This window comes from Podarcis cretensis, assembly GCF_951804945.1.
Source record: "Podarcis cretensis genome assembly, chromosome: Z".
Lineage (NCBI taxonomy): Eukaryota > Metazoa > Chordata > Lepidosauria > Squamata > Lacertidae > Podarcis > Podarcis cretensis.
The window spans coordinates 18,166,961-18,286,559 of record NC_137184.1 but is presented as its reverse complement, the minus strand read 5'-3'; the positions used below and the strand labels follow the sequence as shown (position 1 = coordinate 18,286,559).

Genomic DNA, 119,599 nt, shown 5'->3' with positions numbered 1-119,599 from the left:
CCTTTCTCCCAAGGAGCAGGCGTCTTTTAACTTCATTACTGCTGTCACTATCTGCAGTGATCATGGAGCCCAAGAAAGTTAAATCTCTCACTGCCTCCATTTCTTCCCCTTCTATTTGCCAGGAGGTGATGGGACCAGTGCCAATGGTCTTCGTTTTTTTGATGTTGAGCTTCAGACCATATCTTGCGCTCTCCTCTTTCACCCTCATTAAAAGGTTATTTAATTCCTCATCACTTTCTGCCATCAAGGTTGTGTCATCTGCATATCTGAGGTTGTTGATATTTCTTCTGGCGATCTTAATTCCGGCTAGGGATTCATCCAGCCCAGCCTTTCGCATGATGAATTCTGCATATAAGTTAAATAAGCAGGGAGACAATATGCAGCCTTGCCGTACTCCTTTCCCAATTTTGAACCAATCAGTTGTTCCATATCCAGTTCTAACTGTAGGTTCTTGTCCCACATAGAGATTTCTCAGGAGACAGATGAGGTGATCAGGCACTCCCATTTCTTTAAGAACTTGCCATAGTTTGCTGTGGTCGACACAGTCAAAGGCTTTTGCATAGTCAATGAAGCAGAAGTAGATGTCTTTCTGGAACTCTATCTTTCTCCATAATCCATCGCATGTTTGCAATTTGGTCTCTGGTTCCTCTGCCCCTTCGAAATCCAGCTTGCACTTCTGGGAGTTCCTGGTCCACATACTGCTTAAGCCTGCCTTGTAGAATTTTAAGCATAACCTTGCTAGTGTGTGAAATGAGTGCAATTGTGCGGTAGTTGGAGCATTTTTGGCACTTCCCTTCTTTGGGATTGGGATGTAGACTGATCTTCTCCAATCCTCTGGCCACTGCTGAGTTTTCCAAATTTGCTGGCATATTGAGTGTAGCATCTTAACAGCATCATCTTTTAAAATTTTAAATAGTTCAGCTGGAATATCATCACTTCCACTAGCCTTGTTATTAGCAGTGCTTTCTAAGGCCCATTTGACTTCACTCTCCAGGATGTCTGGCTCAAGGTCAGCAACCACACTACCTGGGGTATACGAGACATCCATTTCTTTTTGGTATAGTTCCTCTGTGTATTCTTGCCACCTCTTCTTGATGTCTTCTGCTTCTGTTAGGTCCTTTCCACTTTTGTCTTTTATTATGGAAATCTTTGTACAAAATGTTCCTTTAATATCTCCAATTTTCTTGAACAGATCTCTGGTTTTTCCCATTCTATTGTTTTCCTCTATTTCTTTGCATTGCTCGTTTAAGAAGGCCTTCTTGTCTCTGCTTGCTATTTTTTGGAAATCTGCATTCAGTTTCCTGTATCTTTCACTATTTCCCTCGCATTTTGCTTGCCTTCTCCTCCCCGTTATTTGTAAGGCCTCGTTGGACAGCCACTTTGCTTTCTTGCATTTCCTTTTCATTGGGATTGTTTTAGTTGCTGCCTCTTGTATAATGTTATGAGCCTCCATCCATAGTTCTTCAGGCACTCTGTCCACCAAATCTAAATCCTTAAACCTGTTCCTCACTTCCACTGTGTATTCATAAGGGATTTGACTTAGATTGTATCTTACCGGCCCAGTGGTTTTTCCTACTTTCTTCAGTTTAAGCTTGAATTTGCTATAAGAAGCTGATGATCTGAGCCACAGTCAGCTCCAGGTCTTGTTTTTGCTGACTGTATAGAGCTTCTCCATCTTTGGCTGCAGAGAATATAATCAATCTGATTTTGATGTGCCCATCTGGTGATGTCCATGTGTAGAGTCGTCTCTTGGGTTCTTGGAAAAGAATGTTTGTGATGACCAGCTTGTTCTTTTGGCAGAACTCTATTAGCCTTTGCCCTGCTTCGTTTTGAACTCCAAGGCCAAACTTGCCAGTCGTTCCTTTTATCTCTTGACTCCCTACTTTAGCATTCCAATCCCCTATAATGAGAACATCCTTCTTTGGTGTCATTTCTATAAGGTGTTGTAAGTCTTCATAAAGGTAAAGGTAAAGGTACCCCTGCCCGTACGGGCCAGTCTTGACAGACTCTGGGGTTGTGCGCCCATCTCACTTAAGAGGCCAGGGGCCAGCGCTGTCCGGAGACACTTCCGGGTCACGTGGCCAGTGTGACAAAGCTGCATCTGGCGAGCCAGAGCCACACACGGAAACGCCGTTTACCTTCCCGCTGGTAAGCGGTCCCTATTTATCTACTTGCACCCGGGGGTGCTTTCGAACTGCTAGGTTGGCAGGCGCTGGGACCGAGCAGCGGGAGCGCACCCCGCCGCAGGGATTCGAACCGCCGACCTTTCAATCGGCAAGTCCTAGGCGCTGAGCCTTTAACCCACAGCGCCACCTGTGTCCCTTGTAAGTCTTCATAGAATTGGTCAATTTCAGTTTCTTCAGCACCAGTGGTTGGTGCATAAACTTGGATTACTGTGATGTTGAAAGGTCTGCCTTGGATTCGTATCGAGATCATTCTATCATTTTTGAGATTGCATCCCAGTACAGCTTTTGCCACTCTTTTGTTGACTATGAGGGCCACTCCATTTCATTTACGGGATTCTTGCCCACAGTAGTAGATGTGATGGTCATCCGAACTGAATCCGCCCATTTTAGTTCACTGATGCCCATGATGTCAATATTTATTCTTGCCATCTCATTTTTGACCATATCCAACTTACCAAGGTTCATGGTTCTTACATTCCAGGTTCCTATGCAATATTTTTCTTTACAGCATTGGACTTTCCTTTCGCTTCCAGGCATATCCGCAACTGAGCGTCCTTTCGGCTTTGGCCCAGCCGCTTCATCAGCTCTGAATCTACTTGTACTTGTCCTCCGCTCTTCCTCAGTAGTATGTTGGACGCCTTCCGACCTGAGGGACTCATCTTCCAGCGTCATAACTTTTATATGCCTGTTGTCTTTGTCCATGGAGTTTTCTTGGCAGGGATACTGGAGTGGCTTGCCGGTTCCTGCTCTAGGTGGATCACGTTTGGTCAAAACTCTCCACTATGACCTGTCCATCTTGGGTGGCCCTGCACGGCATAGCTCATAGCTTCTCTGAGTTATTAAAGCCCCTTCGCCACGGCAAGGCAGTGATCCATGAAGGGGCCTGGCCATACCGTGGCCCAAAAACGTGGTTTTGAAGCACGGATCCTCATGGATCCTTACGCTTTTTGCATTGGGCCAACCCAAACTCACCGGCAAATCACACATCATGTCCAGGGGCACTGTCTGCACAACAAAAAACTCTGATCCACGGTTTCCTGGCCGTACCGTGGCCCAAAAACGTGGTTTTGATGCACAGATCCTCATGGATCCTCATGCTTTTTGCATTGGGCCACCCCAAACCCACTGTCAAATGACACATCATAGCCAGGGGCACAGCCTGCACCACAAAATACTAGGATCCATGGCTTCCTGGCCACAACATGGCCCCAAAATGTGGTTTTGAAGCACGGATCATCATGGATCCTCACGCTTTTTGCATTGGGCCACCCCAAACTCACCGTCAAATCACACATCATGTCCAGGGGCACAGCCTGCACCACAAAAAACAGTGAGTTTGGGTTGGCCCAATGCAAAAATTGTGACGATCCATGAGGATCCATGCTTCAAAACCACGTTTTTGGGCCATGATATGACCAGGAAGCCCTGGATCCAAGTTTTTTTGTGCTGCAGGCTGTGCCCCTGGACATGATGTGTGATTTGACAGTGAGTGTGGGATGGCCCAATGCAAAAAGTGTGAGAATCTATGAGGATCCGTGCTTCCAAACCACGTTTTTTGGCCATGGTATGACCAGGAAGCCGTGGATCCGAGTTTTTTGTGGTGCAGGCTGTGCCCCTGGACATGATGTGTGATTTGACTGTGGGTTTAGGGTGGGCTCAATGCAAAAAGCATGAGAATCTATGAGGACCCGTGCTTCAAAACCACGTTTTTGGGCCATGGAGTGGTCAGGAAGCCGTGGATCCGAGTTTTTTGTGGTGCAGGCTGTTCTCCTGGACATGATGTGTGATTTGACAGTGAGTTTGGGGTGACTCATTGCAAAAAGTGTGACGATCCTTGAGGATCCGTGCTTCAAAACCACCTTTTTGGGCCATGTAGTTGCCAGGAAGTCATGGATTTTAGGGTTTTTTTGGTGCAGGCTGTGCCCCTGGACATGATGTGTGATTGCATCTCGAGGCCCCAGACCCACCCCCAAAATAAATGCACATGGACACTTATATTAGTTTAAGTTTGGGGGCAAATTTTGGCCACAACTTTATTGAAATACAATCATGTGAGTGGTATTGACTTAGGCATTGACTCCCCACTATAACTGACTCCACCTCTCAGGGTGATCGTCCAATGGGGTAAACCAAACGAGGGAGCAAGGTTGATGAGGACCAACCTAAGCTCACCCCGGGGTTCCTGTGGTTCTGGCCCCTCAAGCGGACTTCGGACAAGATCCAGGACCCCCAAATTCCTTTAACGGAATACCCAGTTCCTGGAGGGGCAGGTGATGGCTGTACCTCTCCTCCCCACAATCCAACGGATCCAATGCCTAACTGCCACCTTACAAGTTGTGATGATTTGCTAAGAAGTAGGCGAAAACAAAATGGCTAAAGCCAATCTGCCAAATGGAAAAAAATTCCCACCCAGCCCCTGTTCCAAAACAGGCGACCCAAACCAAAGCAAGGCCAAGCAACTTTACCTAAACTAGGGAGGGTGGGCAGGTGTTCAGTTGTGCAAATGCAAGTGCCCCACTTGCATCACACTGCTGTTTTTAAAGCCCCTGGGATCACGCCACCTACTGGCTATTGGCTAAAACTTCATGGCATGATCCCAGGGGAATGGCCAGGACTTCCTGCTCCTCCCCCCCCCCATTTTAATCCTGTCAGGTGAGCTCTTGGTCCCGAGCGCAACCAGGACCCTCTGCTATGAAGATCCCATTTGACAGTGAGTTTGGGTTGGCCCAATGCAAAAAGCGTGAGGATCCATGAGGTACCGTGCTTCAGAACCACATTTTTGGGCCACGGTATGGCCAGGAAGCCGTGCATCCGTGATTTTTGTGGTGCAGGCTGTGCCCATGGCGATGATGTTTGATCTGATGGTGACTTTGGGCTGATCTAGTGCAAAAATCATGAGGATCCACAAGGATCCGTGTTTTTTAACCATGTTTTTGCACCACTGCAGCCCCACGAAACAGTGGATGCATTATTTTTTTGATGCTGCCTACAGAGTAAGAGGGACGCGGGTGGCACTGTGGGTTAAACCACAGAGCCTAGGACTTGTCGATCAGAAGGTCGGCGGTTCAAATCCCTGCGACGGGGTGAGCTCCCATTGCTCAGTCCCTGCTCCTGCCAACCTAGCAGTTCGAAAGCACGTCAAAGTGCAAGTAGATAAATAGGTACCGCTCCGGCAGGAAGGGAAACAGCGTTTCTGTGCGCTGCTCTGGTTCGCCAGAAGCGGCTTAGTCATGCTGGCCACATGACTCGGAAGCTGTACACCGGCTCCCTTGGCCAATAAAGCGAGATGAGCACCAGAGTGGGTCATGACTAATGTTCAGGGGTCCCTTTACCTTTTTTATAGAGTAAGACATGGTCTACAGTATCATTTTGGTTTTATTTAATTTGAATGAAAAAATCAAATGAATTTATGAGAATCTGTTTAAAATCAGCTGTATCTGCCTTTTACCCTTTTCCTTTCCCGGGCATAGGCGGTATTCAGCCCCCTTAAGCAGTGTCTGGGTGGAAATTGCTGAAATGTCATGGCAGCATAGATTTTGGTGATTTTCAGTGAAAACAGCTCAAAAACTCATTGTCTTTTGTTAAGATTTCTTTAAAAAAAATGCTCAAGAACTTTTCTCTCATTGAAATATGGCAACCCTACTTTTGTGGCACCTGTCTGTCCACTGTGAGGACAGGATGCAGGACTGAATGTATCCCCATCAGTGGTGCCCTGTGAAATGCTAAATAAACATGGTGCCCTTGCCAACTCTCGCACTCTGTTCTGCAGCATTGTTGTGGCATCCCCTGCAGCACTGCAGCTACACTGATCGCACTAACCTAAAATTGCCTGTGACCACATTATCCCTGACCCAGCAGCCAGGTTCTTATTATCAATGACCATAGCTTAACTATGGAACTTGCTCCCACAGAAGGCACCAATAGCCACCAACTTGGATGGCTTTAAAGGAGGATTGGACAAATCCACAGCAGAAGAGACTACTGCTGGCTAATAGGCATGATGGCTGTTTACTGCCTCCAATATCAGAGGTGGATCGAATAGTTTGCAAAGGTGAGGGGAGTGCTGTTGTGTTTTCAGGATCCCCTTTGGTTGGTTGCTTTGAGACAGGAGGTTGGACTAGATAGGCCCCTGTGTTGAACTGAAGGTGAACTGTTCTGGAAGATTTGCTAATGCCATCTTGGTAGTCAAGATAAGCCCACAATTAATTGGTAGCTGTTGCAGCAATGAGCTCATATATCACTTGCTTTGATATAAGCTAATTGTCTTGCTTTGATGTTACCCTTATCTGTGAGGTTTGGGGTGCTGGGCTCTGAGCCCAGAAAGGGAAGCCATCTGTAAGACTTGAGTTTTTGCCACCTATGCCCTCATCTGGTTAGGTGAAGTGATGGGCAGTCTGGTGATGTATGCTGCTTTGTGGATAAAGAATGTATGGACATTTGCTTGGGTGTAGACAAGCCATCTCCTTGCTGCAGTGTCCGTCCCACATCTGCAAAGGCTAGGAGAACTGGCAGGCTGCTTTGCTGTAAGTCTACACCTTCTCTAGAACTGGCCATTCGGATGTTTTTGACATCCTTCTTTGGTATTCCTGCACCCAACCACTCCCATGACCTATAAAGACGTAAACAGCTCAGGACCACAATACCTCAAGGGCCACCTCTCCCCATATGAACAACTGCAATCACCATCTGAGGCCCTCCATGAGAGGTCAAGAGGGTGACAACATGAGTGCAAGCCATCTCTGTGGTGGCTCTCCGTTTGTGGGATGCTCTCATGGAAGGCTTCTCTGATGTCTTCATTACATATCTTTAGGCACCAGGCATAAACATTCCTCTTCTCCCAGGAGTCCACCACCTTCTGAGAAAGTCTGTTCCACTATGAAACAGCTCTTACAATCATAAAGTTTTTCTTAATGTTTAGCTGGAATCTCCTTTTATGTCATTTGCTTACACAACAGGACTTCCAGAGGGTGTGGGGACTCTCCAGAACAGATTTTGGGGGAACACTTTGGGTGGAGGGCTATAGGAATGGGGAGAGAAAGGTGAAGTCCTTTTATGCAAGAAGTCTACTTCTGTGGTGTTGGATTCTACCCCATGATTTGTTGAGCCAGATGGTGAGAAACTAGTCGCAAACAGCTTTTACCATCAGAAAGTTATTCCTGATGTTAAGTCAGAATCTCCTTTCTTGTAACTTGAAGCCATTAGTTTAGGTTCTACCCTCCAGAACAGGAGAAAACAAGCTTACTCCACCTTTCATGTGACAGCCTTTTAGACATTGAAGATGCTATCATATCTCCTCTCAACCATTTCTCGTGAGGCTTGGTTTCCAGACACTTGATCATCTTGGTTGCCCTCCTATGCACATGTTCCAGGTTGGCAATATTCATCTTAGATTGTGGTGCCCAGAACTGGATACAGTACTCCAGTTGTAGTCTGATCAAGACAAAATAGAGAAGGACTGTAACTTTCCTTGATTGGGCCACTATATTTCTCTTGATGCAGCCTAGAACTGCATTAGCCTTTTTTGCCACTGCATCACACAGCTGACTCATGTTGAGCTTGAGGTCTACTAAGACCCCTAGATCCTTTTCCCATATACTACTGACAAGCTAGGGATCTTATATTTTCTGCCTGCTTATTATTGTATAAACCTATCTGGCTTAATTTCAATGCATCCACCAACTTACTTGGATACACCCTTAAGTAACTTTAAACCTTACCAGACAAAAAGTGTTTTGCTGCTTGAGGCAATGTACAGTGGCGCCCCAGAAGTTGAACGGAATCCGTTCCAGAAGTCCGTTTGCCTTCCAAAATGTTTGGAAACCATGGTGCAGCCAATCGGAAGCTGGGGAAGCCCTGTCGGACGTCCAGGTTCCAAAGAACGTTTGCAAACCAGAACATTCACTTCCAGGTTTGTGGTGTTTGGTCAGATAAACAGTTCCTTTTGTAGTGATTTGCTGTTTCCCCCCCAGTGGGGATCTGCTGCTGCCTCTCCTTTATTTATAGTGGAAAAGGTCAATAGCAGAGATCTCAGAGTGGCTGAAACATGCAGGCCCCACCTGACAAGGTGGATTTAGCAGCCAGTGTTAAATTTGCAACCTGGCTTCTGTTTTGCAGCAAGGAGGGCTCACCTTTCAGGGTCAGTGCTTAAAAGGGTATTCCTCAAAAGACTCTCATTAAATTGTGGGCGGGGGGGAGGAGTTTCCATGGCAAATGCTCTGCATTTTTTTACATACTGATAAATGAGTATACCTGTAATATCTAGGCAGGATTTTGCTGAATCAGCAAGATGCAAGACTGCTCAAAATTGTTGGCTGCTGGAAGTTAATTTTTACAATGTTTTTTTAAAAAGAAGGGATCACATCCAATGTTGATCATACTCAGAGTAGACCTAGTGAAATGAATACCTATCCATCTTAATTTCAATGCATCCGCCAACTTACTTGGATATACCCTTAAGTAACTCTAAGCCTTTCCAGACAAAAAGTGTTTTGCTGCTTGAAGCAATGTACAGTGGCACCTTGGAAGTTGAACGGAATCAGTTCCAGAAGTCCGTTTCACTTCCAAAATGTTTGGAAACCAAGGTGCGGCTTCCGATTGGCTCCTGCAGCGAATCGGAAGCCGCGGAAGCCCCGTCGGACGTCCAGGTTCCAAAGAACGTTCGCAAACCAGAACATTCACTTCCGGGTTTGCGGTCTTCGGGAGCCAAAACGTTTTGAGTCGCAAGGTGTTTGTCAACCAAGGTACGGCTGTATTTTCTTATGAAGCTCCATTAAAAATAAAAAAAAAACTGTTATAAGAATGTTATAGAGTATGAGAGTTGGGTCACCTTGTTTAGCACCTTTGACTTCAACAGTGGCCAACCAGATGCCCCAATGAGAAGCCAACAACCAAAACCTGAGCACAACAGCAGCAATTCCCCCACCTGTGATTCCCAGCAACAGACGCAGGATTAAGAAGGGAAAAAAACCACATTTCAACTTTCATAGAATTTCTAGATGCCCCGGGGGCATACTTTATTGCAAATCAGTTAACAAAACAAAAACAAAAAACAAAAAAATACATCCTTTTGCAAACTACACATTTTGCTTGAACATTTTTATTATGGAAGGGTGCTTTTTTACCACCCACATCCATCCCATCCCACCCCACCCCCCACACTTAAGAAACTACACTCTAGTTTATAAAACATAAAACAATGAACACCAGAGGGTGTTTAAAAATCGCTTTACTTTAGGGATATCCCAATATCAGCACTTTACCATTCTTCGTAAGAGGTGGGTATTCAAGAGGCTCCCCCACAAGCGGGGTGTGCGTGCGTGCGCGATGCTTGAGTGTGTCAAGGTGAGGTCCAGCTGGACAGAGGACCACTGTAGCACCATAAACGCACAGGATATTGGAATGCCCCCACCCCACCAAAGCCAGCAACTTGGATATGTTAGTACAGTGGTACCTCGGGTTACAGATGCTTTGGGTTACAAACTCCACTAACCAGGAAGGTTAAGCCCAATTAGTGAAAGCACGCCTCAGGTTCAGAACCGTTTCAGCTTAAGAAAGGACCTCTGGAACGAATTAAGTTCTTAACCCGAGGTACCACTGCATAAGGGAAGTGTTTCTGAATCAGGAAGCACCTGCAAAGTCAATGGCATGAGCGCCAAATGAAATGTGTGTCAGATTGAAGTCTTCAAGGGTGGCTCACTTGGCAAATCCTGCCAGTGAAACTAACTCGTTCTCAAAAGAGTGCTGTGGTCACACAAAGGCCTTGTTCAGTTCAGTGACTCTCTCAGTGAACTTTTTGGTGGATTGGGCTCCTTGAGCAATATTTCACCACCTCTAAACCACTTTCACTTTCAACTTAAAACCGTTTTAGATTTTTTAAAACAAAATCCACCCTTTATCTCTCTTTTCTTTAAGTAAAAACAAAACAAAACAAAACAAAAAACTTATTTACAGAACATTAGCTTTGCCATAGGCTTATACTATATATTTATATATATAATAATTTTTTATTTTTTTTTTACAAAGTCGACCCCCTTCCCCATTCTCCTTATTGCCATAAGAGCAAACATCCAACGTGCCATTCCGGAAGACTTTGCAATCTCTCTCTCTCTCCCTCTGTCTTAAAAGCAATGAATTCAGCCCCTTTTTGCTTTCTGGGGGTGTCCTGTGATGACAAGAGTCCAACCCAAGTCGGGCTGTAAAACTCATTTCAAAATCAGGAACACCTAACTGGGGCCTGGCCAGTTTGGCACTGGCATCTCCCAAAGGGCCATCCAAGGCAAATGTTTTGCCAGCCCATCAAGGTCTAGGTATCCCCACCCCCATGCCCCCCGTCACTGCCCTCCTGCATGTGGGGCGGGGCAGAAAGATTGGTGGGGCGGGTTTGGAACTGCTGGCCTAGATTCTGGCAAGCAGGGTTTAATTTCCACCCAGAGTTCCACTCTCCAGCTCCCAATATTCAAGTGGGACAGGAACACAGTGAATTCCACTGAGGACTCTACAGATGAAAGGCGAGAGCCACTCACGAGATGAGGGGGTGGGATTTGCAGTTGCTGCAGGGGGCTACACTGGAAGCAACAGGGGCAGGAAGAAGGTTGAAGCGGCACCCTCTCCAAGACATGTCCCTGAGTGCAGCACCTTTTCACTCTCTTCCATAGAAGTGAATGGGTTGCTAGAATCAACCCCTTCTGGGAAAATTACAGCGCCGTGATATTTATAGGTGAGCCTATTGCCATGTGACTAATGGCCTGTGGCTCATACCCTGAGGTCTCTCTACACTGCACAGACACACCAACCCTCTCTCTGGGTAACCCTAACCTATACAGCTTATGTTTTCACACAGACACATACATCTCCTGCCTGTCATGATCAACAGCATTTTGTTAAGTCTTCTCATAGTAAGAAATGTGGTTCTTAAAATGGCAACACCCCCCAAGGTGATGGGTGCTTTAAAAATAGCACGATTGGGACAATTTAGAGAAAAACCACAAAGCTATCCTGGAGTCAAAGTAAAGTTTCTTCCTCTGCACCAAAAGCCTTTTTGAGCATAAGACTTTTTTGGAGAAGGGAAGTTGGAGGGTGGGCCCCGAAGGAAGCATTGGGATTTCATTTATAGCTTAGAACCCGTGATCCTGATTTTTGATCATAGGCAGTATTTCAAATAAATAAAAAAGAAGTAAAGCTTGCTATCATGCAAAAAAGGACAAGCGAGATAAACTATATAATACTGAAACTTTAAAACAGAAATTCATAGCTGCTGTCTCATAATATTCCCCGACTCTATCCACCCTCATACAAGGGAATATTTTAAAGCACTTGACAAAACAAAACAAAACAAAACAAAAAACAAAACAAAACCCAACAAAAACCATCAACAACCACCCTCCCCCCCGCAAAAAACCATCAACTTAAGTTTAAATTATAATATCCCTTCAAATAGGTAAACTTTTGTTGAAAAAATGTGCCCATCCTCCCTATTTTTCCAGAATTAAAAACAAAAACAGGAAAAGAAATATCTTGTTCAATAAATAAATGTCACTATATAATCATGGGTCTTTGCTTACAGCTTTACAAAAGAAAACCTCTCTGCACAAGAACATCCTTGTGGTATAAAAGTTTTTGTTTTTGTTTAAAGAGGATGTCCTAAAAAAAGAAAAAAAAAGTAGTAAGCAAGAGAGAGCAAAGCAGGCAATCAAACCCCATTAATAAGATTTTAAAATTTGGACCACAGCAAATGCATCCCACTGAGCTCTCAACAAAACTTATAAATAAAAAAGGCAGTGTTTTCATGTAGTACATAAATAAATACGAACGAAGGAAGAAAAATGTTGAAATTTCCCTCTTACATTGTATGTAAAAATACTTTTCTTTTTATATATATATATATAAAACAGAAACTCAAACCAAAGGTTACTCTGGTTCAACCAAAGAAGCGTCTCCCTCCGAAGGAAACTCTCTGGGGTCGCCTGCCCAAGCGGTTCCCCTCCTCTTGCTCTACTTGAACGCCTCTGGGATGTGCCCCATCTGCGACTGCATGCTGGTGGGCGGGCTTGAGATGCCCTCGGACCAATCTGACAGGTTGGAGTGTGGAGATGAGCTCGACCATTGGTCCGGCGACTCCGGGGAAGGTGTCAAGAACGGGTGGTCTGGCACCTGGAGCTGGTGGCTGGGGGTGTTGTCCAAGGGGGAGGAGTAGCTGTGCTGGGAGGGTGGAGTCAGGAACTGGGTGGTGGTCATGGGCTGAGTGAGGGCAGAGGGCAGGGAGGTGGCCAGGACCTGGGTGTCCTGGGGCAGGATGGTGTGGACTGCCAGAGCCCCGCCATTCACTTGCTGCTGCAAGTCAGGCTGGCCCAGATCATTCCCTAGGAAGTTTGCACTCCCGGCATTTGGGGCGGTGTTGTGGGTCTGCTGCTGCTGCTGCATGCTTTGCTGCTGGATCTGCTGCAGCTGCTGTGCCTGCAGGAGATGGGGCTGGGCATTGGCTGGCAGGCGGCCGTTGGGCATGGCCTGGTAGTTCATAATCTGGGACAAGGTGGTGGTGGGCAGCCCGTTGTGGAGGGAGGTCAGAAGACCATGCTGGAGGGCCTGGCCCTGCGGGAGTGCCCCCTGCTGCAGGCCATTCCGCATAGTGTTGTACTGGCCCTGCACCTGAATACCGCTCTGCATCTGACTCAGCCAGCTGCATTGCCCGCTCAGGCCAGGCGCTCCGCTCACGGTGAAATTCATGACAGTGGCGTTGGAGGTGGGCAGGTGGGAGAGCCGCGGGGGCACCGAGTCGAAGGGCTGTTGCATCCGACTGGCACCCAGGCCCAGGTCTTGCTTGCCCACCAGGTTGAGGTGGTTCATGCTCAGGTGGGCATCGGGCATCCCTGGCAGGTGGTTGAGGGGCATGGAGGGCGACAGTTGGAAGGGGGAGGTCATCAAGGGAGGAGATGCCACATCAGACAAGTACCCACGGGGGGACTCTAGGGAGTCGACTGGGGAGAGGACACTGGAGCTGTCCAGCAGGCAGCCTTTGCCCTCCTGCGACTTCTTCCGGCGGGCCTTGAGGTCCTTGGAGGACTCCTTCCCGTTGCAGATCAGTCCCTTGGCGCTAGGCTTCCGCGCCTTTTTGCCCTGCATAGCTGGCTTCAGGCTGCCGATGTAACTGCTAGGCGAGCAGAGGGGCGGGGAGAGGGTAGGTGCCCCCAGGGGCCCGCTGTGCAAAGGGGGGCTGCGCACCAGGTTGTACTCGTCCAGGAGGCGGACGATATCATGGTGCATGCGCTCCTGGGCGATGTCCCGTGGCAGGCGGTCCATGTGGTCTGTGATGTCCCGGTTGGCGAAGTTGTCTAGGAGGACCTTGGCTGTCTCATAGCTCCCTTCTCTGGCCGCCAGGAACAGAGGGGTCTCCTCCTAAGGGCATGGGAGGAAAGGGAAGAAGAAAGCAGACTATTAGAGGCTCTTCTCCAAAATGAACAGGGTTATGCAGCTGAAGTATTATTAGTCATTCCTTACATTTACCAATTTGCTTTACACAATGAAAGGTCTAGCTGCAGCTTAAGAACGTAAGACGAGCTCTGCAGCTGGATCAGGCCAATGGCCTACTTGGTCCAGCATCCTGTCCTCACAGTGGCCAACCAGACACCCCAACTGGAAGCAAAAGAGCCCTCTCCCCTTTTGCAGTTTCCAGCAACTTGTATTCAGAAGTGTTGCAGAGCATAGCCATTATGGCCAGTAGTCACTGATAAACTTCTCTTCCATGAACTTACTCTTGTCCTCTTCTAAAGACATCTAGGTTGGTGGCCATCCCTGCCTCTTGCGGGAGGGAGTTTTATAGTTTAACTATACGCTGCATGAAGGACTTTCTTTTGCCTATCCTGAATCGTCAAACGGATGCAAGTCAAGTTCAATTAAAGCTAATTCCCTGTTTCCCATCCTAAATTGCAGATAAACGATAAACTTCTCCTTCTGCCCAGGGAAGCCCACAAGATGCCAGGGCACCTATTTCGCAGCTTATTCCAGCAAAGCTTCTGACCCTGTCATTGAAGATCCTGGGCTTGCTGGTCCCGTCCTTGGCTGGATGGCCAGTAGCTCTGCCTCGCACTGGCCCAGCCCTGCCCCAGGAAGAAGCCCCCTTCCTTCTCACCTTGTTATTCTGCATGTCTTTATTTGCCCCGTTCTTCAACAGCACAACAGCGGCATCAATATTATTCACGGCAGCAGCCCAGTGCAGCGCTGATTTCCCTATGGACACAAAGGCACAAATGTTAAGGCCATGACCATGAGCCCCTCACCCTTCCCCAGAATGCTTTGGGAATGCCAGGTACCTAGGTCATCAACCGCATTGACATCTGCGTGGCAGCTGATGAGGTCTTCCAGCATGCCCTCCACAGCCAAACGGGCAGCCAGGATGAGAGGGGTTGTTCCATCGTGCATGCGAGCATCCAGGTCGGTGGCCCTGTTCCTGATCAGAATCTGTCCCAGGAAAGAGAGACATCTTAGTTATTTGACATCCTGGCAGGGGTAGACTGGGAAGGCAAGAGAGTGAATGTCCGTTCTACAGCCGCTCAGCTGAAAGCCACATGTAGCTAACCAGAAACTCAAAAGTCCCTGCTTTGCATTGCAGGGGGGTTGGATGAAAAAAGAAAAACCTCACTGGGAAGGCAGAATGGTTGCATCTGAGGAACTTAGGCCCAGAATGAGCATAGCTTTTGCACTAGAGTCACAGAATGATAGGAATCATAGAATTTTAGGGTGGAAAGGGACCTCAAGGGTCATCAAGTTCAATCCTGTCCAACAGGGAGGGAGCTACCCAGCCCTCCTGCACCGCTCCCAAGCTCTGGAAGCACTGGACTCGCCTTACCTGGAAGACCCCCTGAGCGTCGGCCGAGACAGCAGCATGGAGCGGCGTCTTCCCCATGTGGTCCTGGATGTTGGCATCGGCACTGGCTTCCAGCAGTCTCTTGGCTGCGTCTGAGCGTGAGTAGCGGGCGGCCAGGTGGAGGGCTGTCTCCCCAGTGCGGTCTGTTTGGTTGTGCAAGCTGGCCCCCTGGTAGATGAAGTCTGAAATCACGGCTGGGGCATCCTCCTCCTCTTCACTGTTGCCCATCTCCAGCCCACCTCCGCTGCAGGAGGCGATCATCAGTGGCGTGAATCCATCTGCCAAGGCACAAGTGGAGGGAAATCAGTCAGAAGCGCAATGACAGTGCTTGGATGCACTCCCATGATATCAAAGCACCAGGGCCTGAACTAAGCCTGAAGACTGGTGATCAGGATCTAAGAACAAGTGTCTTGTTTCTGGACCAGACCAAAGAGGGCCCATTCAGTCCAGCATCCTGTCCTTACAATGACGAACCACATGCCTCTTCTGGGAAACCTGAAAGCAGAACATGAACCACAAGAGCAACTCTCTCCTCCTGCCATTTCCAGCTACTAATATTTGGAATCATTACTGCTTCCAACTATGGAAACAAGAGTATAGCTATCATAGCTAGTAGCTGTCAATGGAGAAAGAGAAGGCTATCAAATTTGTCTGATCCTCTTTTAAAGAGCTGGGCTACTCCAAAGTCCTGTTCCCCTCCCAAAATCCCACCTGGCCTGTATGCTGTTTGGTTCTTCCCCTGGGCCAGCTCTAATGCCCTCCCTCCTGGCATTGTCCTCCTTTCCCCTGAAAAAATCACAGCAAGGGAGGAAGAAAGAGGCTTTGACACCCACACACCCTCCTTACCTGGTCCTCGCACGTTGACATCCATACAGTCAGCATCAATTTCCCCTTGGGGTGGGGTGGGTGCCATGGAGGAGATGCGCAGGTCAGCTGCATCCAGGTGCTGCTGTGTCCACTGCCTGTGGTCAGCCTGGTCATTCATGTCTGGCAACATGGCCTGTTCTTCCACCTGGGAAGAGAGGCGATTGAGGTTTTAAAGGATCCTTTTGGACATAAAATTCTACTCTTTCTCGCACATTGTGCTGCCGAGTTGAAAACAAGAGTTATCCCCTCTGCCCCCAACTTCAACAAATATAAAATGAACCCTGCCACTACACGATATGGAAAGCTAAATTCTATTATCAGAATAAGAGTTGTTTAATTTTGCATAAGCGGGTTTTCCAGTATTTCCTGAAACTGGAGAGGCAAAGGGGGAGAAGGCAAGGAAGGAAGGAGCAATGTGCTGATCTTCTGCTGAGGACAAGAAACTTGCTTTTTTAAGACAGGACCAAAGATAGGGGCCTCTTGGTGAAATCAGGCAGGGAGATCTACAGATGCCCATAGGGGCCTTGGCTATTGTGGGATAGCAAGGTAAGCCTGGGGGGGACCTGGGGGGTGTCAAAAAGTTCCATTGGGCCAGGGATGAGGGAGGGACTCGCAGCGCATACCAAATGCATCCAAACAGGATGGAAGAGACCTATGAATTAGTGAGTGCCTTTAAGGCTGAAACGGCATAGAAACAGCAGCTCGCTGGCTTACCCTGAACTTCTTGGTGTCTAGTGTCTCCTCATCACCCCACTCATTCTGGTTGTCGTCCATCAGGGTCCCATTGGAAGCATTTTTCAAGGGTCTTCATGGAGAAAAAATAGGAAATTAGATCCACCTCTAGAAAAACCAAACTCTGCATTTTTTCACCAAGGGCTAAATGGAGTAATTAAGGATGGTGATGATTTAAAAAGTTTCCCCTGCCATACTTAGACTTGTCCAAGCTGTATCACACCCTAGGTGCCATTTCAGACATCATTTATCAGAGCTGGGCACTGTACATGGGAACTTGCTTAGAAGCTGGAAAAGAAGTGAAATTAAGGACCAAGCCTCTCCAAAGTCCTTCCACCAGCCTCAGTGTGCTATTTCTGCCTTGTGTGGATGATGCACCAAATCTGCTTTTTATATATGCCATAAAACCTTGGTGCTACACTTGGAGAAAGCAGACAAAAGCAAATGGGCAGGTTGTGCCCAAACCCAAAAGGATCCTTCTTTCCTCCAAGCCAAAGGAGGACTACAGTAATGGATCTAAGTTAGCCATGCTCATCAATTTCAGTGGGTCTACTCTGTGAAGGGCTAAACCCCTTGCTCTGAATTACCCGGCCTTCTGGCTTCCACCACCCTTCCCTGGACACTCCACATGTTCATTTCAATGGCCTGGAAAAACTGACACTTAAATTGGGCTCAGAATATCCCTCCCAAAAACATTTTGACACCAAATTTCCCTTCCTCTCCAGCTTGTCATCCAGAGAGCTGTGGCACAGTAAAAATTAAAACCAACTTTTTTTAAATGTGCAGAGTGAAAAGCTAACATCAAGCCTTTGGCAAAACTTTGTGCCCTCTGGATTTTTGCATTACAACTCCCATCAGACCATGGTGGCTGGGACTGATGGGGGTTGTAGTCCGAAACATCTGGAGGGCACCAGGTTGGTGAATAAAAAGAACTATGGTCCCCAACAACAGCAGCAACCCAGGAAGGAGGCGGGAAAGGGCCTTTCCCTCCCTCCCCACCCAACCAAATGGCAACAAAGGAGACCCAGGAAGAGGTGAAGAGGGGGATTACTCACTTCAGCCCCACAGAATCCTCCCCCAGGGGCTCTCTGCGCTTCTTCTTGCTGGACTCGGTCACTTTGAAGCCCTCAGGGAACCAGAGCTGCCCATGTTCCCTCCGCCGCTTGCGCGATGCCAGAACCCCGAAACCAATGAAGAGGAGGAGGAAGACACCAGGCACCACCATGTACATAGGGTACCACTGGGTGCTCTTTTCGGGGTCAGTACTTTCACCTAGGAGAGAATGAGAGGCAGAGTGTGACGAGAGGACCTCAAGTTAAGATGCATCTCTGAATGGAGGCAGAAGGCAAAATGCAGTGAAATTAAGTTAATAAGCTGCCAGCCTGGCTGTGTCTTGATTCTTCCGCCTGCAACCGAACCCCCACCCCTCCCCACTCACTGCCCCCAAACTCCTCCAAAGCCCCCTGGAAAAAAGAAGGTCATTTTTCTACACTGTTCATCAGAATTGCAAACTGTTTCTGTACCTGCAGAGCTGGAGGGGGAGAGGGTTCCCCCCCTTCCTCCTTTCACGGATAAAGGATTAAGCAAACTTCAAATCATTGCATTCACATTGAGCTGTTAAGTCAAAAGGATTGAAGGGGGATTTGGAAGATGCAAACTTCAACACTCTGCGTGTCACTGATCGATTACAAGGTTTGGGTTGTGGGGTTAACTTTGCGCGCGCTCTCTCTCTCTCTCTCTCTCTCTCTCTCTCTCTCCGCCCCCCCCCCACTCCTTCATCCTCCCCCAGCAGTAATGATTTTGGAATCAGCTATGGATGAGAGAGGGGTGGAACCATCAAGACAGAACTTCGAAGAACTAAAAAAGAGTTAAAGAGATGCCACTTCCTTCTTAAAGAGGAATCAAGTTCTTTTTACGATATTGTTTAAGACAAACATCATACACTGTAACTCTTTTGAATTTATTCCATAAAATTTATATACCATTTGATTGTTGAGGGGGGGAAACACCCAACCCCCCAAAACAACAAAATTACCAGCAAAAAACCCACCATTTAAATCATTCCAAAAATGACTGAAACCAGGAATAGGCTAAAAAGCATATTCTTTTTGGCTCCCACTTAAAATATGTTTGTTGAGGAAAGTCCATCCAGACATACTGAATGATGACAAGTGTTTTAATCTGGTTTTTAGCCTACTGTTGATTTTAATTATTTAATATGCCTTTAAATACGTGCTTTAAACTGTCACTTATCTGTATTTCTTAGTCCTTTAATGTTGTCAGGCTTTTATCTTTTTGGAAAATGCTTAGAGCAATGGCTCCAAAATTCTTCCCACCCTCACAAATAGACCACCTGAAAATTGCTGAGGGTCTCAGTGGACCACTGAATTATTTCTCAGCTTGTTGTAGAAACGGAAATGCACCATGCTAGATGCTGTGTGGTTTTTAGCTGCATTCTTAAATTCCTGCCTGCCAGGCAGAAGGCCTTCTTGGTAGTGGCACCCACCCTGTGGAACGCCCTCCCGTCAGCTGTTAAAGAGATGAGCAATTATATAATTTAGGAAACATCTGAAGGCAGTTCTGTATAGAGAAGCTTTTTAAGGTGTAATGTTTTACTATGTTTTTATATAAGCTGGAAGCCACCCAACATGGCTGGGGCAACCCAGTCAGATGGGTGAGGTATAAATAATTTATTATTATTATTATTTTACTGCTTCCATGGAATTCTAATTGCAATGCAATAAAATACAACAGAATAAATAAAAGGAAGTGATAAAAACACTCCCTTGGCTCTGCTGTGACAGACCAGCCCCATCAGGCCCCTCCTGCCCCTGGATTGTGCAAGCTGGTTGTTAGAGGACCAACTGTTTAGAATCTGGTGCCTGTGTTTTGGTTTTCCTCTTCCCTCCTTGTGCCTTTTCCTTTGTGTATCATGCCTTTTAATTTTTTTTATTTTAAGCCTGTAGGTAGGGACTGCCTTGTTTTGACTGTATGAAAGCTGCTCTGGGAGCCTTTTTGACTGAAGAGCCTGGTACAAATGCTTCAAATAAATAAATGAACAAGAAAGACACAATTAAAAACATTTAATGCAAAGAGTGTGCCATCTCCCATCTCCAACCTCAGATCCACAGGCATGCATGGGTGGACCACCTGATTGAAGCTCATCCGTGGACCACACCCTGGGCAGCCCCGGCTCAAAGCTTTCATTACAATCAAGTGGTATGTAGCTTTTGTAAAAGAAAGTGAAAAACTGCTAGGGGCAAAAGCTGACTGGGGCAGAGGTGGCCCAGTTTCCCGGGATATGCCAGCAGGGCTGCTAACGCATCAGCAGGTGTTTCCTGCACGTGTGGCTGACTTACTCTTAACAGCTTCGATTTTGTATGGGAAATCCAGGCTGCCCCGCGAGGCCAAAGCACCGAGGAAGGCTGCCACATCTGTGGTACTTTGGAAGCACTGAGAGGAGGACTGGACACACTGGCGATTGTCAATCTCCAGGTGAACGATTGATCTGCAGGTTTTGGAAGAAGAAAAGAAAGTGGGAGTAAGAAGCAATAATCTTGGATGGACAGCTTCCTAGGTTCCTATAAAATTCAGTCCCTTTTTTCAGAATGATGAGGACCAGAATCTTTGTTTTTAGGGGAAGAGCCATGGCTCAGCTACAGAGCACCTGCTTTGTATGCAGAAGGCCCCAATGGCATGTCCAAGTTGGGCCAGGTGAGACTCCATGCCAGACATTCTGGAGAGTCACTGCCAGTCAGTGCAGACAACAACCTCTTCCTCCCTGCTCCCAGAGAGCCCCAGCCGAGCCACTCACCCGCAGATGTCCACATGGTCCATCTCCCTCCTGCGTCTGTCAATGATGGTCTCATACAGCCTAGATCTTATCTTGAAGACAGCATCACTCACATCTGGCCAGCTCGCCAACGACCGCTTGATGTGGTGCTTTTTGAGCTCCTCTGGCTTGCCATAGTAGGGGAATATCATGTACTCGCCCTGCTCATCCTTCTTGAAGACCACATTGGTGTGAAGAATGCGGCTGAGCTCCCGCAGAAAGTTCAAGGAGTTGTTCTTTAGGTTCTCTGGGGAGGTCAGCACCACCACCACCAAAGTGCCGTCCGCCAGCTTTTCGGGAACGTTGTTGGCACAGTCGAGACCGTCCCACTCACACTCCGCGTTGTTGCAGCCCTGGTCGCAGTGTCCATCAGAGAAGTGGTCCTTGCAGTACTGGTCGTACAGAGGGCTGTGCAAGCAATGGGGAGAGGAGGAGAAGGAGTTGAAAACAAAACTGCCCGGTATCTATAATGCCATTATACAAGTCTATGGTGTGGCCACATTTGGGATACTGTGCACAATTCTGGTTGCTTCAGCCCCACAGTCACTAGAGCAGGGCCTTTAGTGTGGCTGTCCGTCCTTTGGAGCAGCATGCCCGATGAAATACAATAAGCTCCACCATTTGCGCTTTTTAGAAACAGCTGAAGGGCCATTTTGTCCCCAAAAGGCTTTCTCCACTGTATAAATGAGTATTTGACATGAGTGCCCACTGGTTTGGGTTTCACTTGTGTTTTTACATATATTTGTTGTCATTGTCTTTTAAACTGTTTAAATTATATGTAAATTGCCCTGAGATGATGGTTTAGAAGGTGAATAGTAGCTCAAAAATAAAAATGAGAAGAAGAGGAGGAAGAAGAAGAAGGAGGGGTAGAAGAAAGAAGAAACAACCTTTTGCTTCTGGGCCCTCCCTGCTCTTTCCACATACTCTCATCATAAAAGAGCAAACAGGCACATCCTTTAGCCCCAGAAGCAAATCGTTACTGTTACTACTACTACTACTACAATTTTATTATCTGCCCTTCCACCTAAAGTCCCAGGGTGGGGACTTACAACAATTAAAACATAACTTTGATATCAAAGTGCATCGTGACCCAATGTAAAAAACAGTTTAAACTCCACTCACTTGCACTGCCCCTCCATCTTCTGGCAGTCGAAACCGTCGTACAGGCAGCCGGTGTTGTTGCACTGGGTGTCACAGCGCCCGTTGTTAAAGTAGTCCCAGCACTGGAGGGACTGGGAGCAGTTCTTCCAGGGGTCGTTGAAATTCAGGGAGCAGTCGCCGCCGTCCCAGCCGCAAGCGTGGTTATTGCACTGGGCGTCACAGATCTTGTTGCCGGCGTGGCTGGCGCACACAGGGATCTCACACTTCTCCTCCAAGGGAGGTGGAGTGATGTTCTGGCCAAGGCCACCTGTGAAGTCGTAGTCCAAGATGTGGCAGTTCAGACCGTTGAACCGGGCTGGGCAGTTGCAGCGGTAGTGGGGTGGCTCCTTGGCAGGCTGGCAGGTGCCCCCGTTGTAGCAGGGGCTGGAGTGGCAGGGGCTGCCAGAGGAGAACTGGCAGGCAGCTCCGCTAAAGCCCAGTGGGCAGAGGCACCTGGAGCTCTTCTGGGTGGAGATGCAGGTGCCGCCGTTCAGGCACCGCAACGGTCCGCAGCCGTGGGCGTCGTTCTCACACGTGGCACCGTCCCAGTCCTGCAGAGGGCAAAGAGTGGAACGACTGAGACTACTCCAAAAGCAGTAATCAAATCACAGAAAAGTAAAGTGGGAAGGCCTCCAAGGGGTCATTATTATTATTGTTATTATTATCATTTGTTGCTTGTTACTTGAAGGTCTCCAATTGACTTACAGTAATACACGCACACACACAAATATTCTCCTCCCAAAAGGGAGGAGAAAAGGGGGGGAATCAATATGTTGTCTAACACAGAGCTTTCCCAACTTTTCATGTTTGTGATACACTTTTTAGGCATGCATCACTTTGCGACACCATAATTCACTTTTCCTAGCAAACCAGAGGTTAAACTAACCCCAGGAGGAGCCCGGGGAGTATTCACGTGAGACTCCTACACACTGCAGCCAACACACTAATGTGTCACGATACAGTTTGGAAAGCTCTGGTCTAACACAATACTTATGAAAAGAAAAAAGAAAAAACACACCTGCTATATAAATAACAAACAACATTAACTATTATCGTCAAATAATAAACCAAGAATACACTCACCCACTAATGAGCAGATTTCCTACCCACTAATGAGCAGATTTCACCAACTATTTCTCCAACTTTTAGCTTCACCAACCTGCCCCAAACTCTGTTCTCAGGCCAACTGTTTTATATCAGCAGTGGGTTGGTCAGTGTCCTCCTCCAGGAACTATCCATTATCTCCCTTCAGAGGGGAGCAGCTGCATGGCAAAGCAGGAACGTGGTGGCAAAAGTTTTATCTGCTTTGCCGTTGGTCTGGCTACTGCTTTTGTCCTGCTGGTGGTGGTGGTGGGGGTGCATCTAGCTCAACCCCCTGAATGCTAGAATCCCAGCTAAAGAATGGGCATTACTAACTTAAGTCTGCACATTTTGGTGGGTCCACTCTGAGCAGGACTAGCATTGGTTGCAACCCTAAATTTGCAGTTTATGCTGAAGTCAGTAGAGGTCAGCATACTCTTTACTGATAGCTGCTAATCTCCTAGTGTTCAGATGAGCAGAATCAGTGCCTTTTTTTTCAGAGATCATGTGCTCCCCTGTCCACACTTGCCTGGCAAGGTTGCATATATATACATGGGAACTTCCACATGTGGAGCAGATGCACTACCTGCTGAACTATGGCCCTTCTCCTAAGAACAAAGCAAGGTTCTAGTCCTCAAAGTTATGAATAAGGGGATGAAATAAGCAGAAACATGGGAAGCCGTGTTCTTCCAAGTCAGTGCAATTGATCCATCTAGCTCAGTATTGTCTACACTAACTTTCAGGGGCTCTCCAAGGTTTTAGACTCACTGGATGTGCCCAGCTCTTCCTGGGATTGAACCTAGGATTTTCTGCATGCAACACAGCTGATTTACCACCAAACTACGGCCTTTCCTCATCCAGCAACTCCTAAGAAGCCAAAACAGATGCTGGCTAGGAAGGGGCGCAAATAATCCCACCCAGCCCAAGAGGCTGCTTCCGTCTCTCAACCCCACAGCTCGTCCCCTGAAACCAAAAGCTGACTACACACCGGAGGGCACCTGCAGATGTAGCCGTGCTGTGTGTTGCTGGCCACTGCACAGGTCCCACCGTTCTTGCAGGGCTGGTTCCGGCAGCCGTCTACCACCGTCTCACAGTGACGCCCTGGAAAGGGGATGGAGAAAGCCTCGTCAGGTTGCCCCGCCGTCACCCCCAACATTTCCCCCTGGACCTCTGCAGTAAAACAGCTGCATCTCTCCATCTCTGAAATCTCATGTGCACACTCTTTTACTAGTTAAGGGGGGGGGGGTGGCCCTGATGGATACCTATTGGCTGAAAAGAAGATGTCTATGCCATCAGGGCAGCCCACTCCACCCCATGTATCTTCTCTAGAAAGGGAAAAGTTGAAGATATTAAGAACCTAACAAGAGCCTGCTGGTTCTGGCCAAAGGCACCCCATCTCATCCAGCATTCTGTTCTCACAGTGGCCAACCAGATACCTTTGGGGGGCCTGGGCACAAGGAAACTCTCCCCTCCTTGTGATTTCAAGCAACTGGTACTCAAAAGCATTTCTGCCTCCAGCTGTGGAGGCAAGAGCACTGCCCTCTTGATTAGCAGCAATCTCTCGCCCTCTGTCTAATCTTTTTTTAAAGCAGTCTAGGTTTGTGGCCATCACTGCCTCCTGTGGGAAGGAGTTTAACTATCATCATCATTTTATTTGTATACTGCCTTTGCACAGTTAAAACTATGTAATTACACAATTACAAAATGGCCATGAACAATAAATAAAACACAGGGGGGAAAGCACACAGCAAACCCGAAAAATTTCCACATAAATGAAAATAAGATCTAAAAACAAGCCTGCAAAAAATTAATACCAGGAACAGCAACAACCTCCACTAAGCAATACCCCAGCACAAGAGTCTGTTCAGCAGCCTCATCTTTTGTAGCCGGGAGTCGTCAGGCAGGGCCCTGGCCCTCCCCCACAGGCCAGGTGGGAAAAGGCAGGGAGTAGGACTCCCAGCTAAGATAGTCTATGCACTTGGGAGAATTCAGGGCAAATAAAAACAAAGTACTTTTTTACACAGTGCATAGATAAACTCTAAAGGGGGGGGGGGGCAAAGACATGGAGCAGGATAATGCCTGTGTTCTCCCTCCACTGTCAGAGCAGAATGCCCCTGAATATAAGCTGCTGGAAACCACAGAAGGAGAAAGTGCTGTTGTATTTGGGTACTGCTTGTGGACTTCCCACTGTAGCACCAGGTTTGGTTAATGTGGGAAAAGGATGCTGAGTTGCCCTGATCCAGCTGAAGATCTCTTCTTATATTCTTACTAGATACAGTCCATGGCTTATAATCTTTGGGTATATGAACCACCTATATTAAACTGCATGTTTGCATTAGGACTGGAGAATACCTTTACTGTCAACATCAGCCAGTAATTCTTGGAGAAAAAGCAAGAGGGGGGGAAACACCAAAGACTACGTGTTTTTTGGGGGGAGCCTTGTGATGCTCACCAGAATACCCCAGACGACACTCGCACACGTAGTCGTTGATGCGCTGCACACAGTTCTGGGTTCCTAGCGGGTCACAAGGGTTGGACAGACACTCGTTGACGTCACCCTCACAGCGCTCCCCAACGAAGCCCAGCAGGCAGATGCAGCTGTAGCCCCCTACGCGGTCCACACACCGCCCGTTGTTGAAGCACTTGGGGGCGAAGGTGTTGGGGTCAAAGGGTGGGCTGCAGTCGTCTATGTTGATCTCACAGTGCACTCCTGTGGTGGGGAGAGTGATGGGGAGCAGAAGAAGGTGAGAGCTGGATCCCAAGAGGCCTGCTTACAACTTGGCCTAGCATTGATCCATTTTCTTTACATTTCCTGGAGGCACCCCCCAAAACAAATAAATTGAAAACCTGTATTCCTGTACATACACCAAAACTTTTAATAGTATGCATCTGTAAAACACATTTTAATTAAGTGATCCACAATACTGTGTCCAGTTCTGGGCACCACAGTTTAAGAAGTTTATTGATAAGCTGGAATGTGTGCAGAGAAGGGAGACCAGGATGATGAAGGGTTTGGAAAAGCCTTATGAGGGAGTTGGGTATGTTTAGCCTGGAGAAGAGACAATTGAGAGGAGATACAATAGCCATCCTCAAATATCTAAAGAGCTGTCCTATGGAAGATGGAGCAAGCTTGTTTTCTCCTGCTCTGGAGGGTACGAACCGAACCAAGTGCTTCAAGTTACAAGGAAGGAGATTCCAACTATCAGGAAGAACTTTCTGATGGTAGCATTGGAGAGCTGGAAGGGATCCCAAGAGCCATATACTCTGCAATGCAGGAATATCAACTAAAGCATCCATGATAGATGGCCACTCAACCTCTGCTTAAAACTTCCAATGAAAGAGAGTCCCTCACCTTCCAAGGGAGTCCATTTCACTGTCAATCAGCTCTTAACATCAGAAAATAAGAGCTGTTCCAACTAAAGACAACCAACCAACCCTGCCCCACCAACTTCTCTCACTACCAAGGAAATACAGAAAGTGAATACCATGGTACCTCTGGATACGAACGGGATCTGTTCCGGATACCTGTTCGCATCCTGAAGCGAACGCAACCCGCGTCTGCGCATGCGGCGAAACCCGGAAGTAACGCGTTCCGTTACTTCCGGGTCACCGCAAAGCGCAACCCAAAAGCGCTCAACCTGAAGCATATTTAAAATGAGGTAAGACTGTAGAAAGAGAAACTACTCAGGTGGCACTGCCACAAAAAGCAAATACACTAAGCATACACTAAGCAAAAGAAAGTAAGTTTTACCACCCCATCCCCCTCTCCCCCCTTCTCTTCCCCATCCTTATACTGTATACAACACACTAATGCAGCAGTTCTCAACCTGTGGGTCCCCAGATGTTGTTGGACTACAACTCCCATCATCCCTGAGCTCTGGCCTTGCTAGCTAGGAATGATGGGAGTTGTAGTTCAACAACATCTGGGGCCTACAGGTTGAGAAATGTGGCAAAACCCGGAAGTAACATGTTCCGTTACTTCCGGGTCACCGCGGAGCGCAACCCAAAAGCGCTCAACTTGAAGCATATTTAACCCGAGGTATGACTGTAGAAGGAGAAACTACTCAGGTGGCACTGCCACAAAAAGCAAATACACTAAGCATACACTAAGCAAAAGAAAGTAAGTTTTACCACCCCATCCCCCTCTCTCCCCCATCCTTATACTGTATACAACAGTCTAATGCAGCGGTTCTCAAGCTGTGGGTCCCCAGATGTTGGACTACAACTCCTATCATCCCTGAGCTCTGGCCTTGCTAGCTAGGAATGATGGGAGTTGTAGTTCAACAACATCTGGGACCCACAGGTTGAGAAATGTGGCAAAACCCGGAAGTAACGCGTTCCGTTACTTCCGGGTCACCGCGGAGCGCAACCCAAAAGCACTCAACTTGAAGCATATTTAACCCGAGGTATGACTGTAGAAAGAGAAACTACAGTGGTGCCCCGCAAGATGAATGCCCCGCAAGATGGAAAACCCGCTAGACGAAAGAGTTTTCTGTTTTGGAGGTGCTTCGCAAAACGAATTTCCCATGGGCTTGCTTCGCAAGACGAAAATGTCTTGCGAGTTCCTGCGGTCCCCCCCTTCCCCCCCTTTTTCTAAGCCGCTAAGCCGCTTATCCGCTTATCCGCTAAACCGCTAATAGCGCTAATCCGCTAAGCTGCCAATGGGCTTGCTTCGCAAGACGAAAAAACCGCTAGACGAAGAGAATCGCGGAACGGATTCTTTTCGTCTTGCGAGGCACCACTGTACTCAGGTGGCACTGCCACAAAAAGCAAATACACTAAGCAAAAGAAGGTAAGTTTTACCACCCCATCCCCCTCTCCCCCCCTTCTCTTCCCCATCCTTATACTGTATACAACACACTAATGCAGCGGTTCTCAACCTGTGGGTCCCCAGATGTTGGACTACAAGTCCCATTATCCCTGAGCTCTGGCCTTGCTAGCTAGGGGTGATGGGAGTTGTAGTTCAACAACATCGGGGACCCACAGGTTGTCTCATAACAAATGTGATTGATCAGTAGAAAGCACAACCTGGAAAAAGAGACAATGCACGTACTTTTGTAAACCAAGAAAATCTTCAATAAAAATCATTTTTAAATACGAAAGAAAGTAAAAGCTGGAAAAATGAAAAAATAGTGTGTAGGTTTATCACCCACTCTCTCCCCTCCCCTCTCTCCACCTCCCTCTGGATATTGTCTTACACTGAACATAAACCAAAAGACTTTATCATCTGAACAACAAAAAAGAGACATTGCATGGTTTTTTGTAGTCAATGAAAAACTTTAATAAAAAATATTTTAAAAAGAAAGGAAGTAAGAGCTTTTCAACAGTGGAACTGACTCCAAAGGGTGGTAGATTCTCTTTCCTTGGGAGATTTTCAAGCAAAGTTTGGATGCTTTAGTTGACATTCCTGCATTGCAGGGGGTTGGACTAGATGCCCTTCAGGGTCCCTTCTAACTCTTCTATAATTCTAAGTTAGTATACACCTTTGGGACTAATCATTAGTTTTCTGTGGAATTAGTGAATGAAATGAAGCTCCACCGTTCTCCTGCAGAGGCATATCTATGCTTTGTTCCTCTTGCCAGCCTTAATTTGTGAACCAATTTTTCTTTAAGGGCAATACACTCTTTCAGGTTTGCACATTTTAAGTCCTTCCAGACTGCAGCTATCACCCTGTGTGCAGCTACTAACAGAAATCCAATTAGTGGTTTATTCATCAAGTCCTGATACCCACTTAAACCCACATTCAGTAACGCTGACAACACACCTGAGGGCACCTGCAGATGTAGCAGTGCCATGCCGATGAGTCATTTTACTTATCTCTAATTAAACACTTGTTCTCTAAAAATTTCCACCAGGTACATCCACCAAAAATGCCAACCAATACCCCTGCCTCCACACTCTTGGCAGCACATATGTGAAGCAGCTTTATAAAAACAATTTGTTCCTTCTTTCTCTCAAGACCCTCCCAAATTCATAGCAATGGGCACCATCATGCGTGGATTCAAAGGCATGGAGGTATTTGTCCACATGTGCATCACGGGGTTGTTTTGTGAACTGAGGGGAGAGAACTGCAAAGGTGGCACAGAGTCTTGGAGGAAAGGTGGAATGTTCAACATAGTCATAAATACACAAATAAGACAATCCAGCTGCCAACCCAATGGCATTCCAGTCAGCTTCCTCGAAATAAGGTCCCATGAAAACATCAAAGGGGAACACGAGTGGGGAAAAGCAATGTATTTCACTTTCAATCAAGGCAAGACCCTTCCCCTGCAAAAAGTCTTGATAGAACACTGTGCCCCTTCTCCCGGCAAGTTGCTGAATACCCCTCCCACACCTCCTGAGACGGACACACACACATACACATACAACACCCCTTTGCAAAAGTGTGTGTAGGGGGAAGCTATTCAGTCAGCTCTATATGCAAAGTCTCCCAACCGGCATTCAACCTGCACTTCATGCTCTACCACTTAACCAAAATCTCAATCCTCAGGGTTTTCAATAAATTTGGGGTTTAAATAGGAACATTAGCAAGCTGCCTTGTACTGAATCAGACCATTGGATCCATCTAGCTCAGTACTGTCAACACTGATCAGGAGTAACAATCCAGGATTTCTACCAGGGAAGGAAGGGTCTTTCTCCAGCCCTACCTGGAGATTCTGCTGAGCACTGAACCTGGGACCTTCTGCATTCAAAAGCAGACACCCACTGAACTGATGACTTTTAAGCCAATACAGAACAGACTGATAGAAATACTGGAGCCCTCCCCCCCCCCCAATCAAGTGGGACACCCCTAAAGACTGGGTCTTTCCCTACCTGCCCATGCCCCTGCTTCCACCCAAACCCACATTTACCTTGAGTCCCTCGGGGACAAGAGCACTTGTAGGTGTTGATGAGGTCAATGCAGGTCCCTCCGTTCTGGCAGGGGTGGGAAAGGCACTCGTTGATCTCCTCTGAGCAGTTGATCCCGTGGTAGCCAGCAACACACTACAAGGAAAGGTAGTCCAATATTCCCGAGTTGAAATGAGTTCTAGGGGGGGTAGGAGGATTTCCTCCTTCCCACCTTGGAAGGCAGCCCCTCAAAAGGGAGCCCACAATGGAAAATGCCAAAACCAACTTGTAGTATATTTTTAAAAATGCAACCAGATGAAAAATAGACAAACTGTACCGTCCTCAAATCACCCACCCCACCAAAAATGGCTAGTGCCTGAGCTGCTGTAATGTCACAGGAGCTGCAAGCGTACGAGCCGCTGGAGGGTCAGGTTCGCAAGGACTGGCCAAGACTGAAACTGTGCAATCTTGCCGCGGGAAGTGGAGAAAAAAATTGGGGGCTGAGACTGGGGTGGGGACTTTGGGTGGGCATGGCATGGTGTGCTGGGAATATTTCTGAAGCTCATGGTCAAACAATTATCAAGGCTGCTTAGACATAATAAAAAATACTTGCATTACTTGGCCTTTCATTAAGAAAAGCCGAAAGATGTTTAGGTGAACTCCACTGTGAAGTAGCATTACGATTTCAGCTAGCTTTGAAGTCCGCAAGGGAAGCACCCAAATGTTCTATCATGCAAGAGCTTATGAGGCTGCCTCTGTCCGCTGAAATGCATTACATTGACTGGGAAATGGAGGCTGGCACAAGCAGGGACAAAGGTGCTGCCTTCTACCCAGCCAGACTGCCGAATCACAGGACTGTAGAGTTGGAAGGGACCCCAAGAATCATCTAGTCCAACCCCATGCAGTGCAGGAATCCCAGCTAAAACATCCCTGACAGGTGGCCCTCCAACCTCTGCTTCTAAGCCTCCAATGAAGGACAGCCCTCCATCTTTTAACTAGCTTTTGCCAGACGTGCTGGCAGGGAGTGAACCTGGGATCTTTTGTTGGCATAGGAGATGCTCTGCTACCAAGTTACGATGTACCCCTTTCCCTGGAAACTGTGGCTTCTTTGCAGGGTGGCTGTAAACTACCCAGCAATCTGGAAATATCTATGATGGAGGCATGTCCTCTACTTCATTCTGATGTTCCACCACATCTCAGGACATGTACCCAGCTCCGCTGGCAATGCACAAACCCAGGTAAAGGAGGGTTCACCCTATATCCACTGCCCCCCCCCACGCCACCTCCCTTCTGAGCACCAACCGTACCTCACACGAGTAGCCCCCTAGGTAGTCTGTGCAGGTGGCCCCGTTCTGGCACGGGTTGGGGGAGCACTCATCCACCTGCTCCTCGCAGTAGCTGCCTGTGTAGCCGGCCTGGCACTGGCAAGAGTGGGTGTTGCCCCTGTCCACACAGAGCCCAGAGTTCCTGCATAGGTGCACCACCTCGACGCCTGCAAAGGTATAGGAGGGAGGTCAGGTACAAGTAACAGGTGTGGGTGTGTGGGAGAACGCCTCCTCAGTGATGTCTACTCCCAGACCATGGAACACCCTCCCAAGAGAAGCCAGACCGGCTCCTTCCTTGTCACAATTCCACAGGTGAAGACTGTTTTTATTCCAGGAGGCTTTTAGGAAATAACTGTTTTTTTAAAGGAATGGGTGTTTCTATATGGTGTTCATCCTCATTATCATCATCATCACCTGTCATGTGCTTCTTATTGGGGGTCCCCCCCCCCCGGTTGGGAGTTTAATTTGCTTTTAAACAATTTTTAAAATATGTTTTTAGCTTTTTGTATTTTATCTGTGTTGTTTAAATTTGTGTAAGCTGGTCCCTAAGAGCCAGAAGAAATCTGTTTATGTATGCAACTACAGCAGCTCGGATTTTGTCTGTCTGTGTGTGTGTGTGTGTGTGTGTGTGTGTGTGTGTGACATAGCTGTAATATATATAAAAAATATAAACCAATAAACACCTCACTGCAACAACTATCAAATACTGAACCACTTCAAAACGAAATGCCAAACACCAATCTATGCATCTGGCTGGGGTCAGCCACCCCTCACCGGGTCCTGCCCTGGCCAGAGTCTGCTCCCAGGACAGACCAAAGAGGGAAGACAGAGGAAGGGGAACACAGCAAGCAGGATGGGGCCTTCTTACCTTGCTGCCGTGCAGCCACCTCACAGGAGACATTGGGGACATCGCAGTAGAGTCCAGTCCAGCCACTGGTGCACTCGCAGCGGTACAGGTTGTCTGTCTGCCAGCACTTTCCACCGTTCTTGCAGGGTGAGGAGTCACACCAACGCACCAGGTTCTGGGGGCGAAGAATCAGAAGGTTTGTGGGTGCAACAGCACCAGGGCCAGGGTAGGGTGGTACGGAGAAGGGGCTTTGTGGGTTCAACCCTGCGCAGCTGGTTGAAGGACACGGCCCTGAAGATGCCAGGGTGGAGGGGAGTCAACAGCCCTTCCAAGTGCCATGTGATTCCAACTCCCGGCAGCCAGCATAGCCATGGATGTTGATGACAGGAGTTGTAGTGCAGCAACACGGTTTCCCATGGCTAAGCAATGTTTCGTTGTGTTAGCCATGGTTTGGCTCAGCAAACCACAAATCATCTCACAGACAAGCAAGGCCACAGTTTGTTTCACCATGCTTGGTTTCCCCAGCTGCTCTTGCAATGTGACTTTGGGGTTGTCAAAGAACCAGAGTTAAGGCTGATGGGGAATGCACAGAATGCTGAACTATCCTTAAGCCAGCAGTGTACCTTGGCTTCACATCATGGTTTGTTGCCAGGTGAAATGAAACACTGTTAAGTTTGCCAGGTGGGGTTCAGACAGTCAAACAAACCATTGGCAAGCTAAACAAACCATGAGTTTGTGCTGGGTGCGAACTAGGGCTGCTGCCTCTCTCCTCTGACCTCAACACTTCAGCCATTTGCTCCTCACTCTGTGAGCCCACCCACCCCAAGCCCCCAGTGAAACAACAGAAACAAATGAACCGGGAAAGGCAAGTCCCACTCAAGGTCAGGCTCTGCAGGCAGAACTGGTTCGGCATCCAGTGAGGTCTTGGCCCCCTTACCTGACAACTGAGGCCAGTGTAGCCCTGAGGACAAGTGCACTTGTAGGTGCCGTAGCTATCCTGGCAGGTGCCGCCATTCAGGCAGGGTTTGGAGTCACACTCGTTGATGTCGTGCTCGCAGTAGATTCCCGTGAAGCCAGGTGGACAGACACAGGTGAAGGTGTTGATGCCGTCCACACACGTGCCCCCATTGAAGCAGGAGCTGAGGGGCAGAAGGAAACTGGCTGTGCCATCAAAGCTCTCCATTGGAAGCTGCCTTATAGCAAAAGCCAGAATGCTGGGTCCGTATAGTGCAGTACAGAGTACACTGACCACCACCAGCAATGGCTCTCCAGGGTTTCAAACAGGGAGTTTTACCCAGCCTGACAGAGTTGCCATTGGGGATTTAACTCAAGACTCTTTCCATGCAGAGTGTGTGCTCTACCATTGAGCCCTTCCCCCAAAATGTAAAATAGTATTCTAGATCTCATGATTTTGAATGAAGGGCTGAATTACATAGGAAGCTGCTTATACCTAGTCATACCATTAGGTTCACTTGGCTCAGTAGTGCCTACACTACTGGCAGCAGCAGTAGCTGTCCAGGGTTTCAGACATATCGAGTTTTTAGGGGAGGAGTGAAAAATGGCATTTTGGGTGCTTCTATGCTTAGTTGAGATTCCTGTATTACAGGGGGTTGGACCAGATGACCCTCAGGGTGCCTTCAACTCTACACTTTTATGATTCTACAGCTGCAAAGTTAGTCCACAGCCAATGTCTGCTGAAATCTCAGAAGCCAGAGAGAGCAACAAAGCAAGATCCAGTATGGTGTAGTGCTTAGAGTGTTGGACTCAGACCTGGGAGACCAGGGTTCAAATGCCCGCCCCACTTGGCCATGAAGCTCACTGGGTGATCTTTCTCTCAGCTTTCTCTCAGCTCTAACCTATCTCACAAGGTTGTTGGGAAAGGTAAAATGGGCTGAAGGATTACCACGTACCCCAACTTTAGCTCCTTGGAGGAAAGGTGGGATATAAATGCAGTAAGATAAATGAAAGTAAATTAATGTTAAGGAAGACCTGTGCCATGTTTGTCTTCCTGCAGGAGAACTTGCAAAGCTACACTTGTAGCAAGTGCAAACTGGTTGGCTTGCTGGAAGAGAAGGTACAACAACCTGAGGTCCAAATAGTCAACACTTCGAGGTATAGGGCAAGATGCAGACTTTCGCGATAGAGCTGAGTGGACTGTGACAGAACAGCAACACAGGCGCCCCAAGGGAGGAGGAAGATTGCTCATGGCAAGAGACCAACCCCTGGAGGAACGTGACGCACACAAGTAGGACTGTCAGGAACCATGCTGTGTCATTAGAACTGTGAAATCGGTTCCATGCTCTCACCTAGGACACTGATTCTGGGGCAGAAGAGTTAGGACAGCAGTTACGGAATTAGAATATACTAAGGTAGCTGTGAAAGGTACAGTGCACATGATGATTCCTGTCACCCCCAATAGGAGGAATAGACAGGAGGAGATGGACTTGGGAGGTTTTTTTCCATTCTTGATCTAACCCTTTCAGATCCAAGGCTACTGGTCACGAATGAGTATGCTGATAATCCACCTGCTACCTTCCAAGGAAATGATCTTGGGAGAAAAGGAATTGCATTCTGGAGAAGGAGAGAGGAGGAGGAGGAAGTACTAGAACCATAAGGTTCCTGCCTTTGTAACCTATTCCAGTAATATCCAGATCAGCTCGAAGAGCCGAGAGGGGAAGACTCAAGAACAGCAGCTGCAGACCTTAGAACACTCCAAGGCGATTTTGGAAAGCACAGTGTACAGAACGATTCCTGCCACTCCCCAGAGGAGGAAGAGACTGTTGGTGGTAGTAAGTGGCAAGAGGCAATAGTTTTCGGAGGAAACAGGATGTCCCAAGAGGTGTCTTCCAGGTGCAAAGATTTGCAATGTGACAGAGAACTTGCCAAGTCTTATAAAGCCCACTGACCACAACTTTAACATATAGCAATGGACTATGAGACTGGGCAGGAAGCTGAAGAGCCTTGGGGCACAGGTTGTCTTTTCATCACTTCTTCCTGTTGAAGATCATGGCCCAGGAAAAGAGGAAAATACTGGAAGTAAACCACTGGCTGTACAGGTAGTGTCATCAGGAAGGGTTTGGCTTCTTGGATCACCATCTCTGCTTCTTTGAGGAAGGACTTCTGGGTCGTACCTCACAGCGGCTGGCAAAAATGTGTTTGGTAAGAGTCTAGCATACCTGATCAGGAGAGCTTTCAACTAGATTCTGAGCGGGAGGGCAGACAGCATTACAGGTGGCAGAAGAACACCTGGTACTGGGGATAGTAGCTTCATTGGTGCACAAGAAATTGAGGTAGTGCTTGCCCTGCTAAAGGGCAAAGTACCAGAGGAAGGAAGCAACTGGAGGGAATGATTCATGGTTCCAATTGTCTCTGCACAAATGCAGAGTATGAGAAACAAACAAGACGAATTGGAGCTTTTAATGCAGGATGGCAAATATGACCTGGGAAGCATTACTGAAACCTGGTGGGATGAGACTCATGACTGAAATGCAGGAATTGAGGGGCATAAACTGTTCAAAAGGAATAGACCAAACAGGAAGGGAGGAGGAGTAGCATTATATGTAAAGGATGTCCAAACTTGTGAATAAATCAATGATCTGCAGCACGGAAAGCATATTGAGAAAATACGGGTAAACACTGTAGGAGAGAGAAACAATACTGATCTTACTATGGGGGCTTTCTATAGACCACCAGGTCAGACTGAAGTCTTGGATGGTGCCTTCCTAGAGCAGATTACTAAACATTCAAAAAGGAGAGATAAAGTAGTAATGGGAGACTTCAAGTACCCCATATCTGTTGGAACTCAAACAATGCCAGGAATGTAAGGTCCAACAAATTCCTCCACTGCATTGCTGACAATTTCATTTCCAAGAAGGTGGCAGAAGTAACAAGTGCATCATCTATCTTGGACCTGGTCCTCACCAACAGGGAGGAACTAATCAAAGAAGTGGAAGCGTTTGGAAACTTGAGAGAAAGTTTCATGACACAGAGGCAAGGGAAAGCTGAGTATAGTGAGACATGCACTCTGGACTTTAAGAAGGCTGATTTCAAAAAGCTTAAGGAGCTACTGAGTGAGATCCCATGGTCAGAAATACTCAAAGAGAAGGGAGTCCAAGATGGGTGGGAGTTTATTAAATGAAATATTGAAGCTCCAAATGCAGAAAATTCAAACAAGAAAGAAAAGTTGGAAGTATCTAAAGAAACACTGGTGTGGCTGCATAAGGAGCTTACAGATGAGCTGAGATTTAAGAAGGGCATGTATAAGAAATGGAAGAAAGAGGAAATCACAAAGGAAGAGTGTACACAAGTAGCCAACAGTTGCAGAATGAATGGCAGGTTCTGCACTTAGGCAGGAAGAACTAGCTGCACAAAGAGAAGATAGGGAACACCTGGCTTACTAGTAGTACATGTGAAATGGGTCTATGGGTCTTGGTGGACCACAAGCTTCACTTGAGCCAACACTGTGATGCAGCAGCAAAAAAGCTAATGCTATTCTAGGCTGCATCAACAGAAGTATAGTCTTGAGATCAAGGGAAGTAACAGCCCCGGAAGCCAACCAGGCAGTCACAGAAAAAGACATTGCCTTTTTTTATTCTGCCTTGATGAGACTACATCTGGGATACTGTGTCCAGTTTTGGGTGCCACAATTTAAGAAGAATGTTGACAAGCTGCAGCATGTGCAGAGGAGGGCAACCAAGATTATAAAGGCTCTGCAATCAAAGCCTTATGAGGAACAGTTGAAGTAGCTGGATATGTTTAGCCTGGGAAAGAGGAGACTGAGAGGGGATATGATAGCTATCTTCAAATACATAAATGGCTGTCACATGGAAGATGCAGCAAGCTTGTTTTCTCCTGCTCTGGAGGGCAAGACTTGAACCAATGGCTTCAAGCTACAAGAAAGGAGATTAAGGAAGAACTTACAGTAAGAGCTGTTTGACATTGGAACGGACTCCCTTGGGAGGTTGTGGACTGTCTTTCATTAGAGGTTTTTAAGCAGAGTGTGGATTGCCATCTGTCATGGATGCTTTAGTTGAGATTCCTGCAAAGCAGGGGGGTGGACTAGATGACCCATGGGGTCCCTTCCGACTTTATGATTCTAAGGCCATTTGAGGGTCCAGAGCCCTCTTGCCCATCACCAGAGTAGACTATGCAAAATAAAAATTTGCAAGTGATGGGTGTGATTTATACCAACACTGCGGTGTGCAGAATGTTGGTTCTCTTGGGATGAACCATCCCCACTCACACACAGGAGCATGACTATAGCCAAGCACATTGTTTTTAAAAAATGACTTCCAACGTTATTTCTGGCTCCTGAATTACCTTTCTGTGCAGTCGGGGGTGTTATGCTCGCAGTGGATCCCGCTAAAGCCAGAAGGGCAAGTACAGGTGTAGCTGTTGACACAGTCCGTGCAGTTGGCGCCATTCTTGCAAGGGTTGCTGGCACACTCGTCAATGTCCTCCTCACACTTGGGGCCCCGGAAGCCAGCGAGGCAGTCACAGAAAAAGGCATTGATGCCATCGGAGCAGGACCCGCCGTTGTGGCAAGGATCTAGAGGTAGTGGGGAAAGGGGCAGCGATGGACTCTCATTCCATGGGGCTGATGGTTTTTTTAATTATTTTTTTGAGGCTGCCTTGGCCTCTGCAAAACTTCCCACATTCTTTCCTAAACCTTCTGTGTGAACTGAACGCACAATTCGCCCCAGCCTTTGATAACGCAGTGCCCTGTTATTTGTTTATCTAGTTAATAATAAACAAAATAAATCAAAGATAAAGCTTACAGAAACACTGCTGCAGATGGCTGCAAACTGTACACAGCTGAACATTATCACTGAACAGTCTTCCAAAACATTACAAAAAATGCCCATTTTCCCATGAAACCTGTTTTCCTGGCTTTAGATGTAGCCTTTTGTAGTAAGTTAGCATATCATAGTTACTGCGGAGCAAATGTTCTCAGTTCTTTCAGACATAGCAGGAGATAGGCTTCTCCAACCCCCAACCCAAATTTTGAGCTATTACAATCTTAGTTAAAAGTTAAAAAGTTAAACACTATTTCTTGATCATTTTCCAGAAGAACATCTTTTACATTAACCAAGCAGAAATATTTTATGTTCGAAGGGTATATGATTTCCTCACATAGCAGAGATCTTATTAGCCTCAATGAGTTTCCAGAATATTTATATTTGAGAACAATTCCAATATGTCAATGAATTTTCACAAGACCTCCCTTTCCTCATGTTAAGAACACCAGAAGAGCATGCAGGATCAGGCCAAAAGGCCCATCAAGTCCAGCATCCTGTTCTTTTCTGTTCCAATCAATCCTTCTTCCCAGGGAGCTCTGGGAAATTGTAACTCTGGGAAGGAATAGAGGGGTCCTCTTAACAACTCTCAGCACTCCTTTATAAACTACAGCTCCCTGGATTCTTTGGGGAAAATCTTGACTGTTTAAAGTGATGTGCAGCAGTGCTTTCAATATATGGTGCAGATGGGGTCCAGGTCTCCTAGGGCAACCCACTCCCCAGCCTCCTTGAGGCTCTTACTAGGCTGGCAGTCATCGATGTCCGTCTCGCAGGTGTTGCCTGTGAACCCAGGTTTGCAGACACACCAGTAGCTACCGTTCGTATTCTGACATGCGGCACCATTCCGGCAAGGGCTCTTCACGCACTCATTGATGTCGATCTCACAGGTTTGCCCTGAGAAGGCAATTTGAATGGATATTTATTTTTTACCTATTTCATAAAATTTACAGAGTTTGATTGCTAAAAAAAAGAAAGAATCTCAAATGAGGCTTATGAAGATTAAACAATAAAATTGCCACTAAGAAAAATAGCGATATTTTAAGACATACAAAAATTGAAAACAACAATAGATTAAAAACAGATAAAAACTTGTACCGACTTCCTAAACATCTGGACAGGATGGCCTAAACAAAATGGTTTTGGCAGGTAGTAAAGGAAGGAAAGTGCCTGCCTGACATCAATAGGCAAGGAGTTCCAAAGTGTAGGTGCTGCCATACTGAAAGATGGGAGCTCTTACAAGTTTGGAAAGGGTATTATGTGGCAACTGTAACAGTGCCAGTTCTGCTGACCGAAGCACCATAAACTAAGAAAGAAATCTTTGTCACTCATCACAGTATAGGTGCCTTTCTGAGATACTGAAGGAAGCTTAAGATTAATAGAGTACAAATTTAATAAACAAAACGATCAAGGGGATGGAGCGACTCCTCTATTAAGAAAGCTTGCAGCATGTGGGGCTTTTTAGTTTGCAAAAAAAGGCAAGGAAGAGGTGACATGACAGAAGTTTATCAAATGAAGAAAGTGGGCAGAGAAAAGCTTATCTCCCTTTCTCAGGACACTAGAACTCATGGCTATCCAATGAAGCTGAGTGTTTGAATATTCAGGATGGATAAAAGAAAGCCTTTCTTTGCGCAGTGTATAGTTTAAACTGTGGCACTCACTCAAACAGGAAGCAATAATGGCCACCAACCTAAAATTGCTTTAAAAGAGGATTGAACAAATTCATTGAGAAGGCCATCAATGGCTGCTAGCCACAATGGCTGTGCTCTTCCTCCATAGATGGAGGCAGCAATGCTACTGAATATTAGTTGCTGGAAACTGCAAGTGGGGAGAGTTTGCACCAGGTGTCCTATTGGGAAGACCCAGTTCTCTGAGTGCATGTTCTGGAAGTTGGGCAACAGGGGCAGTACAGGATTTCTAATGGTGTACCGACCTCCCCGCTGCATCAAGGATTCCCTGCCCGAGCTGCTTCAGGTCGTGGCGGACATGCTCCTGGAGACACCTAGCTTGGTTGTCCTGGGGGATTTTAACATCCATGCCGACACGACCTTACAAGGGGCTGCTCGGGACTTCATGGAAAGCATGGCCTCCATGGGACTGTCCCTGAATAAGTCTGGCCCAACTCATAGCCGTGGACATGCCTTAGACTTGGTGTTCACCTCTACGGACGTTGGTGATCTAACACTAACTAAAAGCGAAACAAAAGAAGTGCCATGGTCAGATCACTTCCTGGTGCAACTGGACTTCTCCGCAGCCCTTCCCCTCTGCAGGGAGGTGGGACTGATTCGGATGGTCCACCCCCACCACATAATGGATCCAATTGGCTTCCAGAGAGTGGTAGGGGATGTTTTATCCCAAGTTGATGGCCTTCCAGCTGATTCCCTGGTGGCCCGCTGGAATGCGGAGTTAACCAGGGCTATTAACTGGCTCCGAAGCGCCCTCTCCGATTGCATGGAGCCCGGAGAGCCCCGTGGTTTTCCCCGGAGCTGAGGGCGATGAAACAATCATTGAGACGGCTAGAGCGCCGGTGGCAGAAAACTCATTCTGAATCAGACCGGACACAGGCTAGAGCTCAACGTCGAGCCTACCAAGTGGCAATGGTGATGGTGAAGAGGGCCTTCTTTACCGCTTCTATTGCATCTGTAGAAAACAGCAGCTGGAGACTCTTTCAGGTGGTTCACAATTTAGTGGAACCACCTGCAACATCGGGGCCCAGTACGGGCCACATGATCTCCTGCAATGATTTTGCAAAGTTTTTTGCAGATAAAGTCACTCAGATTTGGGAAGAGGTAGACTCCACCGTTGGAGCATGGCTGGGGCGGGAGAGTGCTAGAGTTCTGTCTAGTCAAGTTGTGTGGGATCAATTCCAATCTGTTACCTCTAAGGATGTAGACAGGCTGCTTGGACCAGTGAAACCAACCACCTGTCTCCTTCATCCTTGCCCATCCTGGCTTATAAAAGCTAGCCGGGAAGGGCTGGGCAATGGGCTTCGCGTGGTGGTGAATGCTTCTCTCTGTGAGGGAGCCTTCCCAGACCTGCTGAAAGAGGCGGTTATCAAACCGCTTATTTAAAAACCATCTTTAGATGCTGCCAATATGGCCAACTATCGCCCATTCTCAAATCTTCCATTATTGGGTAAGGTGATTGAGAGAGTGATTGCTGAACAACTCCAGGCACGCCTGGAAGAAGCGGACCATTTGGATCCCTTCCAGTCGGGATTCAGGCCTTATCATGGGACTGAAACTGCCTTGGTCACACAGGTCGATGATCTCTCTGGCAGGCTAGGGACAAAGGTGAGAGCTGTTTCTTAGTTCTGCTGGATCTCTCAGCGGCTTTTGGCACCAACAACCATAACATCCTTGTGAACCGTCTAGAGGGGCTGGGAGCTGGGGGCACTGTTATACAGTGGTTCTGCTCCTTCCTCCTGGGCCGCGTTCAGAAAGTGGTGGTGGGGAGTGTGTGTTCAGACCCCTGGGCTCTCACTTGTGGGGTGCCTCAGGGTTCTGTCCTCTCCCCAATGCTTTTCAACATCTACATGCAGCCGCTGGGAGAGATCATCAGGGGGCTGGGCTGGGTGTTCATCAGTATGCGGATGATACCCAGCTCTACCTCTCTTTCAAATCAGAACCAGTGAAGGCGGTGAAGGTTCTGTGTGAGTGTATGGAGGTGGTTGGAGGATGGATGGTGGCTAACAGATTGAGGTTGAATCCTGACAAGACAGGATTGAGGGGACAGGAGGCAGGTGGGTGTGGAGGACTCCCTGGTCCTGAATGGGGTAACTGTGCCCCTGAAGGACCAGGTGCGCAGCCTGGGAGTCATTCTGGACTCACAGCTGTCCATGGAGGCGCAGGTCAATTCTGTGTTCAGGGCAGCTGTCTACCAACTCCACCTGGTACGCAGGCTGAGACCCTACCTGCCCGCAGACTGTATCGTCAGAGTGGTGCATGCTCTAGTTATCTCTCGCTTGGACTACTGCAATTTGCTCTATGTGGGGCTACCTTTGAAGGTGACCCGGAAACTACAACTAATCTAGAATGCGGCAGCTAAGACTGGTGACTGGGAGTGGCCGCGAGACCATGTAAAACCGGTTTGAAAGACCTACACTGGCTCCCAGTACGTTTCCGAGCACAATTCAAAGTGTTGGTGCTGACCTTTAAAGCCCTAAACGGCCTTGGTCCAGTATACCTGAAGGAGCGTCTCCACCCCATCGTTCTGCCCGGACACTGAGGTCCAGCACCGAGGGCCTTCTGGCAATTCCCTCACTGTGAGAAGCCAAGTTACAGGGAACCAGGCAGAGGGCCTTCTCGGTAGTGGCACGCGCCCTGTGGAACGCCCTCCCACCAGATGTCAAAGATAAAAACAACTACCAGACTTTTAGAAGACATCTGAAGGCAGCCCTGTTTAGGGAAGCTTTTAATGTTTAATAAGTTATTGTATTTTAATATTCTGTTGGAAACCGCCCAGAGTAGCTGGAGAAACCTAGCCAGATGGGCGGGGTATAAATAATAAATTATTATTATTATTATTATTATTATTATTATTATTATTATTATTCCTGCTGTTGCACTCATGTCCTGCTTGTGGGCTTCCCATTTGACCATCAGGTTGGCCCCTGTGGCAACAGAAAGCTGGGCCAATGGCCTGACCAAACAGGCTCTTCTTATGTTCTTAATATCTGCCTGCTGCAGACATAGCACAGGCTCCCCAATGCTAACCATGGTTTGTGGTGTAATGGTAAACCACGGTTGGAAAAAAATCATTAGAAGAAACAGGTGCTGGAAAGGGGAGAAAGGAAGTGTACCCCTTTAAGACAGACTTTCAGGCTGAGTTTCCTGCCTGTCCTGGGGCTGTCTAGGGATTGCAAATGAATGCCTGTCATTTTGGGATCAGCTCACTGACAACATGCAAAACAATTGAGGCTAGCGCCAAATACAATCATTGATGTCCTTGGAGAAGAGAAGAGAAGAGAAGAGAAGAGAAGAGAAGAGAAGAGAAGAGGAGTGGCTCTTTGTAAATGAGCCCAGAAAGGCACCAGCAACAAGAAAGCAGGAATAGAGAGCAAAGGGAGAAGATTAACAGCGAACCACAGAGCAAGGGGCTGCAGGAAGGCAGGTGCATCCTAGGCAAGCCAAGACCTATATAGCGGTTGTCGCTTCAGGCAATAAATCAAGTAACCTGCCACTAGAGAGAGAGAGAAAGAGTGAGGGAGGTGGGGTTTTTTTTGGGGGGGGGAGCTATCTGGGGCCTGTTCAGGGTATCTTTCTTATTTAAAGCCGAGATGCAATACTCTCTTTTTCTCAGTCTCAGTGTTGAGGGAGTTGGGTGGGGGAGGAGACCTAAGAGACTCTCAAAAAGTTATTTTACCACCTGCACACAGCAGAACATAATTTGCATTGGTCCAAATTTAAAAAATAAAATAAAACCAACGATATATGGTTGCATCTAACAGTAGTCTTACTCAACAGTATATCCCCTAAAGTTAATGAACACAGATGTTATTTTAATCTTATTTATTTATTTCATATATATCCCACCTTTTCCTCCCAAGGAGCTCAAGGTGGTGTACATGGTTTTCCTCCTACCCCGTTTCATCCTCAGAACAGCCCTGTGAGGTAGGCTAGGCTAAAAGGCAGTGACAGGCCCGAGATCATGACTAACATAGGTCCACTGATTTCAGCACGTCTACTCTGAGGACTTACTTGGATACAACCAATAGTTTATAAGAAATAGAAGGCTCAGTCTATTAAGTCTGACTGTTCTGGCTGCTGCATCCTGCCAAAGTCCAGCCTCCTGTTCTCACAGTGGCCAACCAGATGTCAATCATGAAAAACCCACCAGCAGGATTCGAGCACAACAGCAACCCCTACTACCTCTGGTTTCCAGTTTCTGGTGTCCAGAATCATTGCTGCCTCCAACCACTGAGGCAGAGCATAGCCATTGGGGCTAGCAGCCTTCAATAGTCTTCTCCTCCACTGATTTGTCTAATCCACATTTAAAGCCATTCACAAGAGATCTGCCGGATTGGGCCAAAAGGGACCCATCTAGCTCAGCATCCTGTCCTCACAGCTGCTAACCAAATGCCCCAATGAGAAGCCCACAAACAGCACCTGAGTGCCACAGCAGCAACTCTCCCCACTTGTGATTCCCAACAACTTCGGGGGCATTTACTTCTTCCAACAGTGGAGGCAGTTACATAGCCATTGTGACTGGCAGTCATTGGCATCCTGCTCCTCCTCCATGAATTCACTGAACCCCTTTCTAAAGTTGTCTGAACTGGAGGTCATCCCTGTATTCTGTTGCAGTGAATGAAGCAGGCACCACCACCACCACCACTACATATGTGCATGCGGGCACCTCTGGAGACCATGGAATGGGAACCAAACCCTTACCTTGCCACCCTGGAGGGCAGGCACAAGAGAAGCTCTCAAAATCTTCAGATTCTCTGCACTTGCCACCATTCTTGCAGGGACCGTCTGCACATGGAGCCAGGACATCCCGACAGGTCGGCCCTGGAGTGTAAATACATCAAAGTTGAGGAGAGTCCACACATTTGGTCAGGGGAACAGCCATAGCAGCTCAACAGGCTTTGCATGCAGGAGGTCCCAGTTTCATTTCCTGCCAGCGTCGCCAGGTAGGCTGGGAATGTTCCCCACCTGAAACCCTATAGTATCACTGCTGCCAGTCAAGTAGACAATCCTGAGCTAGACAGACCAACGACTCAGCATAAGGCACTTTCCTATGTCCCTACTTGTGCTGAGGCTGCTGCTGCCAGCCAGTGTAGACAATCCTGAGCTAGACAGACCAATTGTCTTTGCTCAGTAGAAGGAAGCTCCTTACATTCTCTTGGTCCAGTACCCGCCCTGAAAATCTCATGGACATGCTATGGTTTTCTCATGCTGCCCAATAAGACTTGGGCTGATCTGTGTCTGCATGGAGAAGCAACATGCTGTGCAAAATTTTCGTGTGTGTGAGAGAGAGACAGATTAACACACATTCCTACAAACTTTTCTGTGCCCTTTGGCCTGTGGGTCTTCAGGGTCTTGCTGGGAGCCTTGAGAGATTTTCCAAGAGATTCTCTTCTCGGGAAAGAAACATACAGTGGTACTTCAGGTTACAGACGCTTCAGGTTATAGACTCCGCTAACCCAGAAATAGTACCTCGGGTTAAGAACTTTGCTTCAGGATGAGAACAGAAATTGTGCAGTGGCAGCGGGAAGCCCCATTAGCTGAAGTGGTACCTCAGGTTAAGAACAGTTTCAGGTTAAGAACGGACCTCCTGAACGAATTAAGTTCTTAACCCGAGATACCACTGTATTTCTTATCCCTTGTTAAGGGGTGCTTTGGAAAGGTACGTTCCCAAATTTCACATGCTTCTGCATGCTGTCAGGGCGACCCCAATAAGGGAACACTATTTGTGTGGGGTGTGTGAGTTCAACTTAACTCATATTTTCTCTCTTCCCCACCTCTGTCCCATTGTCTTCCTGTTTACGAAGCCAATATTCCCCACATTTTACGTTATCTCCCTTGTCAGGCCCTTACCATCCAAGGACCCTTTTGCTGTTTTCCAGAAGGGGGCCTTTGACTCCCCCATTTTTCTCTGGATTGTTTCCACAGCAACTGGCCAAGGCAGGAAAGGAGTCATGGCTTCCTCTAATTGTGTGCAGGATGCTGCTGTTTTGTGAAGCAGGAAACGGGGCAGAGGACGACTCAACTCAGCAGAAAATCCCTGCCCTTACAAAGCTGATGGACCTGCCTATGCAGGTGATGCGAGAGAGGCCTCCATCATTCCAAAAGAAAGCATCCAAGGGCATGAGCGAAAAGTCTTTTTGCAGTATTTTTTTTTAAAGTGAAAAATGGACTCATTGAAGAAAAGCTGGTTCATATAAGAAGGCTTTCTCACAGAACAAGGTGCTGCAAAATGTGAGTGTGGGAAAGGAGTCCCTCCTGTTCCAGCAAACCAAAAGATGACCTCCCCCCTCCCCACTCAGGAGCATGTGAAAATGATAAGCGGGAGGAAGCATCCTATGTTTAGAAAACTCTTCCAGCTGGTTTTGATTTCAGGGCAGAAAACAGGAGCAAGCAGCCCTTCAGACAACCTTGACGTAGGTGCTTCTGCTGGCCTGAGTTCCGGATTTGCACAAAAGCTAAGATCACACCTGCCCCCATGTTTAAAGCAGCACCATGCCACTTTAAACAGTTATGACACCTCCCCCCCCCAAAAAAAAAAGCATGCTGGGAACTGTAGCTTGTTAAGGGTGTTGGGAACTGTAGCTTTGTGTGCAGTAAATTACAGGGTTCTTGGAGGAAAGACATGCCTGTAAGATACATTTAAAGCAGTACCACACCACTTTTAACAGTCACGGCTTCCCACAAAGAATCCTGGAAACAGCAGTATGCTAAGGGGTCCGAGAGACCTCTATTTGCTCACACACACACACACGCACCAGAGCTACAATTCCCAGAGCGGTTTAATAATCAATCCCTCTTCCCAGAAAACTATGGGAAACTTTCTATGCTTCTCATTAAAACAGCTCTTTATTCAGAACCATGAGAACTAGAACCTTATTTTATATTTAAAGGGGAAAGCAATAGCTCAGCAGCATGCAATGGATGCTTTACATACAGAAGGCCCGAGGTTCACCATCTCCAGACAGGGCTGAGAAAGACTCTCTGCCTGAAGAGGTGCTGCTGCTGGTCAGTGTAGAGCAAGATGGACCAATGGGTCTGACTTAGCAGAAAGCAGCTTCCTGTGCTGCCACAGCTACAGGTTTTTGATCCAGGGTTTGGTCTCTTACCGGTGTAGGGTGGAAGACAGTTGCACTGGTAACGGGCCACGTCATCAATACAGGTCCCTTGGTTCAGGCATGGGTTGGAGGCGCATTCGTTGATGTTGGTCTGGCAGTTGGGACCTGGGAAGATCGAGAGACCCACATGCACGGTCAACCTGCCAAAGCTTGCCTCCTATCTCCATGACTCCTAGGCTGGGATTCTTCCCAAGCCAGCCTCCTGAAGCCTTTAACTGGTTGCAAGTCCATTTCCAGGTCCAGTTCAAGGTGCTCACATTAGTATTTGAAACCCTAAACAACTTAAGTCCCAAATATCTGAGAGGCAGCCTCCTTCCCTTCAGACCCTCCTTGGGTATTGTGGTCGGCAAAGGGGGCCCTCTTGGTAGTTCCCACTCCCATAATGAGGGAGGTGTCTGGGAGGGAGCCTTCTCTGTGGCAGCCCCTATGCTGTGAGACTTCCTCTCAACAGAGGTGTGCCTGGCACCTTCACAGTACAGCTTTTATTTATAAAAAATACTTTTTTTATGCCGCTGTATCTATGATTACAGTGGTTTTAAACAGCATAAAAACATTAAACCAAATAATAAAATCATTAAAAATTTGAAGCTAGTTAAAAATAAAAATAAATGAAATCAAACATCCACAGGCCATTGCGGGGATGTACTCTTAATTGCCTGCATAGGTTTGGAGGAATAGAAAGGTTTTCAGCAGGCATGCTGATGACGTATCTTCCTCACTCTGGTCTCTGACACACCTGAGAGGCATATGTTTAGGATCCTCCCTATTCTTATGACCTGCAATTTTATTCATTCATTTATTTGATTGATTGATATACCGCCCTTCATCATAAGATCTGAGGGTAGTTCACTGAATAAAATGGAGGATAAAAACAAGTAAATAAGTAAAACAAAACAGCAAAACAATACCCCACCCACGTCCCACAGAAACATTTAAAAGGCTGTAGCCAAAAGCCTGATTGAAGAATGGCATTTTCACCTGGCACCTAAAGATATATGATGATGGTGCCAGCAAAACCTCCCAGGGGTGAGGATTCCACAAATGGGGAGCCATGACGGAGAAGGCCCATTCTCGTGCTGCCACCCTCTGGGCCTCACATGGAGGCAGCACACGCCGAAGGGCCTCAGATGATGAACGCAGAGTCTGGGATGGATTATAAGGGGAGAAGCGGTCCTTGAGGTATTGTGGCACCGAGCCATTTAAGGCAATTTGTTTAAACTGCTTTTAATGTTGTATTTTAAATTGTTGTGACCCACCTTGGGGTCTTAGGGGTGAAAGTCCTAGTCCTTCTCAGACCCACTAAAATTAATAACCATGACTAACTCAGGCTCATTCATTCCAGTGGGTTTACTCTAGAGCAAGACTAGCACTGGCTACAAAAACTTCGGAGCACCTGGAAGTGGGCAACCTGTGGCCCCCAGCCTCATTTTATACAGCCTCCGACGGCCCCTGAAGAAACCCCATCCTTCCATTTAATCGAAGTTTCTTCCTTCTGCTTTGTTTTCTTCTGGCTTTTAATACAGTTTCGATTGTTTCTCTCTCTCAAAAAACAACAACCAAGAACAGTGACCAGAAAGCTCCACCCAGCTATAACCAGGAAGTCTAGTGCCACCTATTGACTGGACTGTAGAATGACACTACCCGTTACACCATGGGCCAGTCACACTTCATGGTGTGCTCAAGGCAGGGCAAGCACTCCCTGTCCGCTCTCCCCAGACCTCTTACCACTGAAGCCCTCCTGGCAGGTACAGATGTAGCCGCTGGTCATATCTTTACAGGTGCCACCATTCATACAAGGGTTGGATTCGCACTCGTTGTTGTTGATGTCGCAGTTTGTCCCGCTCCAGCCTGGGTCACAATCGCACTTGTAGCTGTCGTTAAGAAGCAGAACGCGCATGAGCCCCACCCTGAGCATGTGCATGTGTGAAGACCAATGTGGAGGCTTCCAGATGTTTTGGATGACACAACTCCTGCTCCTGACAGGTGAATTGTGGTCCAAAGAATCTGGCGGGCACCAAGTTGGCAATTGAAAGGGCTGCTGCAGACTGTGTGTCTGCAGCAGCCACCCCCCCCCCCAACAGAGACCCATCTTGTAATCCATCTTGTAATCTTTGGTTCCAAATGTCTGCTGCTCAAAGCAGCTGCCATCCTGCCACCCCTGGGTGCCCTGTTCCTTTCAGACACTGTGCATGTATACAGTTCTAAGAACCTCAGAAGGGTCCTGCAACAGCTGGATCAGGCCAAGGAGGCCCCATCTAGTCCAGCATCATCTTCTCACAGAAGCCCACAAAAGGAGGACCTGAATGTATTAGCCACCTCCCTGCATGTGATTCTTAGCAACTGACATCAAACTGACAAACAAAGACAGGAAGCTGCCAAACTCTTGGCCCATCTACCTTAGCATTCTCTACACTGGCTGGCAGTGGCTCCCCAGAGTTTCAGGAAGTGGACAGTCCCAGCCCTATTGGACTTTCTGCCTGGGAAACATCTGCTGTTCTACTAAGCTGGGACACTTCCCGAAACCTCTCTGGACTCTCTTTTCCTTGGTGTATGGCGGCTGTTATAGGAACATAAGAGCCTATTTGGTCAGGCCAATGGGCCATCTACTCCAGCCATCTTGTTCCCACACTTGGCCAACCAGATGCCACTATTCAGTAACCCACAAGCAGGACTTGAGCACAACAGCCCCACTTTTGATTCCTAGAAATTGGCGTTCAGGGGCAACTTGCCTCTGACCCCATAGATTCCATGAAGTCACAGGAAGACTACATCTCTTACGGATGCTTGGAGGATAATGCAAACCAAGAATTATTCAGAGTAGACTCAAAGAACATTAGAAGAGCCTGATGGATCAGGCCAGTGGACCATCTATCCCAGCATCCTGTTCTCATGGTGGCCAACCAGATGCTGCAATAGGACCTGAGCACAAGAACACTCTCCAGTTGTTGTTCCCCTTCATCGGTTATTCAGAGGTAGACTGTCCCTAGACACAGAACGGTGGTTCCCAAAATTTTGTTGGGCCACCGTGCCCTTGGCTCCATCAACTCATCCCCACAGCTCCCTAACCTATAAAAAGCATTATTCAGAAGAGTGGTTTTCACAACTCTCTAAGGAAGGTAACAGCAGAATAAAATTCAAAACAGTAACGATTAATTGCACATTTATTAAAAATCCAATTAAAACTATTGAGTTTAATTAATTCAACAAAATTGATGGAACTTGATGCAGGGATACCAGCTTTTCAACATCTGGTAGTCATTTAGCAAGAGTCTTAGTAACTCCTTCACTGTGCAGCAAATTCTTAATGTGATGCCTGGGCTTCATGAAGTGATACCAGTTTCCCAATGTCTGGTTTCAAATCACCACGTTTAGGAATCTGATTTCATTGCTTGGATAACCACACTAAAAGCATGTTCCACCAAATGTGAGGTTGGAATTGCAACAAGGAGCTTCTAAACCACTGTCTATCGTTATGTGCAGGATAGCGATCAAAAATTTCCTTCTGTAACCAAAATGCTTTGGTAAGATTTCTTGGACTTTGCCTTCTGCTCAGTGTCATTTTGTAGCTTCCATGATGTATTCCTTTGTATATTCCTTTATATTTTTTGTTTCTAATGTTGTACATACATTTCTCTTTCTCTTTTTAAAAATTGTCTTACTGTGTTATATAGATACCGCTTAGATGGTTTTTTCCCCCATATAAATCAATAGATAATTATTGATGATCCTGTTGTCATGGTACCCAACCAAGTGACTATGAGAACCTGAGAGATGCCTGTCTGGGAAGTGATCCTGGAACCTCTCACCTTGCTCTACTCTCAGCTTGGCAAGGGCTGCATCTGACCATGTGAGACAGTGGAGGGAACTCCCCCATGCCAGGCAGAGAGCCCCAGAGCCCCCTCCCCAGAAGCTTACCCATTCAGGCCATCATTGCATTTCCCGTGAATGCAGGGGTTGCTGTTGCACTCATTGACTTCCGAGAGGCACATGGGATCATGGTAGCCCTCTGGGCAGACGCAAACGAAGCCATTGATGCCGTCCCTGCAGGTGCCTCCATTGTGGCAAGGGTTACTGGCACATTCGTCAATGTTGATGTTGCACATCCTCCCTGTGAAGTTTGGGTAAGAGAAAGAGGTCACAGGCTGGCCCAGTGTCACAACCCAGAACCAATCACCATAGCTGTAAAGAAAACCCAATACAGTGGTATCTCGGGTTAAGTACTTAATTCGTTTTGGAGGTCTGTACTTAACCTGAAACTGTTCTTAACCTGAAGAACCACTTTAGCTAATGGGGCCTCCCGCTGCCGCTGGAGCACGATTTCTGTTCTCAACCTGAAGCAAAGTTCTTAACCTGAAGCACTATTTCTGGGTTAGCAGAACTTGCACCCCGTTCTCTTGGAACAGAAGGACCTTGTATTTTCAGTGTTCCTAAATGCTGAGCGTTGGAGCAGACAGAATAACTCCTCCTCAGGGTTTTTCCTGTGCACCTTCTCCAGAGGGACACTGGGAGCCCATCCAATCCATACAAAAGGTGTGGAGGCTTATTCCCAATGACTACTAGCTCCCCTATCATGCTGGTTGGACAGCTCTAGGAAGCTAGAGACAGTGATCCTGCTGAAAAATAGTACAGTGGTACTTCGGGTTAAGAACTTAATTCGTTCTGGAGGTCCGTTCTTAACCTGAAACTGTTCTTAACCTGAGGTACCACTTTAGCCAATGGGGCTCCCGCTGCTGCCGCGCGATTTCTATTCTCAACCTGAAGCAAAGTTCTTAACCTGAAGCACTATTTCTGGGTTAGCCGAGTCTGTAACCTGAAGCGTATGTAACCTGAAGTGTATGTAACCCAAGGTACCACTGTACAGTACAAGAATGGCTTCCCTGCATTGCACTGCAATGCAACCATTGTTGGTTTAGGTCCCTTTCAACTCCACAATTCTATGGTTCTATGATCCCATTCTGCTCCTATCCCATCCCCCGTCCTCACCTGCATATCCAGGCTCACAGGTGCACTCGTAGCTATTGATTTTGTCAATGCACTTGCCATAGTCACATGGATTGCTGGCGCAGTCATCCAGGTTGACCTCGCAATTGGGCCCTTAATAATAAGAATAAGAATAAGAATTTATTTCTATGCCGTCCATCTGACTGGGTTGGCCCAGCCACTCTGGGTGGCTTCCAACAGATTAAAACATCAAACACAGTAAAACACCAAACATTAAAAACTTCCCTATACAGGGCTGCCTTCAGATGTCTTCTAAAAGTCAGGTATTTATCTCCTTGACATCCGCTGGGAAGCGTTCCATTGCGTGGCCATGGCTGCTGAGAAGGCCTTCTGCCTGATTCACTTAACCTCACTTCTCACAATAAGATTCTTGGAGCTGGATCTCAGTGTCCAGGCTGAACGATGGGAGACCCAAGCTGGATACTACAGCAACAAGGGGCTGATTGAGCCTCTCACCTGAGGAAGGCTGCAGCATTTGAGACTTTTCAGTTTAAAGAAAAGGCAAGAGAGGGCATGGTAGAAATTTGCAAAATTACGCAAGGCATGGAGAAAGTAAATAGAGAAAAGCTTTTCTGCCTCTATGGTAATGCTGGAACTCTGTGGGTGTCCAATGGAGCTGAATGATGGAAGATTTGGAACAGATAAAAGAAAGGACTTCTTCCGTCATCAGTGGAACTCGCTCCCAATGAAGGCAGTGATGCCCATCAACTTGCATAGCTTTAAAAGAGGATTAGTCAAATTCATGGAGGAGGAGAGGGCTATTGATGGCCACTAGCCATAAGACTATGTTCTGCCTCCACAGTTGGGAAGCAGCAATGCTTCTGAATACCAGTTGCTGGAAACCACAGGAGGGGAAAGGGATCTTGTCCTCCATGCTAGCCACTTTAAGAACAGGACACTGGACTAGATGGGCACCCTTTGGTCTGATCCTGCAGGCTCTTCTTATGCTCTTATTTCCTGCTTGTGGGCTTCTCACTGGGACATCCCCGAGTGGGCATGAGGTGCTGCCATGCTGCTGGATCAATTCCTTGCAAGTACAGAATGGCGATGATGTGGCCCCTGTGAAAATGGGAGCGATTCCCATAGCTAATCTACGTGCCGAGTGCAGAAGTACTTTCCTTTGTCTGTCCTGAGCCTTCGCCTTACCTAAGCATCCCTTAGGATTTAATTTTATTTTTTTACAAAAAGACTGCTGCAGTGAACACCCCTGGGAACTCTTACCTGTCGTCCCTTTGAGGCAGAGGCAGTTATAAGCGTTGTTCCGATCCTGGCAGGTGCCCCCGTTCTTGCAAGGCTGGCTCTGGCACTCATTGATGTTCATGTCACAGAGACGCCCCGTGTAGCCTGGCTGGCAGAGGCAGGTGAAGGTGGCAATGCCATCTTGGCAGGTCCCATAGTGGCAAGGGTCTGGGTCACACTCGTTAATGTCAGTCTCACAATGGGGGCCAGAAAAGCCTGAGGAGGAGGCAACACCAAGCAGGTCATGACAATCAGTCCATCAGTCAATCAATAAATTGGGAGTCAGCCACCCCAACACAGATCTTTGTTTTATACTGGGTCCCCCCCAAATATGTTATTGTTTTCACTTATTTATACAAGAAGCAACAATGAATATTAAATCATGCCACCCTCCTCCTGCAGAAGCACCAAATGTCCATTTAATTACAATTAACTTCAAAGATTTAAACAAATGTACCATTCCACAAGTTGCCAGGTGTCCTCAGAGCCTATAACCATGTTCTATCGATGTTGCATATATATCACAGAACTACACCAGGTTGATTGAACAGTAGTGGCTTGATTGTTAGTTTGACTCTCTTGGATGTGTTGTCCATTTGTGCATTAATATCAAACCCCAGAGTTGTGAGGTCCAGATATGAAACACGTCTGCACTTAAGAGTCTACCTTTCTGCTGGTTTTAATGTACGTGCTATTTCCTTATAAGCTGATTTGAGTTATTTTTGTAAAAAAGCAACTTGTAAGCTTAATAAACAACAACAAAAACCAACACAGGGCAACCCATAGGCAACTTGCAATTAAGTTTAAAAACTTTTCAAAACTTTTCAAATTCCATCAGCAGCTGGGTAACCTGGGCAGGGAGCAAGGAGAGGGAAGTCTTAACTATGCACTGAAAAGATGTCAATGTCTGCAGCAGGTGGGTTTCGCATGAGAAAGTATTCCAGAGGTTGGTGGGGCACAGCCAAAAAGCCTCTTGTGGACACCTTCTGAGCCTTCTCTCTCTAAGGGATCACAGAACACCAGTATGACCAGTCCTTACAGGAATCATAGGTGGCTCTTCTCATTGCTGTGACCTTGAAGCTGGTTTGGAATCAGCGCCTGGTGCAGGAAGTGGAGGCCAGTGAAACTACGGAACTCACCCCTGCAGGAGGCAGTGACAGCCACCAACCTGGATGGCTTTAAAAGAGGATTGGACAGATTCATGGAGAAGGAAGAGGAAGAGGTTTATCAGCGGCTACTAACCACGATGGCTGCACCCTGCCTCCACGGTCAGAGGCAGTAATGCTTCTGAATCCCATTTGCTGGAAACCACAGGTCCTGTGCTCAGGTCCTGATTGTGGGCCGCTGTGGTTGGCCACTCTGCAAACATCATGCTAGATGGCCAGATCCAAGAGGCTCACTTGATGTTCCTATGACTTATCATGAGGCAGCTTCCTATACAGATGAGTTCCCGGGGAAGCCCCCACGGAGAGCCTGGGGCACAGAAGCTGAACCAAACACACACCAAGTGCCCTTGAGCCCAGCAGCTAACAACCCCTTTGCCAGCCAGCGTGGCCAAGACATGGATAGGGGGGAGCCTGGCTGCAAAGGGAAGACAGCGCGTGGCAAGAGGATTTGGAGGGGAGGTTCCCTAACGATCGGAGGAAGGAGAAGGAGCTGCACCCCCCTCCCTACTGCCTCCCAACTGAATGCAAAGAGAGCCTGGCTTTGTCCCCAGGAGCGCACAATGGCTCCCCTTGCACAGACTACCCCTTTCTTCCTGTCTTTCGCAGGAGCCCAGAGGCAGCCTCTTTCCCCACTTTGTCTGCATGCAGCTCAGAGAGGCTGGCCATGGAATCCAAAAGGGCAGGACCAGGACGGGAGGGGGAGGTGCGGGTTCGGCTGGGACAAACGGCTGCATGTACGGCTGCCTGTATGGAGGGATAATAGCAACTGAGAAGTGCCGGGAGACAGAGGAGGGAGGAGGACAAAAGCCCGGAGTGGGGGGAGGAAGAGGGGGGTTGGAAGGAAGACAAAGTCAGGCTTTGACTGTTCCCCCCCTCCCCACAGGCCTCCCCCATCAACGAAATCCACATCTCAGCTTTTCATCGGCGAGACCAAGATGCTCATTAGAGACTGTTCAGCTGGAAGATTTTTAGCAGAGGACCCCCACAAAAGCACCTCTGTTCACTGCTGCCGGCTCATGGCGTCGGCTTTGTCCCCAAACCTACTTGAGTTTCACTCGTCGAGTGCGCACGGCCCCTGCTACCCCCCAAAAAAAACTCTGTGTGTAAGGGTTTGGAAATGGCCTGTTTTTTTGTATTGCTCCGTCCCCGCTTTCTCCTTTGCGGGGAGGCGAGGGGCCCAAGAAGGAAGGAGGAGACCAGAGGCAAAGACCCCAATGGCTGGCACACAACACCGCCTTCCCCAGCAATGTTTGGCTTTCAGCCAAGGTGAGGGGGGGCTGCCTCCATTGTGTCAGGTGCTGCACAGAGCAAAACTCATGAGGAGTGGGGGAGAGAGGGAGGAAATGGAAGCAGAGTCCAAATATTTTTTGGAGGGGGTGCCCCCAGTTGTCGGTGCCAGGGACCCTGGCATTGCACCAGTCAAGAACCAGGGCTCCTGTTCCTCCCCTCCTGAAAGCATTTCTAGGTTGCAAGCCGAACTGAGACCCCTCTAGGCGTTTCAGAAACATCTGAGGAAGTGTCATGGCGGTATCTGCTTGGCATGCAAAAGGCCTCAGGGCTCAATCCCTACATATATCTCCAGGTATGGCTGAAATCATCTCCTGCCTGAAAACTCTGGAGGGGGCATTGCTGCCAGCCAGTGTAGACTGAGCTAGAGGGACCATGGCATCAGTAGAAGGCTGGTAAACTGCTGCCTCTCAGGCTACTGTCAAGAGGCACAGAAGCAGGACTTAGAGGTTTTTTAAACACACACATAAGGTAAAGGTAAAAGGACCCCTGACCATTAGGTCCAGTCGTGACCGACTCTGGGATTGCGGCGCTCATCTCGCTTTATTGGCCGAGGGAGCTGGCGTACAGCTTCCGGGTCATGTGGCCAGCATGACTAAGCCGCTTCTGGAGAACCAGAGCAGCGCACGGAAACACCTTTTACCTTCCCGCTGGAGCGGTACCTATTTATCTACTTGCACTTTGACATGCTTTTGAACTGCTAGGTTGGCAGGAGCAGGGACCAAGCAACGGGAGCTCACCCCGTCATGGGGATTTAACCGCCAACCTTCTGATCGGCAAGTCCTAGGCTCTGTGGTTTAACCCACAGCGCCACCCGCGTCCCAAACACACACATACAGAGAGAGAATAGGCAGTAGCCTGGCTTTACGAGCAAAGTGTGTATTAGACTCATGTCTGATGAAATGCAGAAAAAGAAAAATTAGGCACTACTCAGTGCAAACAGTAATGAATTAGATGCACCAAGGGTCAGTCTCAGTATATGGTACCCCAACCGTAACTATTTAACTCAGCCCTTCCTTCAAAACTATGAGGACTAGCATCTTACTTTATTTTTAGCCGAATGGTCGGAGCTTTGTGGTATACAGCCCCCGGAATCTCCAGGTAGCCCTCCTCCAGTAAAAGCCCTTATTCTCCTGGGGATATGGGCGATTTTAATGACACTGTTGTTAACAATGTTCAGTCTGTGCTTTACGGTGTGTGAGTTTTGTTTTACAATTCTTGTTCCAACATTGAGTAACATTCTCTACTACGTTATGCTATTCTGCATTACTTTGCAGTATACTTTGGAACTCCCTGCCTAGTGACATCAGGCAACCACCTTCACTGTACTCTTTCTGGCACCTGTTAAAAACATTTTTGTTTAGACAGGCCTAACCAGGTATTTAGAAAGTTGATGCAAGCTTTAGTTCATTGTGCTTTTAACCTTTAAAACAGTTCTTAAATTATTGTTGTTTATTCTTCTTATTGATAATTTGTTTTAAGCATTTTTGTGCTGCACAGAAGGGTTTTGTTTTCAATCAAGGCATGTTACAAAATATATACTAAAGCACATTAGAGACTTTCTTTTAGCACAAGCGATATAAAACTCTAATAAATAAAATCCCTTTGTGCAGAATGAAATACATTATTTCCGCAGTGGCCAGAATCCCTGCCCTCCAGAAGACGTCAGAGATCCCGCACCCCCAACCCTGCTTACCTTCAGTGCATTCACAGGTGTAGGCATTGGGGCCATCAACACACTTGGCACCATTCTTGCACGGGGTGCTGGCACACTCGTCAATGTCATACTGGCACAGGTGGCCATTGAAACCTGCCGGGAAACAAAGAGGCTGAGCTTGGCCTGAGCCCCGACTTCAGGGTGGTCGAGACCCCTGCAATGGTCACCCTTCTCCTCTCCCTTGCTGGTAAGGAACAAATATGGCTCCCACCTCTTCCACAGGTGAGAAGCCTCTTCTTGCCCAGTAACCTGTGGCAAGTAATGGATACCTCTAGGTGACCACAAAGGAAACTGTAGGGGCTTTAGGAGAAGGGCTGTGGCTTAGTGACAAGAGTCACTGCTTTGCATGCAGAAGGTCCCAGGTTCAGTCCCCGGTTGCATCTTAAGTGGGGCTGGGAACATGACTTCCATGAAACCACTGGACACAATACTGAGCTAGATGCTGGAGACCATGGCATAGGGAGGGCTCTTGTGCTTAGATCCTGCTTGCAGGCTTCCCATACGGGCATCTGATTGACCACAAGTGAGAACAGGATGCCAGCACAGAGGGGCGCCAGTGGCCTGATCCAGCAGCCAGGCCCTTCTTAAGTTCAATTTTAGTTCTACTCAAGATAGACCTATTGGAAATTATGGGCATTCCTAACTTCAGTTTTCAATGGTTCTACTCTTCAGTAGGGCTTAGCTGGCGATGACCCCTTTTGTGCACATCTTTATCTGGTCAGGATGCAGTCCAGACACCCTGCTTTAATTTCCCAGTCACTTTTATTTTAAAAAAGGAGTACCCAAGGGACAGTCAGAGGAGTTGGGAATAAAAGCCAAAAAACCTTTTCTGTGAAATATCTTGATGAATAGGCTGTCATTATATACTTCACAGCTGCCTTCCCACAAACATCCTCAGCCCCAAAGTGGGGCGGGGGGACCCAGTTCGGGGCGGACAATTACGCTAACTCTTGTGATTTCCCACAAACTGGAGGGTAAAGCTGTATCCCGCCCCCCCAATCCTCAACCCCTTAAAAAATGTCCAGAAATGTGAAAATGCAAACTGACAGATGGGCACTGCTCCCCCTTCCAAGATCTTGTCCTTGTCTCTGGAAATCTTCTCTAGAGAGCGTAAAAAGCATGTCATGGGGGCCTGGCTGCCCCCTTTTTTCGGTTGCCCCACTTGGCACAGTGCCCAGGTGCGAAAGCGACAGCCAACTCTCTCTGTCTCCAGCACCTTCTTAGTTACACATTTTGTTTCTGGGAAGTTTGCAGCACAGAAGCAGTAGAAATCTGCTCCACTTCACTGCAGAAAGCCAATATGACTTCTCTCTCCCACCAGCAGCACCCTCTGGCCACCATACATTTTAAGTAACTGTGATGCCACTTTAAAAAGCCATGGCTTTCCCCCAAGGAATCCTGGGAACTATAGTTTGTTCAGGGGGCTGAGTTGTTAAGCAGCACCCCATATTCCCCTTACAGAGCTACAATTCCTAGAGCAGTTTAACCATCAATGCCTCTTCAAAGGGAACTCAGGGAACTGTAGCTCCATGAAGGGAATAGAGGGGTTTCCTAGGAACTTACAGCACCCTGAACAAACAGCAGCTCCCAGGTTTCTTTGGGGGGAAGCCATGACTCTTCAAAGTGGAATCATAGTGCTTTATGGTGTGAATGTGAAGCTTGCTTTCTCTCTCTCTCTCTCTCTCTCTCTCTGTCACACACACACACACACACACACACACACACACACGGACCCCTAAACTATCCCTACAACCAGGATAAGAAAAAAGAGCTTGAAAATGTGGGTTTTTCACACACCCCTCCATACACACAGAAACTCTTCCAACTAGACGCTGAAGGGGAGAGGGACCTTCAAATCCTCTTCTTGCTAGTAAATTGTGGCTTGCTGTGGCAACTATTCCACGTCAACACTTGGGGTGCCAGCCTTCTGTACCCTGGGGCTCTGCTTCCCCTCCATTCAGCCCCCAAATCAAGTTTTTCAGGGCCTTCGCTCTCCATTGCCATGGAGACGGCTGCCTGGGGTTCTGAATGGGCGCTGGACTGGCTCTCCCTGAGAACATCTTATTTACATCTACAGAGGAGGAGGAGGAGGAGACGGAAAGCCCGGCCTCTCAACTTCAAAAAGCCCCCAAAGCCCCATTTCATGGATTATCCAGCCCTCTCCCCCATTCTCTCGTCCTGTGGACTGCAACACCTCATTTAAATCCATCTAGCCTTCCTCTCATTCTGCCTCTCCCAGATTCCCAGTGCTCCCCCTCACCAACTTATTCCCCAACTAGGGGGGCCTTTATAAGTGCAAATCTTGTTCCTGCCATTATTTAAATTGATCCTCGGTTTCTCGCTCCCTCGCTTTCATTCTGTCTCCCAGATGAAGGAGGAAGTAGAGCTGGGCTTGAAGGTCTCTTTATGCTGAGAGGAGAGGTGTGTGCATTTGCTGTTCTGAGTTGCACAAAAAGGGGGGGGGTGTCAGAATGGGGCAAAACAACCCCCAAAGTAGCGGCCCCTTCTAATCAACAGGGTAGAACCCCTAACCCCCACCCTCAGCATCTTAATTCTGCAAAAGTGGCACAGAGGCTTGTTGTGCAGCTGGTGTGGTATAACTTTGGCTGCATTTACATGACAGTCTATTCCATGGGTAGGCAAACTAAGGCCCAGGGACCGGATATGGCCCAACTGCCTTCTAAATCCGGCCTGCAGATGGTCCGGGAATCAGCATGTTTTTACATGAGTAGAATGTGTGCTTTTATTTAAAATGCATCTCTGGGTTATTTGTGGGGCATAGGAATTTGTTCGTTTTTTTCCTTCAAAATATAGTCCAGCCCCCCACAAGGTCTGAGGGACGGTGGACCGGTCCACGGCTGAAAAAGTCTGCTGACGCCTGGTCTATTCCCTTTTCCTGACATTTCCCCAACTGCTAGTTTCCATGTTATATTTGAGCTTTCACACGATGTAAATCCACTTCCAGGAATATAGAGAAGGCTGCAATCCCAGCACAGTTTATCCCATTTTCCTGAAGTTTCCCTAACTTGTTTATTCCTGCATTAAATATGAGCTTTAACATGGCGAAGAAGCCACCTCTAGAAATCTAGTGGAATGTAGAGCAAGTTTTAACATGTATCTCTGTGTTACTTTCTTCCAGAAGAAACGTCTGTTTGCAAATAACACAGAAATGAGAGTGAAACCTCCGTTGCATTCTGCTATATCTCTGGTTTTCATCTCATGCAAAAGTTCAAATATAACACAGAGGAAACGTCATGAAGGCGAAATAAACTACCGAGTCAATGCAGCCTCTAAAAAGGTAACAGGATCCACAGAGGTCATTGGTTTTTTCCTGTGGTCACAACTACTTACCCTAAATTATATTTGCTGTTAGGAATCTTGTAATGACAAAGCAATTTTACACACACACACACACACACACACACACACCAAATGATAAACTCAGTTTCTCCATAGGGCAGGCACTGAGCAGAGAACAGAACCAGTCCTGTCTGCCTGATGATGAGTGTGCCTGAGTGATTCCCAAGCTTCCCAGTGCACACTCCTCTCATCCACACATGACGTGCACACCAGGGCCCTGAGCACAATAGCACTTCCTTGCTAGCCACCCCTCAGCAACTGGCATTTAAAGACACAACACCTCTGATGCGGGGGGGGGGTGTCTTTCTGTCCTGAACACAGTGCAAATTCTGTCTGTGCAAGGCAGATTTCTATTTAAACCTGCCCTTTATTTAGAATCATGAGGACTAGTAACCTTACTTCCTTTTTTAGGGGAAAAAGCCACCAGTGGCATGGAGCCTTCTGCTTTGCATGCACAAGGTTCAAAACCCCAGGGTTCAGCCTCTGGTGGCTTCTTTAGGTAAGGCTAGGAGATACCCCCTGCCTGAAAGGTAAACTGGACCTCTGGACCCAGAGGTTTCCTTCACTTACCAGGGCTAACAGCAGTGGCAGCCCCCCCCCAACACTCCTTCAAAGACAGGGCAACCCACTTCTCAACACCACATTCCTCCACCTCAAATGCAGGCGTGGAGCCCCTTGGAACTGCCAGAATTAAGAGACATCAGAGGAGAAGCATCCAATTTCCCCCGAGCTGCCCACTCTGAGCATATTTCAAACCTGCCGGCAAGGTTTGCCTCTGGGTGGTGGATTAACTGCAGCTCCGCTCTCACTACAAAGGCTTTGCACTGAAGGCGGAGAGATCGATGCCCCTCCATCCCCACCCCACCCCGCTCCAGTAGTACCTCTGGGGCACTCGCAGGCAAACTCATTGATCTTGTCCACACAGTTCCCGTTGTGCAGGCAGGGGCTGCTGGCGCACTCGTCCGTGTTGATCTCGCAGTAGATGCCCTCGTAGCCTGAAAGGAGTTTCCCGACAAGGAAAGAAAAGGTAAGCCTAAAGGAGCTCCCCTGATGCATGCTGAGAGGACAGCACACCTATAGCAGAAAAAGGTCCGTGCCTCAGAGAGCCAGCAGCAAATGGCTCAAGCTGGCAAGACCAGCTCCTCCTTTGGCTTTATGGTGGAGGAGAGACTCCTGGCTCTGCTTAGCCACTTTCTCCTGCATTTTGGTGGCAGCAAAATGTTGCAGTGCATCAACACATATCAGGACTGCTCTTGTTCAGGATGTGATGCATATATATATATATATGTGTGTGTGTGTGTGTGTGTGTGTGTGTGTGCGCGCGCGCGCGCGCGCCTAAGCGAGGCTCTCCCACCCCCTTCCTTGACCAGCTGCAACACAACAGTCCTGCAGTGTTGCCAATGGGTTTTACTCTATGGTAATTGCTGCCACCTTCCATCCTCCCACTTACTCCTGCAGCCCAGAAGGAAGGGGATCTGGGGTGCACCAAGGCAATTACTTTTAAAAAGGCTCTGAGCCTGTGCATCCAGGCTAGGGTCAAAGCAGCTTGCTTGTTTCCCTGGCAGACGCTCTTAAACTTCCTAAAACCCAGGCATCCCAAGACCAAAGCACCCTGTGTTTTAGGAGGCAGCTCTCTTACAAGTTACTCAAGAGTGTAAAGTCTCTCCCAGATCTCAGAAGAGCATGCTGATCTGTTTCATGGGGTTCCCACCTGCCCCTCTTCCTAAGATCAGAAGGAAATGTCCTTTCTCTATGGTCCCACCCTAGAGGGAGGCACAGCTTATGGCAACAAGAGACAGGGCCTTTTCAGTAGCTGCACCAACCCTATGGCTTTACTTCATTGGTAGGAGAAGTCCAGGTGTGGCAAACGTCAAAGCAGAATATGCCCAGACGCCACCTCTCTCCTAGGGATCAGGCTTCACACAGTGCAGGCACAAACTGACATACAAATATGTTGTAACAGAGGCTGTCAATGTGGTGACCTGCAGCTGCTGCTGGACCACCAGCTCCCAGCATCATTCACAAGCACTGGCTATGCTGAGAGTCAGGTTTGATGCAGTGGTTAAGAGTGTTGACTAGGACCTGGGAGAGATCAGGGTTAAAATCCCCCACCCCCCAACTTGGCCACAAAGGCTTTCCAGACAGGAACTTGGGAGCCAGTGACTGCCTCTTAGCTTAAGCCTAACCTCACAGGGTTGTTGAATTAAATGAGGAGCAGAGGAAGAACCATGCATGCCACCTTGAACTCCTTCGGGGCAGTGTGTGTGTATGTGTGTAAGTGAATAATAAAGGGAGCTGGGAGCTCAACAACACCTAGAGGGCACACTGCTGGGGATACCTCCTGGGTGGTACGTAGAACTGGGCACTCACCTGGCATGCAAATGCAGTGAAAGACCCCAATCTGGTCCAGGCAGGTGGCATCGTTCTGGCAGGGGTTTGAGGAGCACTCATTCACATCAATCTCACAGCGGGGGCCAGAGTAGCCTTGCTGGCACTGGCATTCGAAGGAGCCCTCTGTGTTGAGGCACTTCCCCGCATGCTCACAGGGGTTGGCACCTGTTGGGTTCAGAACCATTAAAAAGACATAATCAACATTCTATATTAGCATTACTGGTCTTCCGAGTTTGTACTGAACTGTGTTAATTCTTTACTACTCCTGTGTTCGCCTTTACTTTATCTATATGCTGTCGTGAGTTTTTCAATACAAGAAATATTGTTTGCTCATTTGTAACATGGTTGTTGTTGTGAGTGCTCTGAGCTTGGCACTGCCATTGTGCCCCCCCCCCCCACTTCCCAGAAAGCAGCAAACAAATATTAAATCAAATCCAAATTGAACACACACACACACACACACACACAAAAACACAGTGAAGAGAAGCAGTAGCTCCCAAAGGAAGCAACAGAGCATGACTGGGGATGGTGGCCATGGATCGGGACCTCCCAACGTGCACCTTTCTGGCTCCTGGCCTTGTCCTTCCCCAAACTCTCTGTTTGCATGTAGTCTCCTGAGCTGGGTTTCAGGATCCCACTGTACTCCTTGAGTATTTCTTATGATGACCTGCTCTAGCTAGCTCCCTATTTGGGGGGGGGGGTCCAAATGTTGCTAAATAATGCAGTGTTAACTCTGGGCAGATTCAATGTCCTTCCATATCCCAAGTGCTGTGAGGCAGCAGGTATGCTGGCTCCCCTCTTTCCTTCAAGGTATTATGCCCCTGTTAACTATCAGGAGCTGGAATCCACAAAACAATGTATATCTGTCCTGCAATTACTAAACTGGAGTTTCAGAGCAGAATAAATTTGGCCCCTTTGCTGACCAAGGTCAGTTCAACTTTATGTTAAAAATCGAATGGAAGATAAAAACATAAACAGTGGCATCAATGGCAGCTAAATTTCTATCGGTGAGGAAAAACCAACACCTGAAACCAAGAGAGAGCATTTTCAGCGAGTAACTCTGTCAGCCGGGTTTCCAGCATTGCAGGGGGTTGGGCTAGATGACCCTGAGGGTCCCTTCAAACTCTACGATTCTAACTCCAGATTACAGTTGTTGTTGTTGTTGTTGTTGTTGTTGTTGTTATTTTGCATTTTGCTATCTGCTTTGTACTGAAGTCCTTGTGTGAGGCATGCTTTCTTTATTTCCTGTGTGCTGACTGTATTACATTGGGTTTCAGGCTAGAACAGACTACGCAGGACCCTTTCCACTGGTATTTCTCCCCGCCAAGTCCTCCCTGTGCCCACTTACCAAGCGAGCATTCATCCACATCCTGGTTGCAGGCAGGCCCCATGTAGCCAGAGGGGCAGGTGCAGATGGCCTTGCCAGTGACTGGGTTGGTGTCGCAGTTGGACCCATCATTGCAGGGGTTGCTGATGCAAGCATCATTGAGGTGGCACAGCAGACCTGCAAGGAAACGGGCACAGGTGCTTAGAGAAGAATGCTTGCACGGGGGCTCCGACCCTCCCTCTCTCAAAAGTCCCATGGCCACCCATCCCAAAGTGGCACCCCTGGGTTTCGTGTACCAACAGGGGAGGGAGCTGGGACCTTGCATTCAGCTCCCTTAATCCGCACCTGTCCGTCCATGAGGGCACTCGCAGTAGAAAGAGGCCACACGATCGTGGCAGGTGGCTCCCACGAAGCAGGCAGCGTTGGCGCAGTCGTCAATGTTCTCGCTGCAGTCCTCGCCTGTCCAGCCGTTGACACAGACGCAGTTGTAGCTGCCATGGGTGTTGTGGCACGTGCCCCCGTTCTGGCAAGCATTGGGGATCAGTTGGCACTCGTCCACGTCCTCTGCACAGTACTGGCCTGGAAGAGGTTCACAGAATCATAGAATTGGAAGAGTTGGAAGGGACCCAAGGGGTGGCCATCTAGTCCAGCCCCTGCAACGCAGGAATAGCAGTGGGGCGGAGTAAAGAGATGAGTTGGAAATTATCTTTGCCCTCATTGTCAAAAGACAGCAAACTTATTTAACTCATATAACACAAGGTCCTCAGTAACAATCGTGATAATTGTAAGAGTGGATTGTTTACAGCTAAGTCCTATGCAGAGCTGACCTACTAAAATTTGGGTGACCTGAGCGAGTCAAATTCACCAATTTCAATAGGCTTACTTTGAGGAGGTGTAATGTGGGATAAGCCCCAGCAACATTATTAATGGTAGCAAGAGCAACACCAATAATAGTTGTAGCTAAGGCTAATAAAATGGCAATAGCAACACTAATACAGTGGTACCTCGGGATGCGAACGGGATCAGTTAGGAGCCCCGTTCGCATCCCGAACGGAACGTAAGACGCGTCTGCGGGTCACGTTTTGCCGCTTCTGCACATGCGCGTGACGTCATTTTGAGTGTCTGCGCATGTGCGAGCGGCAAAACCTGGAAGTAATGCGCTCCGTTACTTCCTGGTTGCCGTGGAGCGCAACTCGAACGTGCTCAACCCGAAGCACATTCAACTTGAGGTACAACTGTATTGCGTATTTCATAATGCATAACTTTGAACATAAATCTGTAAAGGTCTGAAAGTGCATTAAAATCTTGGCATCTTACGTGCTCCCTATGAACAGAGAATGGATTGGAAGGGTGCAGCTGAGCCAGTCTTCAAACCCTGACCATGACCCTCCCTGGAGCCAAACCCTCACCTTGCCCTTGTCCCCCACCCAAGGATATTGGCCTTCATTCCCTACCTGTCCATTCAGGGGGGCACTGACAGTTGTAGGTGTTCACCCCGTCCACGCAGGTCCCTCCATTCTTGCAGTTGTTCCCTGGGCAGTCATTGAGATTTTCCTCACAGTTCTGACCAGCAAAACCTGCCAGGTGTTTGAAGGTAGGCAAAGAAAAAGGGGAAAGGAAGAAAACGTGTGTCAGACCTGGTTTTTAGCCCCCTCTGACAATGGAGGAGAAACAGCAGGCTCTGTTACTTAATGGCAGAGGATGCAAAATTGCTCAGCTTGCTGGAAAACCTCAAGAGATGCTGTCAATCTGACTTGACGTGAAATGCCATCCAGTCTCAGAAAATATGGGTGCCCCATTAAAAAAAAAAACTGGAAAATTATCTTATATATTGGATTTGGAGCCTCTATGCTTGCTTAAGAACTTAAGAAGAGCCTGCCGGATCAGGCCAAAGAGGGCCCAGCATAGTATAGACAATCACCAGTCAGGTGCCTCTTTTGGAAAACCCTCAAGCAGAGCACAATAGCAACCCTGCCCTCCCGAACGTTCCAGCAACAGCTATTCAGAAGCATTTATTGCTTCCAAATATGGAGGCAGAGCATCGCCAGCATGCCTAGTAAACTCTCCTCTATGAGTTTGTCTAAACATATTTTAAAGCCATCCTAGTTGGCCATCACTCCTCCTTGTGGGGGGTGAGTTCCACAGTCATAACTATGTGCTGTATAAAGAAGTCCGTTCTAAAAGAACACAAGCTTGCTTATATCTTCTCTTGGGGGGCCAGGGGCTTGAACCTTGCTGGTTCAAATACAGCACACGGTGAACTGGGTGCCACCCCTCGCTCTCCAGACACGTGGTGACCCTACTAATGGGACTCCCCCTTTTTCTCTCTCAGCAGGAGGTCTTGATCCCTACCAGAGGAAGGTAGCTGTAGATCAACAACAATCTGGAGGGTCAAAGGCTCAGCTCACATTTGTTCTTGGAGCATCACCATTTGTTTGGTTTTTTCCAGAAACTTAACTGCTGCACCCTGGAGGAACCAACACGCCTGAATTTGCATAAGACTATGTTTACGTTCACTTTTATTGTGAAGCCAGAGTAGCGAGCCCCCGGGTACAAGACTTTGCAGAAAAGCTGTGTAAGTATCTGGCCACAGCAACCTGTTTCTACCTAAGCTCACAAGAGAGGAGCTGTATAATAATCGCGGGGAGAGAATGCAATATGAAGTGTGTGGGAGATTCCAGTGCTGGAGGCTCCATCGCCTGGTGTCCTTCCATTCAGCACAGCAGGAAAACAGGGCCCAGAAAGGAAGGAACTGCACTGCAATTGGGGGTGGGGGTAGAGAATGGGACTGGTGCCACACAGACTCCGCCAACCACAGGGTTTTATAGCGGAAGGGCCCTGCCTGCTTCACCTCCTTTTAGCTCCCTGTGCCGTCCATGATGTAACCTGCTTTTCTCTTCCTGCTCCTGCTGCGCTCTCTCTCTCTCTCTCTCTCTCTCTCTCTCTCTCTCCCCCCCCCCCATGTGCAAGGAAGTCCTCCTAGCATCCTGACATTTGCAGCCCGAAACAAGGGGTCCATTTCTGCGACAGGAACCTAAGAAGAGCCCTGCTGTGGCTGGGTCTGGCCAATGGTGTACCTCGCCTAGACTTCTGTTCTCCCCGTGGCCAACCAGACACCCCCGAAGGGAAGAACACAAGAAGGACTCAGGCACAAGAGTGGCAGCAGCGCTCTCCTCCACTTGTGATTTCCCAGCCGGCCGGCATTTGGATGCATACTCTGCCTCCTCCCGAGAAACCAGCTCCATCAAAGTCTGAAGGCTTTAACGTGACACAGCAATGGACCCAGAGCCTTGCTCGTTTCCACACAGAAAGGATCTCCCACCCTCAAAAATAGAAGAGGAGGAGGAGGAGGAGGGGAAAGACAGGATCTTGTTTGATCAAGGAACCCTCCTTCTCTGCTCTTCATCGACACAGATTTCTCCAGCTGCCACCCTGTGTCCTCAACTCAGGGTGAAAGCAATATACTTGAGAGTATACAGTGAAGGAGCTGGAGAAGCAGGTTCTGCAAAAAGACACACACACACAAACACCCCTAGAAGTGAAGCAACAGCTGTTTTGACTGCGGGCTGCAATTTTTTTTTATTTTTTTTTAGCAAACTCCTACTTCCTATATGTACAATAGAAGCTGCCTTTTAATGAGTAACGACAAATGGCCCATTCCATCCAGGACCTTCCTACACTGGATGATAGTGGCAGTCCAGGTTTTCACATGAGGAGTCTCCTGGAGATGCTGCTGGGGGTTGGATTTGGGGCCTTCTGCACAAAAAAGCAGCCCTCCCCCTAAAAATAAAGTTAAGATTCCAGTCCTCATAGTTCTGAATAAAACAGGAACAAGTAAGACCAACAAGCCATCTAGCTCCATATTGTCTGCACAGATGGCAGTGGCACTCCAAAGTTTCAAGAGGAGTCTTTCCCCGCCCTTGCCTGGAGATGCCAATTGGGGATTGAACCTGGGACCTTCTGCATGTAAAGCAGGTATTCTACCACTGAGCTACAGCTCAAAGAAGTTATTCTTGTCATGAAGATACCATGATTGGAGGAAAAATAATATCCCCTGCCTGAAATCCTGGAGAGTCACTGCTGCTGCCAGTCAGTATGGGCAGTATGGAGCTAGATCGACCAATGTCTGACTCGCCACAAAGCTGTTAAATTGCTGCCTCTCTGGCTGCTGTTAAGAGGCACAGAAAGAGGACTGGGTGTTAAAAAAAAGAAATGCAAAGAATAGGCAGCAGGTCAGACAAAAAGAAAAAAAAGAAAAATTAGTCATTTGTGAATACTAAAAAAGTAGGGCAGCTAAGATAAGAGGAAGCCTGATTCGTTCTTCTTTGTTACTTTTTGAACTTGTGCCTCTCCAAACTGATTAATCTTTCAAAGAAGCCCAATTGACCAATCTAAGGATCAGGCAGCAAAGACACTTCGCAACTCCTTTTGAGCCTGTCCCAAGCAATTAATCAGCTGGAGAGGCACCAATGCTTTCAAACTCAAAGCAGCACATTAACAGCAGCAGCAGCAGCAATAGGGGTCTTAGATAAGGTTAGCAGGCAGTTGGGATGGAAAAAACAACAACAGGGGAAGAGGGCTTTGTTTTTGAAGAGCCGGGCAGCAGCACACTCCTGTTGCGATAACTGACCCCTCTCTGCCCCTCCTGGGTACACGGAAGGATCTGATTGCTGCCTGGGAAACGGACTGCACTGATACTGAGCAGCACTTTGGGTGTGGAGGAAACCTATCTAAGGGACCTCTAGCTGCAGATGTCAAGCCTGGGTGCCACAGGACAGGACCACTAGTAGCCAGGTTGCTAGTGGGTAGCTTGCTGGAGGGAGCAAAGAAGCCCCTCTTTGCTCTGGGTCCAGGTGGTTTGCATAGGGCATAAAGAGCTGCCGTATTAGCAGTTGGGCAATTGGAATATTCTAGCTTTATATCCTTCGCACTGAGTGGCAGCTCTCTAGGGTCCAAGGTAAGGAGATTGTACTGGGGGTTGAACCTGGGATCTTCTGCATGCAGAGCACTGAGTTACAGCCCTCACCCCAAAATAAGAGAGGATTCTGGCCCTCATGGTTCTAAACAAAGGTCTGAATTAACCAGGTAGGGCAGGAATTGCTCCCTGCCTGAAACCCTGAAGAGCTGCTATTAGTGTAGACAATGCTGAGCTGGCTGGACTAATGTCTCAGCATTGGGCAGCTTCCTGTATTTCCATTTAATTCAGCGCTTTGGTTCAGAACTCTTGAGGACTACAAACTCCTCTCCACAAACACCCTGGTGAAGAGCTGGAGCTCAGTGGGAGCCCCATTCTCTGGCTCAGCAGAAGGCAGCTTCCTACATACCCACCCCCACCAAGGGCTCGCAGCCACTAGAAGCCAAGGAGAAAAGGCAGCTTCAAGCAGCCAGCAAGAACCGGGCAGTGCCCCCATCCATACCTGGCAGGCAGGTGCACTCGTAGGTGGTGTCTCCAGTCTGCCGGCAGGTGCCTCCATTCTGGCAAGGCGAGGGGTTGCAGGGGACGTAAAGGTGCTCGCAGTTCTGTCCTGTGTAAGCCTGCCTGCAGTGGCACTGGTAGGAGCCCACCTCGTTGACGCAGGTGCCGCCGTTCTTGCAGATGGCGGGGGAGCGGCTGCACTCGTTGGTGTCCTCCTTGCACGTGGCCCCATGGAAGCCTGATGGGCACTTGCACACATAGGTCGATTCGAAGGGCACACACTGCCCACTGTTGGCACAAGGGTTGGAGGCGCAAGGGTCTGCCTGCTGGCACGTTTTGCCTAGGAAAGGGGCAAACACAGAACACAAGCTTCCTTCAGAACACATTCTGCAGCCCAACTGAGTTGGGACTGATGATAATAACCTGGGATTGCTGGTGCTCAAAGACTTGCTGCCCGCTTACCTGACCATCCTGGAGGGCAGCGGCACTTGTATTCCGTCAGCGTGACAAGGTCGCAGCTCCCTCCATTGTGGCAGGGGCTGCTGAGGCACGCGTTCTCCTCGGGAGTAAGGCACAGCTTGTCAGTGTAGCCTAGGTGGCAGGCACAGGTATACTCGGCCACATTGCCACGGACGATGGGCTGGCAGGTGCCCGCATTCTTGCAGGGGTAGCTGAGACACGGGTTCTGCAGGTGGCACCGGCTGCCCACATGAGAGCTGGGGCACCTAGAGGAAGAAGGGGACATATCAGGACTAAGGAGGGTGGTGGCATGGCAGCATTTACCCAAAACAGCAAACCTCAATGGTTACATTGCACCTCCATTGCCTCTGAATGCCAACTACAGCAGAGGAGACTACAGTTGCACTCAGAACACATCAGTGTTTGAAATTCCCAAGGTGCATTTTGCTACTGGCGTGGGCCCAATTGCAACTATGTGGAGATTTCTGGGCACAAGGTTGGCAACCACAATTTAAAAACCTTTGCCTTAGGCCATAGTTAATACCATTTCTGCTGTGTTGTGTTTCTCCTTGTATACTGGGACAAAGGAATTGTTGCAGAGCAAGCTATAGTCAAGCAATGTAGCTGTGATCATAGAATCGTAGAGTTGTAGTGTTGGAAGGGACCCTGAGGGACATCTAGTCCAACTCTTTGACAAGTAAGGCACTCCATTGTAGTGACCACAAACTAGGTTTAAGGTGACCATTGGCGCCTAACTTATATATCTAACACTGCTTCCCATTGGGGCATCTGGTTAGCCAACGTGAAGGTCTACCATAAGAGATCTACCATAAGAGCAGAACCTCCATCCCCAGGAGCAGTCTAGCTCTGAATACCAGTTGTTGAGAATCACAAGTGGGGAAAGTTGCTGTGTGCTCAGGTCTTGCCTGTGGGCTTCCCATAATAGGCATTTGGACACCCACTGTGAGTACAGGGTGCTGGGGGGGGGGGCCTTTGACCATATCCAGGATCTAGCAATGAATACTCAATTGGTAGTAGGAGGTCTTCCAGGAGACTTTTCCCAACATGTTTCAGGTACCTCAGCAATCCATACAATGCTCAGGACAACTGGTTGGTGGGGCTGATTCAACCCCTCCCAGCATTCTGCATGACGGGGAAGGGGTTGTGCCCCCAAACTATCACCTCCTGCAGCCCATGTCTGCAATTGACCCCTGCCACCTGAAAAAAATGCCCTCTCATTTCCAGGACAGGACAGGTAACCTGTATATTCCGCAGGGCCACAACAGGCTTTTTGTTACCTCTTGTCACACATTTGTGGGTTTCTCTTGGATTTATAGCCCATCCCATTCAAAAGGTTCTAGGTGGGAAGCAACACATTTAAAAACAGCTGAATAAACTGTTACTGGGGACACAAGAAGAAGAAAGAAGGAGGGCAGGGCCTCAAGGCTGTAAATTCTTAACAGCCCTGCCAGATTCCATTAAAAGCCCCCTGCTTCTCGTCTCCCACAGTGGCTAGACAGATGCTTCTAGGGAGTCCTCAGACAGGGCAGAAACTCAACAGGCTTCTTTGCTTCCCACTGGCCCAGTAACTGATACTTGGAGGTAGACTGCCTTGGAATGTGGAGGTTCCACTGAGCTGTCATAGCTCATAGCTGTGAATAAATGTGTCCCCCTCCTTGAATTTTGTCCAGCCCCCTTTTAACAACTACTGGACCTTATGTCCTGCGGAAAGCAGCCATCTCACAATTTGCACTTGCCCCCAGACTTGCTGCAAAGCAATTTCACTGAATGACTCCTGGATTCTGATGTTATGACAAGAGACAGGGGTCACTGCACAAGATAAAGGCAGGCTTCCCACAGAAGTGAAACTCAATCCCCTGGGTTTTTAAATCACAAACTACCCTCAGCTCCTGCAAAGACCTGAGCTGGAGAATCACAAGCAATCCATCAACTGTCCAAGCCTTCCACAGCCCATGGGAACCCTTTTTTCACATGCACCTTAGGCACCACTTTCACACCCTGGCCACACACTCCCACCCCCCCATGCCCACGAACCACCTGCCCCAACTCCTCCCAGAGCCACCGAGGGAGCTATAAATCTCCCAGCCTTCAAAGAGGCAGCTCCAAAGATCAAAGAGCCTTCCCTGAGAAATCACACCCTTTTTTGCTGCTGGACTAGATGGGCCATTGTCCTGATCCAGCAGGCCGTTCTTACGTTCTTATGCAATGGAAGTCAAAGAGCGAGGGGCCCACGCTGCGCTTGTCAACAGGTGAAGCAGCACCCTTACTAATGCCCCCAACCCTATTGGGTGCACAACCCTCGAGACAACTGCTTCGCCGTTCTCTTCAACTATAAGCTCCCTTCCAAAAGTTGTTGCCTACAGCTAAAAAGGCAGGAAGCAAGGCTCTCCCCCTAAATGCAACATATGCCAGATTATCTCAGTGTGAAAGCGCTTCCATTTTTATTTTCTCTCTTTCTTTCAAAAAAATAGAGACATCCTAGCAGCAAACACACCCATCCATCAAGTGGTCACTGGCAGAGCCATCTGTTACCAGAAGCCAAAAGGGCCAGCTCGTTAATAAAAGAGAGAGACCCTAAACAAAACAAGGCAGCATGTGACACAAACACATATGGGCCGGAGAAAGAGGCGGATTTGCAGATGTGAGTATTCCATGGAAAGGATACTCTGAGATTCCAGGAAGCTACCATCATTCTTTTAAACCAGGAGAAAGTCTTTCAGCAGCGAAATCCGGTGCAGCTCAAATCTTTCTTGTGGCCCCAAGTTTTAGTGCTTTGGGGAAAGGAAGGTATTTTAAGGATAGCCTAGCAAAAAGGTGGCAGTTTCTTTTCCTGCAGAAGGCTGCAGTGGTGATGTGGGCTGGAATTCTGGAGCGTCGAGCACAGCCCTGCTATATACCGCATTTTCCACTCTATAAGACGCACCAGACCACAAGATGCACCTAGTTTTTGGAGGAGGAAAACAAGAAAAAAAATATTCTGAATCTCTGAAGCCAGAACAGCAAGAGGGATCACTGCGCAGCGAAAGCAGCAATCCCTCTTGCTGTTCTGGCTTCTGGGATAGCTGTGCAGCCTGCATTCGCTCCATAAGACGCACACACATTTTCCCCTCACTTTTTAGGAGGGAAAAAGTGAGTCTTATAGAGCAAAAAATACGGTAACCATTGCAGCATTATCCCTGGTGTGGGTGGGAGGATGGAGAAACACTCCAGAGCCCCCATCTCTAACGTGGGCATTACATCATGTGCAAAAAAAAAAAAAAAGAGAGAGATTTATTTTAAGTTCCGAATGTTTTTTAAAAAGAGCACCCAGTCTGTGTGCAAGCACCTTCCCAAGTACCAACCACCTCGGACCCTGCGATTGTCTGGTGAGGGCTTGTTGGGAGCTGCTTAGTTGGTGCTGACCTGTGACTGGGCCTTTTCAGTGATGGCTCCCCAGCTGTAAAATGCCAGCCCTAGTGGGGTGCAGCTGTCTCCATCATTATAAGCTTTTCAGGAGGAAATTGAAAATATTCCTGCTTACCCCAGCCATTAGGAGGCGGAAGACAGCTGCTCCAGGAAGCCTCATGCTAATAATAAAAAGAATGTTTTTTAACTGAAGTTGTTTTTAGCATGCTTTTGCTTTGGTTTTAAATGGTTTATCTGTTTGCCACTCTGGGCTCCTTGGGGAGGAAGGACAGGGTATAAATTGTATTAAACAATCACCATCACCACCAGTACGAGGCCTCTCCAAGCAATTCAAGCGCTTGGTTTGGTCTGAATGGGGCAATTTAATATTCCTGCCTCTGGCCTGGAACACTTAAAAGTGGACTACACTGCTGGGCTGTTCTGAGCAACTCTCTTCGAAACACAGCATTCCTGCCTGCAATGCTGGCATAACAGAACTACACTACAAGGCTGTTATAGACGGCTCTCTTGCCCCAAGAGAGCAATGGACAACATGGCAGGAACACCGTGGGCTCCTCTCTCAGCTTTAGCCTAACACCCCACAACTTAAGAAGATGGAGGGGAGGGTCAGGCCTCTCAGGACTGTTGTGAGGATAATATAGGGGGGAGGAGACCCACGTACACCAGCTTGAGCCCCTTGAAGGGAAGAAGGTGGGATAAAAATGCAATAAAAAGATAATAAATAAATCCACCGGATTCAGAACATAGAAGCCAATTCTGGTTCAGAGGCTGAACTTGGCCCTTTCCAAGTGAAACTCTGCCTGTATGGTAGGGAGAAAACAGAGAAAAGGTGTCCTGTGTACCATAATTCCCCTCTTTCTTTTCCTTTTCTTCCGCAAGGCTGGTTACATGAACAACCCAAAGAGTTCAAAGGCGGCAAATGAAGGCCCATCCTGTGCCACAGATGCCCGAACAAAGGGCCAGGAGACAGGTGGGTTTGTGCTAGCCAGGTGTTGACAGGGGCTGTCTTGGGAATATCCCTTTGATTACAATGATGGTGATTATTATTAAGAAGCGCCCTGTGTCTGGATTCTGGAAAGAGAGAGGGAGGGAAAGTTCCCTCCTCTCTCTCTCTCTCTCCTTCTCCTCACCGTTCTCAACTCCCTGCACCCGCCATCTAACTTTGCCACGACTCTGCCACCCTGCACAAAGAGGACTGCAGCTGGCTTCAGCCCCAGCCTGCTCTTGCATTCATGGAGAATAAGCAGCACTTTACACAGGGGATGGGATGTAGCAAAACTGCCACAACATGGAAGGGCAGCCTTTTGAGGCACAGCCCATTCTCCTAGGGCAGCTGCAGGGTGAGTGCCAAGAGCTTTCCCCGCTGCCACCCACAGATCACCGCGTGGGGTGCTGGAGGCATTTCAGGCAAAACTGGTACCCGCCAATTTAGCCCCACAGCCAGTGTGGTCTATGGCCAGGAGTGATGATTTGGAGCCATCGTCCTGCAACATCTGGAGGGTAACAGATGCCCCCACCCGCTAAAACCTCCTCTACCCACCCAGAACCATGCTGGTCATTTGCAACTTAAGATTGCTCAAGGCTGTACAGGATCAACCCCATGCAGCATCTCCAGGGAGGGCTGGGAAAGTCTCCCTGCCTGAAAAGACCCCTGAGAGATACTGCTGCCGATCAGCGTTGGAAGGACTGAGCTGAAATAACGATGGTTTGACGTGACGCAAGTGCAGCTCCCTCTGTGTCCTTGCACTGTTGCTATTATGGGGCTTCAAAACTGCTTGGCTTTGGGTGGTCCACATTCAACACTTTGAAGACCTGGGAGGCCAAAATGTGTCCAGATGATATCAATAAAAAACCCGGGGGAGGGGCAGCAAAAACACCAAGTGGGAGACCAAGGCAGGAAGTAGGTCAGCAGAACCAGCTGATCCAGAGGGAGCAAGGAAACCAAACCCCCAAATGTCCTTCATGCAAATGGAGAGAGCAAAGGAAGGAGGCAGCCAGCAGCCTACCCCTTCCTCCTCCAGCTCCACAAACTCCCAAGCTCCCATTGTTTGGGATCCTTGTGTTTGTGAGAATCCGAGGACATTTCAAGTTAATGAGATGGCATGAGCCAGGCCCAGTGAAAAGTGGGCATAACAGAAAGAGAAGGAGGAGGGGAAGAAGGGGAGGGGGAAGGAAAAAAGGAAAGCAGGGCATCTGCTGGGCAGACAAAAGGGTGCCAGGAGCAGGTGCGCATGTTAATTAGAGGGTCAGAGCAGCTGCTCTCCCGCTCGCCAGCCAATGTGCTGTTCCAGAGGACCGAATGCTGTAGGGAAGGGGGAACTGCAGGGGGCTGGGCGCACACACACACACACACACACACACACACACACACACTGCTCTGTTAGGGAATTCAGCCTGCCTGCTTTGGCACTGCTCAGGGGAAAGGCGCCAGTGAGATGGAGGCACAGGGCAGCAATGGCGGCATCCCGAGGATGGCGGCTGCAGGGCTGCTGCTGCATGTGTGGCTACTAGCGGCTGCACCCTCTGGCACTTCCTGTTGTGCCTTCCTCTCTTCTTTCTCATAAGCTCATCCCGAGGATGGCGGCTGCAGGGCTGCTGCTGCATGTGTGGCTACTAGCGGCTGCACCCTCTGGCACTTCCTGTGGTGCCTTCCTCTCTTCTTTCTCATAAGCTCAGATTGGAGGAGCAAATCACCCCAAGTGCATGGCACTGGCATTAAAGGGTGTGTGAAGTGGGAGAGGTTTGTGAGTTGTTTAAGGGAAGAAGGAAGTAGCAAACTTCCTTATTTCAGCAGCCCACAGCTGAGTATCTGTCTGCATTGGGGCCAACCAAAAGAAGTCACATAAACAGCTGAAGGTCCCAAGTTCCCCAGAGCTCCTGCTTGAATAAGTTCATGCGGCGCACATCTGAACTATGGAACTCCCTCCTGCAGGAGGCAGTGAAGGGCACCAGCTTGGATGGATTTAAAGAGACTCATAGAGAAGAATAAGGCTAGCAACAACTACAACTACTACCACCTCCATCGTTCTGCCCAGACACTGAGGTCCAGCGCTGAGGGCCTTCTGGTGGTTCCCTCGCTGTGAGAAGCCAAGTTACAGGGAACCAGGCAGAGGGCCTTCTCAGTAGTGGCACCCGCCCTGTGGAACGCCCTTCCACCAGTTGTCAAAGAGAAAAATAACTACCAAACTTTTAAGACATCTAAAGGCAGCCCTGTTTAGGGAAGCTTTTAATGTTTAATAGGTTATTGTATTTTAGTGTTTTGTTGGAAGCCGCCCCGAGTGGCTGGGGGGACCCAGCCAGATGAGCGGGGTATAAATAATAATAAATTTATTACTACTACTACTACTACTACTAGCCATGGGGGCTGTACTGTGCTCCCATGGTCAGCGGCAACAATGCTTTCGAATAGAAATTGCTAGAGACAACATGAGGGAGAGTGCTCTTGTGCTCAGGCCCTACTTGCACATTTCTCTGCATCTGGTTGGCCACCATGAGAGGAGGATGCTGGACGAGGTGGGCCATGGACATAAGCCAACAGGATCCTTCTTAGGTTTCTCCTCCACTGTTGGAGGCAGTACGCCTCTGAATACCAGTTGCAGCAAACTGCAGGAGGGGAGAGTGTTGCTCTGTTCTCAGGTCCTGCTTGTGGGCTTCCCATAATGGGCATCTGGTTGGCCCCTGTGAGAACAGGATGCTGGACTACATGGGCTACTGGTCTGATCCAGCAGCCAGGCTCTTCTTTCTTATACAAATGCAGGCCACCTGATGAAGAGTTCTGGAAGTCTCAAAAGCTTGTCCCATTTCTTGAACAACTTTTTGGCCGATACTATCTTACTGCGGACACTCTCCGGACCAACTCAGTTCCACAGATGTTGTCTGTTCAGCACCATGCTAGCCAGCAGGGCTCGCGAATCATGCTGTGTGCCACATCTGGGAGTAATTTTGCTCTTCTACATTTCCCACAAACTTTACTAGTAAGGAAAATTGCCTCATATTTGTGAGCCACTTGCAGGAAATGCTCTCATGTCTTTACAAATAACAATGAAAAAACCATACTTTGCCTCGGTAATGGACTGGATGAGAGCCAACAGACTGAAACCCAATCCAGATAAGATTGAGGCACTGTTAGTGGGTGGTTCCCTAGACCAGATGGGTGGGAAATCGCCTGCTCTTCATGGGGTTGCACTTCCCCTGAAGGAGCAGGTTTGTAGCTTGGGGGTACTTCTAGATCCTTTGCTGTTGCTCAAGGCTCAGGTGGCCTCAGTGGCCTAGAGTGCCTTCCATCAGCTTAGGTTGGTGGCCCAGCTACACCCCTATCTGCACAGGGATAGTCTAACTACTGTTATGTGTGCGCTGGTAACCTCAAGGTTAGATTACGCAATGTCTTATACGCAGGGTTACCTCTGAAGATGGTTCGGAAACTTCAGCTAGTGCAGAATTCACCAGCCAGGTTGCTCACCGGAGCAAGACGGTTTGAGCATATAATATTACTTCGATCCCGGTCCAACAACACTGGCTAACAATTTGTTTCCGGGCCCAATTCAAAGTGCTGGTTTTGACCTATAAAGCCTTAAACGGCTCAGGACCGCAATACCTCAAGGACGCCTCTTTCCATATGAGCTTACCTGGACCCTGAGATCATCTCCTGAGGCCTTGTCTGTGTGCTTCCTCCCCGAGAGGTCTGGAGGGTGGCAACACGAGAACGGGACTTCTCTGCAGTGGCTGTGGAAAGCTCCCCCAGGGAAGTTCACCTGGCACCTTCATTATACACCCTTAGGTACCAGGCAAAAACGATCTTTTTAAACCAGGCCTTTGGTTGATTTGATTGACATCCTATACCCTTTTAAAATGTGGGGTTTTTTGGTGTATGTGTAGGGGGGTGTTATTGGGCTGTTGTTTTTATTTTTATTATATATTTTGTGCTTTTATATATTTTGATCTTGTTCTGTGAACTGCTCTGAGACCTCCAGGAATAGGGTGGTATATAAATTCAATAAATAATAAAAAAATTAAAATAATAATAATACATCATTGGAGGTGCAAATCCTTGCAAAATCCATGTAGTTTGGGCTTAGCCAAACTATGGATCCAGGGGGCAAAGATTCTCTTAGTAACAATAACAAAAAATACAGTAAATGCTTGCAAAACCACCCTCTACACTGCAAGTACGATTAGCAACAATTACAATCCAGCAGCTTTAATTTTATGATATGATATTCTCTGATTTATGATGGTTAATAAACTACTTTCCCATCCACACACTTTTTTTTAAATCACTTGTTTCTTCCCCATTTTCTGTATTGGGCTGTCATCAGGTCAAACCATATTTGAATGCTGATTTTAAATTTGTTTTAATTTATGTGTTTTAATTATTGTTCTTACCTAGTTTATTTTTATTGCTTTGTATTTATTACAATGACACTTCTAAAATGTTGGAAGCTGCCTTGAATGCCAAATAGGGAGAAATGTTAGATATAAATACATTAAACAAAGAAAGAAATAGGACGATAGCTCAGATGGTAGAGCATGAGACTCTTAATCTCTGGGTCATGGGGTCGAGCCCCACACTGGGGAAAAGATTGCTGCATTGCAGGGGGTTGGACTAGATGACCCTTGTGGTCTCTTCCAACTCTACAGTTCTGATTCTTGGGGGAAATTCCCCTCCCTCATTCCCTACTGGAATGTAATGCGGTTTGGCTTAAAACGAAAACAATTAACACCTGGATCTACTGAATGAAATTTGTGCCTTATAGATATTTAAATTAAAATGCATTGGTTGGGCGGGGTGTGTGTGAATCCCTCCACAGACAGGAGGAGGCAAGACAGTAGCTAGGTCTCTGGGTGGACGAGATAAGCTTTCAGACACCCTCAAAGGTCAGAGCATGGGTCAGGAAGGTTTATCTTGCCTGGGCCAGATTGGTCCCGTAGAGATCCCTCTGTGGGCTGGATCATGCATGCACTGAGTGAGCGTGCCCGTGATTGCACATGCGCAGGTGCAATTTCCAGCGCCACAGAAGTGAGTCCCCATGCCTCGCTGCGCCACTTTAGTGCAGCACGGGAGTGGGCAGCTTGGTTCGGGGGCGGCTCATGGGCCGGTCAAATGACCTCTGCGGGTCGCTTCTGGCCCATGGGCCTTAGGTTGCTGACCCTTGGTCCAGAGTAATAGTGCTTGACTCCATTTGGTTGTCTGACTGAGCATCTCCCAACCTGTGTCCCTGCGATAAAGGCTCTTGCTTATCTGCTGGAGAGGTTGGCTCTTAACCCTCTGGTGGATTCAAGATCTGCTGCAGATAAGCACCAGATAAGCTCATGGCATATCTATCTGCCCTGGTGAAGATCTTCCATTGGAAACTAAACCGTTGCATTGACCCACCATTCCTAGAGTGTGCATGTGTGTTGTGTGTCTATAAAGACAAGCACAGCTCTCTGTGGCCCCGATACCTGCAAATAAAAGCTTGGAAACCTGTGTGGGAAGAGGGTGCTTCAATTCTCAGAAGTCCAAACGAGGCTGAAGAAAGCTTTCTGGTGGTATGCAGAGCAGGGAGGCAAACTGTCGCATCCTGTCAAAGCTCTTTGTGGCTCCGGGGCCCTTCCATTACCTCCCATCACATCAGGACATGACATTTAATCTAAGAATGCCACAGCACCCACCTGTCAGCTTCCCGTGTAGGGCTTTGCCAACAAAGTATTTCTTTTAAAAGCATAATCTTGGAACTACCACAACAAAACTACCCATATATGCAGGTGCTTAATCTAATCTGTTCACCAAATTTTGGGCTTTTCTTTTGAAAACTGGCTCTGTGTGCAGTGAGCTTGGTGTGTAATTTCTGCTAACACATCACAGTTTGTAGTGCAGGCTGTCTGTAGGCAGTGGTGTTGGGCACTGGAAGAAGAGTTGCCTTGGTCATGTTGGCAAAGGAGGCTCTGGTTTTTCTGAGCGCAGCAGTGCAATTTGGCAAAAGCGTGTGTGTAGGTGCACACATTCATTGATCTGCCTGGTGGTGCTTCCAATCAAAAGGAATCACAGAACTGCAGAGTTGGAAGGGACCCCAAGGGTCATTTAGTCCAACCTCCCGCAATGCAGGAATCCGAACTAAAGCATCTATGACGGATGGCCGTCCAACCTCTGCTTAAAAATCTCCAAGGAAAGAGGGATAATCCACCACCTTCTGAAGGAATCTGTTCCACTTATTGTCAGAAAGTTCTTCCTGATGTTTAGCTGGAATCTCCTTTCTTGTAACTTTTAGCCATTGGTTTGGGTTCTACCCTCCAGAGCAGGAGAAAACAAGACACACACACACACACACACACACACACACACACACACAATTGTACCTATGTGGACAGTGCTTCATGCATTTGATGACATGGTCTCTGGCCCAGGAAAGTGCACTCTACTAGCAGTGCATATGAAAAGGATCTGGAGGTTCTTAGTGGACCACAAGCTCAACAGTGTGATGCAGCAGCAAAATAAGCTAATGCTATTCTAGGCTGCATCAACTGAAGAATAGACCAAGGGAAGTAATAGTCCCACTGCTTTATTCTGCTATGGTTAGACCACACCTGTGTCTGAATTCTGGGCACTACAATTTAAGGAAGATGTTGACAAGCTGGAACATGTACAGAGGAGGGTAACCAAGATGATGAGGGATCTGGAAACCAAGTCTTATGAGGAATGGTTGAAGGAGCTGGGTATGTGTAGCCTGGAAAAGAGGAATCTAAGAGAAGACCTGGTAGCCTTCTTCAATATATAAAAGGCTGTCCCATGGAAGATGGAACCACTTGTTTTCTACTGCTCTGGAGGGTAGGACTCTCCTTCATTGAAGGTTTTTAAGCAGAGGTTTGATGGCCATCTGTCATTGATGCTTTAGCTAAGATTCCTGCATCACAGGAGGTTCCAACTCTACAATTCCACGATTCTACAAATATACATGTTGCGTCTTTCAAAATGCCACAAGATTCTCAAACATTTCTGCTGTAACAAACTGGGTGCATCCTGGAACTGGCTCTCTGCTTTTCTTAGGTGGCGTTTGTTGGAAACGAGGAAGATCTTAGCTGGTGCCTGTTGCACTTCACCAAAATGTGCAGTCTGAGTTAAGAGGCAACAGCATTTCTCACAAATTCTCCTATAAAATTCATTTCGAAGAAGAGACCTGTTGGATCCGTCCAATGGTCTGTCTAGCCCAGCATCCTGTTCTCACAGTAGCTGACCAAATGCCCCAAAGGGAAACCCAAAAGCAGCACCTGAGCACAAGAGCACCCTTCCCCTCCTGTGGTTTCCAACAGCTGGTATTCAGAAACATTACTGCCTCTGACTCTGGAGGCAGAGCATAGCCATTGTGGCTAGTGGCTATCGGTGGCCTTATCCTCTCCATGAATTTGCCTAATCTTCTTTTAAAGCCATCCAAAATGCACAAGTGAGTTCTACAGTTTAACTATGCACTATGTGACGAAGGACATTCTTTTGCACGTCCTGAATCTTCCAACATCCAGCCTTGCTGGATGCCCATGAGTTCTAGGTTTAGGAGAGGGAGGAAATATTTCCCCATCTCCAGCTTTGTGCCGCACATAGTTTTATAAGTAAGAATGCCAGCTACCCCTTTGGGCAACTGCCTGCTTGACCTCTAGGGAAACTCATAATGGCGAAGCCCAATACTTTTCCTGAATTAAAACTGAAACAGAGCCGACTGGCAGTCTGGAGCCTGCTTGACAAAACGTGTGCGCGCCCCCCCCCCCGCCTTTTGTTCTCTTATTTCAGTATTTCCACTGTTTTTCGGGGCTTTTCTGCCTTTCTACCAGCAACTGGTTTTGTCTCCCCTACACTCTCCCTGTATAGAAATGCCGTCTCCTAACACAACCCCAGGCAGATGTTTTGCTGACCTTTAACCCGCGATCAATTCAAGAGGTTCACCGTTTTTCTTTCACAGCCTCCAGCTCACCATCTGCCACCCCAGGGACAGATGCCACGCACACGCACCCCCACACATCGCACACACTCCCCCCCCCCTTTAAAAAAGCCTCACAGTCCATTTCATTCTGCCCTTTTTTTCTCAGAGTGGGGGGAGTCCCTATTCCCACCTTACGATGGATAAGCCCACTGCCAATCTGACACAGAAATCAAAAGGTCCATCACGGGACAAGAGAAAGCGTGAATTCAGAAGGGGGGAATCTGTCTGCAAAGAAAGAAGTTTCCCATGGACCATAAGGCATCCCAGCTCCACAGCCTCCCTCCCTCAAACTAATTCTGATTCATTCATTTTTAAAACTGCCTGTCTGTTCAACTTGAGGCTTGTTTGCTTTTACCAGGAAGGAACATAGAAAGTTGAGGAGCGAAAGCTATACAAAAAGGCCTAGTCAAACCAAATACAGTGGTACCTCGGGTTAAGTACTTAATTTGTTCCGGAGGTCTGTACTTAACCTGAAACTGTTCTTAACCTGAAGCACCACTTTAGCTAATGGGGCCTCCTGCTGCTGCCGCGCCGCCGGAGCACAATTTCTGTTCTCATCCTGAAGCAAAGTTCTTAACCTGAAGCACCATTTCTCGGTTAACGGAGTCTGTAACCTGAAGCGTATGTAACCTGAAGTGTATGTAACCCGAGGTACCACTGTACCTTTTAGCAACAATGGAAGTTACGATCTTATTGGACCCAAGAAGAAGGAAAAGCAGGGGAGTGGGGTCGAAAAAACTGGTTAGGAAGGGGCAGCGTCTCTGTGAACTGGCTGGGCCCACCAGATTAAATCAGGATTCGAAGTTAATTCTCAAACTGAGGGGGGTGAGTTTAGAGGTTGGTTTTTCTGACTAAGGCCCCACTATACATTTGAACTTGCATCATATCACTTTTGCGGCTTCCTCTAAAGAATCCTAGGAGCTGTAGTTTGTTCAGGGTGCTGTTAGGAGCCCCCCCCCCAATATTCCCCTCACAGAGCTACAATATTCACAGAATGTCTTCTCAATCAATCTCTACTCATGAGGAACTGTGGGAGTTGTAGCTCTGGGAGGGAAGTACAAATTGCTGCATCTTAAACAAGCTACAGTTCCCAGGGTTCCTTGAGAGAAGCCATGACTCTTTAAAGCAGGATCATTCTTTAAATGTGCAGGTGGGGCCTACGAAGCAGTTCCTACTTGCACTGGGAAAATAACATTTCACTCTGCCTCAGTGAGACTCTTTGAAGTATGGGCAGGATTGAACATCTTGGGTTAACTCCTTAAGTCCAACGGATAGACTGTGCTAACTTCGGTCCAACAGTGGCGACAACCCAGTGCTTTCCAATGGATCTTGTAGGTTTCATACTTCATAAGAACAAAGGAAGAGCTTGAAGGATAAGGCCAAAGGAGACTCATCTAGTCCAGCATCCTCATCTCACAGTGGCCAACCAAATGCCTGTGGGAAAATAGCAAGCAGGATTGGAGCACAAGAACCCTCTCCTCTCCTGTGGTTTCCAGAAACTGAATTTCTGTACCATCAGTGTGCAGGCAGTGTCCTGGCTAGCAGCCATTCCAGTGGTACCTCGGGTTACATACGCTTCAGGTTACATACGTTACAGGTTACAGACTCCGCTAACCCAGAAATAGTACCTCGGGTTAAGAACTTTGCTTCAGGATGAGAACAGAAATCGTGCTCCAGTGGTGCAGCAGCAGCAGCGGGAGGCCCCATTAGCTAAAGTGGTGCTTCAGGTTAAGAACAGTTTCAGGTTAAGAACGGACCTCCAGAACGAATTAAGTACTTAACCCGAGGTACCACTGTAATAGCCCTCTCCTCCATGAATTCATCTGATCCTCTTAACACCATCTAGGTTGGTTGCCTTCATTGCCTCCTGTGGGAGTGAGTTCCACAGTTTAACTATGCCCTGCATGAAGAAGCACCACTCATTAAGTGAGATCAGCGCTTGTGTGAACCAATGACTTGGACTGGTTTCTAAGAAAGTTCTAGGATTGCAAACTAAATGCCCCTCTAAAAAAAAATTTCCACACCCATCAAATTAAACAGAAAACTAAGGTGCTGGGAAAAAATTTGACAGATACAGAGTCAGAACGGTTTCAGAGAGAGACAGAACTAACTGTGGTTAAAAAAGTAAAGTACCTAGGGGTAAACATAACAGCAAAAAATCTGAGTCTTTTTAAGGATAACTATGAAAAATGTTGGTCTGAAATTAAAAGAGACGTAGACAGTTGGACAAAATTGAATTGCTGCTATTAAGATGAATGTATTGCCAAAAATGTTGTTTTTGTTTCAAACACTACAGATTGTGGACAGGACGGAGTGCTTCCGGAAGTGGCAGAGAGACATCTCTAAGTTTGTCTGGCAGGGCAAAAAGCCCAGAATTAAGTTTAAGATATTAACTGATGCGAAAGAAAGAGGGGGCTTTGCCCTGCCAGACCTAAAGTTGTACTATGAGGCCGCAGCTTTCTGCTGGCTAAAAGACTGGCTACTTCTCGAGGACACTGACGTTCTGGATCTGGAAGGTTTTAACAATGCTTTTGGTTGGCATGCATACTTATGGTATGACAAGGTTAAGATCAATAAGGCCTTTAAGAATCATATTGTCAGAAAAGCAGTGTTTAATGTCTGGACAAAATATAAAGACTTATTGGAAAATAAAACTCCAAGGTGGCTTTCACCGCTGGAAGCTAAGGCCCGAAAAAGACCCAATATGGAGGCCAAATGGCCAAAATATTGGGAAATACTAGAAAAAGATGGAGGCAATTGGAAATTGCAGAGTTTGGAGAAAATGAAGGATAAAGTGCGAGACTGGCTACACTACGCTCAGATTAAAGAAGTCTTTAAAAATGACAAAAAGTTAGGGTTCCAGGTGGAGAAATCGAAGTTGGAAACAGAACTGTTAGAGCCTAAGACTAAGGTACTTTCAAGAATGTATAACTTGCTGTTAAAATGGAATACACAAGATGAAATGGTTAAATCGGCTATGATAAAGTGGGCACAGGACATTGGGCACAACATTATGTTTGAGGACTGGGAAAGGTTGTGGACCATTGGGTTGAACTTCACTGCATGTAATGCTTTGAAGGAAAATGTAATGAAAATGATATATAGATGGTACATGACCCCAGTTAAACTTGCCAAAATATACCATTTGTCTGATAATAAATGTTGGAAATGTAAAGAAAATGAAGGAACATTCTTTCACCTCTGGTGGACTTGCCCTAGAGTGAAGGCTTTCTGGGAAATGATATATAATGAGCTGAAAAAGGTATTTAAGTATACCTTCACTAAGAAACCAGAGGCCTTCCTTTTGGGTATTGTCGGCCAGAAGGTGTTAAGGAAGGACCGAACATTTTTTATGTATGCAACAACAGCAGCAAGGATACTTATCGCTAAGCACTGGAAAACCCAAGATCTACCCACACTGGAAGAGTGGCAGATGCAGCTGATAGACTATATGGAACTAGCCGAGATGACCGGCAGAATCCGAGACCTGGGAGAAGAGAAGGTTGAAGAAGACTGGAAGAAATTTAAGATTTATTTAAAAAAGCATTGTAATTTGGTTGAATGTTAAGAAGGATGCTAGATCATAAATAATTGAGCACCACTAAACTAGATGGAATTAGGATGACAAGTGAGATTGAGGAAAAAACATAAACCTTTGGGAGGATTAATAGATTATATTTTAAATGAATGGGATATAAGAATGTAAACAAGATGATAAATTGCGGGTAAGAATTGACAATGATGCAAGTGGGAGCGGGAGACGTGAGGGAGTCCAATGAAGCTAAGAAAATATGTTATGATATATGTTTCATTGTTTTTTATTTCTGCATTTATGTTTAAAAATTTTAATAAATATATTTAAAAAAAAAAAAAAATTCCACACCCAATCCTGCTAACTCTCTGTCATGGAAGCTGCTGCTCCCCAAAATCTTTATCTGTTGGAATCATATTGGCTCTGCCTGTCTCCCCCCCCCCCATGGTAAAACAACTCAAGGGGAAGTCTGGGAATAGAAAGGTCACTGCCTTTTAATTAGACCCCCTGCCCGCCTCCACATTAATTAAGCACTAAGAGTTTCCACCTCTGCCACTCTGACAACTGGGAACCCTCCCAGGTGAGCTGCCAGCCCAGCTCCGTAGCTGACAGCTGCGCTCTCCCCAGCAAATTCCCTAAGTCCTCCTGATTACAGGTATCACCTGGTGGAGATTATAGAGCCCTTCTGCTGCTCCAGGTGCCGTTTTATGGCCCTGCCACCTAGCCCTGTATCTGGAAAGTGCTTAATGATTGATCCATGCAGAGGCTCAAAGTTTGAAGCTGGCTGTAAAAGTCAACAGAAAAAGTGCCTCTCTCTCCACTCTCTGTCCCAGGATGTGCCGCCGCCCCCCGCCCCGAGGAAAGTTTGGCACTTCTACTCTTGGGTGTTTATAAAGATTAAAATAAAAGGGCTTCTTTCCTCCCATGCCTGGGAGAACTGAGAGGAATATTCTGAAAGAAGAGAAAATAGGTTTCTCAGCAATCCAGTACAGATATCGCCTGCCTGAGGTCTAGCAAGTGTTTTATGACACCCATCAAAAGGGGTTGCCGCTTTCCATAAACTGCCTACAGCCACTCCAGCAGCAACAAAAAATGGGGGAAAGGCTGTAGCTGGGCGGTGGAGCATCTGCTTTGCATGCAGAAGGTCCCAGGTTCACTCGCCTAGGGCATCGGCAGGTAAATCTGGGAAAAGACTCCCTGCCTTAAGTCCCGTAGACAAAACTGAGCTGGATCACTGATGGGGTCTGACTCAGCAGAAGGCAGCTTCCTTTGGTCCCCAAAAGTGGGAGATGTGCCCCCAAAACAGTAGTCTTCAACCTTTTTAGACCCAGAATCCAAACATGCATCTAGGGACCCATTTCTTGACCTTTTGCTGGTGGCAGTGCTCCTGTTGCATACCACTAGTACAGTGGTTCTCAAAGGGTGTGATGCGCCATACTGGTGTGGCAGGAGAGGATGGCAAGTGTGGTGGGGAGTTTAAAGGCAACCAAAGGAGCATTTAAACAGTTCAGTGTAGTATAGTACTGTGTAGTACAGGCGGCAACCATTTTGTCTGCGCCCACTTTGACTTCTCCAGCTCAAACAAGCATCAACCTAAGTTTTCAGTGGACCCAACCTCAAAGAGAACTTCGCTGGCCACTGTATGAACAGGATGCTGGACTAGGTGGGCCGTTGGCCTTATCTAGAAGCCAGACTCTCTTAGATCCTTTCTTAGAAAGTTGCAGAGGCTCTCAATCAGGCAAGGCGGAGGCACTTGCCGCTTGTGGAGAGCTAATCTGTGCTGCCAGGGAGTCTTTCATCAGTTATCCCAGATAAGATAGCTCAGTCTCATGACTCAGAGCCTCTCCTTCCAAGCAGTTCCTGTGATTCCAGCACACGCTAGGAAAGGAATCAAGGGGTCTGAGCTTCTTGACTCCACTAAAGCTGCATAGATCTGGATTTGCCATGAGTTTCTTAAATTTAAGAACATAAGAGCCTGCTGGATCAGGTCAAAAGGGAGCCCAACTAGTCCAGCATCTTGTTCTCACAGTGGCCAACCAACCAGGTGCCTCTTCTGGGAAATCTGCAGGCAGGATCCAAGTATAAAGCAACTCTCCCTTCCTACCATTTTCCAGCAACTGGTTTTCAGAAGCATGACTGCCTCCAACCCTGGAGGCACAGCACAGCCATCATGGCTAGTAGCTATCAACAGCCTTCTCCTCCTCCATGAGAGTTACCAATCTTATTTGTAAGCCATCTAAGTTGGTGGCCGTCACTGATGCCTGTGGGTGGAAGTTCCGTAATTCAGCTGTGCACTGTATGAACTTATGGGTGGAGGAGTTCTGCATGGTTTTGTACCTTTTTGATCTGACCTCAAGCAAGGAGGAACATGGTAGGGGACCCCTCCCCCCCGACTTACAAATGAATACGGCTGATATAGTAACTTGGGGCATTCGGATACAGTGGAACCTTGGTTCTTGAACTTGATCTGTTCCGGAAGTCCGTTCAACTCTCGAAACCATTTGAAAACCAAGCCACAGATTCTGATTGGCTACAGGAACTTCCTGCACTCAAACAGAGCCGTGTCGGATTTTTGGCTTCCGAAAAACGTTTGCAAACCGGAACACTTACTTCCGGGTTTTCGGCATTCGGGAGCCAAAACGTACAAGTACCAAGGCATTCGAGAACCAAGGTACGTATGCCATGAATAGATCCAGTTGCTACATTCCACACATTCGTATGCTTGTGGTTTATTTTTATTTGTTTTATGTCTGGTTTTTGTTCAATAGTGATCTGTAATTGCATATGGACTGTGCATATTGTCAACCTCTCTTAAAGCCATCCAAGTTGAGGCCGTAACTGCCTCTTGTAGGAGAGAGTTCCGTAGTTAAAATTCTGCGCTGCATGAAGTACTTCCTTTTATGCATCCTGAATCTCCAAAAACATCAGCTTGATTAGAGGTCCACGAGTTCCAGTGTTAGAAGAGAGGGAGAAAAGCTAGATGTGGAAAAGACCATGAGTTGGCTAGAAGTCACCTTGTACCCATTAAAGAGCAACAGCGCAGAACCCTGCACAACCCTGCCCTCCGCTTTCTGAGCCTATGCTATGTGTGGTTTTCACCCCACATTCCCAGATCATTTCTTGAGACCTCAAAATTTCATTTGAAACGGAGAAAAGCAAGCTGTAATTCACAGGGTTGAAAATTATGCCCAAAGACATTCAGAGACTCGCATATACAGGGTTAATATTCAAAGACTTGAAGACAAGAGATTCTTCTTAGATTTTTTTTTTTAAAGAAAGAAAGAAAAGGGGGTGGATGCAAATGATCATTCATAATCCCTTCAGTTGGCAAAGGAGTATTTCTGCTGTGAATGGAACCTTGTAGATGCTTCATTCAAAAGCAGTTCCTCTCTTCCAATCCCAACCCCCCCCCCCGCCCCATTCAGAGACAGACACAAACTGTGATTCTCCCCCCACACTCCTTTTATCAGTGGGGACTGTACTGTCTTTTCATTACAACAGGGACTCCCGATTCTTAAAAAAAACTTTAAAAAAAACTTGGGTGACATTTGCCTACATAACAGCACTGAGGATTTATTCCATACATCCCTCCCTGCCCCACTTGGGATGGAGGAAGAAAAACAATTCTAAGTTGCACACAAACTGGAAAAGAAACACTCCCAAACTTTCACCATAAATGGTAGACATGGGTTTTTGTTGTTGATGATGATAAAAGTTCGCAATTCTGTCTGCAATTTGTTTTTAATTAAGAATGGGTTTTTTTGTGGGGGGGGACCGCAAACACGACCAAAGAGGCACTTTAAAAAAAAAAACACCACCTGCCATTCATAACTTGCACCTTGCATTTTGCCACTGCTTAATTGTGTCCCCCGCCCCCTGCCGATGGCATCCTGGAGTGTTTTAATAAACTTGGATCTGGATGTCTGATGGATTTAGTTTTGCACTGCTGTAGGGCAATAGCTGGAGCAATTGTTTCTGGGCTAGCTGGTCTAGACTTTCTGAAAGGGAAGAGCAAGGTGGGGGGATTTAAAGGAGGAGAAGGGGAGTGTTAAAAAATGTGGTCCCGATCTCAGGCTGCTTTGTGGTGCTGTGGAGCATTGATGGAGGGATGGTTCTGTTTTTGAGACAAGACCACCTCCCCAACTATTAACATGTGGCCCAAGGACTGATGTCAAAACCAGACTAACTATTTCCTAACAGTTGCTGTCACCAAAAACAAAAAACTGCACAATCTTTCATCAGCAGATGAGTCAGATGGCATACCAAGCAACTGAGAGAACATTTGCAAGGGGGTTAAGTAGAGAACTCCGGACAGTCAGAAGTATAAAAGCAAACCACTAGAAATGAACATGGTTTTTGTTTTGTGTTTTTGTTGTTTATTACCTATCCTTCACCCTAAGGTTCCAGGACAAGTGACAACATTAAAAGCCGCTTAAAACAAGTTATAAAAACAAGGTGGGTGCTACCAAGTGTTGTTGTCTGTTTTTTCCTCAAGCACTATTATAAGAGAAGCTTCTGGTTGTGTTTGGTGGGCAAGAGGGGGAAAACAATTGCCACTTCCTAAAGCAAACAAGCAGACTTTGCAGAGCAAAGAAATCCTCTCTGCTGGGCTTGGGAGCATACTGTCAGCAGCTCCTCAGACCAAGATTCAGTCAGTGAAGCCCATGTGTCAACATGAGGCCTTATTGACAGACTCTAGACAATGAGGGGAGTCTTCACCCTCCCGCCATTCTTCCATGGGGTCTCTTGGAAACCCACCTTTCATGGTGAACAACAGGCACTGTGCGGAAAAGCAGTCTGTCACCCCTCTGCCTTTTGACTCTGAAGAGGAGGAGGCAGCTGGATGGGGGGCAGGGAGCGGTTTCTGAACTCTCCCTGCCAGCTTCCTCTGGGCAATCAATTCTTCCAGGCCACAACAAGTGTCAAGGGGTCTCTTTTCCCACTCTATCCAATCAGACCTAACACATCTCCAAACAACATTTCTGCAAGATACAGACTGAAGCCAGGACAAGGAATACTTTCCTGCTTTCCCACCTGTTTCTTTACCATGGGCTCTGCTTGTTCTGTGCCTAGAAAGCACAGGTCCGAACAGTTTTCCACTTGACCCAAGCTTTTTAGGTATGGGTCCAAGTGGTTTCGCTCCGCTCCTGGGGAAAACTTGCTCTTTAGCTTTAAGTTGCTGTTTGCTCCAATTCAGTGCTAAAGATTGGATTTCCCCAGGAGAAAGTGGTGGGGAAAGCTGAAGTCTGGATGAGCCCAGTGTTCAGAAAGAGTACAGTCAGAAATTAAAGCCAAAAAAACCCCAACCCCCCCCCCCCCCGCTCGTGTTTCTACTTGTTGCACCAGACTCTCGTGACCAGCTGTGTGTCTGGAGCAAAGAGGAACGAATGGCCAGTTCCATCCAAGCCCCCAAGCTATGAAGGGCTCGCATTTTCTTGCCAGAGCACCTCAAATGACTGGCTTAGCTGTGATTCCCAGAAAGAGAGAGAGATGAGGATGCAGTTTTGACATAATTTTTAAAAGGTACAAATCGGCTTTCTAGACATATAAATGCCACCTGAATAAGTGTGTGTGTGTGTGTGTGTGTGTGTGTGTGTGTAGGGTAGATATATACAGGTCCAAGGAGCATGCAAACAGGAAAAAACTTGTTAAAGAAGGCACTGGTTTACGTGCCTGTAAACTCTTGCAGGTAAGCCAAGCGTGAAACTTCTCTGTTAAAATGCAACTCCTCACCATCAATCCCTCTTCCTTGAAACCTTCCTTGGTCATTCCACTAAAAAGGTATGGCAACCCAGACCCAGGAAGTTAATTGCTTTCAACTTTGATGAACTCTACCCTTGAATAACTTCAGACATGGGGTGGGGGGTGGAGATAAAGAGAAGCAGAGGCAGAACAAGGAATCAGTGCAAAACACTCATCAGACCAAGACACAAACAGGGAGGTGGGATTCGGGGGGGGGGGTACTAAGAGGCAAGGGGTGACAGGGAGGCACTGGAGGTGTAAATGCCTATCAGACTTGGAATAAATGTGAAATTAATTCTTACCATTTTGTCTCTACAGCTATAGCAGGCACTGTAACCTTTCCACAGCTTTGACTTCACCCCCAAAGGCACACCCCTAAGCCAATGCCAACAAAATTATCATGTAAACTGCTGTTCTGATTAATGCTTCTTATAAGATAGGGTATGGTGCATGCCAGATTAGTTTATGAAACCAGTAGCCTGGAAAAAGAAAAGGGAACCACTGAGCTGTACTGAATCTGAGCTGTTGACATTGCAAAGTAAACTGCACTCATTTCTTGGGAGGGGGTGAGGGGGGCACTGCCTCATCAGTATGAGTTATTATCCCAGCCTTTGAATAAGTCAACTCTGTCCTTCTTCCCATGATAAGAGGGGTGTGGAATGCAGCCTTTGGAAGTTCCCCCCCAGGCGCTCTCAATCTAAAATTCCTGCAAGATAGCCGGCAGGTCCAGGGACTCCCCCCAACCCAACCCAACCCACTTAGGAAGTGCCATTCTATTCAGTGTGGGCCAGGAATCTGATGGGAGCACAGAAGATGAAGAGGGGAAGCCTTGGGAGAAGCATGTGGAGAGCCACTGACAGCCAGTGTAGGCAATACTGTACTGAGCTAGATAGGTCAAAGGTCTGGCTTGCTAGGAGGCATCTTACGAAATTGTGGACATTGTAGGTGTGTCAGTGTGCAGGTTCCCCACTCCCCAAGTCTGGCTTCCTAAAAGCGCTTCCTGAGTCAGTGTGGTCAGAATGCTACTGGGGGTTCAGCGTCAGAGGACCAGAGTTCTGAGTTTAGTGGGCACAGGCTATCTTCCCTTAGGCAAACCACCCCCACAGGATAGACTTAGGGTTGTTCTACCAGATCCCTGCCCGGTTCCAGGTCACTCCAAGGACAGCTGCACGTGTCCAGCATCCAAAGACTGCCAGCAGCAAAAGGCGACAAGGCTATGAAGCAGATTTCTCTCCCAATCCCACTTCCAAATAGCGCCCAACCTAGGAAAGGAGCCAAAAGGCTGTCAGAACCTCAAAGAGGTGTCAATTCTTTCGGAATTAAGACGGACCAAAATTTCACACTCCCTGCTGCAAAGCACAGAAGCCACAAGATGTTGCCAGAGCTTGTGTGCATGTGTGTGTGTGCTTGCAATGTTTCTATGCCAAACCCAACACTTTATACAATGCAGCTGGACTGTCCCCTGACTGAGATAAGCAAGAGAGACAGAGCAGTGTAATACTGAAGTATGTTGGACTAGCAGTGGGGAGGCCCCTGGGTTCGAATCTCAGCTCAGCTCAGTCACAATCCTCACAGGGTGATCTTGGGCCAGCCCCACACATATTCGCACAACAGCCCCACACTCCCCCCTTTCCTGTGGTTTCCAGCAACTGGTATTTGGAAGCATTGTGGCCTCAAAACAATGGAAGGCAGAGCATAGCCATCATGGCCAGTTGCCCTCAAAAGTCCTCCATGAATTGGTATAATCCAATCTTCATGAAATCTTGGTTTAACTTTAGACCTTGCAAGTTTGGGGGGAAAGAAACCGGCCCGATGCAAGGCAGGGCTGCATGCCCAACTGAGGAATAGAATTTAGGGAAGGGGTGTGTTTGTTTCCTTCCACCTGCCGTCTCTTTATAATAATGAACACAGGCCCACGATACCGGAAGCCAGTCCTTTAGCACCAAACTGCTTTTTTGTTCTGTGTCATGGGCTGCTCTCAGCAGAGCCACAAATGCATTTCATCTCTCTCTGCAAAACCAGAAATGCCCATTTAAGTTTACAGAGCCATAGAAAAGAGGAAGCTGCGAAGGAAATGGCTGTGCTTGTAGTTCAGTTCTGGGTTGAAGCAAAAGATCACCCTATCTCAAGCAGAGGAGGCACCCTTGTCAACAAAGAATGGCAGCCAAATTAGGTTTCACTTATTGTTTATATTTTAAAAATTATTATTTATTGCATAACATTCATAAGACTTATGGATGGTAAAAAAAGGTGAATAAACCTCAAAGTGGTTTACAAAAAATATATATGAAGCAATGAAATCATCAGTTAAAACAATTTAAAACTTTGGAATTCCCTGCTTGTTGGAATCGAACAGGTGCCATCACTGTACCCTTTTTGGCACTTGCTAAAAACATTTTTGTTTAGGCAAGTCCTATGCCAATATGTAGAATGTCTGGTGTGTGTTTTAATCCAGTTTTTAGTTAATTGCTGATCTTACTTAAAAAAATATATTTTAACAGTTATTTTTAACTGTTTTAACTGATAATTTTATTCTTTTTGTAAATCACTTTGAGGGTTTTTTCACAAGCGTATGCATTTTACTTTTTAAAATGCTATGTGAAACTTTAAAAAAATCCTAAACAAAAATGTTTCTAACAGGTGTACAGCAAAGGGGCTTGCCTGACATCAGTAGGCAAGGAGTTCTGAAGGGCAGCTACCACCACATTAAAAGATCTGATTTCTTAAAAATGGGAATGAGTGTTATGTGGGACCTGTAACAGTTCCAGTTCCAGTAAGACTATTCCCTGTTCCTTTATGGACTTCCTCTGGCTATTTTAACACCACATCCTTTTCCTGCCCACTGAGAGTCCCTATTCTCTCTCTTGCCCACCCCATCCCCCACTCCCACATTGCTGTTATTTGATGGAATTAACAGCAGCTTAAAACGGGAGGAAAAAACTCAGGCAGAAAAACTTCCACCTCTCACAGCATTAAACAATGGCGTTAAATAACCCCAGGGCTGGATGGGAAGAAACCCAATACCAGAAGGGGCTTTGGACTCCCCACCATAAGAAGCTTTCCATGCAAGGTCCTTTACTTACTCCTCTTCTGGTATGGTTTTCTCTGCAACACCCATGAGTGTTAAGCAACCCCTGCAAAAAGCTAAGAACCTAAGAAGGGCCTGCTTGATTGGGCCAAGGGAGCCCATCCAATCCAGTATCCTTTACTCACAGTGGCCAGCCAGATGCCCCCAATAGGAAGCCCAAAAGCAGGACCCAAGTGCAATAGCTGTGCTCTCCCCTCCTGCAGTCACCAACAACTGGTATTCAGAACCATTTCTGCTTCAAACTGTGGAGGCAGAGCATAGCTATCCCATGTCAGACATAGTGGCTGCTGGCATCCATTTTGAACCTTCCATGGCCGGAGGCTTGGGAGGCAGAGGCAGTTGGTGGGGTTGGAAACAACAAGAAGCAGCGCCTCACAACTTTATCCCCCCTCACGAGAATGAAGAATCAGTTTCAAACATCAGAATCTAATTTCTAGGCAGCTGCCACTTCTGAAAATGATGTCGTGCGGTGCAAATCATCACCCAACAATTACCTGGCCTCTGTTCATTTCCAGTAGCCAACAGGGCCAGCCATCTAAAAAGCTGTTCTCTCCATAGTGGACATTCCTTGGCCTTCTGCAAAAATGTGCCCCCTTGGCTGGGCCACCCTGCTCCTCTTGGGGCTCAAGTCTCAGTGTATTGCCAACATAGGCATAAGATCAAATGGCTGGAACCAAGGTTTGGCCTAGCTGGGCAACTACCAAGGGGCCACACCTAGAAGGATGACCACTGGAAAAAGCCCCTCCCCATCCTCTTCCACACTGCTTGTCCACCTGACTCTCACTGTGGCCCAGACAACTGCGGCAGCAGGAGCGCAACCTCCTGTCAGCCAAAATGGGAATGCCATTGCCATGCAAGGCCAATGGCAGGTATGTTCACATCACCTGAGCTCCAGAGCTGCACACATAAGCCAGCCCAACTCTGGGCCAGTTTATGAGCACATCCTTCTACCCAATCACTGATCCAGACCCTCCCTCCCCCCCCCCCCCAATAGCACCATCTGCTTCTAACTAAGCCAGCGGGTTGAGGGAGTTCCTGGGAAAGTGGCAAGCCGCGCCACCACAATCCCAAGACAAATAAATAAATAAGCAAGTCCCTTTTCATCTGTGGTGGGGATGCCAGCCTGAGAGACAGAGATGCCAAGGTCTAATTGGTACCTACGACAGCTACATGATCCCTACAGAAACCGTTTCATCTGATCTGGGAAAAAGCATTTTGCCCAAGTGGAGAGTCCAATTTTTTCCTCTGCAAAGCTGCAGTTAGCACTTTCCACCCCAAAGCCACAGGACTCCACAGGAAAAAAGCTGAAGCTACCATCAGTGCTTGTTGGCACAAGACCAGCCCTGCCACCTCCAAGCACTTATTTTGTTTTTATCATATTATATATCTAGATAGATAGATAGTTTTGCTTTCTGGTTTCTATGTGCTTTTCTCGCTATTTTTGCAAGGATGACGAAACACAGATCATCACATGCAAGGGAAAAACTTCGTTCTATGCAGGTGGGCTGGAACTATTATTCCATTTATTTATTGTAAAAAGTTGGCTATTTTCTTTCTATGGGCATAGCATATAATCTAGTAAGAACAAAATAGTGTGGCTAAAATCAACTTTCATAAATTTTTATTTATTTTTACCCCATTTTTTTGGAAAGGTCTTATCTACAAAGCAGCTTCCACTGTTATCTAGAATTGTTTTGCAAACGTTACAGTATATAAAAAAATTCACCTGGATGTGATTCCTATTTACCAAAGGCAGTCAAGAGAGTTTTAATTTGCCTTTTGAAGTTGGAAACAAGATTCTCAAGTTGAGGAGACCTCCTGCACACTGCGGCCACTGAGACATGATTCTCTTCTCAAAACGCTTCAGCAGATCCCAGTTTCAATTCCTGCTACTGCCTTGAAAACATCATCCAAGTTCCTACACTGTCCACAAAATACAGTGTAACAGAAACATCTTGGAAGGTTAGGGCCCTGGCCCAGTGATAAGAGCAGCTGCCTGGCATGCAGAAGACAGTCAGTGCTCATGCATAGAAAGAGCAGAAGAGGAGGCAACTCTGGCACATGTTGCTTCCTAGATTTTGGTCCTCCTTGCATGGCTGATGTGGGGGAATATTTGGTCCTCCAGATGTTGCTGAACTACAACTCCCACCAGCTCCAGAGAGTGACCAATGGGGTAGGGAGAAGGACGGGAGTTGTAGTTCAACAACATCTGGAAGCTGAAAGGTCCCCCCCTCACTCACCTATGTAGAGATTGTGGTCCAGGACAACAGCACCTTAGAAATCCTGCCAAAGGATTTAATGTCTTATTTTAACTGATGGTATATAACCCACTTTGGCAGGCTTAGTGGTCGAAAAGCAGTTTGCAAGTGCTATAAAGTAAATAAACTGCATATAACAATGCCATTTGCGTTTGTCCAACTATACACAGCCAGGCTTGGATGGGCAGCCATGCAAATATATCAGCCCTCAGGGCTGCAGACCTTTCCCCAGAAAACCTTGAATGGGAAAACATTTTCTCTAGGCAAATCTTAAGCTTGATTTTTATCTTAAGCTTGATTTTTGTTCAGGTTGCAGCTGAAAAATGTTCTGATACCCAAGACAGAGAGAGTGCACCATCTAATGCAGCATGCTTACTTGTTTACTTTCATATTTAGTTGAAAAAATTAAAAAGCTGGAAACTTTCAAACTTGCTGAAGGTTGCCTAGCAATATTGCTCCTGAAGGCTTGCTTCCATTTGTGATCACTGCTAGCAAATTTTATGAAACAGAAAAAAGGTTCCATTCCACATCGCTGCTTGGCCCTTTCAATGATGATGAACACTGGAAGCCGTCCAAATATTGATATATATATGACATGACCCAAAGGTTTCTAGGCTGGCTTGAGACACCAGGAGGAAATTCATGGCTGCGTTCTCCCACTGTCATCCTTGCTCATTCTACAAGTGGGAAGTCCTCTGAACGCCGCCCGCTCCCCCCCCCCCCAGCCACAGCTCACACGCCTCAGGCCTAATTAGATTCCCCTGCCATCTGTACATCCAATGTAAATCAAGGGGAATACAAGAAGGCTTCTTTTTTGGAGGAAGAAAGAGCAATGGGGGCAGAATAGCCAAAGAGAGAAACTGGGGGAGGGGGGACACCCAAAGAAGAGAGATTGAGAATGGGGGGTGGGTGAGGGTACAGGAGGTGGGGAAGAGGAGTCAGTTATGCATTCTGGGAAGCCCTCTGCGATTAGTCACATAGCATTAATCTGCCTCCCGCAACAATAGCTGCTGAATTTCGACCGAATCCCAGCTGTCACTCCCTGAATGAAAGAAAACAAGATTTAGAGCGTCAAGCGTCCTTACAGCTTCTGCAGAAGGGGGTGGGGGGGACGGTGCGGTGCGCATTTATTAGCGGCTCACAAAGGCGCCCAGCCTTTGTCCCTTAAATTGCTCATGTGCCCGATTAATTTGCTGAAGGGTTCTCTTCTCTCTCCCCCTGTCCCCCCCTCTCCCGCCCATCATCCCCGGAGCAAACAGAAGACGCCAAATGTGGGGGCAAAATTAAAGTGGAGCAGACAAGGGACAGAGAGGTGCAGGCTTTCCATCCCCCACCCTCAATTCCCAACTGCACCGAAAAAGTCTGCCATTCAACAGTTGGGATCAGGAATGCCTGTAGGGAGAGCTGCTTCCTTAGAGAGAGAGACGCAAACCCCCCCTTTTTAAAAGAGTCTTCACATTTGCTTCCAACAGGTGGAGTTAAAAAAACACACCAAAACAAGCAATCTCAACATATCCAGCTCTCAATCAAATTCTGCTCCAGGACTCTTGCAAGCAGCGGATTCCACTGAACATATCCTGAGGCTACATGCATTTGGGGACAGGAAGGGCGGAAAGGCTGCTGCCATTTGCTTTTCTTTTATAGAAGGGTTAAGAAAAGAGAGCAGAGGTGGAGGAGATGCTGGGTCGTTGTCCCCACATTAATTGGTGGGCAACTTGTTCCCTGCAGCCATCACTTGGGGAAGCCCATGAGAAGTTCAAAGGCTCTAAAACTTTCCTCACTGTAGGGAACATGGGGGCACTGCAGTAAAGCTGCTGGCATTTCCAAGTGCAGCTGGGGGGAAATCCCTGCCTGAAAACCTGGAGTGTCACTGCCAGCCAGTGCAGACAATATCCATGGTCTGACTGCATATAAGGCAGCTGCCTATTTCCATAGTTAATTCACACCAACATAAGGCAAGCATCCTGGAATGGGTCAAAAGGAGTCCCCATTTAGTTCAGCGTCCTGTTCGCAACAGCGCTCTGATGGCAAGAAAGCTGCAAGCAGAACCTGAGCTCAACAGCAACTCTCTCCTCCTGTGATTCCCAGCAACTAGTATTCAGAGGCATGGTGCTTCTGACATCTCTTTCTTCAGAAACATTAGGAGTACTTGGGGGGGGGGGGAGGCTGATTTGTATGCAGAAGGTCCCAAGCAGCATCTCCAGGCAGGGCAGAGAAAAATAGACCCCTGATCCCAAAACCCTGGAGAGCTGCTGCCAGCCACTGCAGACAACACTGGTCCAGATAAACTAATGGCCTGACTTAGTATTTTTTATTTATTTATTAAAGCGAAACACACATACTGCTTGATAGTAGCAAAAACTCTCAGTGGTTTAAAAGCACAAGGCAGCTTCTTATGCTCATCATCCTAAGTCTAGACAAGGGCTGGCTATTCCCACTTGGAAGAGGCTCTGTCCCTCAACCCCAGTTATCTCTAATCCCCAGCACAGAGCACAAGTACAACACACACTCATTAGGGCCATACACAATTACAGATCAATTGACATGGATAGTTTAGGGTTGCTCAGTTAAATTGCAATCATCCCCCTCCTTCCCCTTCCACAAAGTTCAGCATGAATTAAATGGGAGGGTGTGTGTGTGTGTGTGTTATCCTCACAATCGCTCTTAGATGCCGTGTTGAAACTACTTTGGATAATGGCAACTCCACAGATGGAACTGCACCTTGAGCCCAGGTTCAGCTCCCAAGGATCCAGTCTGCAAACTCCCATCAGCACAGCATTGTTTCATATCACACAGACACACATATGCCTATGTTTACAGCAGTTAATAGAAGATGCACACCCCCAAACAGCTAGGGGTGTGGATGGGGAGTGATGGCAGGAAATTGTTGGCTCCCAGCGTCACATCTATCGCATGTGGAGACTAAAAGTTGTCTCCCTCTTAATAGGCACACCCCCAATGTAATATTAGGCTATCTGACTCCTTCTGGAAGCCATATTGTAATCCTGGACTTCAAACTCAAAATGTAAAGTGTCCTATTAAAATCTGGAGCCCTTTTCTGCCTATCAGAACCAGGTTGCAGATTAGCTTCCATCAGTCCATGTATGTTTTTTAAAAAACAAAACAGGTAAACAGGTAGGAATCTGCTTCAGCCCAAGGGCCACACTGCCTTCTGGGCAACTGCCCAAGGGCCATACTGCCAGTGGTAGGTGGGGCCAAAAATGAGTAAGACAACCACTTTAAGTTATACCTTTGTGAGTAGGTTAAGGGTTGTTTGTTGTTGTTGTTGTTGTTGTTTTTACACACTCCTCTCCATCCAGACAAGCAGAGGGTATCCTCAGAATTCAAGGACATATTCCAAGCGACCCAAAAAAATTTGGGATGCGAAGCAGGGTGTGTGTTGCCTGGGGAGAGTTCCAAGAGCCAGACAGAGAGGCCTTGAGGGCCACATCTGGCCCCCAGGTCTGAGGATGTAAACCAGAAATCACACCTCCACTGCATATAATTTCGCACTTACCGGCAAACCCCTGTTCCATTGGGGTAGGTTTCACACCTTCCTCCATTCAAGCAGGACTCCGAAGCCTGGGAACACTGGATGCCTGCAATGAGACCGCAGAGAGTTACAGTGGTACCTCAGGTTACAGACGCTTCAGGTTACAGACTCCACTAACCTAGAAATAGCACCTCGGATTAAGAACTTTGCTTCAGGGTAAGAACAGAAATTGCACGGCAGCAGCGGGAGGCCCCATAGCTAAAGTGGTATGTCAAGTTAAGAACAGTTTCAGGTTAAGAACGGACCTCTGGAACGAATTAAGTTCTTAACCTGAGGTAGCACTGTATTTGGGAATTTGGTTGAAAAGACAATGTAGGACAGGGCTTAGATCATAGGACTTGAATCTTGAAACCTGGGAAACTTCAGACCACCTTCATTCTTAAGTCAGCCAACAGCCTGAGTCTGGGCCTTGCCTCAACCTCAGATCCCCATCTGTGAAATGGGGACAGGATTCATTTACCTTGTGGGGTTGTTAATGCTGAGAGGAAAGAGGTCTGATGATTATATTTCTTTGACTGTGGCAGCATTCAGGTTTTTTTTGAACCAAGCTAGAATGCTAAGTGAGTACAATGTATTGTTTATGGAGTAGGTCACCGCAAGCCGCCTGCCACTTATCTCCACCCTAGTTTATTATTTGCAAGGAGTGATTATTCTGTGGTATTATGGCAGTGGACAAAGCTGTAGTATAACTCTTGATTTTGTGAGGAACCTATTGTTATCATTTGTTTTAATATCAAATAAATGTGTTTAAAAAAAGAAAAGGAAAACATTATTTCCAAGCCTTTGGAGAGCAGTAAACACAGAATAAGCAAAAAGGAAACAAGTTCAGATATAGCAGCAATTGTTTGCAATTCAGTTTAGGAACTGAAAACAACCCAAAGATTTGCAAAGAGGGGCATTTTTCTTTGTAAAGAAAGGGATTTTTTTACAGCCCTTCAGTTTTTCTAGTTCTACACGATTCACTTTCCTCCACTGCAGACATGCAACAAGTAGGAACTCAGCATCAGTCAGGCAAAAGAAAAGAAAAGAAAAGAAAAGAAAAGAAAAGAAAAGAAAAGAAAAGAAAAGAGGCCTCTTTCCACCAAAGGTCTCTTTCTGAACACTTCCTGTGCTTTCAAGTTCAGCACCACCCGGGCTAAGCCACACGTGGAATGAAAGTGTGGAAAGACATTCTCGCTTGCATGTGGTCCCAAACACAGCCAAAGACACCTCTGCCACCTTGGAGCAGGCTAGAGATCCAGGTTTGAATGTGTTAATTGCAAGTCAGTGTTAAAGTGCAGTTAAAATAAAATATGCAGTTAAAACAAATGATGCAATGAAGCCCATGCTTCCTATCTGTGCATAATTTAGCTTGGAACCAGAGTCCCAGTTCCCCAAGAAGCTAAAAGAGGATGGAGGGGCAAGCAAAGATAGTGGGAAGAGGAGGGAGCCTGGCAGGAACAGGAATCTGTGCAGAACGGCAAGTTCCAGCTCTAACCCCACAATTTCGAGCCACATCAGATCTCCTTCTTGATTTCTCCCTGCAGAGTTCCAGACTTTCCTCCATAACCATGAGGACTAGGGTGGGTTTTTTGTTTTAATGTTTTGAAAAGGAAGAAAAATCAGGATGCCAAATTCTATGCTTAACTCAATTCAGGGAAAACGTGCAAGCCCTACAGATAAGATCCACAAACTGGAACGTGTTGTGGTTTGCCAGCAGTAACACATTGCAACAAGGCACATCCTGGCTGAGCATAATTCTGGTTAGCCAACAGAGAGACCTCAGGGCCAGTTTTGTGGAAAAGCAAATGCTGCAAGTCTGATTCTCAAACCAAATCCAAAGAACAACCATATTGTGTTCTTGGCTGTTGGATGAGCCACATTTTTTAAATGGGCAAGAGGGTGGGCGGGGAGCTGTCAGTCCCAAAATCTGCCCTACTTCCCTGCAAACAGGAAGTTCATGTCTGACCAGCAATGGTTTCAAAGCACATAAGCGTGGGCTTTGTTTTAATAGAAAAAGGTTCACGCCACCCTGCTGGAGCCCCATAATGATGTCAGCGGTGGTTACTCAGAAGATCAAGCTCAGCATCAGACCCTCAAATGTCAGGACTCGGCCACCTCGGGTACCTGTGCGCCAACTGCTACTGTTCAGTCTTAAGCCAAACGCTCTTTGCGAAAAGGAAAAGAGCAAGAAAGCTCTTCTCCAATGGGGTTCTAAGGTGGCAAATGAGACAAGGCTGAATTAGTGGCTAAGGTGCAAGAGAAGCCAGCCAGCATCGTTCAGTAAGCCAAGGACAGGGAGTTTTATTTCAGCTCCCAAGGGCCACAATTTTTCATTGCCAACCTTCTGGGGGGGCCACATATCAGAGGAGGGCATGGCTAGGGAAAAAAGTGAGAAGAACAAATGGATGCAGCTGTTACATGTGAACAGTACGCTCTGCTCTAGCCATGCAAAAGTCAGAAGTTTGTACACACACCTCTCTCTCCATCCACACAAGCAAACAGCACCATCTTGGTTTAAGGACACCAGAGCTAGCCAGGTAAGAGCACTTAAGGAGAGGGCAGTGCAGGGCTATTTAATGCAGCCTGGTGAATGTGGGTGGTCCAGAAGAGAGAGTCCTGAGGGCCACATCTGGTCCTTAGGCTCCACACCTATGTGGTATCTCACTGAAGCAAAGAGCTGCCTACTTAACTTCTGCCGTTGTATAACAATGGCAACAGTAGTGGAATTTAAATGCTCATTCATTGGATTGCCTGGAAGGCATGGAAGTACTTGCTCATCAGAAAAGAATTGTTGATTTCTTCTCTTTAGGTCCCTGATGGGTCACATGAGATGCGTGCTATGGGCAGGGCTGCTACTGCAGACTTACCTGCATGGCTGAATCTTGGGATCCTGGGTTCAAGGCTACACTTAGCCAGGAGAACCTCAGACAAGCAAACCAGAACCAAGCACAACCCTAATACTGCTCTGCTCTTTATAGGCTGCCACTTATACCTTAAGTTAAGGTTGCTTTTGAGACAAAAGATGAAGGAAGTCTAGATTGTGAACCAGCTGTTTGGCCTACTGAGGTAAAGACTGTTTTGTTTTATTGTCGTTGTTTATTACTGATTGCATGTAAAGCCACTCTGAGTCTTTTTGGCTGCAAGTGCTCTAAAACCAGAAAACAAGGACTTTCACTAAATAAATAAACAAAATACCCCTGGCTTATGGCTTAGCTTTCAACAAGGTGAGTTCAGCTCAGCACCTCTCTGTAAAATAAAAATGGGTATGATGCTTCCGTCACATTCACTGTGAGGTGAGCATAAGCAAGAAACTGAAACATTGGTCTCTGTCCCAAAGAGGCTGGGGCAGTGACTATTCCCCCAAATTAGCAAAGTATTGGTATTTCACTTAAGTTTTTAAGCTACTGCTTCAAAAACATTCAGGCGGGAGATCATCCTTGCAGCCGGGGCACGGCTGCGTTCTAGAAAGCCCACTACCCTGGACAGAGGAAGCAAAAAACCTGTCTTTCATTTACAGCTATAGGAGTTCAGGCTCTTTTCTTTCCAGAGGGCAGACACAGACACACACCCCGCCACCATCCTGCTCACAGAACACACACACACACACACACACACACACAAACACACACTCTCTCTTACAAAGCTATTTTTGAATTGTCTGGCTGCTCAGATATTCATGAATATATATATTTTTTTAAGCGCAGTGTGTCTGCAAAAGGAGCCCAACAGAGACCGGGATAAGAGAGAGTTCTAAAGCAGGCGGGTCCGAGTTCGTGGGAAAAAGCAACAGCTGCAGAGCAGAGCTCTGGGCCTTCCCCAAACAAAGCGGGAAGGGAGGGGGTGAAATCAGAGCTGCCCATTGTCAAAAGCCAAGGATACCTCTTGTATTTACTACAAGCTGATGGGGTTGGCTCAGTCCCCTTGATACCCAACACCTACATGCTCCTGACTGAGTCGGGAGAGAGCACTCTTCAGAACCCATGCACACACAGACATACCACACAACACAAACACACAGCAACCTCAACCAGGCACTCTAGTTACCGATAGCTCAGAAGGAAAGTGGAGGATGGGCCTGTGTGTAGCTGGAACTGCCGCTGGGGGGAGAAAACACAGAGCGAAACTAGACACTGACCCCAAAAGGTATGCAAAAAAGAGAGAGCTGTTCCTCCTCCATTTCCCGGAAGGCAAGAGGTGAAATTATTATTTGGCATGATGACTAAGGTGACTTGCAGACTTCTGCTGTGCACAGAACACCAGAAAAGGGTGGCCTCAGGCAGCCCAGATCCTTAGAAGGCCCTTCCAAAGGGGTGGTTCACATGTGCGCACACAACCACTTGATGGCTTGCACCAAATGTGTGAATACTGAAAGAGGACCCTCCAGAAGTGGCCTGTACATAGCTGCCAACTTTTCTTGCGAGGAATCCTATTCAGAATAAGGGAATTTCCCTTAAAAAAAGGAAAAAGTTGGCAGCTATGGGCCTGTAATGAGCATGAGAAGAGGCTGCCAGGCCGGGCTGGGCCAGGCCAGAGGCCCGCCTAGGTGTCTACTGAAAGTCCACAAGGCAGACTTCTGCGCAGCAGCAGCCGCCCTCTTCCGAGGTTCCCAGGAATGCTGGTTTTCAGAAGCATACTGCCTCCAACAATGAAGGCAGTGGTACCCTTATCCTCCTGCATAGAATCACAGGAGCGATCCCAAGGGTCATCTAGTCCAACCCCCTGCAATGCATCCATGACAGATGGCAATCCAACCTGAATTTTGTCTCATCGCCTTTATATAAAGCCATCCGAGCTGGTCACCACCAGTACATCTTGTGGCAGCACATTCCATAGTCCCAATATAGCACAAACAAGTTTTAGGGGGAAAGAAACCCAACAGCCCAGTGAGCACTGAGTGTGCTGAGTAGGCATGGGGCGCAGCCCAACTCTTGGAGGGGGTACAGCAGGGTGAAGTATCCTGACTGGAATCCAAAAAATAAGGACCCTACGCTGCAACATTTTGTTACAGCTCCCAGTTGCTTGTCACAACTGAACCCCAAACTCCACTCAAGGAACTCAGCTAGAAGAGCATCCAGTTTAACCTATGAACAACCAACATGGTGCCCTCCCCCTCCAGACTGTAGACTCACTTGGTGGGCCACAGGTTGCCCATGCCTGCTTTAATCTCTGCTGTGCTCTACAACTGCCTGGGGGGCAGGAGGGGGAAGGCACCCCAACTCCCTGTTAGAACTTTGCCCCTCAGCTCTAGTAATGGAGACTCCTGCCTCCTAGTTTCTTCCTTCCACCACCCAAGATATTCTTGGGAATCCCACAGAAAAACCTATTATTGTCTCAATGCTCCTGGTGGTGAAGCTTAAAAAGCTGATTGGTTGAGCAGGAACAAAGGTCCTGACTTTTTCAGTTGCTAAGGAAGCTAAAACAGTCCAGCTTCTATGAGAGACTGGGAGGTTATCAGTTTGACTGGGTCCAAGATTGCACATGTACACACAACCCAGACATGGGAAGGGGTCTGTTTGGCCACTGGCCTGATCAAACAAGCCCCTCTTGTTTGATAAGGATTGGCATATAAACTGTGATGGCCCTGCAGCAAAGTGCTAGGACTGTAGAGTGCTTCTGTTCATGGGCCAGTTAATTTTATTACCAAATCAATCAGGACTCTCCATGCAAGCTGTGTATTCCGGTGTGGTGTTATGCGTAGAATCATAGAATAGGCTCTGGAAGCCCAGGGTTCAAATTCCCATTCAGCCATGATGCTCACTTGACTTTGGCCAACGGGCCAGTCAGTGGCTCTAAGCCTACCTACAGGGCTGCTGTGGGGATAAAATGGGAAGACTGAGAACCATGTACACCACCTTGAGCTCCTTGGTTTTCCTCCTTGGATATAAAGGCAATCAGTAATATCATAATCATAATACTCCATTTGGGTGCCTGCATGTGATGGAAACATAGGTTCCCAATCCCAGCTACGTAAAATCTTCTGATTTCTCTGCTGATTTCTATGGGAAGTTTAATCACTTCCACCCCTGGGAGGGATATAAAAATAGCATCGCAGGTTGAACCAGGAAATGAGCTACCTAGCCAAAGAAGCTGTTCGCTCTACCCTTTTCCATATCTATGTCTCTTCCTCCCTCCTCCTCTTCCATGCCATTCATCCCAAACAGCTGTCAGCCCCGCCCCTTAACCATCAATCAGGCTCAGGACCCACACTCACAAACTTTTCAAGAAGCTTTGTAGGAGTTCACTTCTCTCCCTTATGATTTTATTATTATTATTTCTGCAAATCTCAGGGTTATGGCAAGCCTCTCAGGCACCCTCTGCCCTGCCACTGAGCCAGTGTGGGCATGACATAGGGGTTAGAATGTTGGACTAGGACCTGCAAGAGACCAGGGTTCAAATCCCTCACTTGACCATGAAGATCACTGGGTGACCTTAGGTTAGCCTGACCTACCTCACAGGGTTGTTATGAAGGTTAAATGGGGAGGAGAGAGAACAATGTACATCACCTTGTGGGATATAAATGCATTTTTTTTAAAAAAAAGATAGTTAATTAAACGATGACCCTGTGAGAACTGAATTAGGATCCGAATGCAAGACATTGATGACACAAAGTGGGGGTAGAGGGGTGTCTTCCTGAAATGACACTATCTGTTGGGTATGAGGAAACCAGGAAAGACCAAGGCTGTGGGGACAAAAAGGTCTTTCTGGGTGACTAGAAATGCAAGGGTTTTGGGGGGTAGGGGATGATATTGGGCCGACAACTTTTGGAAACTATTTACAAGCTGCTCCAAAGTAAGGGGGCAGGAGTGCGGGGTGGGGAGAGAATCACTTCACTTTCACTAACATGGGTCAATCCATGCCAACTATCACCAGAAGTTTCTTCCAAAAAACATTTACTGAATTGCTTGACCATTTCAAATTATTAGCAAATTATGTCCCTGCTAGAAAGGCTCCTTCTGGCAACCAAAAGAGAAAGAGAGACCAAGACCTGTGACACTGATGGGAGACTTGAGTGGCTGAGCTTGGAGTCACTAGGTCAACCCCCTTCAACCTTGGGATTTTCACGTGTGGTTAGGCTATAACTCCCATCATCCTTAAATCAGTGGTAGAGCAACTGCTTTGCATGCAGAAGATTCCTGGTTCAATCCCTGGACTTTCCAGGTAGAGCTAGGACAAGATTGCCTGATAGCTTCCTATGATTCTCATAATTGGGCTAAGCCCAATGATGGTACTCTGCAGTCCTGGAAGTACAAAGTTGCTGAATTCTGCACTAAGGGATCCAAATCAGGATCTGAGCCCTAGTCTTCTCCCAGCTCCAATCCAGAGAGAGCTATGCTTGAGATGTGTGTGTACATCTATGTGTCCAGATAGTTTAAGGATCCCACCTACCAAACCCCAGAGCAGATCTCTCTCTCCACCCCCACCCTCCACAGCCCCATTTCAAGGTGCTTGCAAAAGCAAGGATGCCTTCTTCTCCAAACCCACAGCATGTGTGACAGAGAAACCTGAAACTCAATCTTTAATTTAGTTTTTGTTTTTGTTTTTTGTTCAGAGGCTAAACCAACACACCCCTGCAAGTGCTCTGAATGATATACTCTCAGCACACACAGCATCAACAATCACAAACCGTTCCCTGGCAGCAAAGCGTATGAATCAAGGTGAGAAAAACTGCCCAAGCAAGCACCCCAGCATTTAGCCACTGCACACTTTGATTTGAAATTGAAACGACTTCATTCAATGAATCAGGCAGCTGGTGAGAAGTTCCATTCACCCAGCACACAGAGCCTTTTTCTCTTTGTCTCCACTACTCCAGTTAAAATTCTGTCTCCAAAACAGATTGCCCTGAGGCACTTCAGAGAAAAGTGAGAACAGCCTGCTCTGTGCAAAACTTTTTTGCCCCATCTCCAAGTCTAGCGCTCACTGTCCAGGTTCTTCATTCCACTGTCCCCCTTCCCACCAAGGATTCACAAGAGTTCTGCAGAACAAGAGCACAAGAAACAGCTTGTGACATCCACCCCCAGAAAGTAACACAGCAAAAAATAAAAAGGAAGAGGGAGGTGAAAGAGAGGCAAGGGTGCGAATACAGGAAATATTACGCATATCCACAAAGTAGAAACACCCCCCTCAACCGCAGAAAAAGCACCCTAACCTGTGACAGAGTCCTAAATTTCCCAATTAAATCTGAAACCACCATGCAGACAATAGTTTGGCCTTTCACAGCTTCCTACCAAACAGAAGGCAGTCTTTTCACACATTATAATGCAGCAAACCCTGGTTTGGGCTGGTTGGGTGCTTGCAAAAGAAGCCCCCTCTCCAAGATGGGAGGGGGGAAACTGTGGTTGTGCTCCCAGGAGGCCCAGGAAGAGGGAGAGGACCAGATATCCAGTGATTTGGGGTCATCTCCAATGCCAGCCTTGCTCAGAGCAGACTCACTGAAATGAATGGGCATGGTTATGTTTCAGTGAGTGTAGAATCAGAACGGTAGAGCTGGGAGGGAACCCCAAGGATCATCTAGTCCAACCCCCTGCAATCAAAGTCTACTCCGAGAATAATAATAATAATAATAATAATAATAATAATAATAATAAATTTTATTTATATCCCGCCCTCCCCAGCCGAAGCCGGGCTCAGGGCGGCTAACAACACTAAAACAGTACAACATTATAAAACATTATAAAATTAATTAAAATCAAAATTGATGGCAGAGAAGAGCTTTGTTAGATACAACTCTTCTCCCTCCTCTCTCCCCATACAAATTTTGTCAGGACTGTGTGCTCAAACACGGTGCTGGGAGAGTCCCACTCCCACTTCCTAGAAAGAGGGGGGCAGCAAAAAGTTTTGCAAAGCAGCTGGAGAGGGGATTCCTCACGCGCGCGCGCGCGCGCGCTCCATTCTTGAAAGACTGTCGTTTCCAGTAAAGTGCCAGGCTCATGCTGCATTTGCCCGGGGAAATCAACATCTCTGCAAACTTTTTCGCAAAAGCAAAAAAAGCCCCAAGCAGCCTAGCCGTTCGGTTTTGTTTCACTTTTGTTGCAAACCCCAAAGCGCACTTTGCATCAAATAAATATGTAAAGAGAGTAAGAAAAGAAAATCCTGCCCTCTTTCCTTTTAAGGTGAGCTGCAGGTCACCGACGCTGCCTGAACCAGCTGCCAGGCAGCTTGGAAAACTCGCGCGGAGGGCAGGAAGGAACCCTCAGGGTAGACTGCGCTTGCACCGGGAGGCTTCCCATCTGAGCTGATCTGAGCTGACACAACGGCCCGGCTCGTTGTTTTGTTTTAATCCCCCTAAACGTCAGCACCACCACGCCGCGGGCAAGGGAGACGCTTGCAAACACAATCGTAGAGTCGAAGAGTTGGAAGGGACACCAAGGGTCATCTAGTCCAACCCCCTGCAATGCAGAGCATAGGAGGACCATACCAGGTACACAGTTCAGCCCCCACCCTCCATTCCATCGCTCGCCATGAAATCCTGAAAGTGGAAAAAGCGGCCCAGGAAGCTCATCCCCCACCGGATCAGGCCCAAGACAGTCCCGCGAACCCCACCAGAGGATGTCCAGGCCGGGGAGCGCAACAGGTGGCCGAAGTGGCGTCGCCGTCTCCAGCGCACCTACCTTGAGCGAAGGCGGGCAGCAGTGCCAGCAGCAGGAGGCAGCAGCAGCCGCGGGGGCTCCGCACCCCAAGGGGCCGCATCCCGCCGCTCCCCAGCCGAGCGCGGCTCGCCGGGTTAGAAGAAGAAGAAGGTCAGCCTCCCAAAGTTGGCAGCGGTGGCAGCGTCCTCTCCGCCCTGCCCACCGAGGCTCTGGCTCCGCACACGCGGCCGCCCCTTCGGTCCGCTCTCGGGCGCCGCCGCGCTGCAGCAGCCCGTCGAAAGGAAGCGCCGGGACACTTATTAACTCTCTCTCCGCTCTAGCTCCCCTTGGAGCGCGCTGCCCCACTCGCCCCGCCGGAGGATCTCTACGCGCCGGGCCAGGTGCGAAGTTTCCCAGTGGGGCGCAGAGAAGGAGCCCCCGTCGCCCGATTCCCGGTCCCCCTCCTCGCCCTGGCGCGCGGCGGGCTCTCCTTCGGGACGGCCCTTCTCTCGCGCGCCGCACAGAGAAACAGGAACTTTCTCCTCCTCCTCCTCCGCAGCCGCCGCCTCCTCTTCGCTGATAAGTTTGGGGAGTATGTGTGGGAGGGAGCAAGCGAGCGCCCGGCCACAGCCTCTCGCGGGGCGGGACCAGCCGGTCGCGGGGCGGGGTAGCCTCGGGGGTTGCTTAGTATATGAGGGGCGACTCTCCCCTCCCTCCCTCCCTTCAAAGGGGGCTTCAGCCTTCCTCTTGGTGGGCGAGGGAAAGGCGCTCGAGCGCTTGCTAAGTTTGGCGCCTGCTCCGACCCGGCCCTGCCACCCAGAGGGAAGCTACTCCGCTTCGCTCGCTCGCTCGCTCGCCTGCCTGCCTGCCTGCCTGCCTCAGCGCCGGGGAGAGGCGGCGAGGGGACCTTTCAGGAGTGGAGAGGACTTAGTTATTTATCATTTGTTTTTATTTTATTATTATTATTATTATTACATTTCTGGCCCTCCCTTTCTACAAGGAGCTATGCCCACTCTCCATTTGACCCTCACAACTGCCCTACAAGGTAGGCTAGGCTGAGAGTGTTACGTTTCCGTTTGTTTATACTGTATGTCATTTCAACCAAAAAAAGCCCCCAAGGAGGCTCACAAGAATGAACAGACACATACAAATACCATAGTGCAAATATGAAATAATGCCAAGACAAACAACAGAAGTGATACAAATTTGAAACAACAAACACATGACAGTTTCTGCCAAAAAAAGACAAACATCACCCACTGAGCTTTATGGATAAACCTGGGTCTCCCAAGTTCTAGTCTGACACTCATACACCACACTGACTCTTCCATAAAGGTAAAGGTAAAGGTACCCCTGCCCGTACGGGCCAGTCGTGACCGACTCGGGGGTTGCGCGCCCATCTCACTCAAGAGGCCAGGGGCCAGCGCTGTCCGGAGACACTTCCGGGTCACGTGGCTAGCGTGACGAAGCTGCTCTGGCGAGTCTGCACCAGCGCAGCACACAGAAACGCCGTGACTCTTCCATACATGACCTTTTATCTTCCTAACAGCCCTGCCAGGTAGGTTAGGGCTAAAGACAAGGACTGGCCTAGAGTCACCCAGTGAGCTTCAGGGCTGAGCAGGGATTTGAACCTGAGTCTTCCAGGTCCTAGTCTGATACCCTAACCACTATACCACCACTTCGGCCCAATCCAAGCAGTGCTCTCCATACGGATGTCTACTATAGTAGCAGAACCTCAGCGCCCAAGGGCAGTCTACCTTTGAACACCAGATGGTGAGGGACACACACAACCGGAGAGTTGCTCTTGCACTTGGGCTTCCGATTGGGGCACCCAGTTGCCTACTGCAAGAGCAAAATAGGTTGGCCTATGATGGGGCCCCTTTGGCCTGACCCAGGTGTAGCCAGGCTCTTCTTAGGCTCTACAGGTCAGTGGAAGCAGCAGCGGAGCAAACTGCCTGCTTAGCTGTTGGCACTCTGCCTGGGAAGGAAGCGTGTGGAAGCAGGGAGGAGGAAGAAGAGGAGCGCGAGGGCAGTGAAGAAGGTGATTCATGGGGCAGCCCATGGGGTGGTGCCTTGCCAAGGGCCCTCTGAAACCTGGAGCTGGCCCCCAAGCACATTGGTCCAGCAAAGGAGCCTGCCCCCCAACCCTGCTACACACACAAAAGCCTTTTAAAAATGCATCTATATTTATAAAGATAACAGACATGTCACTATGCTGAAAATGCAAGTCCAGAAATGGAAACAAGCAAACAGTAATTACAGAGTTTACCGAAAACACATCAGGTTATGAGTAAACTTTAATGAACAATGACTAATATCGTATTCCACTATATCAATATGTCTGACTAAACGAAAAAAGAAATAAAAAAAAAACCCACAATACTCAACATGTTTAATGTAGTTAATAGGGGGAGGGCAATGAGTAGGTTCTTTTATCCAGGCAAGAAGGATCATCAAGGGGGAAAGGCTGAAGAGTTTCTCATATATTACAGTATTTTATTTATTTACATTTATATACGTCATCCAAGGAGCTCAAGGTAGCGTTCATGGTTCTTCTCCCCCTCTTCACTTAATCTCAACAATAACCCTGTGAGGTAAGGGAAGCTGAGAGGCAGCAACTGTTCTCCCAGGTCCCCCATTGAGCATCATGGCTGAGTGGGGATTCGAATCCTGGTCTCTCTTAAACTGCAGTCTGACACACAAATCACTACACCACACTGGCTTAAGAGAGGTCCCAAAGCTGGGCAAAGAGAAAGGAAGTAAGAGATATATTGGAGAACATTGGTATCATAAGGAAACAGTTGTTGGCCTATCAAAATGCAGGATGGGCTTGTGGTGTTAGGTACAGGGCAATAGCTCAGTTCAGTGGCAGAACATCAGCTTTGCATGCAGAAGGTCTCAAGTTCAATCCCCAAATCGCAAGCAGCGCTGGGAATGTGTCCAGTCTAAAACTGGGGTTACAAGTTGACACCCAAAAACCCAAATTTGTCTCTAAACTGATGCCAAAGTTTTGTGCTGTTTTGAGTACGGTAATTGATACTCAACCAAGGGCCATAGGTATCCCCCACAACCCAGCATTGTCAGATTCACTCTAAACTGGGGCCAAACTTTTACAATACAGTAGTTTCAAATCCTTCTGCACTTTTAACCCCACTCCCAAAATGAGGAATTGATACTAAAAGCTGGGTTCCTAGTTAATGTCACTGTAGTTAACTGCACTCAAAATCCCACTTCAAAATCATCATTGCCTTACAAAGGTAAAGGGACCCCTGACCATTAGGTCCAGTCTTGCTTTATTGGCCGAGGGAGTCGGCGTACAGCTTCTGGGTCATGTGGCCAGCATGACTAAGCCGCTTCTGGCAAACCAGAGCAGCGCACGGAAACGCCGTTTACCTTCTCGCCGGAGCGGTACCTATTTATCTACTTGCACTTTGACATGCTTTCGAACTGCTAGGTTAGCAGGAGCAGGGACCGAGCAATGGGAGCTCACCCCGTCGCAGGGATTCGAACAGCTGACCTTCTGATCAGCAAGTCCTAGGCTCTGTGGTTTAACCCACAGCGCCACCCGCTTCCTCCATTGTTTTACTTACTCCACCCCAATGTCAAAGTTATGCTCCTCTGTTCTTGAGGTTTCTTACTTTAAGATATGTAACTGAATGGAGAAGAAGTTGAGCAAATATCCAAACATGCACACATGGGTTGAGTAACAAGGAGTATACACATATATCCATATACACAAATATCCATTTACACAAATACACTGGGAAATTATTAACAAAGACATTTTCAGCAGTTAAAGTTGGCATCACCAGGCCCAGCAAGAATTCCAGAAGCATAATGCATGAGAAGTTAAAGAAAGCAGAATAGGCAGGGAAATGTGTAAGATTTATTATGCAGTTTGGGGGGCAGCACAAAATGTGGGGTTTGCAACACAAAACAGCACAAAATCATTCCAAAGGTTTGGCACCAGTTTGGAGTGAATGGGACAATGCTGGGTTTTGGAAGAATACCTATGGCCCCCAGTCTGAATATCATTTACTCAGTTTGGGGTGGCAGTACAAAATGCAGGGTTCATGGCACAAAACAAGCACAAAACTTTGGCATTAGTTTGGAGAAGATCCAAAATTTTGGGTGAAGCTGCTGAGCTGGGCGACATAATGGTTTGACTCACTGGGGCTAATGCAGAAGGTCCCTGGTTCAAGTGGCATCTTCCGGGTAGGGGTGGGAATGTCCCCTACCCTGGAGAGCTGCTGCTAGTTGGTGTAGACACCACTGAGGTAGTTGGTACAAGGGATGGGCTAGGACTAGGTATAAGGCAGCTTCCTGTAGTTCCAAAATTGCTGGAGTACCACTGTCCCACAGCAGTTGTTCTTAAAGCCGGAGACATGTTTCTAGAGGAATGTTCCGAAGGACAGCAGTTGTTGTGGCCTGTGAACTGGTCTCCCATCCCCCTTAATCACATTAGCAAAATATTTCTGCTGGATATAGTGGGGCATTCTTTTATTTCCAAGGGAAAGGCAGAGGGAACATCATGCCCCCCTCCCCCCCCCCCCCCCCCGCTTTGTCCTTCTTCCTTCTCTCTGCTGAAGACTCTTTTACCCCCTTCTTCTTCCTGGTAGCAATTCCAAGAAGGAGGAGGGAAGCTAATCTTGGCATGTGGGCAGTTGAAAATCATGGTTGCAGCCAGGAACGGGCACCTTATTTCTTGCCCCCCCCCCAACAGAAATACCCGTTAGGCATGCAGCACCAGCAACAGCTGAGTAGAGACAGCGATTCTCATTTGAGGCCCACAAAGGCCTCCCCGTCCCAAGGAAAAGAGTGGCTGCTTCCGATACATTTCCTGCTTTCAAAAGTTCTTTCTAAGGGCGAGTGTGAAATGATTTTGGTGGTAGGAACTTGGGGGAGAGATTTCAGATAGAGCAGTTGAGTGGGATCCCATCTGGAAAGAAGAGAGTGCTTTTTAAACTGTTGGCTGTGTTCAGCTCAAGAAGTGGCAGGTCTCTGGTGCTCTGAGGAGACAGCAAACGGGTGATGGAGAAATAGTGGAACCATCCACTCCTGTTTCATTTTGCTCCTTTCCCTCTGGAATTACATTTGACCTAGGAAAAGTAGAGCAAATGATTTAAGGATGGAACTGGGGTATATGATAAGTGAGGTTACGGGTTAGAGAACACTGAGCTACTTCAGGTGAGAGTCAGGGACCTTAATGCTCCACAGCTTAAAGTATTCAGTAGCTCTATTGAGTCTTTGGCAGCAGATGGGGTACTCCCTTTCTCAGTTTGGAGGAAAGGCAAGCAAGAGGGGGCATGACAAGAAGTTCACAAAACGATGCCTGGCATGGAGAAAGTGGATAGAGAAAAGCTTTTCCTCTCTCTCATGACACTAGAATTGGTGGGCATCAAATAAAATTGAATGTTGGAAGACTCCGGGCAGATAAAAGAAAGGACTTCTTCATGCAGCACAGAGTTAGACTGAAGCACTCTCTTTCACAAAAGGCAGTAATGGCCATCAACTTGGATGTCTTTAAAAGAGGATTAAACAAATTCATGGAGCAGGAGGTTCTCAATGGCTACTAGCCTCTATGGCTATTTTTGGCTGCACGGTTGGAGGCAGAAATGCTTTGAATACCAGTTGCTAGGAATCAGGTCCTTCTTGTGGGCTTCCAATTGGGGCACCTGGCTGGGCACTATGGGGACAGGATGTTGTATTTGATGGGCCATTGTATCCCAGAAACAAGCTCCAATGCAAGTAATTATTGGAGCAGGATTAGGGTTAGCCTCCTAAAACTTTAAATCAGTGCAGCGGGGTGTGGGGGTGTGGTGGGGAGCTTACATCCTATCATTGTTTCACCACATTAGATATACAGTATTTACTGGCACTTACAGACACTCCTGACCATGCACTACTAAGCATCCTTGGCCTCTGTGTTTTTAATATCTCTTTCAGGATTATGCCTGGTCTGTTCTCCCAACCAGGATAACTTTTTAAAAGATGGCTCATACAGAGCTAAAGGTCTACCCATGCAGAAACCTGTGATCCAAAGATATTTCACACAGGTCTGGCGGAATGTGGGTGCTTGTTTGAGGGTTGCAAATAGCTGCTGCTGGGTTTCTTGGAAAGGGTTTTGGGAGAAAATCAGAAACAATCTTGCTTTCCTTATCTGAGACACAACCAGTTAGTTTCAAGTTATCCGCTGGGTAATTAACCAAAAGGCATATTTTTAAAATCATGGGACTTGGGACATAGAGACTTCTTTCTTCTTTTGTAACAAACACTAACTTTTTTCCTGTTGCTTTTTTAAATGATGCATTAGAGAGAAATGTTTTCACAAAATAAAATATCTTAAATGATAACTGGTGCCAGATCATTATTTTTAAAAAAGAGCAATTTGAGTCCATGTTTTCGGTTAAAATAGCAGGACTTTAGGCATTTAAAAATAAATGATTGTTAAGTCTGTCTTAATGGAAACCTTGGCAAATCTCCACAGGATTCGTTGTTCTTCTGAACTTTTTTCCTGCCCAGACATATTTAAACATGTATTAAGTTCGGAGGGTTTGGGATTGTTGGGGTTTTGGTTTTTCCCCCCCTTCTTTATTCCCCCCCCCCTTGAAAGTTAAAATAAAATGGATAAGAAAAACCCTCCGTAAGATTATTTTAATTCTTTTTCACTCCTGCAAGCTAGGAAATTATGTTCATGGAGGAAATATAAACAGGTAACACACATCTGTAAATTATTTTCATGTCCCCAGGGGCTGAAAAAAAACCTTCTAAGTGAAACCAGCATGCTTATATATTTTGCCCTGACAGCTCAGGGAACAAAAAAATTGCCAAAATGTGGAGGCTGAGGAGAGTCCCAGCGTGGGAAAGTTGGTTTAGTGAGAAATTTGCCCTAGGCTATTTAAATAAAATCAGCCACTTTTTTCTGGCAAATGCATGCTCCACACGAATCCTACAGCTACTCAACTGCCCAGACAGTTGGGTGGGTGCACCATCCATGTCCCTTTCATCTCTCTTACATAATCACACAATCAATATCTTGGCTTTTAAACAGATGGGGCACTGGACCCCCAAAAGCCTGCTATCAGATTTGATTTTACTTGCTTTTTCTAGCCAAATTTGTCAAAATGATAAAGGGGGCAGAGCAATTCCCCTAGGAGGAAAGTTTGCAGTGTCTGGGCCTTTTTAGTTTAGAAAAAAAAGTCAAGTAAGAGGTGATAGATGTTTATAAAATGATGCATGACATAGAAAAAGTGGACAGAGAATAGTTTTTCTCCGTCTCTCATAATACTATAATACAAGAATGTTCACTGAAGCTGGATGTTGGAAGATTCAGGACAGAAAATAAAAGACTTCTTTACCTGGTGCACAGTTTTCTCATACAGCAGTCAGAAAAAGCTGCACAAGCCGTAAAACATGGCTTAGTTGCAGTGGTGAAAGTTCTTAAATTATTGGTATAGGAACTCAAAAGAGTGGCTTGTGAGAGCCATGCAGCTAAGCTGGAGGAACCTTATATGAGGCTAGTTATCCCATGAGTGAAACACCTTCTCCAGCTTTGCTTCACTGCCTCTGTAGCTGGAGAGCATCATTGGAACTCTGGTCATGCTTGCTTGCCTGGATGGAACATAGAGAGGGGCATATTTAGAGATCAGCCTATGGAACAAAGATATACATTTGCATCCATTGCTCTGTCCACTTTTGCCTGAAGCCCCATTCACTGTGTAGTCCCCAGAAGATCACCCAGAAGGGAATGTGCCCCCCCCAGGCTGAAAAATGGTCCCCCATCCCTAACATATATGAAGCTATTTTAGAATAAAAGTCAGACCCTTGGGTCAATCTAACTCAATATTGTTTGCACTGACTGACAGCAGCTGTCCAAAGGTTTAGATAGGGGCCTGCCTCTCCCAGCCCTGTCTGAGGATGTTATTGGGGAATGACTCCAGGACCTCTTGTATGCAAAGCAGGTGTCCTACTACAGAACTACAGCCCTTTCACCTAAATATAGAATATGATTCTAGTCATAGTTGTGGAGAAAGGGCTGAATTAAATAGAAAAGTTGAGAGCTGCCTTATACTGAGTTAGATATTTGGTCCACCGAGCTCACTATTGTCAATATTGACTGGCAGATGCTCGCCAGAGTTTCAGGCAGGGAGTTTCTCCCAGCCCTACCTGAAGCCTTCTGCATGCAAAGCAGCTGCTCTATCACTGAGCAGCAGTCCTTCCTCATATGTTCAGATAGGTTTAGGCCCAGGTGCCAGTATTTCTGAGGAATGAAACATGCATTAGCTATCTGCATTATTTCACATAAAGCATGGAAAATGAATCAACCCTGAGAATTGTGGTGTTCCTGTTTCCCTGTGGGTGGTCAGCCTGTCTCATTTGGAAATAAGTGAAGTGCTAATGAGGCTTTAAAGTTTGTTTCTGGCCTCTTAGCCCTGAGGAAGTTAGAACGAGATAGATAACCAAGTAGAGGCTAGATACTACTTTCCTTTTCTTTGATAGGGCCCCTGCTTCATGCCATCAGTTTAAAATGGTAACTTAAAAAAAAAAGTTTGCATTTATAATTAAAAGCCAAAGACTGCAGTTCAGCTGTCTGAATATATCTTGTTAAAGCACCCAATGTGTTTTACAATCTGAACTGTTGAAGTCAAATGTAAACATCACCGAGTTTAATGGTGGATCCCTGCAGGAAGCTATTTATAAGATGACAGTCACACTGATCCTAAGAAATGGAGCATTTGTTCTATAGGGTGTTCCCGTTTTCCAGGCAGATGTTAGTCTTAACTTGGGGGAGTGGGGAGTGGTGGTGTATCAGCTGCCAGGAGGCTGAGAAACGCCGGTCTAGGTAGCTCCTTGTTGTGGTGGAGCCCAAAGGTATCATTATTAATATATAATGCCCATAACAACTTGGGCCCGGTTTACCTGTGAGATCACCTTGCCCCATATACTCTCACTCAACTGCTTCAGTCCTTAGAACTGGTGCTGTTACAGGTGCCACATAACACCCACTCTGCATCTGTAAGAACTTGATATTTTAGTGTGGCAGAACCTACACTCTGGAACTCCCTGCCTATTGACATCAAGCAGGCATCTTCACTGCCCTCTTTCAGCATCTGATAACATTTTTGTTTAGACATGGAATGTTGGTGTGTGTTTCAATCTGTATTTACTGGTAGTTTATTGATGGTTTTGCCTTTGGCATGTTTTAAAGAGTTGTTTTTGCTGATGATTTTATTGTTTTATTCTCTTTGTAAACTGTTTTGAGGTATTTCTTTTTTAAAAAAGAAAATAAAAAGCTGTGTATAAATTATATGAAATAAAAAATTCAATGAATGTAGTTGTGTGTGGGGAGGCAAGGGAATTTCTTTCCTGGACAACATTTGCTTTTTAGCCCAAGATACATAAATGCTTCCATTGGCAGGGATGGAACTTCAGGGTTTGTGTGAGAAAGGCGGGATTGGACAGATTTTAAAAAATGCAGCAACGGAAATGCATTGATGGCAGCAACAGCAGCAAGTGTGCCAAAGAGAAACTGTAAGCTGGATTCCTCATCCTACGTGTCTGGGCAAGAGGCCTCAACTGCCACTTTATTCTAAAGATTAAAGGACGATGAACTCATTCCTAGAAGGAAGTTAATGCAACTGGATTTTTTTGTGTCTGTGAATCTCCGTGCCATTCAAAGCACCTGATTGTCCCTATGGTAGATTCCTTAGTGCCTTCAAAGTAGTTTTTAAAATAAATAAAATTGTTTATTTTAAAATAAATAAAATTAAAAAGAATATCAGAATCGCTTGACTGAAAAAATAAGCTTCACCTAAACCAATAAAAATAATAATTTTATTATTTATACCCT

General features: G+C 47.3%; 1 protein-coding gene across 2 annotated transcripts; it reads right to left on the bottom strand.

The window, feature by feature from the left end:
* Positions 1-9,164: 9,164 nt before the first annotated feature.
* On the bottom strand, positions 9,165-110,307 carry NOTCH1 (notch receptor 1). Of its 2 annotated transcripts, XM_079961175.1 has the most exons (34): positions 109,792-110,307; positions 100,166-100,247; positions 69,658-69,920; positions 69,197-69,535; positions 65,234-65,356; positions 64,125-64,358; positions 63,801-63,956; positions 62,432-62,617; positions 60,943-61,056; positions 56,681-56,794; positions 52,514-52,747; positions 51,275-51,385; positions 50,207-50,399; positions 48,017-48,162; positions 46,283-46,396; positions 43,878-43,997; positions 38,233-38,385; positions 37,016-37,244; positions 32,634-32,835; positions 31,718-31,871; positions 30,832-31,016; positions 29,548-29,680; positions 25,149-25,406; positions 23,685-23,797; positions 21,599-22,167; positions 20,459-20,884; positions 20,004-20,152; positions 17,700-17,916; positions 16,627-16,717; positions 15,892-16,057; positions 15,028-15,323; positions 14,492-14,639; positions 14,311-14,408; positions 9,165-13,577 (listed from the first exon to the last, which is right to left on the bottom strand). In XM_079961175.1, the coding sequence occupies exons 1-34, from the start codon at positions 109,868-109,870 to the stop codon at positions 12,177-12,179; spliced, it is 7,596 nt and encodes a 2,531-aa protein (XP_079817301.1). In that variant the 5' UTR covers positions 109,871-110,307; the 3' UTR covers positions 9,165-12,176. The 2 variants fall into 2 exon arrangements, with proteins under 2 accessions (XP_079817301.1, XP_079817302.1); XM_079961176.1 differs by lacking the exons at positions 100,166-100,247; positions 109,792-110,307 and adding an exon at positions 94,351-94,382.
* Between the last annotated feature and the right edge of the window lie 9,292 nt (positions 110,308-119,599).

What these genes read in the sequence shown, in the direction of transcription:
- NOTCH1 (XM_079961175.1), bottom strand. Translation starts at nt 109,870, where the DNA reads ATGCGGCCCCTTGGGGTGCGGAGCCCCCGCGGCTGCTGCTGCCTCCTG. An exon ending in GTGCCCTCATGGACGGACAG is followed by an intron (nt 63,957 to 64,124) that starts GTGCGGATTAAG and finishes GTTTCCTTGCAG; the next exon opens with GTCTGCTGTGCCACCTCAAT. An exon ending in TCACTGCATTTGCATGCCAG is followed by an intron (nt 61,057 to 62,431) that starts GTGAGTGCCCAG and finishes AACTCCTTTCAG; the next exon opens with GCTACGAGGGCATCTACTGC.